This window comes from Trematomus bernacchii, unplaced genomic scaffold, assembly GCF_902827165.1.
Source record: "Trematomus bernacchii unplaced genomic scaffold, fTreBer1.1, whole genome shotgun sequence".
NCBI classification, from domain to species: Eukaryota; Metazoa; Chordata; class Actinopteri; order Perciformes; family Nototheniidae; genus Trematomus; species Trematomus bernacchii.
The window spans coordinates 321424-465602 of NW_022988024.1; the positions used below are offsets into that span (position 1 = coordinate 321424).

General features: G+C 41.9%; 3 protein-coding genes across 5 annotated transcripts; 2 read left to right on the plus strand and 1 right to left on the minus strand.

Moving 5' to 3' along the window:
* The first annotated feature begins 391 nt into the window (after positions 1–391).
* dapk2a (death-associated protein kinase 2a) lies at positions 392–7798 on the plus strand. Of its 2 annotated transcripts, none has more exons than XM_034117421.1 (9): positions 392–474; positions 779–861; positions 2737–2958; positions 3182–3320; positions 4685–4814; positions 4937–5012; positions 5108–5260; positions 5504–5549; positions 6089–7798. In XM_034117421.1, exons 1-9 carry the CDS (start codon positions 472–474, stop codon positions 6740–6742), a joined length of 1506 nt encoding a protein of 501 aa, XP_033973312.1. In that variant the 5' UTR covers positions 392–471; the 3' UTR covers positions 6743–7798. The 2 variants fall into 2 exon arrangements, with proteins under 2 accessions (XP_033973312.1, XP_033973313.1); XM_034117422.1 differs by having other exon boundaries at positions 423–474; positions 734–861.
* A 4237-nt stretch (positions 7799–12035) lies between these two features.
* herc1 (HECT and RLD domain containing E3 ubiquitin protein ligase family member 1) lies at positions 12036–88757 on the plus strand. Its single transcript, XM_034117430.1, is given in 80 exon segments — positions 12036–12318; positions 15294–16270; positions 16935–17030; positions 17276–17470; positions 20087–20398; positions 20650–20746; positions 21518–21661; positions 21872–21999; positions 22702–22846; positions 23256–23427; positions 24243–24377; positions 24579–24744; positions 26086–26211; positions 28010–28231; positions 34241–34393; positions 34906–35038; positions 35833–36024; positions 36190–36414; positions 37053–37226; positions 37315–37429; positions 37539–37659; positions 37989–38160; positions 38872–39205; positions 46807–46927; positions 47057–47108; positions 48316–48587; positions 48758–48973; positions 49107–49227; positions 49626–49863; positions 50383–50555; positions 50798–50953; positions 51033–51139; positions 51656–51766; positions 51854–52024; positions 52133–52372; positions 52733–52816; positions 53386–53945; positions 55111–55735; positions 56083–56356; positions 56610–56820; positions 56915–57081; positions 58060–58176; positions 58664–58919; positions 59349–59470; positions 59556–59782; positions 60534–60802; positions 61386–61438; positions 61570–61770; positions 61935–62109; positions 62704–62971; positions 63332–63545; positions 64345–64553; positions 64638–64765; positions 65300–65433; positions 68944–69144; positions 69282–69412; positions 69490–69713; positions 70957–71077; positions 71311–71391; positions 71393–71458; positions 71581–71682; positions 71771–71944; positions 73323–73622; positions 73708–73773; positions 73907–74032; positions 74747–74885; positions 76079–76260; positions 76406–76561; positions 76717–76839; positions 76975–77077; positions 77390–77559; positions 78562–78700; positions 79096–79265; positions 79687–79856; positions 80339–80504; positions 81461–81537; positions 82270–82522; positions 85854–86006; positions 86828–87133; positions 88080–88757. Coding segments are annotated over 79 exon segments (14865 nt in total). The 5' UTR covers positions 12036–12318; positions 15294–15319; the 3' UTR covers positions 88266–88757.
* Positions 88758–88803: 46 nt separating this feature from the next.
* On the minus strand, positions 88804–107314 carry LOC117472256 (circadian-associated transcriptional repressor-like). Of its 2 annotated transcripts, none has more exons than XM_034117432.1 (6): positions 107100–107314; positions 104357–104774; positions 101269–101344; positions 99164–99242; positions 91602–91716; positions 88804–90676 (listed from the first exon to the last, which is right to left on the minus strand). In XM_034117432.1, the coding sequence occupies exons 2-6, from the start codon at positions 104732–104734 to the stop codon at positions 90317–90319; spliced, it is 1008 nt and encodes a 335-aa protein (XP_033973323.1). In that variant the 5' UTR covers positions 104735–104774; positions 107100–107314; the 3' UTR covers positions 88804–90316. The 2 variants fall into 2 exon arrangements, with proteins under 2 accessions (XP_033973323.1, XP_033973322.1); XM_034117431.1 differs by having other exon boundaries at positions 88804–90679.
* Between the last annotated feature and the right edge of the window lie 36865 nt (positions 107315–144179).

A 144179-nucleotide genomic window follows, 5' to 3' on the forward strand; every position in this document is an offset into this window, starting at 1 on the left:
TTCATGCATTTTTAGATGGTTAATAACAAGCATTACAATGTCTAAAGAGACTCGCAGTGTATGAGACTCAATACTCGCTGGTTGTACTTTTGCGATCATCCAATCCGCTAGGTGGCGATGTTGCAAAACAACTAGGGTCCTGAGAGTGCATGCGGTCCTGAGAGTGCATGCGGTCCTGAGAGTGCACCCTCCTCCGAGGCTGCAGCTTCATACTATTGGCTGCCTGGCTGAATAACAAAAATATGAACACCACATAAGGGTTAACAAAACGCGACATATTTTAGCTTCTCAGTTAAAAGTATTACCACGAAATGTTTCGTTTTCACACTGAAGTGCAGTGTGACTCTCTCCCCAGGCTGGGGGGCGGGATGTGTTGTTGGGACGTCGCAGAGTCCTCGTGTGCTCAGCGTTAGAGACGCACACAGGGCAGCAGGAGGACAGGGGGATCAACACGTGAATCATTTTTTCTACATGGTAATGTATTTTCTAAGCTATTCATTGATTATTTGTATTTGTTGTCCTATTATTTTTGATGACTTGTGATAGTTACAATTATAGTGTCCTTCTCCAGACAAAGTCAAGTAAGCCAAACTGTCAGTGGGCGTCTACATTTGAACTGCATGACATTATTTTTGTATAACAGGATATGTTTTTAAATCGTCTCATTCATTTTTCATGATATTTGGGACATTTTTATTCCAGATGGTGAAACAACTGTTGTCTGATATTTCAGGTAGGCCTAAAGAGTAATGAAGAAAATGTATTATCCTAACTACAGACATCAGTGAGGACTGCAGCTATGGACTTATTCAAACAACAGAAAGTGGAGGATTTCTATGAAATTGGTGAAGAGTTGGGAAGGTACACTTATGCATGCATCATATCTACTCGTTCACTTCTTAATTTTTTAATAATTGCATCTTGCATTTGATTTAATCAATAATGCTGGGATGTAGCGTAATGCAAACACTTCGAACAGTATCGTACATGCCAGGAAATGACTTCATATCAAGAAACTGAGCTACAACATCGGTCCATATTTCAACTCTATACATGTTACAATCTATGTATATATTCTTTAATTTCAGAGTCAGCCAGGATCACTGATATAAAATGATGATCTATGCAAAATCTAAATTGTTTAATTTGTCTTATTTTGTTTTAAGGCATACAGCACAAAATTAGATGAAAATATTTGGAAATGTAGTTGTTATTTCTTCACATAACTACCACAATATTCCAATATTGTACATAATTGGTTAGACATCCGTAATATGAATATACCCGAAACAACTTCGTGTTTATTATGAAAGTTTTGTTGGTTCATTTGGTTGTAGAATGCTATATACCTTTCAAAATAAAACATCACTCAGACTGAAACATTTGCACACAGAAGTTGCCTTTTCTCAAAAGCATGTAGGTCACGGCCCCAAGCAGTTATTGCTTTGCTATAACAATACGAAAATCACACTGAATCATTAACTGCATACTGCAAATAACAGGAGTCAAACTGTGTGTGCCTAAGCCTCCTGCACAACACAAGTGTTTCAAATTACACTAAAAGACCCCTGGTCTAGTTGTGTAGTTTGTTTCTGTGCGTTGTCAGGTGGGGACAACTGTTATGCATGTCAAGCTGCTTTTTAAAGGACACTTCTATCTTTAGCCGCAGCTATATCTACTCCCAGACTGCCGATGAGGAAGTGGAGTGTTAGATTACAAACCATTCAAGTGAACCAGAACTAAAAGTATGCAGCTGTACAGTCCTGTGACATTTGCATTTCAATTACTGAAAGACACAAAACCCTGTATTTAACAGAAGTGTTTGTATTAGAGTAAATATCGAGACCAGTTTATCGCTTTGGGGCATAGCAGACTGTGTTCGACACTATAAATAAACTGCAGTGGTGGGAAAATACAAGTGACAAAAATAAACCACAATCCCACCAGAGTTCTGTAGCATGTGTTATTGTGGGGTGCCTAATACTTAGTAAGCTTTCAGTAACTAACACGATTAAAATAACTTGTTATTTAATAACTTATATGAATGTATAACTATCCCTACATGTACAGGCTTTTTTGAGATATTTATTTTTAAAGTTAGATTTGTTCTCCTCTCATTGAAGTGCAGGCATCAGGCCAATCTTTTTAACTTGTAAATATTTCCAAATGAGTTATCCGTCCTCATTGGGCCTATCAGTATTCCATGACTCTTTAACTGTTATTTATTGAACAGTTTTTAGTTTAGCCTCCTACCTCAAGACAGACTAACTGTATGAATCTTGAAGGTGTGTTTAATGGGGAGAAGAACCTGAATAGGATCAATTTGCCTGTAAAAAGATAGGTTTGATACTTCTCACTCAATCAAAGAACTGAACAATTGTGTGATGTTATAGGCTATGTGATTACTTGATTAATCACGAAAATGGTTGTAACAATATATATTGAGGTAAGCCACATAGAAGACTTAAGCGATTAGAGTACATTGATGTGAAGCATCTTCCAAATGAGGTGATGGCCCCAAAACAGTGACAGGACAAGGTTAGGGTTAGGGATGTAACATGCTCAGTGCTATCTGCTGGACAAATAAACTAATGATGATTTGTAAATGACCTCAAACATTTCAAGAACCAATATGGTAACAAATATATCTGTGATTATCCAGGCGACAATCAATTTGGTCAAGCCACTCATAGTTTTTCAGATGTAACCCCATGTAATGCCTGCTCTGTGTTTCAGTGGGCAGTTTGCCATTGTAAAGCAATGCAGAGAGAAAAGCACAGGGCTGGAATTCGCCGCCAAGTTTATCAAGAAGCGGCAGAGCATGGCCAGCTCTCGAGGAGTGCGGCGGGAGGAGATAGAGCGGGAAGTGGACATCCTGCAGCAGATTCAGCACCCAAACATAGTCACGCTGCACGACGTCTACGAGAACCGCACTGATGTGGTGCTCATCCTGGAGCTGTGAGTGAGGGGGATCAGTTTATTTGAAGTCACAAATGTATTCATAGTACTGTTATAAAGCATGTTGCTGTTAATCATAATATATAAAGGGTCTTTGGCTCATATCAAACGGGTAGGTCAGTCAACACAACCACACGCTGTGATTTAGAACAGGGTTCAAAACTTTATTTTAAATGTTATTAGACAGCCTTGGGTCAACAAACATACCTATTGGCTGTTGCAGGGTCTCTGGAGGAGAGCTCTTTGACTTCCTGGCACAGAAGGAGTCTTTGAGCGAGGAAGAAGCCACTCAGTTCATCAAGCAGATCCTGGAGGGGGTGAACTACCTCCATGCAAGGGAAATCGCTCACTTTGATCTTAAGGTTTGTCCAGACAAGACACGTTACACGGTTTTCCCGTTATAGAAGAGGTCACATTTTCAAGTTTCAGATTCACTCTCAATCGACCTCATTCAGCTTAGCTGTGACATTTCATCAAAGCGGCAAAAGCTTGTTTTCTAACTAAAGGATACTGCTCATAATGATTCAGCATATTTTGTTAGGCAAAACAAGGAAGGTTCATTTTTACAGCAAATTTCACAATGTGCAAGGCAACTTAAAATGCTTGACAACAACAATTAAAAGCATTATAAATATAGGGCAAAAGAAACCCAGTATTCAAATACATTTATTAATCAAAAACCAAAAGAGTATTTTAAATATTATTACTAATATGATTTTTACATACTATTGAACATTAAATCAATACAATGTTTCATTAAATGTTTTTGGGCACCTTTTCCTTCACATTTTGTTTCACTTGTCAGAATTAAGATAGATGAATCTAAACTTCACTTGACGAAGACTAATTTTTATTTTTTTTATTTAACCTTTATTTAACCAGATAAAAACATTGAGATAAAATCTCATTTTCAATGCTGACCTGGCCAAGGAGGCAGCAACGTTACACATAACACATTTACACAAACATATAAAATACAGAGAGCATAACTAAGAAAACAAAAGACGAAAAAGCAGTCACTACATTGTGCACATTAGGACAGTAAGAAAGGTACACTACTTGTTACTGCAAGAGCAGCTGGTGGTGAGGACTTCAGACAACTTCAATTTAAAACATGCTATAGAGACAAGTGCCATCAGTTTTAGGCTTGATTGAAGGTCATTCCAAGACCAAGGACCATAATAAGAAAGACTCCTTTTTCCAGCCTCAGTCCGTACAGTAGGAACCTGGAACCGTATCCAGGCACTGGATCTGAGGTTGTAAGAGTCGCAAACTGGAGCAAATCTGACACATATGTAGAGTGGAAGCTTACCTAAAATGGCTTTATACATTAATAAAAACCTAACTAAACTAAAATGTGATATGATCAAAAGCACCAGAACAGATACTAAATCGACCTCTGTAAGATCATTATCTCCTGTTTCCCAGGTAAAAATATAACTTTAAACTCCAGCGAATGTGAAGGAGCGAAAATGTTTGGATGTTTTTACTGCTGCTGTCCAAGTGGATGTCTAACAAGGAGGATGACCTTGTCACTTTAGTAAATTACAGGACACATATTTGTTCCACTAGGTGGAGCAATAAGGTCTGCTTAATGTAGAAAGTATAAATTGCTACATTTGCATACTAACTTAGATATTTCCTGCTTGTCTATTTTTTCCTGATTTTTGATGAGGATAAAATGTGTATTATGTCAAATAAATACCTTTCTCTCTCATACCTGCAGCCAGAAAACATTATGCTGCTGGACAAGAATGTGCCGTTACCAAGAATAAAACTCATAGATTTTGGTCTCGCCCACAAGATTGAAGCCGGGGTTGAGTTCAAAAACATATTTGGAACACCTGAGTTTGTAGGTAAGACAATGTTTTTAAACAAACTCAACCAAGAAATGCCATCAAGCATCACTCACCGGACACCTGACAGTCAAAAAATGACATAAAACTGCATTCTTCCTCTTATCTATTTGCCTTTCAAGCACCGGAGATTGTCAACTATGAGCCACTGGGATTAGAAGCCGACATGTGGAGCATTGGGGTCATCACCTATATCCTGCAAGTGAACCACAAGCACCATATTGTCACTTCTACTGCAGCTACCGTCAAACTGGGTGATGAACTTCTCTCTCTGCTCTTTTGTTTTGCTCCAGGCTGAGTGGTGCTTCACCTTTCCTGGGAGAGACCAAACAGGACACTCTGAGGAACATTTCAGCCATAAATTATGAGTTTGATGAGGAGTTCTTCTGTCACACCAGTGAGCCGGCCAAGAAATTCATCAGCCAGTTGTTGGAGAAGGATAAGAGGTACAAAGAAAGTCAATCTCTGTCTTGGCTTTATAATCGATTCAGAAGGAAGACTCTTAGGTCAGATGAAGTGCTACATGTTGAGGAGGTGGATGTTCGGGACCAGTGTAAATGTCAAATCGCCCTAAATTAAGAAAATATAATATGAATGAGTTTATTGGATTGAATTGAATTGAATAGCCACTCAGTGATTATATGTACGATAATCATTTTTTGGACTTTCACTCAAATGTTCTCTTACAGGAAAAGATTAACAATTCAAGAAGCTCTTAATCACCCATGGATCAAGGTAAAGAAAACGAACTTTCTATATTTTATTTTTGTCTGCAATTTATATTACAGGTATTAGAGCCTGAATTTGAGATTAAATCAACATTTTATTTATTATATATTTTATTTAACATTTATTTCTAGATCTAAACTGCCTGTAGAAGGTTTAGAATCAGCTGCTATATGTTTTCCTTCTTTGCTTCAAAAAGGGATATTTTAAAAACAGATTAATTCGAAGTTTTTGAATTTGAATCTGTCCCTCGATCATTATTTGACCAAAAATAGTGCAATTTGGCTCTAAATATTGCATTTTTTCGTTTTTCTTTTGGCCCTCTGCAGTCTACACATTGGTTAGGGTTAGGAGGTTAAATCATTGATTTGTCAGCCCAGAGTATGTCCAGCTTATTTTCCATTCTATTTTCATCAATCGTAGAATATGTGTAGAATATTCACATTTCTGACTCTGCATTACATATTATTGCATTATCTGTCTGTATTTGTGCCTGGTCCTCCCTCTTTTGGACATAGTTCCTAACTCTCCCTTCTTTATCCCTAAAGTCCAATGAGCACAAGGAGGAGAATAAAGCCAAGGAGCCAAAGAAACGGGAGCGGCGCCAGCTGAAGACAAAGCGCCTGCGGGAGTACACTATCAAGTCCCACTCCAGCATGCCACCCAACAACACCTATGTAAACTTTGAGCGCTTTGCCCAGGTGGTGGAGGACATTGACCAGATGGAGAGCTCATTTGTCAGCCTGACAGCAGCCCATGACTCCCTGCAGGAAGACATAGATGCCATGGTCTCTATATACAATGAGAAGGAGGCCTGGTATAAGGAGGAGAGTGAAGATGTGCGCCATGAGCTCTCGCAAATCCGCTACGAGTTCCGTAAAGTGGAGGCCTTTAAGAGGAGCCTGCAGGACGACATGCAGGCCTTCAGCTCCAGCCTCGACGGAATCAGCAACCGCTACCAGGAGAGACAGAACAACTTTGATTCGCTGCGTCAAGAGCTCAGCAATGAACTGAAGTGGGTGCAGGAGGTGATGGGTTCATTTCCCATGGATGGAGGGGGTGGAAGATACCCCAACTGCAGCTTCTCCACCGTCTTCAACAACGACGTAAATGAAGCCCTGAAGGAGCTGCTGAACCGCTCCTGTGGAGGAGAGCTGCTGTCCGGGATCAACCTGGACTTTGAAACCGGACAGAAAAGATAAATGCTTCAGTTATTCAATAACCATTTTAAATCATGGTGACTAGTAAAATCTAAGAAATAAGGCTTTCAAAAGGGTTTAAGTTCTACCTACAACCATTTGCTTCTGATGAGAACATCAAGAAAGGGTTCCCTTGTAGGAATAAGGGTTCAATTAAGAACCTTTTTCTTCAAGTAACCATTTTTGGTAGAAAGAGTTCTTGAATGATTGATGACAGCATGGGTGTTAAAATAACCTTCCTGCCCACACCCCCATAATGATTGTGATCCATGAATGTTCTGGGTAGCCTCATCAACCTGGCCCTTAAAGTAGCCTATCAAAGACTAAAGCCACTGGATATGGTTTCCATAGAAAATAGCTGATATGTTAAAGTAGAACCAATTTTAGGTTGCTCGGACTACCCTAACCACAATATGTCATTTATGGGATTCAATCATTTTGGGCTCTAAAGTACACTACAATGTGGTTCTTCGAGAATTCTCAGAAGACAGGATGATAATGGGTGAAACCCTTTTAAAAAGGTTATGTGTAGGTCCCCTGTGACTGTTCTAGATAAAATCCTTATAATATAAAAGGATTCCCAGTAAAACACCATGGGTTTTTGGCAGCACCTGTATACAGTGTAAAGGTAAGGTAAAGGTAAAAAACATTCACGGATGGTTCTAGATATATCCCCTTTTATGCTCTGATAGGTTAGAAGGTGGAACCTTGAACATAAAAAGGGTTCTCCTATATAATGGGGACAAGCTGAAGAATGCTATATTGTTCATGTAAGACCTTTATTTCTAAGAGTTTACATACCCAATGTCACAATAGGGAGGTCTGTGTCAGGCCATAACGGATTATTTCTGTTGCAATACAAATATTTCAGTCAAGTCAGAAAAGTATTACCCAATCTTCACATTTTTATAATTATTTGAACAACAAGGTATGTCATCACATACAGTGCATACAATGCAATGGTCAGCAGACTCATTTTGGTATAAGTTTTAGTCAATAATGTCAACCGTTGTGCTCTGTCCTGGAGATAAAGGTACTATGGATGTTTGTATTCTTAAATGCTTAACTGTATCTTTCAATGTCCAATCAAATATTTAAGAAAAAAAAAAATAGAATCCTGTTCACACTAAAAAGCAGGTTACTCATGACTTCAGATCAATGAATACTATGACAGCCAGCTGATATTTACACAAGCATGCTTACACAATAGTGTTAACTTGGTACCACTTTACAATAAGACTACCCTTATAAACGGTTTACCAATAGTTTGTAATTCATTTATTAATTAGGTTGTGAACACTTTATAAATCATTAATACGCTTTTATAAGACCTGAGATAAACAGGGCAACTGTGACCGGTTGCTTGCCAAATAGTGAGCCCACATTTATCTGTACTGCTAAGTCTTATATTGGCTACCTAGCTTACCTCGTCTTCTTCATCAGCCAGCATCCTTGGTATCTGTTGTTCACTGAGTTGATTCTCGCTAAGTAGCCAATATAAGGCTTAGTCATCTTGCCAAATAGTGAGCCGTGTTGACCTATGTTAGAACTGGTTTATAAATGGTTCTTAATGATTAATAAAGTGTTTACAACCTAATTCATGACCTAATTATAAACCCTTTATGAATCCTTTATAAGGGTAGTCTTATTGTAAAGTGGTACAGTTAACTTTGCACATTTGTACTAAACCCCCATAACATTAAGTCTATGTCCCAATGAATTCAAGATGAATGTAGAAGAGTGGATCAGCACATTTGAGCTCAGTGACTCTTTGTCATAGTGTTCCACATTCAACCGGATCGAATGCTGGTAGCATTTTAGAATGTTAGGGGGTTTGCAGGTTATGGAAAGATATCTTTCTTTATACTTAAATATCCAAACTGAAGTTCTTAAATTGCTTCAGTTTGGATTATAAAACTCTGTTTTGGTTGATGGAGAAGTTCTGATGATTAGTCCTGTCATGCAGCATAAGTTACAAGTTGTTTTTGTTTTTCTCAGTTTTCTTTGGTGGTAAAAATGTCTCATGATTTATCTGAAATGCCATTTAATTTCAAACTTGAAGACACACTTGGTCCGCTTGTGAATCTTGGTTAGTTATGGAGCATTAGTCATGGCGGCAGTGGTGAGAGGTGCTGTTTGCCTGGGATAAGCTGGAACAGATCAGAGACAACATGGAACTGGAGGGTCATTTTTACCCCTTTTTTGTGAATGGGTCCACTTTTGAGGAATTTCAACATACTCTTTATTTCTTACAATATTTAAGCACGAATTGAAGATTAAATGACTCAGCGCAAAAATGATGCTATAAAAAATGTATGAATTATCTTAATGAGATTCAGTAAACGTTATACTGTAAAGGCAGCATGACTGAGAGAATGCAACACAAGCAGCACAAGAGATAACACGTTAAGCCAGTTTACCTCTCGGAAATGCTTTAAAGTGGCTATTTCAAAGCATTTCACTGAGCTGAACATGTACTGGCTGTTAACCTTTTCACATCACTCTTAGAAAAATTAGCTCTTGCCAGCAAACATTATTTTTAAATGATGTTTGAGCAGATAGACAAACCAGAAGAGGATTAATTAAACACTATTGTTTCAGGAGTAAAAATGTATTGTGGATTGGTACACAATTGTATGTTGAGTATACAGTAGAAGTTGTGTTTAGAAATAGTGTGGGAAAAAACATCTTCACATGCCTGGCCATGAGACTCAGGAATGATGATATTGTTATGACGGACAGTAAGACAACCAACCTCATACATATCAGGCAAAAGCATCTGATCTAATCTATTTTCATTTGTACTCTTTTAAAGTCCATCAGTGCTGCAGCTTGTGCTAGGTTAATTCAAAGGCTTTACACACATGATTGACCCGGGGTTGACCGAAGCCCAAAGCTAAATGATTCACACTGCACTTCTAAGACCTTAAAACAGCCCTTGTATACCTAGCTATTTGTAACATCCTGATTTGTGTGAACATTTTTTTTTTTCTTCTTTTTTTGAAATGCTAGCATATTATGTTGTATCAGTTCCTGGCCAAAAGAGTTCCTGTTCTCCTTGAATATCCACCCCTGCACTTAATTACTCACATGCCCCTCAATTTAAAATTAATTTCCCTGTTTATACATAATACTGCCTTGCTTTCTTGTTACCCTGGCAGATTGTCTTTGTTTATCTTTGTGATTTAATAGCTTTCCAGCATTTCCTAGTATTTGATTTCTATGATTCTTGACTTTACCTTGGTTATTGAATGTTTGCACACGCCCTGTCTGAATGAGTTTACTCCTTTTGGACAGACTATCTCTGAATGACTGCCTGTTTCTTTAGCAAATACCTTTAAACCTTAACCTTGTGTCTTGTGTCTCTGCATGTGAATCTGTGTTGTGACCTGGAAAAAGTTGCAACGTTAAAAACAACAAGAAGAAAGAATGGAAGAAATATATATTATGACTCTTGTTAAAGGGGCCCTGTTCCCTATGCCTTTTGGGGTTTTCCCTTTCCTGGAGTGTGTTATATAGGTTTTTGTGCATGTAAATGGTCTGCAAATGGCCAGACAGTCCCAGACACAGCCCCCCAGACACAGCCCCCCCCCCCCCCCCCCCTTCCTGAAACGTTTCGATGGGACACTTTTGTTTACTTCAAAAACAAAGTGACATGACTGTAACACTTGTGCTTCTTTTGGCTAGCACTCCAACACATTGTACACGATTGAACATTAAAGCATGTGAATGTCACAGAGTAGAGGCACAAAACACAAATATGAAGATGAAAACTTAGCATATTAGGGCCACTTTAAGTAAATGACAGACCGCAATAACAAAATGTTATTCAACTGAATAAATATACAAGCCTGGTAGTGAATTGAAACAAATATGTGCTATAAAAATATTAAAGCTTTGCAATATTGCTGACTGTTTGATCACTGAGTAACAGTATATTAAAATAGGCATTGATCGCATTGATGATTCGAAAAAATGTGTAAATGTATGTTTAATATGTTGATCCATACAAATCTCATTCTACGTATGCTAACACATTCATCCAGACATTAATTTGTATTTAATTAAATGTTTACATCTTCAAAGTGACATCCTGTTATAAGTAGATTGACTCAGGTTTTACAATAGCAGGTAATAAAGGGCATCCTGGGGACATTTGATGCACTTTATCCCAAAAAGTTATATGAAATGTTACTTAAGTAAAAGTAGAAATACCACAGTGTAAAGTCCTGCATTCAAAACGTGTATATTTAAAGTATTTAGTGCATTAATGTGTTCATATTGTTTTATGTAGCAGCTGCTCGGTGGATCATTTAAATAACTTTATATACTGTGGGGGAACCCAGTGTCTACTCTGTACCAAAGTAAGGAGCAATAAAGTATTATATTTAGATATTATAATAAATGTATTTGTGATCATATTTTGTAATCGTAATCTGAATCTGCAGTTTAGTAACTAAAGTTAAACGAGTACAGTGAAAATGTGCCTCTGATTTTATGTGGAGTATAAGTATTAAGTATAAGAACATTGAAATAATCAATTAAGTAGCTACAAAAACTTAAATGTATATCTAAGTAGTATACATACAAATATGTCCCATCTCTCATCCCCATCCACATCGCCCTGTCCTCTCATTCTATTAGCTCTCCAATGTCAGCTTGCTAAAAACCCACAAAAATGCTAAAAAAATAAAGCCCACAAACTAATTGATAGGATCAGCTTCTGAAATAAGATTTGAGCTGCAACTTAGGCGGGAATTCTCTGTGTCTGCACCGGTAAGATAACCACAAAACACTCTAGCCACAACTTGGCATTCATTTTGAATGATAGACTTTTGCTTGTACAGGATATTTCTATTGTGATATTACTACTGACTGATTTACGTAAGTAAACATATATGAGTACTAATTCCGTCTCTGTTCAATAAGGATAAAATGAGTAAACTGACATTATAACATAATTATAGTATAGGCTACTGTAAACTGCTGTGTGTGTATGTTGGTAAAGTAGCATCAAGGGTAAGTGTATCAGTGTATGTAAAAACAATAGACTGTATGAAGGTAAATGCATGCAATATCAGTGGCTATTTTATATTATAAATGCCATTAATGGCTTACCAAGTGTTCTCATGTTAAACCGCTGTGTGTTTTGGACCTCTTTGTCTTAGTGGGCGTGAATGTCTGCGCGTGAACCACTGTTGACGGTATGGTATGAGAGAGAGTTAATGCAGGCAGACAGGCAAACATAGCAGGCAGACAGACATGCAGGCAGATAGACAGACAGACAGACAGACAGACAGACAGGCAGACAGGCAGGCAGACAGACAGGCAGGTCCTAACGTCACAGTCGGGGCTGGGCTGGGGCTCGTTCAGGGGTTGGGACTGAGCAGACCGCTCCCCAGAGTTGCAGTGGAAGCTACGGGAGAGGCGGGCGGAGGCATGGAAATCCATGCATGGCTCTGTCTCCTTTCACAGTAACCATATCGAAAAGCGTAAGGATATCTATTGAACTGTTCGCTTGCAATGAAACACATTGTGTAAGCACAACGCACAGAAGAGGAGGCATTTGACGTTTACTGGTAAGCGAGCTTTATATTCCAGCCAGCGTTAGAAAGTGCAACGTTAGCTAGCGAGCTAACCTGCTTGACGCTATGATACAGCAGATAAGCCAACCTAATACTGGCCAAAATAGCTTCCACAAATGCTGGGCTTTTAGACAGGTATGCACAGCGCTATGACTTTATAATAAGCCACCTGTCATACCTTTATATAAGGGTGTTACGTGTATGCTTTGGTGTTTTATGCTTTGCTAGCTGAGTGACGTGAGGAAAGTTAGCTAACGTTAGCTAACATAAACAGTAGCGCAAGTTGACAGTCGGTGCACAAACAACTGCCAACAATACTGCATCAAAGGTTTGTCCCAAGAGCTTGTAAGTCTAATGCAAACGTTACTGGTTTGATGCCATGTCTGAAATGTTAGCTAGTGTCCAGTATTGTCAGCGATTTGTTAAACAGTTAGCCGTAGGTGATTACCACAACAGGAAAACTGGGTTTCTAATCTGACACAACAAGCAGGCTAACAACCTTCTTCCACTTAGAAGCCTGCTGCTGTGTCATGGTTACTTAGGTGTCTAATGTTGTCTTCAGGTGTTAAGCTAGTAACGTGCTAACAACCTCTACTTAAACTATAAATACATTATTGTTAGCATGGGCCGTTTCTGCAGATGACTTGTCCTGTTCAGTTAGCTAGCTAGAATCTAACCGCCTATAATAACACTGTAGCGACCTAAACAACTGCAGTGTTGACTGTAACCTCAGTGGGTCTGTCAACACGGTGAAGGGGTGTGTGAAGAAAAGCACTCACCTTCAATAAGCTTAAGCAAAAACAGACACCAAGAATGGTAGCAAGCAGAAAAATGTCAATGATAAACACATTTGTTTATACAACAGGAGGGTGGATTAACAGCAGCCCAGGCTGTAGTCAGAACTGGATGAATCTTTTGGATCCAGAACTATGGGCGTTGTAGCAATACTCTGTGGTCAAACGTTTTTCTTTAAATAAAAGTACACAAGTATAAGCAGCAAAATAATAGCCGCAGTTAAAGTAATCCTAAAGAGAGAAATCATACTTTAGTACAGTACATGACTCTCAGTTACCTCCCATCACTGGTTGTAGTAAACATTTAAAAGCAGTTCATCTCTTGAATGTAAGCTATTATGGATTAGTAAATATCACTTTAAAGAAAAAAATAGCTGCATTTTTATACATTTTTGCCGAACTTCCACTTCAGTATGTGGTTCTATAGGTTACATACTGGCTTTGGATATGGAAATAAATGCTCCCCTGGCCTGTCCTATGGGCCTGACCTTCTGGAATGAATGCTGTGATCAGGTCACTTTCTGCGTCTTTTGTTAATGGCCCACTTGGTCATAACAATGTTGTAGGGTTTTGTGTGCTCTCACCTGGTATGTTGCTGATACTGATTTATCCACCCTGCACAGTATGTCAAATAAGAATCATCAAACGTCTTTGAGTCTGGAATTCAATTTTGCATTTCACCTTACAGGATATGGCCAGACTGATAGTCAGCACACAGCAGTTGTTTGTTATGGCAGAATCCTTCTCTTGTCCACTCTATACACTTATGCAGTTGCTTCCACAGTAATTAATTGAATGTTCACAAGTCATATACTAAATCAATGCAGATGCTGTGTTTTGAATGGGATTTAATGTAAGGCCGTAAGATGATATATATTTTGGTTTATATTGAAGGGATTTATGAGCGATTGTCTCTATGATTGGTTTAAGTGGAAGTGCATTTTATTTAATATTCAGTTTGGTGAATGAAAACTGATGTATGATATAAAACAGAGAATAGCAGGACATCCTTATACTTGAGAGGCGGCATAACAGCATTTTTGCATGAACAACTAACTATTCATCGATTATCTAAAACAGTTAACAATTATTTTTCTATCTAACCACTAATGGATTAGTTGACCTATTGTTACAGCTCTACACTACAGTGCACTTCCCAACCTTGCTCATCAGCCTTATTGTCCTCTGGCTCTAAAACGTTCTATAGATTTATAGATCATAGATTTTGGCTGCAATCCTGGATAAAAACATTACCGGTAAATGCTTATTGCTGCTGAATCCTCATGCATGAAATGCTTGGTTGCTGGGATAGATTATTGGTAACCCCTCAATCCCTCCCATACACACAGGCTGGATCTGAACCTTGTTCAGTTGAGTGTACTCATTACTTATCACCCTTTTACTCAAAGGGTATTGATCATATTTCTTCACAAGAGAGTGGTAGTCGAAGTTCTAATATAAATGCATTTTGATATGATATTGGCCTTCATATGACCCACACAGCACATTAAGATTAAATCAAAAACAGTACGGTTGGCTACAGAAAACCGGTTCTTGGTTGCAACTAGTGTCAGACCTTTACTTTCGTTGGAAAGCATGCCTTTTCTTGCCAATTATTGATTATTTAAAGCAAAGTTTGGAAACTCTCTGACCTGTTATACACAGTTCAACATGTGTGTAGTGCTTACAATATGGCCGACTAGAGTAAGTCCTCAAAAGTATTGCTAAACATTTCGCAACATTTATGATACAATGATTAAATACTTTTAATTAGCATGATAAAGTATTTAAAACCTTAATTTACCAGGGTAGTTTCACTGAGAGCAGGGCTCTTTTTTTCAAAACACACTCATTTACTGCAGTATGGTATAAGGTGTACAATCTAAGTTTTTCAGTCAACAGACAATTATATTCTATTGGGCAGATTTCCTGTTTGATATATAATGGGTCTCATTTGCCTCATATGCTTTAATGGGTCCATTTTAAAAATAACTTTTGTTTCATAATCTTGTTTCTTATGATTATGCAATTAAGTAGCAGTCTTAAAGAGGACATATTGTGCTAATTTTCAGCTTTTACTGTGACATGTCTCCATGCTTTAATGTTCAAAAAGCTCTTTATTTTTCTATAAAGCATATGAAAATGTGATATTTACATGTTGTATGATGTTTTCAGGACTGATGGCTCCAGAGTGACATGCCATGGCTTTAATGATCCCCCCGGTGAAGCTCAAATGGCTGGAGCACCTAAACAGTTCATGGATCACGGAGGACAGCGAGTCCATCGCGACACGGGAGGGAGTCTCGGTGCTCTACTCAAAGCTGCTAGCTAACAAAGAGGCTGTGCTGCTGCCCCAGCAGGTGCTGTGTCTGAAAGGACCCCAGCTTCCAGACTTTGAGCGCGAGTCCCTCTCCAGCGATGAGCAGGAACACTACCTTGATGCTCTCCTCAGCAGCCAGCTGGCCTTGGCCAAGATGGTCTGCTCTGACTCTCCCTTTGCCGCTGCCCTGCGCAAACGTGTGCTGGTGCTGCAGCGCATCTTCTATGCACTTTCCAACAAGTACCACGACAAGGGAAAAGTCAAGCAGCAGCAGCACTCTCCAGAAAACAACTCGGGCTCAGCTGATCTGCACTCGGTCAGCGAGAGGCCGCGTTCCAGCACCGACGCCCTCATCGAGATGGGCGTTCGTACCGGCCTCAGCCTTCTTTTCGCTCTTCTGCGCCAGAGCTGGATGATGCCTCCTCCACCCAGCCCTGGTGGAGGTCCCGGGGGCAACATAAACTTGTGTAATGATGTCATTCACACAGCCATTGATGTGGTCAGCTCCCTGCCACCCCTCTCTCTGGCCAACGAGAGCAAGATCCCACCAATGGGGCTGGACTGCCTGGCCCAGGTCACCACATTTCTGAAGGGGGTGACCATGCAAAACTCTGGGGCGGATATTCTAGGGCGGCGGCTGGCCTCAGAGCTGCTGCTAGGGCTGGCCTCCCAGAGGGGCTCCCTGCGCTATCTGCTGGAGTGGATCGAGATGGCCCTGGCTGCATCAGCCGTGGTCAGCGCTATGGAGGAGAATAAGGGGCTGCAGAACCAAGAAGGGCTTATTGGCTACGATTGTTTCATGAACATCCTCATGCAGATGAGACGCTCTTTGGTAAGTAAACATTGACAAAACTGTCGGATTGGATGTTTATTTTAATATGCTTTTTATTGATCAGAGCTGTCAAATTGCTTAAAAATGCCATGCCATTGTCTGTTCAACCTAATCTTTCTTGTCCCTATTAATAGCTCTTGATTCTGCAAAAATGAAGTGAATCTATATTCTTTATTGTGCACGTATTATGTGGTTAGGAGTGATGCATGAAAATATTTATTTGAAGTTGATCAGAGAAGCCAGAATTGTCATTTTAAATGAATTCTTACCAAAATAAATACAGAAATACTCCTATGGAGTATTATTATTGGTATAATATATTTTTCATTCAGCCTTCTTTTCTCTCGATAGAAAGCTCTGGAACAGTTAAAAACTAAAAAAAGATAAGGATTCAATCACTAAAACATGTATTTATATATCTGTATGTTCAGTGGGATATCTGAAAGCATTTACTTGTAGTTGTTGATTAAAGCCGGGATATCCTTTAAATTAATAACAAATACGAGAAATAAATGATGTCATCAATTATATAATATTATATATTATATAGTATTTTTGACATGTACAACATGACGTGGGTTGTTTTGGATTCCTACCAGATTTACTAAGTACAAAGTTAATTTGATGTCATGATTTCATTGATTTGTGTTTTTGTTTATCTCAGGGCTCCTCATCAGATCGCAGCCAGTGGAGAGAACCAATGCGGACGTCTGATGGCTTGTGCTCATTGTATGAGGCGGCACTCTGTCTTTTTGAAGAAGTAAGATATTAAGCAGTATTTTATTTTCAGGACTAGTTGTACCTAACACCTCAACATGCTTATTTATTAGAGCGGATGAATCCTTGTGCGAAAAAGCCATACTAGTTACTCCTGTGAAAGTTACATTGTAAAAATATGTTGGGCTTTTCTAATACTTTACCTAGATATGATTTGAAGAACACAAAGATTATCCCAAATAGAATCTCTCTGGAGCAAATCTTTCATAGAATACTCTTTTCTTCCAGGTATGTCGAATGGCATCAGACTACTCTCGCACCTGTGTCAGCCCAGACAGCATGCAGACCGGAGAAGCACCCGTGGTGTCTGAAACCTGCGAGGTGTACGTGTGGGGCAGCAACAGCAGCCACCAGCTAGTGGAGGGCACACAGGAGAAGATCCTGCAGCCCAAGTTGGCGGCCAGCTTCGCCGATGCACAGACAGTAAGAGAAAAGAGTTTACACGTCTTCTGTAGAGCTTGATGAATGCAGGCCTGTATCCACATAGCCCCTTTTTTGGCAGAAAGGCGCTGGCAGGCAATGTGCTGCATATGGCAATAAAAGTATTTCACTCAGAGGCAGCAACATCCAATATCTGCTCCAACAAAAGGGCTTTTTAGTTTTTCTTATGATAGTTTCTGTCTGCTAGACACTGCCAAAAACAAACTTCTCCTCCAATGTCTACAGGGATGTGACTGGCATTCTTCTGAAAACGTACAATATGTTCAATTTTAAGCACTTGGAGCTTGCACACAAAAAGGTCGGGCTCAGATAAAAGACGCTAGGTGCTTTTTGACGTGGCGGCTGCATGCCACGGCTTGCGCTCACTCCTCATTAGAAAAAATGTATCAAAGACACTGGCAATCAGTAAAAGGCGCTATGCAGACACAGTTAAGAGAGGAAATATCTGTAATATTCGTATTCATTAATAATCAAAAAGTAGAGAAACCGCCATGAATTTCTAGGCAAGGCAAGGCAAGGCAAGGCAAGGCAAGGCAAGGCAAGGCAAGGCAAGTTTATTTATATAGCACCTTTCAACACAAGGTAATTCAAAGTGCTTTACAAAAATGGAAGACATTTTAAAAATGGCATTTAAAATCAGTCATTAAAAAGAAAAGATAATAAAATAAACATTAAAAGAAAAAATACATGGATAAAAGTTAAAAGTTACAGTGCAGTTTAAGATGTGAATAGTTCAATTAAAAGCAGCGGCAAAAAGAAAAGTCTTCAGCCTGGATTTAAAAGTAGTAAGAGTTGCAGCGGACCTGCAGGTTTCTGGGAGTTTGTTCCAGATATTTGGAGCATAATAACTGAATGCTGCTTCTCCATGTTTAGTTCTGACTCTGGGGACAGAAAGCTGACCAGTCCCTGAAGACCTGAGAGTTCTGGATGGTTCATAATTTAGCAGTAGGTCAGACATGTATTTTGGGCCTAAACCATTCAAAGCTTTATAAACCAGCAACAATATTTTGAAATCTATTCTTTGACACACAGGAAGCCAGTGTAAGGACTTCAGAACAGGAGTGATGTGATCCACTTTCTTAGTGTTAGTGAGGACTCGAGCAGCGGCGTTCTGAATTAGCTGCAGCTTTCTAATAGATTTTTTAGTGAGACCTGTGAAGACACCATTGCAGTAGTCGAGTCTACTGAAGATAAAAGCATGGACAAGTTTTTCCAAATCCTGCTGTGACATTAGTCCTTTAATCCTAGATATGTTCTTTAGGTGATAGTAGGCTGATTTAGTAACTGTTTTAATGTGACTGTTAAAACTCAGGTCAGAGTCCATGACTACACCTAGATTTCTGGCTTTATCTGTTGTTTTGAACATTGCAGACTGAAGCTCAGCGCTAACTTTTATACGTTCTGCCTTGGCTCCAAAAACCATTACCTCAGTTTTACCTTTGTTTAATTGGAGAAAGTTTTGACACATCCAGTCATTGATTTGTTCAATGCACTTACTCAGTGTTTGAATTGGAGCATAATCTCCTTGTGAAATTGTTACGTAAATTTGTGTGTCATCCGCATAGCTATGGTAACTTATTTTGTTGTTTTTCATTATCTGAGCCAGTGGTAGCATGTAGATGTTAAAGAGAAGAGGCCCCAAGATGGAGCCTTGAGGTACCCCACATGTCATATTTGTCAACTCAGATGTGTATTTACCTATAGAAACAACGTTTTTTCTGTCCTTTAAGTAGGACTCAAACCAATTTAGAACTGTTGCCGAAAGTCCCACCCAGTTTTCTAGTCGGTCTAGTAATATGTTGTGGTCAACAGTGTCAAACGCAGCACTGAGATCTAATAATACTAACACTGAAGTTCTGCCACTGTCTGTGTTTAAGTGGATGTCATTGAAGACCTTTACAAGAGCAGTCTCAGTGCTGTGGTTTGGACGAAATCCTGACTGGAACACATCCAAACAGTTATTTAAATGCAAGAAGTTACTCAACTGTTGAAATACAACTTTTTCAATGATTTTACCTAGAAATGGCAGGTTTGATATTGGCCTGTAATTGTTCATTACTGAGGCATCTAGATTATTCTTTTTTAAGAGCGGTTTAATGACTGCAGTTTTCAGGGCCTCTGGAAAAATACCTGAGTGAAGAGATGTGTTTACTATATGAAGTAGATCTGAGGCCATGCAAGGAAATACATCTTTGAAAAATCCTGTTGGAATAATATCTAGAGGAATTTTGCTTAGTTTCGGAAAAAGTGTTGTTGACTTTAAAGAAAGCGAATCAAAGCATTCTTTATACTGATCAGCTTAAAACAATGGCTTGGCATATACATGATGACATAATGCAAACATCTCTAGTTTTTCAGCAGTCCATTACTTTCATTTACAGCTGTAGACTTTTACTCTGCAAGATGGATGAGCAGTGCTCTGTGTTCTTCTTTTTTTGGAAGGAAAATAAAATTGCACAACAAAGATAACAGTTCTTTATTGCAAGTTGAATACTCAATTCTGATTCCGCTGCAAAAGTTAGCAGACAGTTGCTAAATCTCCTCTGATCAAGGCCTATGTGCAGTCATACAGACACGTATCTTCTTTGTATTTTGCAGATTGAGGCGGGCCAGTACTGCACTTTCGTTATCTCGTCCGACGGCTCCGTACGGGCATGTGGGAAGGGCAGCTACGGCCGCCTGGGCCTCGGGGACTCCAACAACCAATCGACACTCAAGAAGCTCACCTTCGAGCCCCACCGTGCCATCAAGAAGGTGTCGTCGTCCAAGGGTTCAGACGGCCACACGCTGGCCTTCACTACGGAGGGTGAGGTGTTCAGCTGGGGAGACGGTGATTATGGAAAACTGGGTCACGGGAACAGCTCAACCCAAAAATACCCTAAACTCATCCAGGGGCCGCTACAGGGGAAGGTAGGGTTTCACACAAAATGACTTGACACAATGGTATTTTATTGATATGACATTAATGTATTCTTTAAAATCCAGTAACATATTTAAATGTATTCTATATATGATCTTTTTTCCTACTTCATCAATACATTTATTATTTGTCTTGTAGCTGCTCACTCCTATGCATTCAGTTCGGAAATGCAGTATATGTGTATTTGCTTGTGCGTTTACCAGCAGTCATAAAGCATGAGGATGTGTGTTGTTATGGTCAGGTGGTGGTGTGTGTGTCTGCGGGCTACAGACACAGTGCTGCAGTCAGTGAGGATGGAGAGCTGTACACATGGGGTGAAGGAGACTTTGGAAGATTAGGTAAGTTGCTGAACCAAGTCATCCTAAAATGAATGTGTAATGTGCAGTTTACAGATTCCCAATGCATTATTGAGAAGGATTCCAGGCTCTTCTGTGGGTGGAAAGGGTTCTGATTCAGCTTTGACATTTTACAGTATGTGTCAACTTCTCCAGATATCACCCTGAATCATCATTTGGACAGCTTCCAGTTAAAGGGGCCATATTATACTTTTGGGGCTTTTCCCTTTCCTGTTTTATGTTATATAGGTTTCTGTGCATGTAAATGGTCTGCAAAGGCTAAAATCCCAAAGTTTCCTCCAGAGGGAGTTTCTCTCTCACACACTACCCCCTGCCTGGAACGCCTCCATTGGACATCATTATGTAAGATTGGCGCTTCTATTGGCTAGCGCTCCAACACATTGTAAGTGATAGGCCAAATGTCGGGACATCTCTAAGCGGCAATCGTTTCAGATAGAGGGTGAAAAGAGGTGCTGCAGCACAGGCAGTATGAGGCAAATAAAGCACTTTTTGAACATTAAAGCATGGAGACATGTCACAGTAGTGTCACAAAATACTAATATGAACCTGAAAATGTGCTTAATAGGGCGGCTTTAAAATGTTGTCTCTAGGCTGAATCGTAGTTTTGAATACACAGGAAGTTAGATGTGCTTATGTGGATACAAACCGTATGTATTGCCCTTTTCACCCTCCATTCAGGCAAAGAAAAAAACTCCACCTTTTGTAATTTGGACGTGTTGACAGCCTGACATTTTTCGTTGTTTTGGAACACAGGTCACGGTGACAGCAACAGCCGAAACATTCCTACCCTGGTTAAAGACATCAGCAATGTAGGCGAGGTGTCATGCGGGAGCTCCCATACTATCGCACTGTCAAAGGACGGACGCACTGTGTGGTCCTTTGGAGGAGGGGACAACGGTGGGTTAACCCTTCAACATGACTTACATGTTAAATGTCATAACAAGTCTGTCCATTTAAAATCATTTTTGAAATGTATCATTTTTGCACAAGAGCTTGCAATTTTGTATTTGATTGTCTTTAGATTTCAGTGTGTCAAATTGTTGCACATCAATACAGTGTGTGTTTATACTGATGCCCTCTAAAGAGACACCATGTGTTTTCCTGCAGGAAAACTAGGCCATGGTGATACTAATCGAGTGTACAAGCCAAAAGTAGTGGAGGCCCTGCAAGGAATGTTCATTAGAAAAGTGTGCGCAGGAAGCCAGTCGTCTCTCGCCTTAACCTCTACAGGACAGGTAGGACATCGTTGTTTACCAAGACTGGTTTTTAGAGAAAAGGCTTGAAGTTCTTTAACATTTGTCACTTTGAGAGAATTTAATACAGCTGTTAATGCATTCCCTAGTGACAGCTGGTTGGCCAATAACAGTCATATATTTTAAGGTCAGGACTTGTTACGTAGCAAAGCTCTCCTTTCATGCCTTTGTCTTTACGTCTTCCTCATTAGCATTAGCATTGGCTATTCTTCCTATGGTCCACACACATTTACACGCTATAGCCATATAAACTCACCAAAATAAATCAACTCAAATTCCTCAAGAATTCATATCTACATCTATATTTTCTACTACAAATACAATGAATAGTAGTTCATGACAAAAATAACACTTATAATGATCTCTTTTGTGGCTACAGACATGTTTAATTCCAAGAAAAAAGGGTATTTAAATAAACTAATAAAGAAAGGAGGATTCTTTCACCATTGTTTACATTTAGTTTCTTATGCCATTACCCATAGTTCATAGTTGAATACACACAGAAGCAGTTCAGTTATCATTTCTGATTGTTTTCATTTATAACCGATCTTTAGTATTCTCTTGAGCATATTCAACTGTTCCTTTTTTCTCTCAAAGATATACTCTTACTTTTTTCTGGAAAATCATTTTTTCTCAGGAAAGGGGTAAAATAAATGCTTATGTTGATTCATTGTTTTTTCCCAGGTGTATGCTTGGGGCTGTGGTGCTTGCCTGGGGTGCGGCTCTTCCGAAGCCACAGCACTCCGACCCAAACTAATCGAGGAGCTGGCTACCACCCGGGTGGTGGACATCTCCATAGGGGACAGTCACTGCCTGGCCCTGTCGCATGGTAGTTGTCTCTTCCCTTTCTTCATGCCCTGTCTCTTTGTTGCATTGGTTTGGAACCACATTGGGTTTCATAAAAGTTTGAAAGAGGGCAGAAGTATAGCTTGGTAGTGCTTGGTAGAGCTTGCCGCAGATGTACTGCGTCTCTGCTTCAAGGACTAGGGTTCGAATCTGACCCAGGACCATTTATTGTCTCCTCTTTCAACTCTGTCTCTCCAATGAAGGTGCTGGTTGCTAAACAAATATGACAGAACTGATGCAATAGCAAGATGTAATCGCAAATGCATAGACCATATTTGTTTAAGCTAATATTTAACCTTAGCGCACATTATTATTATTCAATAATATTGTGCAGTAAGAAAAAAAAATCAATACAGCCGTGTCTAATTTTGTGTTACTCAACCTCCATCCAGACAACGAAGTATATGCATGGGGCAACAACTCCATGGGTCAGTGTGGCCAGGGGAACTCCACAGGGCCGATCACCAAGCCCAAGAAGGTGGTGGGCCTGGATGGAGTCGCTATTCAGCAAATCTCAGCCGGCACCTCCCACAGCCTGGCGTGGACCGCGCTGCCCAGAGACAGGTCAGTTACAACACAGTAAACACACTGAGTGGAGCCGGAGTAACCGTGACGATAACCTGGGTTTTACAGGAATTATTCACATAGGGGGGAGTGAGGGTAAAGGCCAGTGCTGATGTCACAACAGCCCTTGACTACTTTGTTTTGTAAATGTTGTTTAACATAGGTCAAAGGTCAGTAACTGCATGTGAAATCTACAGCAGTTTTGTTTCCCTTCTGTGTTACAAATAACTCACGAGTGTGTTAGATTCTATTTTTCATTCAGAGAAATTGTGACAAAAGTTAAAGTACTAAATAAGGTTAGATTAAGATATTTTGTATGAAAGACTATTTAGTTACATTATGGGAATTGTAGGATCCAGCCCTTTTTAAGCTTAACCTATTCCTCAGATAAGATTTTGCTGCTTTGATTTTTAATTTTGAAATGTGCCTTCTGTTAGTCCCCTGACCTTATGGAAGTGTGATTTAAAATCACTGGAGAACTGCTTTAGGAGCAAACTTATCACAATAGTTGACAAATGATTTCAACAACACAATTCATAATAATGGTCAGACATTAGGGAAATATTTCATACTCCATCCCCATATTGATGAGGAAGTACATTCACATTAAGGGAATTTGATTTGTAAAAGTTTTGATTACGGCTTCAATGTACAAAGTACTTTATGAACTGATCCATTTAGGAAATGCTGTTTTTCTCCAGATTACATTTTTTGATTACATGTCAATTGAAGATAAACTCTGTGATTCCGTTAGAGCTCTACATGTAAAGTACTGAAGCACTTAAAGTCAATATTTACTCTCTCTGGCTCTCTAGGCAAGTGGTGGCTTGGCACAGGCCCTACTGTGTCGACCTCGAGGAAAGTACCTTCTCCCATTTGCGATCCTTCCTAGAGCGATACTGTGACGGCATCAACAGTGAAGACCCCCCTCTTCCATTCCCATCCTCCAGGTAAGTGCATGCACACAGCCTGCAAGTCACCATCAGTGCTAGTGACAGCTGTGTCAATTGGCACAGCTGTGATTGCCAAAGACCTTCGAAGAATTAGGAAAGGGGAGATTTACCCCGTTTTTTCTATTTGTTTTGGTATTGGCAAATGAAAACATAACTAGCCTGAACGTTTTAAATAAATAATTGCTTATATATTTGCAGGGAGCATCATAACTTCCTCAAACTGTGCCTTCGGCTTCTGTCCAATCATCTGGCTCTGGCTCTGGCTGGGGGCGTGGCCACCAGTATCTTAGGTCGGCAGGCCAGACCCCTGAGGAACCTGCTCTTCAGGCTGATGGACTCCTCCGTGCCGGATGAGATTCAGGAGGTAGGAAAAAAGAACGTGCACTGTTGGGCATGTTGGGAAAATTGTTCGCAGCCTCATACAGACAGTAAGACCAAAAAAGAGAATACGTCAAGGCACAAGAAATGTTCAGGAAAAAACAGTGACACTATGATATTTTATTTTCTGGGATAGCAACAGTGGCGGTTCTAGAACATTTTACATGGGGTGGCAAAGGGGGGGCAAGAGGTCGTGCCAGGGTGGCATGGGAGGGCGTACAGTACGTGATATTTTATACTGTGTATATATAACCTATTTATTGTTAAATCATGCCCTAACACAAGTGTTCTTAATGCACAAGAGAAACAAGGTGTTCAGACAAACAAACTAAAATATAGTATAAAACATCAGAAAATGCTCATGATACCCTAGAATTCTGTTTACTGTAAGTAACAGTACGTAGTTATAATTAAGTACACAAATGACATCACCTATCTCTTCAGAGAGCTAAAGGTGACCTGTGCAGCAACACATTTCAATAAATATTTGTCAATACTAAGAGCCGCTAGATTGTGCTGCTGTAATGGAATATGTATGCAAGGAGAATAAAAACATACCATGTGGTCCAGCTGGAGTTTCATCTGCCTCCTGATTCCTGCCTCTGTCCCTCTTTCTGACACTTACTCTTTATTCCTCACATACATACAGAAATGTCAAACAATAGCGAAAAATTGAGAGAAACTCCCATTGGGAACTTTGGGATATTAGCCTTTGCAGACCTTTTACATGCACAGAAATATATTACACACTACAGGAAAGGGAAAACCCCAAAAAGCATAATATGGCCTCTTTAAGAGAACAATTCTGGTTAGAGTGAATAAGAAAGTTTTGGACGATGATAATGACTTCAGATATGTCCATGTTTTCAATGTCAGTGAGGCAGGAGTTGTGGTTGCAGACATATTTTTTGTTGAGAGGTAAAGCTGAGTGTCATCTACATGACATTAAGAAAACGGAGGTCTCTGTAATGGAGGGTCTGTCAAAGTGACAAACTATTAAACTGCACATTTTGTTTCCTACAAACCATAACAATTATTTTTCTGAGATTTCAATAATTATCACATTAACTATAATTTTGAAACTGGGAGACATAACTGCTTGGCTCTTGCTTTTGTATTCCCCCTGAAAAGGCTTGTAATCACTGTAATTGGACCAATTATTTTTGTGCTTTTCATTTCACATTTCCTTTACAGAAACATCTTGTTCCTTCTTCTTGATTAGCACATGGGACATAAAGACAGTCATTTGTTGCAAATGTCAACAAGCTCTGAATAATTTACATCACCTGCAGCAGAAGAATAAATAGGTGTTTGTTTGTGCCATCAGGCGGTCATCGAGACCCTGTCGGTGGGGGCGACCATGCTGCTGCCTCCGCTGAGAGAGAGGATGGAGCTCCTGCACTCCTTGCTGCCTCAGGGCCCCGACAGATGGGAGAGTCTCTCCAAAGGACAGGTACCCTATGCTATTTACACACAGAAGCAATGTCACTGGATGCACATTAATAATTATCACCATGTTTTTCCATTTCAAGATGTTTCCTGTTTTTTATTTTGCTATCATGTATGGATGCTTCCAAACTGAGCTAAAATAATCTAGACCCTTTTCTGTAGTAGACATAGTTTTTTCATATCCCATTAATCTCAATTTCTGTCAGAACCTCCAAGTTAAAAGCCACTGACATACATTAATGTACTTGAGGTTTATAGATTAACAAATGCCTAATTAGACGTGCCTTTTAAAGGGGACCTATCATGCAAAATGCACTTTTGTACGTCTTTTATACATGAATATGTGTCCCCGGTGTTCCAGGGAACTCACCAAGTGTCAGAAAACACAACCCTCTCTATTTTCCTCCATACCCAAATCTCTAAAAAAGGGGCTGCAACGGATCTGATAAAAACTGATCCAGATTTGAACACTGTCCTGACGTCAGGACAGTGGCGCTACGGCTATTGGGCCAACTCCACCAATCAGGAGGAGACAGCCACGGCCATTGCCGTTCGAAAGCGCTGGAGACGCTGTAGTACATATGCCAGGCCTGTAAGTGGTGCTGTTCTCACAGAATCAGCCCTTGCAAAAACAGAGCTAAACATTTTCAAATAGAGCAAAATGAGGCATGGCTAAAATGCATGATCTGTTTGGTATTTTGAAAAAAAAAAAGTATAAATATGCCTTATATAGGTATGGTCCTACACTATATTATTCAAATATAGCATGATAGGTCCACTTTAAGTTAGCCTATCATCCATCCTTACTATGGCATTTGCCACTTGATTGTCGTACAGGTAAGCCAGTCTGAGATCTCATTTTTTCTAACACACAGTTCACCACGCATGGGCTGCAAATCACAGACGAGCTGATTACCTAGTTAGCCTTCCAATTTATACAATTCTACTAAAGAAAGGGTATAACAATTACCAAAAATGTACTGAGTTGTATTGTGTTCATGCAGTTATGAGGGGGCCTCACCTCCTCATCTGAAGCTATTATGCGCTAATGCGGTGCAATTAGTGTAAGCGCGCCACAGTTTATCCGCCGCTGCAAGGTTTCCGGCGCGCGTAGTCCACTAGCACCCCTCCCCCCCCCCCCCCCCCCCCCCCCCGGCTCGCGACACAGATTGGGCAGGGGCGGCCCTGTAGGTAGATCATGTGGACTTGGTCATATTAAAAGTAGCTCCCAAGCTGAAAAAGTGTGGGCACCCCTGCTCTAACCCTAATCCTGCTAATAAAATGTCTTGAAGATACAGTATTTTGAGGAACCTTTTGAAGTTCTTGTGGCAGTGTGGACAACAATGGCATCTTCATGGTTTATTGAACTTCTGTAAGTGGCGTTGGATAAAAGCGTGATTCAAATGTTATGTAATATATAATGTACAGACAGCGCCCAATAGTATGCAATGTAATCGCAAAGTTTTACACTTGCTAATACCGACGTCATGCTACGCAATGTTGGATTGGTGGACATTGGATATATGATAATGGTCAAAACCGGATAGTGACTGTTTTGGCCGGTGACCGGTTAAAGGTAAAAGGTAAAAGGTAAAACAAGACATGTAATACTCTATTACTAAAGGCTATGATAACCAAAGTTAAGGCCAACTTAATGACTGCCCATACTTTGGCCTGGGGAAAAAAAAAACCTCCGGTGACTGACCTGTCGTTGTCCCCAGTATGAACCTCAGTGTAAAGTTTAAATCAAGTGTTTGGACTTACAGGGTCAGCAGTGTTATTGAGATTTGTTTGTCCCACAGAGGATGCAGCTGGACATTATCCTGACCAGTCTCCAGGACCACACCCACGTGGCCTCGCTCCTGGGTTACAGCTCCCCCGCCGACGGCCCGGAGGTACTTTGTTCTGGCCCGGGTTTCACAGCCTCCCCGGACCCCACATACGGCGCCACAGCAGGACACCCCGACACACACCTGGCTGAGATCCTCATGAAGACGCTGCTCAGGAACCTGGGCTTTTATACCGTAAGTAGATGTTCTGTTCAGCTCCATCAGAGAGCATGGAGTTTGCTCTTATTGATTTCTTTGTGTGTGTTACGCAGTAACAAACCATTATTACTGGGATCATATCGACCGATTCAGGACTGACAAAGGCAGACATTACTCAAGAAGGAAGCCATCAGTGAAGTCGACATATTTTTCCACCATCGTTACACTCCACCGTGTCTCCATCTCCCTCGCTTCTGTCAATATTGGAGTGGTGGCAGAGCATGACTCATGTAATCCTTTATTTTCACCTGCCACCTTTTTCCTGGCACATCAGTGGCTTGTTTCTGTTCCTTGGCTTCTGAAAGATGGCATTTAATTGATTCACACACACACACACACACACACACACACACACACACACACACACACACACACACAGGCAGAGTGATTATGCAGGCCTGAGCAATGAATGACGATTAGACTGCAAGGCTTTCTGAATATGAGTCACTGCTTTTGACTTCATTACCTCTCAGTGTATTTTCTCTTTTTGCTCTTCTTACGCCTCTCTTAATCTATAGAGCCCTGTCTTCTTCTATTTTTTGAAAATCACAAATTCAAAAACATACATCTAGATGAAAGAGTATAATAAACCAAAAACCAGTTATCAAAAGCTGTAAGTGGAACAAAGTAATAATTCTGTGTAAGGCAAAATTCACAGAATATTCCCCCTCTCTGATGCGGCTTTCACACCAGAGCTTTTCCCTTTCTAGCTCCTAGCTAGAGCTTTTCTGGTTCAGCTCCGGTTTCCCTTTTCAGCTCCCGCTCTGTTCACACCGCCCAGAGCTGCCACTGCTGCGTCATGACGTCACCGTTTACATCGCTGATTTTCTCCCCAACGGAGCTCACAACAACAACAACGGGGGGGGGACTGCGTCCGGTCGATGATCGTGTTGCTTTTAATCATACGAAGCCAGATTAAATTAAATAACGACTTCTCCAACCTTATACTTTTCTCCAGAGTGCCGTGGTTCATTGTTTATTAATGTGTTTCAGCGGCATTTACCGACCGCTGCAGTGCTGGCTGCTCTTCCACGGGAGTTTATTCTCCCGTTAGCTCCGGGTTAGCTCACACGGCTCTAAAGTATTCACTGTCTGACTGTCACACAAGCAGCTGATACATATCCCCAGTTCCCCTTAAGTGAATGTGTGTCAGTCTGAATTGACGCTGTTTGGCATCACAACGCTGTTATGAAAGTTTCTCTGGTATAACATGGGTGATGTTAGCATAGCAACCGAAGCTAAACTGACTACTTGCTAAGCCGTTTTCTACAGGCGTATTTTTCATTATGATTCTACTTGTGATAGTCGGACATGACAACCTGTGCAGCCCATGTATTGATTCCATCCGATAGCTGCTATAATAACAAACAAAACGTCTGCCTGCTCTCCACAATGATCAATAACAGCGAACGGATGGTCAAAGTAAGGTACAAATAAACAGAATCACACGAAGCCTGGTTAGTGTTGCCTGACTTTATAAAGTGTGTTTTTTTTTTTATAAGTGTGTGGTTGCCTTCTAGTCACTTTGCTCAGCGCTACTGCTTGTAGGCAGGCATGACGAGACTCTTCAGTCGACCCATGTTCAGGTTAGGTGGGTTTAGTTTCCTGCACGCCTCGACGTAAGAGAGACGTAAGCGACGCCGCCTCTAGCTCCGAAGCTCTTGCCTCTAGACCAGGGGTGGGCATTTTACGGCCCGCGGGCCACATCCGGCCCGTTGGCCGGCCTTGGCCGGCCCGTGTGAGGTTGATCATAAATTATAACATAATGAAAAAAAAACAGCAACCTTTTCAAAATAAAAGCAACACAGCTGTATTGCTTGCATGGCGTAAATACTTTTCTAACTGTGTTGCTTTTATTTTGAAAAGGGCGCTGCTGTTTTTTTTATTTATTTACGTAAACGCTTATGCCGTGAACAGCTACGAGTGATGCTGGCCGGCTAGTAGTCCTCGAAATGTCCGCTAAGGAAAAAAAAAGAAAGATCGATACTGAATGCCGCATTTTCAACAAGACATGGACCGCTAAGTATTTATTTACAGAAGTGAAAGGTAAAGCTGTGTGTAGTTTGTGGTGCGCAGGTCGCTGTGTTCAAGGAGTACAATTTGAGTCGCCACTATGCTACCAAACACGCAGATAAATACAAGAACCTGTCTGAGGAAGAGCGGGCAAAGGGGTCGGATGCTTTGCTAGCTAAGCTGCAAAGCCAACAACACATTTTCACAAAACATTCCACATCCAGAGATGCAGCTGTCAAGACGAGTTATGTCTTAAAAGTTAACCGTTTTCGGAGGGAGAGTTCATTAAGGAGTGTTTGTTGGACACTAATATGCCCGGAGAAAAAGGAGGCATTTGAGAAAGTGGCGCTCTCCCGACGCACTGTTACGAGGAGAATTGAGGACATCGCGGGAAATCTGGAGCTTCAGCTGCAGAACAGAGCGGTCAACTTTGACTTTTTTTCCTTGGCTTTGGATGAGAGCTGCGATGTACGTGACACTGCCCAGCTACTCATCTTCCTACGTGGGATAACTACAGACTTCAAAATCACGGAGGAGCTGGCAGCCATGCAGTCAATGAAAGGGACAACAACAGCGAGTGATTTGTTCACGGAGGTAAATGCATGTGTGGAAAAGTTGGGACTGAGATGGGACAAGCTGGCAGGCGTGACAACGGATGGTTGTCCAAATCTGACAGGGAAAAATGTTGGACTATTGAAGAGAATGCAGGATAAAGTGACAGAAATGAACCCTGAGCAGAAATAGGTATTTTTGCATTGTATTATACATCAGGAAGTGTTGTGTAAGTCAGTGTTAAAAATTAACCATGTTGTTGATGTTGTAACTAAAATAGTTAACTTCATCAGGGCAAGAGCATTGAATCACAGACAGTTTGTTGCACTTTTGGAGGAAAGTGAGACTGAACATCGTGACATACCCTACCATGCAGCTGTCAGGTGGCTCAGCCTGGGCAAAGTGCTGAAAAGAGTATGGGACCTGAGAGAAGAAATTCAAGACTTCTGTGTGAAGAAAGGAAACGACATCCCACAGCTTTCAGATGCAGACTGGATGGCAGACATTGGTTTTGCTGTAGATGTGACTGCACTAATGAGTGAACTAAATGTCAAACTGCAAGGCAAGGGCCTTTTTGTGCATGACATGTACAGTGCAGTGAAGGCTTTCATGAGAAAGCTGCAGCTTCTCTCAAGCCAAATGGAGGACAACATTCTCACGCACTTGCCAACACTGAAGGAAGCCACACCATCAGCTGATCACCTCCAGAGGTACTCATCCATGTTAGAAGCACTGCATGGTGAGTTTTCAAGGCGATTTAAAGACTTCAAAACAGTTGAGAATGAAATGAACATGATCTTTTCCCCATTTACATGCCATGTGGATGATGCACCCAGTGATGTTCAGCTTGAACTCATTGACCTGCAGTCTGACACACTTCTGTCAGAGCACTTTAGGTCAGTCTCACTGCCTGAGTTTTACTTTTCCCTGAAAGAGGAGAACTTTCCACACATCAGGAGCAGAGTTCCCGTTAGAATATTTTTTTGCCGGTCAACATGTCCGTTAAAGTTGAAATCTTCCGGACAAAATTAGATAAGTGCCGGTTAAAGGTCTTCTTTGTTATTTATTGAGCTTTAAAACAAATTGATATGATTCGACATTAAACAAACTAATTATAGTAGATTAACTACATTATTCAAAAGTGTACAGTAATTTACAAAAACGCGGGAATAATAAACGGAGCGCTCTCTCCTTCTCCTGACAGCCCGTCAGTATCATGCAGCTCGCGGATCCAGTAATGAGTGACCCGACAGTAAAACTAAACATATCTATAACTAGTTTAGGTAGTTTGAGAGGTAATTAAAATAGCTACGTGTGATTTTCTAACCTGAAGTGTGTTTTGCTCTGCTCGCCGCTGCAGGGGATCATGCAGAGCTGCGTGTCGACTCGTCAGCAGCAGCCGATCTCTCTCTCCTGTCAGATTAGACTTTACTCGCATTTATGTCCATATCGATCAGATCTAGCTAGTTCTAGCTAATGATATGACTACCTGCTTGTTAAAAGACACCTAAACAATAAGCGTCGCTATGCAACCGGATGAGGCCACAAAGTATAGCGCAGCATTATGCATTTGTTTACATGCCCACCGGAACCCCGAGGCATTACCAACAGATCAACGCACAATCAACCCATACAGGACATCTCTTTCTCCACATTAAGTGTTAGACATTAGAATTGACAATTTTTGTCTGTCACATACTCTTTTGTCTGTCACATACTATTCTTGTCTGTCACATAAGTGGCGCAACTGATGCGGTATTGCGCTAAGGGAAAATTATTTTGACCGGACATTTTGACCGGAGAGATTTAGATTTGCCGGACTTCAGCATATTTTACCGGTCATTGTCCGGTAATTACCGGCTAACGGGAACTCTGATCAGGAGACGTGCTCAGAAGATGATGGTCCTCTTTGGATCTACCTACATATGTGAACAGACATTCTCAGTGATGAAGTTCAACAAATCCAGATACAGATCCTCTATCACTGATGATCACCTCTCACCTGTCCTTCGCATATCCACCTCAGACATTGAACCAGATTTCCGTGCACTTGTTCAAGCCCAAGACAGACTGGATTTTTCTCACTGAACAAGTAAAATTAACTGAAAAACAAAAATCAAAAGCACTCATTTCTTTTTGTATAAAGCTGATTCATTTCTTATCTTTAACATACTGTAAAACACCTTTTCAGTATTGGTATATTGAGCAGAATTAAGTTCAACTTATTTTTGATTCGGCCCCCCAACACAGCTCGAGTTTCTGAAGTGGCCCCTTGTAAAAAATAATTGCCCACCCCTGCTCTAGACCGACAATTTTTTGGAGCTGGAAGTGAACCGCATTCCGGAGCTATGAGGCGGCGCCGCTGCGGTGTGAACAGGAAAAAACCGGTACTTTTCAGCTCCAGCTCCGAGCCGGAGCTGAAAAAGCGCCGGTGTGAAAGGGGCATAACTTGCTCATAGTTACCATTTTTAGTAGAACAGTACATTCCAGTTTTATTTAAGAAATTGTTGAGGAACAAAGTGAAACCATGTTTTAAGATGAATCTAAAAATAAAAATGTTGCAGGAGGACAACAAGCTTCTGGATAAATTAATAGATTCTAGTATTAAGGGACTCATTCAAGTCATTGTGTTCAAGGCTGCTTTAAATTCTAGATCCATTTGATAGCTGTTTTCAAAACAAGCTCATGTTTTCCTCTGTGGCTTGAAATCCAAATTCACCAAAAACGTTCTCAATTTGAGGAAATAAAAGAAAAACCTTGTTTTTAAAATAAAATAGGAATTGGTCATTGATACTGCTTGAATGTCAATGTTTTTTCGATAAAGTAACCGCTGGTAAATCAAATAATTTTTTCTTCTTCTGTGCCTCCCACAGTGGCCTCATTGCCATAATGATGAGCACATGAGTGAATTAAGTCGAATGATGAAGGTTTAAAAGGGCAAGCAAGCGAGATAGATAATGTTAAGTAAATCTTAAGTCATGCCTGAAAAAAAAAGTATATATAAAATAATTTGACAATGACTAATGACTTTTTGCCAACAAATCACATTTACAAAGACTTGCTGGCTAACGATCTGCCGGAAATCCATATTGCCCGTTCTAGAGCCTCCAGCGAATCAATAAAATGTCACGCCATTAATTTGATCCGTGTCTCAAACTATGCCGAAAAAATAATGGAAATACTCAAATTGTACTTAAGTACAGTACTTGAGTAAATATACTTTCCAACACTTTAACCCTTCCAGCTATAAGGTGACAGCCAATTAAATGTGGTTTGTCGAACATCTTCTGTTATCACGTTTTTTTCACTTAGTTTTTTCTACATTACACCTTTTTCCTCTTGGAAGATGCCTTTTATACCTGCGATATCTGTGAACATGTTATTGTTGATGTTCTGATTTGTGTGTGTGTTTTTTTGCAGGACCAGGCATTTGGTGAGCTGGAGAAGAACAGTGATAAGCTGCAGCAGGGCATGTCCTCTTCCGACAGCAGCCAGCCTGCTCATCTCCACCAGCTGCTGTGCTCGCTGCAGAAGCAACTGTTAGCGTACTGCCACATTAACTCCGTCACCGAGGTACGCACTCTCAGCTGTGCTTGTTGATGTGAAGCCTGATCTCTCCTCCAACTGTTTTATCATGTAAAAATAGTGTTTACACAATCAAAATGTCTTCATGTAGTTATTCAAACTGCTTGGTCTAGTGCCATTGGGATCATGTGACACTGTTGAGATGACAACATGATGTTTGTTTACCTGAAAGCCAGATGCCCCACGACTAATTCAGTCAATTTGATGAAGTTATTTACTCGCTACTGCACATCTTGTTTCAGAACTCACATGGTCTTGTTTAATTTTTTTTAATTACATTAAATTGCTTTTATTGAATAAAAACATGTTTGTGTCACTAATGCATGACTCAAGTTAGTGCTATTTGCATACCCTGTTTATCTTTGAGCTTAGTCTTGAAAACATTTAGTGGATATTAGTGGCTTTTGCATTTTTATTAATCACAATTTCAGTAGGTGTGATTTAACAATCTTAACACCAAAGTCTTATGAAAACATTCTGACCCTCTTGTTTTTCTGCAGAACTCCAGCAGTGTGGCTTTACTCCACAAGCATCTGCAGCTCCTACTGCCTCACGCCACAGATATCTTCTCCCGCTCAGCTGCTCTGATAAAAGAGAGTTCCTGGAACGGCAGCATACGAGAGAAGCTACAAGGTGAGGAGGATCAGTTCATCTCTTTTCTGATCAGGGAACCAACCTTATTGTTTCCCTGATTACGCTACACTACATTGTGAAACATAAACACATATAGAAGTCAGCAGGGGAAGAGCTAGCTAGCTGTTAGCAGCCCATCTACAGTATATTCCTGCCTCGATCGAAAACAGTTAATTAGCCAACAAGCTAAATAACTTAGCTAACGTTAAAATAATGATGCATTCAAACTTCATTCAGTAAACATGGTGAAGGCCAAATATAAATCAATAAAATGCATTCGTATCGAATGTAGATTTTGGGCTTAAAACTTGCATAAAAAAATGTTTTCACAGCAATAAATAGATATAAATACATCAATAAAATAGGTATTGAAGAGGGAATTCTAACCTGTTAAACATTCCTATCAAAAGCCAGCATGACAGCAAAACAGCAATCATTAATAAAGAAGTATATCTTGAAGTAAATGGGATTTATTTTAATTTTATTGTCTTATCGAAGTGTAGAAATTGTAGAGTACTACATTTCTAGTATGGTAAATTCCTTGCTCCTTCTCTAACCCTGTTGCTATCCGGACGCCATTATTCTCCACTTATTGACAGTGCAGGGTAAACTGCAGTCATTAACAAAAAAATAATAAGGTTTATGTTTTTGTAATTAAACTCAAGAATAATTTATTGAAAGTAAACTTAATATTAAACACTTCTTTCCCTTTTGACAAACACAATTTCAGTTTTTTCTTTGATCAGTACCATCGTTTTGAACCTCTATGCTAACCATGTCTCTGTCATCTCCAGATGTGATCTACGTGTCAGCGGCAGGCAGCATGCTGTGTCAGATAATCAACTCCCTGCTGCTGCTTCCTGTGTCGGTGGCGAGGCCTCTGCTGAGCCAGCTGCTGGACCTTCTGCCTCCACTGGACCGCCTCAACAGGCTGCTGCCCGCCGCCTCGCCTCTGGAGGACCAGGAGCTGCAGTGGCCTCTGCATGGTGAGCATGTGATCTGATCTTTCACATTTTCTCTCTAAAAATCTATAGTTGTAGATCTCTCAATACCTTAATATCCCCTTAAGAACTGAAACTATTTGGAAACCTTTTAGTTTTTGAGCATCATTTATGCTGACGTTCTATGACGCTACCCTTCTATCTGTCCAGGTACCTCAGACTTTGCTGAGCCGGGCTCGGGGATGTCTCTGCCGCAGCCGGCGTTCTCCTGGGTGTGGCTGGTGGATCTGGAGAGGACTGTTGCCCTGCTGGTGGGCCGCTGCCTTGGTGGGATGCTGCAGGGAGCCCCCACCTCTCTGGAGGAGCAGGATACTGCTTACTGGCTCAAAACGCCTCTCTTCAGCAACGGCCTGGAAGTGGACATCACTCAGCTGGGTAGGGAGCGGACGGATACAGAGCTGTGATGGCTGATTCATGCATGTTTTTAATGTTGATCACAGGTAACAAGATAAGCATTTGAGTAAGGGCAGAGCAATATATCACAATTATATTGAAAAAATTATTCAAAATGAGATATCATTTTGAAGAGGCCCTTTTATGCTTTTTAGGTGGTTCCATTTCCTGTAGTGTTATATAGGTTTTTGTGCATGTAAATGGTCTGCAAAGGCTAAAATCCCTGCAGAGGAAGTTTCTCTAACTGAATATAACAGACTGTTTGAGATGTTCTATTATTTGCTCTTACCCGCTTGGTCTTTAAATCCACATTAATGCTGATCATTTATTAATAATTGTTATCTTTTAATACTTTGTGAAAACTACAACGGTCAACCCTGCAATATTGTAACAACATAAATATTGGTCAAAAATATAGTCTTTTATAGAATAATACTTTTAACTTTTAACCTTTTATTCCATCATATGTTGTTTCCTCAGTGTTCTTTTATTAAAGATTAGAGTTGAAGATAGAGGGGATGACCCTCCTAAAAGGCCACAGCTCTATCAGGTGATCTATTCAGCTGCCTCCTCAGTGACTTGTTGAGATGATTATTTGCTTGTTCACTTGTGTCCTCCAGACGCCTGCATCAGCTCATTACTTGAGGCGGCGCTGTCCGGTAATGAAGAGCAGAAGCCTTTCGACTGCACACTGCGTCCTGAGTTGAGTGTTCTGGTGAATTTGGCTCTGTGTTCCTCTAAAGAACCCGCCAACAGCCTCTGGATCAACATGCAAGACTACGCCATGAGCAAAGGTCCACAGCTTTGACTAAGCATATAATCAATCTATTGTCTCCATCATTAGTCTTGTAATGACTGACTGTACTGTGTATTCTGTTGCAGACTGGGACAATGCCACTCTCAGTAATGAGTCACTGCTGGACACTGTGTCCAGGTTTGTGTTGGCAGCCTTACTGAAGCACACAGGGATGCTGGACCAAGCCTGTGGAGAGGGCAGGTACTGTAACATCATATTTATGATGTGTCTGCATGAAGGTTTGCACACTGTGCCAGTCTAAAATTAACCTCACATTTCAAAAGTTTATTTTTTTATATTTTCCCATCAGGTACCAACCATCCAAGGCTCTTGCAGAGGTGTATCGCAGTGTCTATAAAGTGCGAAATCGCCTGCTCGCCTGTAAGAACATGGACTTCATCCAGACAAGATCCTCTTCACGTGAGAGGAGGGTGAGTGATCAAAAGTTGCTCGCACACTCTGTCCGCACACTTAACAGGAATTGAATCAAAATATATATAAAACACGATTTATTACTAAGTTTAACATCATGCAAAATAGTTAAAACTGGTTCCACAATGGTACCAATTTCAAGTCACCTTTCATGTTGGGGAAAAATATGTATTTATTTAATTCATTTATGTTTGACTTAAATAGTTTCCCACAGATTTTTTTATTTATTTAAAACGATATTGTGAAAAATTATGCATTTGATAAAAGAAAATGTTCCTTTTTTAAAAAATATATATATTTCCCTGATGGATGTCACGTGATTTCACAGATTTCAGACAATCAGGACTCTCTGGACATGGACCCTCAGGAGCACTCGTTCACACGCACCATCGACGAGGAGGCAGAGCTGGAGGAGAGAGCGGACCGCGAGAGAGAGGAGGGCCACCAGGAGCAAGATGACGAAGAGGAGGAGCGGGAACACGAAGTAATGACAGCTGGAAGTAAGTATGCCTGCCTCCAACTGTACATCTATATGCTTTCATTTCGCTTATCATTAGGAACATCAGGCGTATCATTTAAAACTTTTATTTTACAGTTCATTCATTTTAATATTGACTGCTCCTATTCATTCCCATTTCAGCTTTATTACAAAAAGGTACTAAAGTGTTTGAAAAGCAATTAAAGAAACCAATACATTTTTATTAGCATTCTATCCTCTTGATGTTTTGGTTATTTATTTAATAATTTGGGCAGTTTGGTGCTGAATCCAAACGTAATCCTTATTGTTTTTGATATTAAATGACCTTGCTATAGTATGCAGTTGTTGTAAGTTACTGATGCCAAATAATATGAGTCCAGTGACCAGTTAGTTTAAGGAAAAGATAAATATTGCGGCTTCATAGAATGTCATGATAATTGTTTAATCTTGCTCGATTTGGCTTTTTCTGAATACAGTAATGATGTTGCATTTAAGTTCCTTGTTAGCTCATTTATTTGATTGTAATGTAAGATTGTTATCGTCATATAAAAATAATGTGGATGGATGTGTCAGTGTCAGGCGCTTCTCGATGTGTTGCATTGGCATGGGCTTTGGTTATGAACTTTGCACTCCAGTAAACCTCGAGTGTATTGTGCGGCTGCTGCTTGTCCTCTAACCCAGCATCTTGTGTGTGTTTGTTTATTTGTGTATGTGCAACTTGCACACCACACAGAAATCTTTCAATGTTTCCTCTCAGCGCGGGAGGTAGCACGCAGCCGGGACCGAGAGCGGACCAGCAGCAGCACGGGACTGGGCTCCGGCTCCGTGTCCAGGAGCGTAGGAGGAGAGGAGGACCCTGTTCTGTCCCAGGAGGGCAGGAGGGGCAGCACGGGGCTCCCAGAGGGCCAGGACCTGTACACCGCAGCCTGCAACTCTGTGATCCACCGCTGCGCCCTGCTGCTGCTCGGGGTGAGCCCGGTGCTGGGAGAGCTAACCAAGCAGGACCAGGAGGAGGGCCAGAGCCAGTCAGCCACAGGAACACAGGAGAGCCTGAGCTTCATGACCAGGTCAGAGTGCTGCACAGTTATGGTGCGTTTCCACTACAGCGCGGAGCACGGTTTAAGAGGGCTGTGACGTTAGCGGCCCGTCTTTGGTTGCGTTTCCACTTGGCCTAGTACCGGCCGGCGGGTCCTAATTCACAGTTTTTCTGGCCTCATAAAATCGTGGGTCTAGGGCCAGAGACAACGAGGCTGAGTCGGGCTGAGTATGCTAAACTAGAGAGAGCATCGCTGGCAAGGGGGCTACAACTACAACAAGATGGACATATTTGATCGTGATTTAATTGTAATACACGTTTCAAAATGATGCCGAAGTAACAACATACTGATACCGGTTAGTAAAAACCATGAATTAATGCTTTGTCAAGTCTGCAGAGAGACGGCAGGCGAAAAACCTTTTAAAATGCGTGTTTTCTAAATGGAGATTGGCTAAGCTAACGCAGTATATGCTCCGACCGTCCACACTCACAACAACGGCCTATACAGACATAAATAAAGCAGCGACTGTATTCGCCATGACACAGGCAGTCTGTGGTTTGTACTTGTTTAACTTTTGTCTAGTTTCTGAACATATATGAGGAGCTGTGAGCTCTGAGTGCTAACAGCTAACGGCTGTGTTGTTTTTCTGGGGTTCTCATTGAAGATGACGTCACGGCTCCGCCTACACTGCGTTACTATAGATACTACCCCAGTTCCTAAACTGTAATGGAAATGCGCCATAAAGTGAGCCAGTCCTAACGAGGCCTAGCCATACCGAGCGAGACCGAGCGAGGCCGTGTAGTGGAAACGCGCCACTAGAGACAGTCAGGAGAGAGGGGGGATACATCAACTTTGCCCACTACAGGTGGAGCATGATGTAACTCATTCACAAAAAGAAACGCTTTATCAACACATAATTATATAAATACAAGATTAAATTAGTATCTTAACAGTTCTTAATTAATGTATTTCCTAAATCAAACTGTTACTCGAAATATATGCATGTTAGATATTCTCATGAGAAACCACAAGCTCAAGAGAGACTGGTACATATGACCGAATGCTTTATTTCTAAATCATGTCACACCACTCCGATGAGACAAAAACTGTTGTTCCTATTCTGTGCATAAAAGCATATTAAAGTTCAGCCAAGGCTGATGTGATCACAGATCTGCAAATACAGTGTATTTTCCAAAGGGACCAAAATCTGTTTGTGTTATATTTCACACAGGCTCCGCCCTCTACTGGACTCTATGGGTACTACTCTCTATCATGCTGTGCGTGCTTTCACCTACTGAGTTACGTAAACGTAGCCGGCCAATCGGGGCGAGCCTACCTGAATGCGCGCGCAGGCCCACAGTATATAAGGCGGCTACGCCGCCCGCCGCCCGCTATCCTTTTTCTCTTCAGCGAGCGATTAACAACTGCAGAGAAAGTAAAACGTTTGAAAGAAGAAGAAAGAGTTATCATACCTCCATGGAGAGACCCGGGCCTGTCCTTCGTGCCCTGGCTTAAATAGCGGGCGCCGATCTCCACCACCTCTGCTTCGAGTGTTTGGGGAACCAGGATATGGCCGAGGCGGTGCCATTCATGTTCGCCATTCCAGCGGGGCGGATGGCTCCGTTTGCCGTTGTCGGGCACTTCCGGGTCAGGTCCATGGAGGTCCACCGCCCTAGGTGATGACCGTGGCGGCGGAGCGCAGCTGCTCCCAGCGGGCAGCAGGCTGAGCAGAGAGCTGAAAAGAGCTCTGCCGCGTGACAGGGCGACTGCAAATAAACACAGGTGTGTTGGGCATCTCGCTCATTGCTGGAGATGCCCCCACCTCACCAGATCAGAGCGATTATTTGTAGCTTGATCGGCGGTGTGGCCGCCGCCGTTGCCTGCCCTGTGATATCCCGGTGTGGGGTCATGCCGCGTGGCACTTTCCAAAAGGACTGTGTTGATCTCCCGGGAGCCCCGTGTTTACGGAAGGGCTCTTTGGATCGATCTCCTTGGTCACGTGGGTGAGGAGTAGTCGCAACATGGCTGCTTCTTGCTCATCCCCAGAGGAAAGAACACTGTCCCACACTCCCCGCCCCCTCTGTAAACTCCAGTATAGGAGCCAGCAGGTGGGCGTGTGCACGTGAGTGGAATAAACCGAAGTGCTGTCAAAGCACTGTGCGGGTTCAAGAGAGAGTGATGTGTGTGTGAGAAATGCATTCAGTGAAAACGATTGCATTTCTCCCAGAGTAAGAGTCATCTCTCCACATTTCCACTTTTCACCATAATGTCCGTTTCAAAGAGACGGCATTAGGACAGAGCCGCGGCGCGTTCAAGGACCTCAGTAGAAAATCGGCCCTTTTCTGTGTCAGCCCCCATGCCAAAACTCCCTTTTTATGGAGGGTTTGACAGCGGAGTGGGCCACCAGAGAGTACCACAGCTTCATAGCTGCGGCTCCGCAGCTGATTGCACATGCCCTAACACAATGTTATGGGGAATGGAAAATCAGTGGTGTATTAAACAGAGTGGATGGACAGGACACTGAGACTGGGTTATTCACTCCAGTTTTGCAGCATCCCTCCTCCGTTCAGAGGCATGAGAGAGGCAAATCTGTCATCCCAGGAGGAGATAGGTTTCCTCTCGGCATGTGCACTCTCAAGTCAGAGAGAAGGGGCACTATTCCCTGTACTTCCTGGTTCCCAAGAAGACCGGAGAATTCAGGCCCATTCTGGATCTTCAATGCCTGAACCAGCACATTGCATGCAAGAAATTCCATATGTTAACTATGAAACAGTTACTGGGACTGGTGCGGCCAGGCGATTGGTTCACAACCATCGACCTGAAGGACGCTTACTTTCATGGCGAAATTGCTCCAAAACACAGAAAGTATTTGCGTTTTGCCTTCCAGGGGGTAGCCTACGAGTACAACAGACTGCCGTTCGGCTACTCCCTATCCCCACGCACGTTCAGCCACGGCGCTGCAACCGCTGCGGGACCATGGCATGAGGGTGTTCTTTTATCTGGACGACCTCATAGTCATGGCCAGGTCCAGGGAATGGGCAATGTTTCACACAGCCCAATTGATCCTACACCTAACCAAGTTGGGTTGAAAAATAAGTTGCGGTCAATTGGAAGAAGAGCTCCCCCATACCTCACCAGCAGGTAGAATATCTGGGGGTGATGCTCGATGCAGGCAGACTACGTGCCACCCTGACAGAAAGCAGACGGGCATCCCTGCTGCGGGCAGTCTGCTGGCTGCGTTAATGGGGCGATGGTGACAGCTTTGATCATCATGCAGACTTTGGGTCTCATGACGGCTGCTCACTCCGTAGTGCCACTCGGACCGCTGCATGCACGTTGCATGCAGAGGTGGTTTACAGGCCTTCGTTTAGATCTCAAGACACAAACAACGTCTGGTGACCATCCCCCCCTCAGTAGAGAGCAACCTCCGATTCTGGGGGTCCCCAGAGAATCTGCGAAGGGGAGCTCCACTGGGGCAAGTGACCTCCTATATCACAGTCTTCACAGACGCTTCAGTGACAGGATGGGGGGGGGGGACGTGCCTAGAGAGAGCTGTAGGTGGTTGCTGGCCTCTGACAGAGGCTCGGCACAGCAACCTCCTGGAGCTGCAAGCAGTGATGTTGGTCCTACAGCACTTCAAACCCTTAATACAGGGCAAACATGTGCTTGTGAGGAGCGACAACCGCACCACAGTGGCGTACATCAACAGGCAGGGCGGAGTCCGCTCAATAGCCTTGTTGACCGCAGCAGAGAACCTGTGGTTGTGGGTTTCACAGATTTGGTTGTCTCTAAGGGCCCTGCACATCCCGGGACAGGAGAACGGGGGGGCCGACCTCATGTCAAGAGGCGGACCCCTGCCAGACGAGTGGAGGCTTCACCCGGAGGTGGTGAAGCAGGTCTGGACTCAGTTTGGGAGAGCAGAGGCGGACCTGTTCGCCAATCGGCGCAACAGCCACTGTGCCCTGTGGTTCTCCCTGGCCCGGTGGGACAATCCGCCCTTGGGGGTGGACGCATTTGCACACGAGCCATGGCCAAGAAAGCTGCTTTACGCCTTTCCACCGCTGCACCTTATCCCCCCCCTCCTGGAGAGGGTGAGACGGGAGCAGCTGTCAGTCATCCTATTGGCCCGTGGTACGCGGGGGTAACACAGATGATGGTGGGCCAGCCCTGGGCTATTCCTCAGGTCTGGGGAGCACTGTCTCAGGAAGCAGGTGCAATAGGGGCGTTACCCACTCTGGGCCAACCTCTCCAGGCTTGGCTCCAGAGAGGGACAGGCTGAGACAGGTGGGGCTGTCTGACAACGTTATTCAGACTATCCAAGCAGCAAGAGCAGAATCCACCACAGCCTGTTACAGGCCAAAGTGGGCGGGATTCCGGCGATGGTGTGAAGGAAGGAGTCTAGAGCCTCTGTCATGCACGCTGGGCTCTATTCTTACCTACTTACAGATACTGGTGGACAGGGGGCTGGCTCATTCCACAATTAAGGTGTATGCAGCAGCCATTTCGTCCTGCCATGAGGGATTTGGAGGCAGGTCAGCCTTCGGTCAGCCTTCAGTCAGCCGCTTATGGCGTGGTTTTTGCAGGGGGTCAGGAGACAGCGCCCAGTGGTGCACACCTCCTCCCCGCAATGGGACCTGCCGTTGGTGCTCGAGGCTCTGGTCACAGAACCATTTGAGCCTCTGGAGCTCTCCTCCCTGAAGGCTCTGTCATTGAAAGCAGCTTTGCTGCTTGCCTTGACTTCAGCCAAAAGAGTGTCTGAGCTGACCGCTCTGTCGGTACACCCGAGTTGCCTTTTGATCCGGGGTGACCATGGCGGGACGACACTCAGACCGAACCCCTCCTTTGTTCCCAAAAAACTAAGGAGTTCGTTCAGGTCGAGGGTTATACAGTTGAACGGCTTTAGTCTTCCATCCCATATTGGGGCCAGGGAGGCTAAATTACACCACCTCTGCCCGGTGCGTGCGCTGGCATGTTATGTAGAGCTCACGGCTTCCATTAGGCGCACTGAACAGCTGTTTGTGTGCTTTGGGGAGGGTGTGGCCGGTAAAGCTCTGTCCAAGAAACGCCTGACAGGATGGCTCTGCGAGTGCATTTCACATGCTTACGGACAGGCGGGGAGGGCCTTCCCCACTGGGGTCTGTGCACACTCTACACGGGGTATAGAGTGGCGAAGTCACGCCCATCTACTTCCGGTCCATGGGACCTTATTTCGGAAAAATTATGCATTGAAGTCAATGGGGAGAGAAAACGTATCTTTCGATCCCGTTTGAATTGTGCCATGAATTACACATATGATGTTTGTCAATCTTAAAAAATCATTTCCATGTCAAAAAAGTCACAGTTTGTTGTAAAACTGTTGAAATATAAGACTATGAAAAATACGCAACTAGAAAGACTACAAATCCCAGAGTTGCGTAAGTGATGTCACAATTGTTTTCCTCCACTAAGAGATAGCTAAGATCAGCGCCATATAGATAGAATCTATCTATATGGCGCTGGCTAAGATAAGATAACTTTAACAAGATGCCTGTGTGCTTAGTACCAGGTTGTTATCATACCAGCAATGGGTCTTGCTCGTTCTTTCGCTTCCCGTCTGATGAAAGGACCAGGAGTGGCTTGATCAAGTTAGCTACATAGCTAGTAGCTAGCACGTTAGTTAGCATTACAGCCTTGTCATTTTTATTAGCCTTAACATGAAGTAACATTAAGTAACCCAAAATGTTAAACAGTAAGAGTAGTAGTCATATTTCGTGAACCCTTTGAAGAGTACTGTCACACCGGTGTGATCATTCTATAATACACAATTTAAGCCCAGGGGAGAAAGGCTAACGCTAACGCTAACGCTACATTAGCATCGGCGATCTTTTGCACTTCATGCTATCTGCACAAATGGTTGACATTAAACATTGTCAACCAGGCAGTTCAGAGAGAATCAAAGGAAGGCAGGCAGGCAGGCAGGCAGCTTTGCATGACATTCATAGTGAGGGTAGTCAGCAGTGACGGCCATCTTGGTGACGTGTGTTATTGTGCGAGACCGGAGATGTAGTTCATTGAGCGTTTCACACAAACAAATGTGTTACTTCACAGTTTTACGACATATATATATTTTTTTTACTTGCAAAATTATCTTTTAAATTGACAAACATCATATGTGTAATTCGTGGCACAATTCAAACGGGATCGAAAGATAATCTTTCTCTCTCCATTGACTTCAATACATAATTTTTCCGAAATAAGGTCCCATGGAGGTCCACCGGAAGGGGAGGGACTTCGCCACTCTATGGCCATGTCAACCGCCTTGTTCAACGGCGTGAGTGTGGAGGACATATGCACGGCGACATCTTGGTCTACGCCAGGCCCCTTCATAAGGTCTTATCTCTTGGACATGTCTGACTCCTTCTCATCCTCGGTGCTTGCTGGGGCAACACACGACTGGTGAGAGGGGGGGGCTGTGGGTCAGTCCCCCCCCCCCGGGACATAGTGCACTTATGTTTTCCCATGCGCCTTAGGGACCTGGGAAACGTAGTATTCTGTAAACCCCGTACAGGACTGGAGGACGCTCCTCGCCTTCCTCACTATTTTCCATGCACACTCTACACGAGGTAAGCGTGTGTGAGTGTGGGGACCAAAAGCCGGTCAGGGGCAGTGTGATGGGTTGATGTTGTTGAACGACAGGGCATTTATCCATCAGGGCTCCACCCACTGTACCCATAGAGTCCAGTAGAGGGCGGAGCCTGTGTGAAATATAACGGGGGGTTACGTATTGTAACCCTGGTTATATAAGCACAGGCGGAGCCCTCTACCTAGGGGCCCTGTCTTTCCTATGCCGCTCGCTGAAGAGGGTGTAGGATGACAGGAAGGAGGCGTAGCCACCTTATATACTGTGGGCCTGCGCGCGCATTCATTGTAACACATAATCACTGATGTTCCGCTGTAACGGTGGTGATCTCATCAGAGCACACTGGGCTCACAGGGAGGGAGGGGGGGGGGGGGCAGGAGCTCCAACAAGCCGTTTAGGACAGAGAGTGAATACACATGCTATACAGAGATGCTGTAGGAGACACCAATGTGAGTTTGGAAAATTACACAATATAAATCTATTCTAGTATAGCTCAACAATGGAATTATGATCAGTAGAAATGGCCATGACATGGGACCTTTAAGAAAAAATCATGAATATAAAAATAAAACATCAACTGATTTAAAATTAAGGAACAAATCAAAGATAGAATAAACATAGTATAGTATGTATGTATGGTAATTGCAATATAATGTAAACGCATAATGAGAAGTCTGTGTGTGTATATGTATGTACTAAAAGATAAATAAAAATAACTTTATTAAAAATGGCATTTTAAAACATATATTAGGGCAGAAGTTAAATTATAAGATAAAATCTAAAGTGATGTAAACAAGTGTTAAATAATTTTGCTGTAATGTACACAGCAATATAATATTTGTATAGACATAAAGAGAAGTAGTAATATATGTATATACATATGAATATATATGTAAAAAAAAAATATATATATATATATTCAATGGGGAAAAAACTGTAACATTTCTTACTGGTGTGGTATTGGCATGATAAAGAGGATTAATAACAGTTTGCTGTGTGTTTGTGTTTGCAGGAGTGAGAGTCTGAGTGCAGAGAGCCGCTCGGTGCAGAGCAGCCCGAGTTACAGGCTGATGAAGTCCAGGAGCGAGTCGGACCTCTCTCAGCCCGAGTCAGACGAAGAGGGTTACACTCTGGTAGAGCACACACACATTTGTTTCCACACAAACTCAAATCTTTCTCAGCATAGATATTTATGTATTCCAGATCTGTACAAGGAGTTATCTGGATTTTAAAGCTACATCTGTCTTTGTTTTCTCTTTCAGAGTGGAAGGAGAAATGTTGACCTGGACTTGGCGTTTTCTCACAAAAAGAGAGGTAAAGCTAATTTGAAAAGCTCTGTTTAATGTTGGGAGTGAGGATGATACAGGGCATCAATCATACTCTTGTCTCTCTGTCTTTTGATTCCTGTGTGGATAGTTTATTTGCTCCTCTTGGGCCAGTTGAGCCCCAAACACAAGAGGAGCTACAAGCAAGTAAACGATGGCATGTTTCTTCCTCTTGTTAGACCATACTTCCATGACTGTGATGCCTCTTCATTCATCTATCATGATGAGGGCCTTGCGTTGAGCTTTACTCCATATTCTATTATCTGTGCTAATGCATAGAGGGCAAGAATAAATAAAGACCATACATATGTGCTGATAGTACAAATAACAGGTCATTCTTCTGCTAAGATGAAGGCTCACTCCCTTAAGAGTTTCCATGGAGTTTCCATGGAGTTACCAGTCGCGCTTTTTTAGATAAATCATCACTGCAGATCTCATTTTTGTTACCATTTAACTTATCAACCAACTGCAGCGTTTTCCTCAGTAGTTTTAGGGGTAACCGATTGTTTAGGCGGATAGCAATGGTGGGCAAAAGCTTTTGAACATTTAGAGCATGTAAACATATCAGAGTAGAGGCACAAAATACAAATATAAACCTGAAAATGAGCATGATAGGGCCCCTGTAAATGGAGAGGAGCGATGCCGTGAGTCCATGAATGAGACAAGTGTTTTTGTGGTTGGTTCAAACTTTTGTTATAATCTTATTTGAGTAGAAACTTTGATATATACACGGCTATGGTCGGTTGAAAAAATAAAATGAAAATAACGTTGTCAGTAGCCTATGTTATAAACAGGTTTGGTAACGCACAACGCATTACAGAAGGGGATTCTGTGTTTTGATGTGGACATCTTTGTAGCGCTATTTCTGCTACACAAGATTACACCATGGTTAGGATGCTCAAATTGTGTACCATCCATTTTTAAGTAATATTGTCGCTGGCGCTGCCTGTGTTTTGCCCACCAGCTACTACGGTTACTCCAATTGGAGACTCACATTATATCTGAATCCATAATGGCTGAGTAAGACTTGTGCCAGCATGAATAATAAGCATATGGCCATTTGATGAATTCTTATAGATGAATAATGCATTGCACTGCTTTTAAGTACTTTTAAGCAACATGGTCCATCCATCAAAAGAGTTCTGTTGTGTTTTAATGCATCTGAAAGGCTCCTCTCCTCATCCTCCCGTCTTTAGGCTTACTCCACAGCTCCCCAGACTCCCTGGCTGAGTCCTGGTTCCGCGCCAAACTGAGCCGCCAGCGGAGCTACAGCTCGGCGTTCTCCTACGAAGAGTCAGAACTGGACCTGAGCCGCTCGCTGGGGATCCACGCTCTCATCGACAACATGGTCAGCTTCATCAGTGGCGATATAGGCCTGGCTCCAGCCTTCAAGGAGCCGGAAGAAAGCATGTCCACCAGCCCACAGGCCACTATCCTGGCGATGGAGCAGCAGCAGAGCAGAGCGGAGGTGTGGGGTTCTCTCAGGAGTTTGAATCCAACTAATAATTTAGACTTTCTGAAAGTAGCAACATATTATTGGTAATAGGGCAGCCAATATGAGTAAAATACAGTCCAAGAGTTGTTCTTGTGACCCTGTTAGAATATCCACTTGACTTCTGGAATGTGTTTTATCTCCAGCTGCGGTTGGAGGCGCTCCACCAGATCGTGGTGTTGATCTCTGGCATGGAGGAGAAGGGCAGCCAGCCCGGGAATGCAGATCGAACCAGCGGTGCCTTCCCGTCCTCCTCCCTGCTCACCTCCGTCAGGTTGCAGTTCCTGGCGGGTTGTTTTGGCCTCGGCACCGTGGGCACCGGAGGGCTGAAGAGAGAGAGCGTGCAGCTACATCATTATCAGGTAGGAGGCTGATAACTGCTGGCTGATAAACACTTCCAGTCAGTTTGCAGATGTCCCATTATTTGATTTACAATAGAGTACAAACCCTTTTATATGCATCTTTACATATTGGTGCATCCTTCTTTTTTCTCAGGATGGTGTAAAAGCAGCTAAGAGGAGCCTCCAGATGGAAATCCAGACAGCTGTCCATAAGATCTACCAGCAACTGTCTGTCACACTGGAGAGGGCTCTGCAGGCAAACAAGCACCACATAGGTAATGGAGACCTCTATTGTACATACCCAGCAGGGGAGCCCTTAAGATGTATTGGCATTACTTGTTCGGACCCAGTCTGTTTCTCAGTAGTACATGAAGTCAAAATGGCCCGACTTTCAAGAAGCACTTACTTTGTGAATGGGAGGGAAAATAACTCTGGATTCGGCTTTTAGTGCATTTAACAGATTTTAGGAACTAATGATTAAAACAAGAGCTATTCAAGTTTTCATCTTGGCAAGTTGACTATCGTTAAAAAAAAATGTTTGCTGGTTAATAGACGTCTCTTTCCCACTGTAAGTCACCGTTTGGCCACTAGGAACATTTGCTTTAACACCTGCCTCTCTTTCTAGGTACTTGGTTTTGTCTCATCTCTTTTTCATGTCCTTTCTCCATACTAGAAGCCCAGCAGCGCCTCCTGCTGGTGACGGTGTTCGCCCTGAGTGTTCGCTACCAGCCTGTGGACGTCTCCCTGGCCATCTCCAGCGGGCTGCTCAACGTGCTGTCTCAGCTCTGCGGGACAGAGACCATGCTAGGGCAGCCGCTCCAGCTGCTGCAGAAACCCGGAGTGTCCCAGCTCAGCACCGCCCTGAAGGTGGCCTCCACACGCCTGCTGCAGATACTGGCCATCAGCACTGGGTAAGAGATGGGCGGCACGCTACAAGGAAACACTTAGATTTTCACTATCCATCTAGAGAGATTTGGGCTTTGCTTTTCTTTCGTAACATGTCTTTTTTCAGTTTAGTGGACTAATTGAGAGAAAACATCCAAGAATATTTTGGTTTATTTGACTTACTTTGTCGAATGGTGTTTTAACATTTCCTTTAAATTCACCAAAAGTTTGAATTTGTCTTTGCCTGATTTGAATTCAAAACATACATATTCAGATAACCTTTAATACAAAACCAGAATGTCATAATGTAAGTAATAATATAGTATTGTTAATAATATTTAATTGATGTATTGGTTATTTATTATTATAAAAATTATGACAGTTCTTTTTGGGTTTATGGAGTGATTTAACGTTTCAAAAATACATGTTTACCATATTCACCCGTAGTGTCTTCTCTTGGGACGTTTAATACTGAATGAAGTTGAAATCAGAAACTTTGTTAGCCTTAAGGAAGTATTACATTGTGTCTTTTCTTTGTTTTGCAGGACATATGCAGACAAGTTGAGTCCTAAGGTGGTTCAATCGCTGCTGGACCTGCTATGCAGTCAGCTGAAGAACCTGCTGTCTCAGGCAGGAGTCAGTCTCCTCTCTCCTGGGAAAGAGCAAGAAGATAACAAACAGGAGGACAGTGCTGACTCTGAAAAGAAAGACTTCAGAGGTGATCCTGGAGTTCGTTTGTCAGTTTCAGTCACCTGATGAGTGGGCTCTGTTGTCCTTCATGTGTTTGATATGAAATACAACATACTGTATTGGTGTATTTAAGTTTGGTTTTTCAATAACAATAGCTATGATCAAATACATGATTTTCCTAAATGATAAGATTGAACCTTGTACATTTTTGTCAACAATGAAGGTTTTTATTCCATGAAATGTAATAATTGTGTTGTCTTGTTTCTTCAGCATTGCTCCGTAAGCAGCACACTGCTGAGCTCCACCTTGGAGACTTCCTGGTTTTCCTCAGGAGGGTGGTGTCTTCGAAGGCCATCCAGTCCAAGATGGCCTCCCCTAAATGGACTGAAGTGCTGCTCAACATAGCTGCACAGAAATGCTGCTCAGGTACCACCACCTTATGTACCTTATATCATTCAACTGCGATAAATGTGCAGTACTTAATCTCATGGTTGGTTATTTCTAGGGGTCCCTCTGGTTGGGAACTTAAGAACTCGGCTCCTTGCTCTTCATGTATTGGAGGCTGTCCTGCCTGCCTGTGAGGCCAATATGGAAGACGACCAAGTCACACAGGTATGTTATTATCACTATACTTACCTGCTCCCTGCCGATATCCCGCTTATTATTACTTAGAAATAAGTCTATTCATTTGATAACATTTCGATTTTTACAATATGTTCTTGACACCTGCTTAACTTAAAAAGACAGCAGCACGTTTTCTGCGTCAAAGTCTGCTCACATTTATTTTCAATTAACCAGTCTGTTGCACTGAGAGCATACCGTGTTCCCTTCAGTGTTTACATTCTGTCTGTCTCTCTGCTGATTTCTTTGTCCTCCAACTCACTGAGTTTTCTGATTGAAGACAACTCATGTGTTTTTTTGCCAAAGCTGACATTAAATGTACCGTACTTCTTTCTGCTGATTGATATGACTTCAAATAATCCCTCAAGCGTCGATAGCAAGCTTTGCTATAGAAAATGGCGGACAGCACAATGTCCAAATTGACCAATCAGAATTGAGTATTCTACTAAGCTGTTTAATAAGCCCTTAAAAACAGTCAGTGAGCTAATACAGTTTGTTCTCCTTTAGGTTGTTGAGCGCCTCTTCGCCCTGTTGTCTGACTGCATGTGGGAGGCTCCCATTGCCCAAGCCAAACACTCCATTCAGATTAAAGAAAGAGTTCAGGAACTCAAACTACAGGTACACACCAACCCATTCTCTATCCCTAACAACATTTCTGTATCATCAATTGTTGTTTGAGTGACTCGTTTTTTTTTTATTCCACAGGGAGAGGCAGAAGAGGAGGACGAGAACCTTCCCATCCAGGAAGTGTCCTTTGACCCAGAGAAGGCTCAGTGTTGTGTGGTGGAAAATGGCCAGGGGCTGACGCATGGCAGTGGGGGGAAAGGCTACGGCCTGGCCTCTACTGGTATCTCCTCTGGATGCTACCAGTGGAAGGTAATAAGAACATTACATATATTTGAAGAGGAACCCTGCGTCAGGTTAACTCTGAATTAATAATCAAAATCGATGTCATTCATTTCACATTTGATTTTTTCTTTGTAGTTTTACATCGTCAAGGAGAACCGCGGCAACGAGGGTACATGCGTAGGCGTTTCACGATGGCCCGTGCACGACTTCAACCACCGCACCACGTCTGACATGTGGCTGTACCGGGCATACAGCGGAAACCTTTATCACAATGGAGAACAAACACTGACACTTAGCAGCTTCACGCAGGGAGACTTCATCACCTGTGTTCTGGACATGGAGGCCAGAACCATCTCCTTCGGCAAGAACGGAGAGGTGAGAGACGCATGCTCAGGAGCAGATGCTATAGCAAGTACACAAGCTCTAGGATACGCAACAGTTTATCCTGATTATCTTTACTGTTTATGGTAAATGGACTGCATTTATATAGCGCTTTTCAAGTCCTTACCACCTCTCGAAGCGCTTCAACAACACAAGTGGCATGTGGAATAAAAACTGAATTTCAAACACTGATTATAAGTGTCTTAAAGTAATACAAATAATATACAAATCGACTTCATTTATATAGAACCTTTCATACACTGATTTCACATAAAAACAAAAGAGATTTAGAAAAGCTTTCTATGGCCTCACTGTCCTGTGTCCACCTCTAACTGCTAACTTGTGATTCCACAGGAACCAAAGTTAGCCTTTGAGGATGTTGACGCCACAGAGCTCTATCCCTGTGTGATGTTCTACAGCAGCAACCCAGGGGAGAAGGTAAGACAACACAAGTGTCCACCTGACTGAAAAGCCTTCTTGTTCTCCATCTGTATGAGGGATTTAACCTCGTCTTGCTCGACTGTGTTTAGAGTGACCCAACAATTACCTGGGGCTGAGATTTCTTATCTTTAATCTTTTGCCTCAGCACGGTCAAAAGACAAGGTCACTGTGAACTTTTATGGCCATACCTCAAGAATGAATGTGCTAATTATGAACATTTACCACAAAAGTCTGTTCTGAAGTAAAATGTTGAAGTGGGGACACTTTGGACACACATGGATGTAAAATCGAATGTCACCTAAATTGTCTTTGGGAACAAATGAGCTGTCAACACCTTTTACATTGATGTTGTTTAATGTGCATTGTCCTTTTAATCTTGTTTCTTTGGAGAAAAGAAAGAAACAGAAACGATAAAAGAGGCACCGGTAAATTAACATGATACTAATATATGTTTATAAGAAACATGATATCAATATTGCTATGGCATTACATTAAACTTATTATGTATACACATATTGTATTTATGTATGTATATTTAGCTTATTTATTTTTAAAACAATTTCCAGGTTAAGATCTGTGACATGCAGATGAGGGGAACGCCTCGAGACCTGTTGCCTGGCGACCCGGTCTGCAGCCCCATAGCCACCGTCCTGGCCGAGGCCACCACACAGCTGATCCGCATCCTACACCGCACAGACCACTGGACCCACTGCATCAACAAGACCATGACGGAGCGCCTCCACAAGATCAAACTCTGCTTCAGAGAGTCTGCCAGTGCACCCGGCAGCGGTGGAGGTCAGAGGCTGAAGAAGAGCCGATCGGTGCAGAGCCGCGAGGAGCACGACGCTCAGAGGGAGAGCCAAGAAACCCCCACGAGGACGGAGGAGGAGAGGGGCCGCCACGGACGACAGCATGGCTTGGGAGAGCTGTCGGAGCACCACCTCAGGACGCTCTGTACGGAGGTGTGGCCGGTCCTGGCGGTGATCGGAGGGGCGGATGCAGGATTGCGCGTCGGTGGGCGATGTGTGCACAAGCAGACTGGGAGGCACGCCACTCTGCTGGGCGTGGTGAAGGAGGGCAGCACCTCGGCCAAGGTGCAGTGGGACGAGGCCGAGATCACCATCAGGTAGCGGCACATATGTTTTGCTGTGGCATCTTTTTGTCACCTGTCTTTGACATTTCTCTTTGTCTATACGCTGCTAGTATGTTTAATTATTAACTAATTGTCAGCTGCTGATACATTTATTTTGATTTTGACAATATTTCATGACAAAAGGCCTCTGAAACATACTTTTACTTAGTTATCAAATAACAAGGGGAAAATCCTTGTTATTTCCAAAAGATAAGGATCACATGATCTCTTAGTAGTTCAATATTCGACAATAATGTGACTGGTCCAGGCCAGTAGTTCCCAACCATGTGGGGTTGCAATTGCTTGACTTGTCGTTAAGTTTGTACTTTCTGGATTTTATAGAGTGCAAGAAAACGTTTAAACCTCACAGAATAAGGACACGCTAACTAGTCAACAGCCTCATTTTGCATTTTAATAATATGCAGTTGAAACTATTGGAACAATGGCTGAGAAAATGCAAGAAGGAAAAACTGAAAAAAAAGAACAGATTAAATAGTACAATTTTGATTTTTTTTTAAAACACACACAGAACTGTATGCAAAGTTAAAAAAAATGAGATGAAAACTGATCTGCGATACAATATTGGCTCACTTTACACAAACTTCATGCAGTTATTGCATTCACTTTATAGATTTATGTACATTTTATGAGTTGTTTTGCACTTGTATTGCTATGCACTGACGTGACATGACATTTTAATAAAAGATGTCGTAGCTGCTAGTCAGGGGTCGTTAGTTTACTCAATGATAAAAGAGGTTGGGAACCACTGACCTAGGCAAATATTGATCAGCACTACATGAACGACTACATGGCTAAAATAATGTATCTTAAAACACGTTTGGAGCTGAATGTTTCTTCACCTGTACTCACATTCTTCTGACACTGCATTAGTCACCTCATTGCTTTTAAATCACCTTTTCATTTTCCCTCGCCCTTATTTACTATTTTCATGTTGGTGTTATTGACTTGCCCCTCGCGTCATTAATCCATAACTCTTGTGCATGGCCCATTAAATCATCGATCAAGGTTTTTGTCTCCATACCCACACATTCCATGTCTTGATTTGTCTTGCATGCCGTGCTCTCTCTCTCGTGCCCTTTCCCTCACTTTGTGTTTCCTTCCCTTGTCTCCTTTCACTCTCCACTCCCTTCTATTAAAGCTTCCCAACTTTCTGGTCGCCTAGTGACACTCCGCTGTACAACCTGGAACCCTGCGAGCCGCTGCCCTTCGACGTGGCACGATTCCGCGGCCTCACCGCCTCGCTGCTGTTGGACCTCACCTACCTCACCAGCATCCACGAGGAAACCGCCACCAAGCTCAGCGCGCGACGCCACGACAAGAAGCATCGCAACGCGGCCTCCACCGGGCATGAGCCCACGGGTAACGAAGACAAGGCGGAGAACGAGGGGCACAACCGAAACGAACAAAAAGATAACCAAGAGGAATCTGGAGCTCCAAACACCTCTGACATGCGTGTGTCCCACAGCCTTGATGAGGTGAAGGCACATGCAGCACCCAACTCAAAGTCAGAGAGCGAAATCTCCTCTGTTGTGAGTGGAGGAAATGAGACCCTCTTCACTGCAGCTCCTCACACTCCTGTTGAGGGAAGCAGGAAGAAAGGCCATGAGCACGGCTCCCGCAGTCACGAGACTTCGCCCTCCTCCATCGCCATGCAGTCGGAAATCCATGCTGTGCAGCTTTCCTACCTCTACCTGGGAGCCATGAAGACCCTGAGCGCCCTGCTCAGCTGTAGCAAGTATGCTGAGCTGCTGCTAATACCAAAGGTACTTGGTACAGTTGTATCACTTCTATGTTCTTCAGTTGTATGAGTCACTTTTTTAAGTCAACATATAGTTATAGTAGAACCTTTCAACATTTTCAGAAATATTTTTGATTGGCTTTCCGGCTAAGAGTTAGATGATGAGATTTGTGCTCAAGTATCAGTCTCATCGTCTAATTATCTGCGAGGAAGTGAATGTGTGCATTCTTGCAAAAATGTTATTCTTTTACAATTAAAACTAATACAAATACACAGAATCTGGCAGCTGTGAGTCAAATGTCTTACCTGAAACCAATCCAGGTCAAATACCGGTCAGATGTATGCTAACTTATCCTCTCTTGTAACATCAAGGTGTTACCAGACGCAGCATCCAGCGGGCACAACGCTGATCTGAATGCCAGCACCAACGGGAGCACAGCTCCCACCTCGCCGGTGTGCCAGGAAGAGGTGGAGATGCGAGCGGCTCTGCAGTTCCTCATGCGCCACATGGTGAAGAGGGCAGTGATGCGCTCCCCCATCAAGCGAGCCCTGGGCCTGGCAGACCTGGAGCGGGCACAGGCCATGATCTACAAGCTTGTTGTGAATGGGCTGTTGGAGGAGCCCAGTGGAGGAAAAGCTAAGCCTGGTGAGAATATATAAACATTTTAGATTGGATAAGACATTTAAAATCTATATATAAGATAGAATAAAACATAATACACCAACCTATGTTTAAAATTATAGACACAGGATACTATTTACATATACAGTGTGATTACAGTAGGTAAACATTTTGGTGAGCAGCTGATGACGGTGCTATGTGATTGTTTATTACTGCTGGGAATTCTTAAAAGATAACAATAACTTTTCAGCTTCGTCTGTCTTTTTACACCCCTTAGGAGTGAGAAGTGAGCCTGAAGGGGAGGGGGACGGTACAGAGGGGGAGCAGTTGGCACAGACTCCAGTCACAACCAGCCCCTCTGCCTCCAGCACCACCTCCTTCATGAGCTCCTCGCTGGAGGACACCACCACTGCCACCACCCCCGTCACAGACACAGAGACTGTCCCTGCATCCGAGTCTCCGGGGGTCATGCCGCTCAGCCTCCTCAGGTCAGAACAGATGGCTGTACATACTGTCAGTTGACGAGCCTTGTTTCTCATGTATGATTCAATCGAGATGATTATTTCAATGCTTCTCTGACAGGCAAATGTTCTCAAGCTACCCGACTACCACTCTGGCTCCAACCCGGCGAGCTCTGACTCCCCCAGTAACCTCTCTGCCAACCTCCCCCTCAGACGAGGTGGGCCGCAGGCAGAGTCTCACCTCCCCCGACTCCCAGCCCTCCAGACAACAGAACAGGACGGGTACCTGTAAGTATGCCTGACTGCCATGAGTGTAAATATCGAGAGACAATTTACAAACTTCAAATTATTAAATTAATCCAGAAAATAATGTGCATGTGATTCATCAATAATGAAAATAATTGTTGGTTGCAGCCTATTAGAATAACTTAAAAAAATCTCAAATCTCAAATTAATATTGGTTTTTATAGTGAAATAAAATGTGACAAAAGCCAAAACCATGTGCTAGAAAAAGTGCGCTACAATGGAGGGGAGTTGTGACTTAAGAATGATATTAGAGTATTATTTAAAACAAAATACAATGGCAAACTGTTTTAAAGCTTGTTGACACTGGTTTGGATTCAATGCAAACCCATTGAAGACTGATATCATTCATGACAAGGGATTCCCCTTTGGTTGATCTTTAAATGAACTCTGTCAGATTACAGTCATTGATGCAAACATCAGAGAGCTGCTGATACAAAGTCCAATATTTAACCCATTTAACTCAGTTCTCTCTGTTGGGTCAAATGTGTTCTCATTGGCAAAACAGAAGTGATTTTCCCTTACATATGTCCACCTCCTTTGACCTTTACTTCTTGTAAAAACTGAGATTTCTTTCCCCCTGTGACATTGCAAACTGCTGCTCTGATAAATCATGCAAAGTGAAACTACGATGAGTTCAATGGATTAGTGTAACCTGACAGTCTGAATCAATAGAGCCTGACGCATCACAAAGCAGGTTTTAAACTTTTCAAAAATAAATCGATATATGCAAATATTTTCAGAGAAAGGAAACACATTTGTAAGAGTATAAGGGGGCAAACAATTGGTTTTAGTAAATAAAATAAAACGTATTTCCTAAGTGTAAATTGTTTGATGCTGATTTAAACAGCAGCCTTTACTCAAAAAGTGAAATGATGTCTAATGACATTCTTGTTATTTCATGCTCCAGTATAACGAACACATACAGATTTGTACTAATTGTGGTGGTGTTGTTTACTTCAGCTCTGTCGGACCCCAGCAGTAGGCTGTCCACATCCCCCCCTCCCCCGGCCATCGCTGTGCCCCTGTTGGAGATGGGCTTCTCCCTGCGGCAGATCACCAAAGCTCTGGAAGCCACCGGTCAGTCTGAGTTGCCTGCCCCCTTTTTTTCAAATTGTATTTAATTGAAACTTTTTTTTATTTATTTTTTATAAAATCGACTATATATGGTTATTTGCGAACAATGCTTGCATTATTACAATCACAAATAATGAATTAATATAAAACAGAAAAGCAACACATTTCACATTGTAGGAAACAATTGATTGTGTAAGTTGCATTCAACAGGCTGAATTGTGTCTTTGTGCAAAAACTACTAATAAAAAAAGGATACATTAAAAGAGATTTAAATACAAACACAACAGAAACGACATTAAATGCACTAGAAGGTACTTGATGTTGATGACTGAAAACATGGAATAAAAGGGGGAAAAGTTATCACTATTTTCAGTCGACTACAGATTGGTACAGGAACAGCAGGTAATGGATCAAAAAGTGTTTAGTAAGACTATACATATTGTAGTATGATCATCATTGTGCTGTTCTGTGTGTATTCCCGTTAACTCAGGTGCCAGTGGAGAAGCAGACGCTCAGAACATCACGGTGCTGGCCATGTGGATGATAGAACATCCCGGCACGGAGGAGGAGCATGAAGAGGGTCACACCAGAGGCAGTGGTGTCGGCGGCGACGGCTCCGACTTGTCCTGTCCAGGAGCAACAGCCTCTTCTGGAGGCAAATCTCTGGACAGGAGCCCCTACCTGGTCTCTCCTGGAGACATCGTCAGTGCTGATGCCTCAGAAATGGAGGAGGGCTTCAGCGAGAGGTACAAACGCTTTTCCTCTAGGGTTGAATAAAGCGAATAAAGATACATTCAGAACAACAGTTTACATGCTTTAATGTAAACATGTTCTAATAGAAAAATCCGAAAATAATGTACGAGCCTAAAACTCAGCACATATATATCTTATATATCATTCTCCTTTCAATGAAGATATCTGCATGGCATGAGAAAACGAGAAGGGAGAATAGTATCATTGTCTAGTATCTATTACCTTCAGAATGATGTTAAGGCTTTTGTATGTCTGTTTCTCCTTTTGGAATCATGGTAGACATGATGATGTACATTAGTTTAAATCATACACCACATAATTATAAATATTACAGTTTCTTACCCTATCCTGAATGCCAGAAGATTTAACATTTGTAATGTAAAGTCAATATTTTAAAAGCATTTATTTGTGTTCTTTTGTAGTCCTGAGGGTCTGGAGCAGGACAATGCATCGGCCTCCAGTGGCGTTCCGCTCAGAGGCCGCTCTGCTGCCGGCAGGAAACACCGCTTTGACCTGGCAGCACGCACGCTGTTAGCCCGCGCTGGTAAGAGCCACAAGAGCCTCATTTACCTTTCCTTATAACTTTATCGCCCGCTTCTTCACTTTACTTTAAACCTCCTCCCCTTCAGCAGGACTGTACCGCTCGGTGCAGGCGCACCACAGCCAATCACGGCGGGAGGTCTCGTCGCTCCAGCAGCAGCAAGACCCCGGCGCCCTCTACGACTTCAACCTGGACGAAGAGCTGGAGATGGACCTGGATGAGGAGACCATGGAGGCCATGTTCGGCCAGGATCTGGCCAGCGACACGGATATTCTGGGAATGTGGATCCCGGAGGTACTGGACTGGCCAACATGGGTGTGTGTGACTTTATGCTTTGTCCAGAGGGCTGCCAACTCCATTCTGCTCTTTACCTGCATCCCTTCTCACAGTTAGCTCATATTATATGTGCACGCTAAAAGGCCTACATATAGGGGCCCTTTATGCTTTTTGCGGGTTTCCCTTTCCAGTAGTGTGATGTTTAGGTCCTTGTGCCTGTAAATGGTCTGCAAAGGCTGAAATCCCAAAGTTCCCTCCAGAGGGAGTTTCTCTCTCACACAACCCTGCCTGAAACGTAACATAGTGACTTCACTTCTTAACACTCGCCATTCTATTGGCTAGCACTCCAATACATTGTATTTGATAGTCTAAGGGGCGGGACATCTCTAAGCGGTTAGCTAACCACAAGAGACGACCAGCTAACCAATCAGAGCAGACTGGGCTCTGGTTTCAGGCATAGGAAGTATGAGAAAAATAAAGACCTATTTGAACATTAAAGCATGTTAACATGTCACAGTAGAGGCACCTGAAAATGAGCATATGTCCTCTTTAAAGTCACTCGCTTGCACATTTCTCCTAAGAGCCCACTCACTCTACTGATCTAACTGGCATGGAATGAAAGACTTAACACTAACAAAATGATTATTCTCTGGCTGTTGCTTGGAACTGATTTTTGTTGATTTCTAACACACCGCATGGATGCCTACCTGCTGCTCTGAACAACTCTGTCTTGTTTGTCTTCATCTATGTGAATGTGTGTGTCACTCTGTCATTTCACCACACCACGCAGCACGTGTGTGAAACGGATGATCGCGATGAAGTTGTGGTGTGCGAGCTGTGTGAGGCCAACGTCGCCAACTTCAACCAGCACATGAAGAAGAGCCACCCAGGATGCGGCCGCAGCGCCAACAGGCAAGGTTACCGCAGCAACGGCTCCTATGTAGACGGCTGGTTTGGAGGGGAGTGTGGGAGTGGAAACCCTTACTACCTGCTGTGTGGAGGCTGCAGAGAGAAGTACCTGGCCATCAAAAGCAAAGCCAAAGTCCCCATTGTGGAGAGGTTGGTACACCTGAGAAGATCGAGTGAGCATGAGAGCACATGTGTGTCTTCACTGTATCTTAGCGTTATTAGCCCTTACATCCAAGCTGCTTACAAAGAGGACCGGTTTAGGTTGGTTTGTTCATGCGGCCAAATACAAGCTTTGCACAAGTGCTTTTCTGAAAAGTCCGATTTTTTTTATTTAAAGTGCTTGGAACCGCACCCCAAAATGGCTAGGAAAGAAGACGCCGAACGCAGTGCTCAATCGCGAGTTGGCCACATGTAATGGCTTGTCGCTGACCTCTTTGAATTTTTTTAACAAAGACGTTAGCACTCGGGTTAATATGATTAAAACTATTTGATTAGTGTTCTCTTTTGTTTATTATTATACTTTTTTTTTTATTGTGATTTGAGAAACGGCTAACTCTCCAGACCACTTTTAAAAGCTTTAATTCCCTATAAAATGTATCTGTTTGGAAACATACATGTACTGTACATCTGTAAACGAACTGTTTGTCATGTTGAAATCATCAGACATTCGGTTATATTTTAATACATGAATCTGATGAATTGTCATGTAATCTTCTCTTTGACATGTTCACAGGTATAAGGGACAAGCTCCTGACCTCCTGGGGAAGCAGGACAGTGTCTATGAAGGTATTGTCGATTTTAAAACGTCAAACTGAATTCAAAATCCAATGTTTTTTAATGTTCTGTGCAGTAATACACAAACCTTTTTGCTTGGCTTTGATTACAATTATATGTTATGTCTGTCCGTCCCGCTACAGAGGACTGGGACATGCTTGACGTTGACGAAGATGAGAAGCTGACGGGGGAGGAGGAGTTTGAGCTCTTGGTCGGACCGTTGGGTCTCAGTGAGCGGAAGATCGTCCCCGAGGCTGTCCAGTTTTCAGACAGCGACCCTCTTGGAGCTTCTGTTGCCATGGTGACAGCCACCAACAGCATGGAAGAGACCCTGCTGCAAATAGGTGTGAAGAAGATCCCATAGAGTGGTGCAATGATGAAGTTAGCAACACAAACGCTCTCTCTACAAAAAACAATGGAATTATTTAAAATTGCAGAATATAAGCTAATAAGTCGTAGAACCAATCTTGAACATCTCTTAAGCTTCTGTGTGTGTGTTTGTGTTTAGGCTGTCAGACCTCAGTGGATAAGAGTTCCTCGGGCAGAGTGACCCTCGGCGAGCAGGCGGCGGCCCTCCAGAACCCTCATGACCGGGTGATGGCGCTGAGGAGGGTGACGGCTGCAGCCCAGGTGCTGCTGGCCAGGACCATGGTGATGAGAGCCCTGTCCCTGCTGTCTGTCAGGTAATTGACATCAACACAAGAACATGCCTACACACTGCCTGGGTCTGGGTGTTTGTAATAGACCTGCATGTGGATCTTTGTAATGTGCTCTCCTGCCATGTTGGATGAATAGCAGTTCCAGATATATATAGGTTGTCTGGCTATTTGTACAACTTATTTCTTTCTTATTTCTTACTTATAAGATTTAAAAATGTACAACCTTGGCAAAGATGCCATGATAGTATAGAAAAGTGGTTCTAATGCACCAAAATAATATAATTACAACTATGAAATTGGGATTCTTGTTAGACAAAATGAGTTGCTCAGGTACAGTGTATTTCAACTTGTGTTGATGTGATAAAATATTTGCAACCTCTTTCCTTGTTTATCACTTAATAAGACTGGCTATTTCAAAAATCAATAAGTTAGGTGAGATATAACGCAGTGATCTTCCTAAAATATTTTCTCCATTTACATTTTTGGTTGAAGAAGTGGAAGATTATTTGAATATTTTGAGAATAGAATATCCTTCTATTTGTTATGTAATACATGGCTTCCCTCTCTCTTCATTCCTCCCTTCTCCTCTATACTCCCCCCTCTCTCCCTCCCTTACAGTGGCTCCAGCTGCAGCCTGGCAGCCGGTCTGGAGTCTCTGGGTTTGACCGACATCAGGACTCTGGTCAGGCTGATGTGTCTGGCGGCTGCAGGCAGAGCCGGTCTTTCCACCAGTCCAACATCGGGCTCCGGTCACTCTGAAAGGCCCCGCGGGGCCGCCAAATCGGGCAAACCCATCTCCTGTCTGGCTTACCTCAGCACAGCTGTGGGCTGCTTGGCCTCCAACAGCCCCAACGCTGCCAAGCTGCTGGTGCAGCTCTGCACTCAGGTACATCATGTAACTCATCATTCGGCTGATTTAGTTTTTATATCATGGCTTGATTTAAGCTGTATTTAGTTTTGAAAAACAGCTCAGCTGAGTTATATTGCTCAGTAAATAGTCCTTTCTTCTCACTTTCTGTTAGCAGACGCAGTAGAAAAATAAACAATTCTTAAATGTCACAGCATGTAAAAATGATCCAACTATGAAAACAACACATTGGATTTATGAATGGCCTGACTGATCCAATTGCATTAGAAAGCTGCCCCGCTGTATCATTATTATTATTCCTTGAGTAACCTGTTTAAAAAGTAACGCTGCAGCCCCATATATACTCTTTATATAATCCAATACTTCTTTCCTTTCCAGAACCTGATCTCTGCAGCTACCGGCATGAATCTGACCACAGTGGACGACCCCATCCAGAGGAAGTTCCTGCCCAGCTTCCTGCGAGGCGTGGCCGAGGAGAACAAACTTGTCACGTCTCCAAACTTCGTGGTCACTCAGGCTCTGGTGGCCCTCCTGGCAGATAAAGGGGCCCGACTCAGACCTGCCTATGACAAGGCTGACATGGAGAAAAGAGGTTTGTAGACTGAGAGGAACAGAAGATGGTCCTCCATGTTATCCAACTGTTTATGTGCATTTCTTCATTTCATCTTATTGCAATAAGGTTTTATATTGGTAGTATTTATGATAAGTAAGTAGATATAATATATTGTTTGTGTAAGTAGTTTTCTTTCCATACTTTACATTTACTCTCATAAGGGTAATTACAAATCTGTAATTAGCACTGCCTTTATTAATTGTGAATATAACTTTACATTGAACAGTTCCCTGCTCTGGGAAGAATAACAAAAAACTGAAAAAATAAATTCAAAAATAATTCATATTACTATGAATTATGCCACAACAATTATTTTATCTCTCAGAAAATGGCCTGAAAAGAAATTATTAAAATGTTTTATTTTCTTCCTTTGATTGACCCTAAATTAAGCAGCAAACAGTATTATTACATTTTGGTGATTCTATCCCATCATGTGTTTTTTTAACACATATAATGTCAAGGCAATGTTTAATTATGTATTTTTAATCACCTCATAATGATTTTCATGTATTTTTGTAATATATGTAGTTATGGCATAATTCACCAGTAATGTATGCCATGCTTTCATACACACTTGACTCATGCATCTGCCACCTTGGCACTGCCTCTCTCTGTCACTTTTCGGGTTTTCTGTGCCTTTTCTGTTTTTCTGTTTGCCATTTTCATTTCTGTCCCTTCTCTCACTCATCGGGCCATCTTGTGTCACCTTTTGTTCCGTATCGAGCAGGTCTAATTGCGCAATTATATGCCCATCCTTCCCATAATCCCTCCGCTGTAGGGCCTCTGGAGCTGGCCAACGCTCTGGCGGCCTGTTGCCTGTCCTCCAGGCTGTCCTCGCAGCACCGTCAGTGGGCGGCGCAGCAGCTGGTTCGCACGCTGGCCGCCCACGACCGGGACAACAACAAGAACAGACCGCAGACCTTCGCCGACATGGCTGGGGACCTGCGCAAGTGCTCCTTCATCAAGCTAGAGGCTCACCAGAGCAGAGTGAGTCATTACAGGATTAGGAATGATTCCCTAGCTTGGTTATAAACTGTTTGGGGTTAAATAAAATCGATGTATTTCCCTTAGGTCATCACATGTGGGTGGTGCAGTAAGAAAGGCCTGTTGGCGACGAGTGGCAATGATGGGACAGTCAGGATGTGGAACGTCACCAAGAACCAGTACACCCTCCAGCAGACCTGCATCTTCAATAAGGAGTAAGGCTTTCTCAAATACTACCGTCTCTTGTTCTTACTCCTGATACTTTGAAGTGTAAATGAACAGTGCAAGAATCAATATTTTTGCATAAAAAATACATTTCTAGCGACATTTTGTAGCAAAATCAATATTCTTAGATGGAATCAGAGCAGACTGGGCTCTGGTTTCAGACAGAGGGTGAAAAGAGGTGCTGCAGCACAGGCAGTATGAGAAAAATAAAGAGCTTTTTGAACATTAAAGCATGGAGACATGTCACAGTAGAGACATAACATATATGAACCTGAAAACTTGCATAATAGGGCTCCTTTAAAAAAGACCACACAGAGCTAATAAAAAGTACATGTTGGGCATACAGTACATTAAAATGAATGCTAACTGCCAAACACTTTGCCCATGAAAACTTTACGAGGTGTTATTATGTTTAAATATTTCCCATTAACAACTATGAGGTGATGTTCTATTCTTTGACTTTAATTTTTACTGCAGCTCAAAGCTCACTTGTCATTGGTGTTTATTCTGTTTTCTCTCATCAGTGACGGCTCAGAGGAGGGCATGTCAGGTTTAGGATCTCCCAGCGACCCTTGCATGTCTCCTCTGGCATGGAGCGTCACTGGAAAGTATCTGGCTTCTGCCATGGACAAAATGGTCAACATCTGGCAAGTTAATGGTAAGAATGCTCCTTCGGGGTAATTGCTCTGTTTTAATTTAATTATACGATATGTTAACGATACGCTCCATTTGAGTTTAATGAGGGAAACTGATTGTAAAATGGTGTGGCCCAGCTTTTTCAGTGCTGTGTGAGGTCAGCGGAATATGAATGAGACGGCATTAAGATTTTATAGTTCCCATTAAAAGTAGATGCTCTGAATGTGCTCCAATGATCACGTCCTTTACACACACACACACACACACACACACACACACACACACACACACACACACACACACACACACACACACACACACACACACACACACACACACACACACACACATACACATACACATACACATACACATACACACACACCCTGCAGCCTGAACCATCTGTCCTCACACTTTCAATCGCCTCGAGGATGAACGTCCAAAAATCACTCTTATTCGCCTAAGCACATGTTCTCTCTTAAAATGTAGCTGTGTCTGTGCATTATCATTTAACTGTGGGCATTGTTGTGCAATTCCCATTATTAAAAAAACAAATGGGTGGCAGGTAGCACAGTCTGTCGGGACTTGGCTTGGGGAACGGAGGATCCCTGTGTCAAAGCCCAGAAGGCACCTAGTTTGAAAAGGAGCCATTTTTCTTCTGGGCACTTCTGAACACCAGGACCCTGTACAATATAATAAATAATAATAATACGTTTATTTATTATAGCACCTTTCACAGAAATAGATTTCACAAAGTGCTTCACAAGTAAGAACAAAAGTTAAAATTAAGACCACAGAAACATGAATACAATAACCACATGAGGCATACATTTAAGGTCAACATAAAAAATGTCTATAGGGAGAGAGTTCCACAGTGTTGGAGCCACCACCTGAAAGGCACGGTCACCTTTAGTTTTTAGACGAGACCGTGGGACAGCCAGTAGGCCCTGGTCTGAAGACGTAAGTGACCTACTGCGATGTAAGGATGGAGAAGGTCACATATATACTCCAGTGCATTTCCACGCAGGGCTCTACATGTAATAACTGCTAATATGCATGTTAATTAACAACTAGTTGATGGTGAATTTGTGTACCTTAATATAAAGTGTTACCTATTTTTGAAAAACAGTATAATAGTGGACCTTAAAAGATCATTTCATAAAACTAACATTGGACGTGATAACAAAGTTGTCAGCCAATGGGGAGTAGTGGATGTGATAGGAATTAAATTATAATGAAACAAATAAGCATATATATGTAGTGCCATTCTTTGCTTTAATTGTGTTTAGGTAGGAGAGTAGAAATGATTTCTGTTTCACACACTTATATTTAAATGTGTGCGTTGTGCAGCTTCTAAAATCAATTCTAAAACGAGTTGGGAGCCAATGTAAGGATTTAAAAATTGGTGTAATGTGTGTCATCCTGCTGGACCTGGTTAACAGCCTGGCAGCAGCATTCTGGACCATTTGTAGGCGGTTTAGAGATGACTTGTTGAGACATGTGAATATGGAGTTACAATAATCCAGCCGGGATGATATAAAATCATGAATGATCATTTCAAGCTGCGCTAATGACACAACAGACTTTGCAATATTTCTGAGATAGAAAAAGCATGTACGGGTCAGTGATTTAACATGCTGATCAAAATGCATTGCCTGATCGAATGTCTCACCAAGATTTCGTAGATTGGACCGAACAGCTGAGGAAAGGGACCCTATACTCTTTGCAACTTTCGGAGCTATCCTGTCTGACGCAATGATGAGAACCTCTGTTTTGTCTGCATTAAGCTGCAAGAAGTTGTTAGACATCCAGTCCTTAATGGTATTTAGACAGTTGCTGCCACAATAGCTGCCTACTGCTCCTAGAACCAGGGTTGGTTAAGAGCAGGGACTACATTTCACTGTGTGCAATGCTCTGTAGATATAGAAATGTGTGACGATTAAAACGATTAAATTTCATGCTTTATGAGGTGTGCCCCCTCCTGTAGTGTGTTATATAGGTATTTGTGCATGTAAATGGCCTGCAAAGTCTAAAATCCCAAAGTTCCCTCCAGAGGGAGTTTCTCTCTCACACCCACACACCCACACACCCCCACAACCACCCCATGCCACAAACGCCTCCATTGGATTCCTTTGTTTACTTCCGTAACATAGTGACATCACTAAATAACACTCGCCCTTTTATTGGCTTGCGCACCAACACATTGTACGTGATAGGCTAAGGGGCAGGACATCTAAGCGGTTAACCAATCACAACAGAGCAGAATAGCTAACCAATAATGCACCTTTTTGAGCATTAAAGCATGTAAACATGTCACAGTACAGACACTAAATAAAAATGGGGAAATTAGCATAATATGTCCTCCTTAAAGTAGGAACTCATTCGGATCCTTCAATTTCATTTCTCATTAAATTATTAACTTTGTTATTAAAAATGTTAAGTGGACCTATCATGCTATATTTGAACAATATATTGTAGGGCCATACCTATATAAAGTATATAAATATAGTTTTTTTTTCAAAATACCAAACAGATCCTGCATTTTAGCCATGCCTCATTTCGCTCTATTTGATCTTTCCAGCCCTGTTTTTGCAGGGGGCTGATTCTGTGAGCTGCAGCTGACCACGCCCCCCTGCAGGAGAGGGGATCGTGCTCTGAACAGCTGCTGGGCTGTCAGAAGAGGGGGAGAAAAAGAGATCTCCGTCCTCCGTGTTTTATTCTTATATTATTATATAGAGTCGTTATTCATTTGTTTTAAAGCTCAATAAATAACAAAGAAGACCTTTGACCGGCACTTTTCTAATTTTGTCCGGAAGATTTAAACTTTAACGGACATCTTGACCGGCGAAAGAAACTGAAACTGAAACTCTGCCGCACGGTCCCCTTGTTCCTTGGAAGAGGCGGAGAGGTGGGTGTTTGTCATCTGCTGGTGGACTAACCGGAGAGAATTACAGTGCTTGCCTCGACGGGGAGGGATTGCATTGAATTAAAGCAGCAGGAGCAAACGCTTGCCTCGGGGAGGGAGAAAAAGAGCCACAGCGGAGAATAAACAGAAGGGCAACCATGGTTACCATATGCGCGGGAAGTCTTCTTCGCTGCTTTTGTGGCAGACTACAGCGCCACTTACAGGCCTGGCATATGTACTACAGCGTCTCCAGCGCTTTCGAGCGGCAATGGCCGGCCGTGGCCCAACCCCACATTCCCCTGATAGGTGGAGAGTTGGCCATATAGGCGGAGCTCCTTGCTCCTGACGTCAGAGAAATTTCAAATCTGTATCAGATCCGTTGCAGCCCCGTTTTTAGAGATTTGGGTATGGAGGAAAAGAGAGAGGGTTGTGTTTTCTGACACTTGGTGAGTTCCCTGGAACACCGGGGACACATATTCATGTATAAAAGACGTACAAAAGTGCATTTTGCATGATAGGTCCCCTTTAAGGCTCAAGCTTTTTTGTTCCCTTTTAATAACGGCCTCCATTTTTTTAATAAAATGACCGGGGTGATAGCTCCTCACTAACTGTGACCTCTCCTCTAAGGTGGTAAGGGCATTTTGGATGTGCAGCCTCACTGGGTATCGGCGTTGGCTTGGCCTGAAGAGGAAGCAGAGTCTTTGTGGTGTGGGGAACCAAAGGACATGCTGCTGGTGGGACGAATGGACGGGTCTCTGGGCCTCATCGAGGTGCTGGACACCTCCAGCATGCACCGCACCGAGCTGGAGCACTGCTACAGGAAGGATGGTAGGGAAAGGGACCTTTTTAATAAGGGCTACATCTATGTATTTTTCTGGGAATGTTTTTGACTAAGACAGTCTAAAGGACAGATTGTCAGAAGTGTAAAACTGCATCTGTTAAAGTGAGTTTTTTCCCTCCCTCAGTGGCAGTGATGCACATTGCCTGGTACAGTGAGGACAAGCCTTTCGCTGTGGGCTACGCAGATGGCAAGCTGCTGATAGGATCCAAAGAGCCCTTAGAAAAAGGAGCCATCGTAGTCATTGATGCACACAAGGTAAACTATTTCGACTTATTTCTACTCTTTCTTGAAATTCCCCTCAGGACTGACTCCTCTGCATGTTGTTTTCACAGGAGTCGATCACCAGCATGAAGTGGAGTCCCACGGGTCAGATCCTGCTGACCTGTGCCAAAGAGGAGACGGTGAAGCTGTGGGCCAGTCCGGACCCTCACTCTGACTCCGAATCAGGTTCTGGTTGGCGCTGCCTGCAGAGTCTGAGACACCCCTCCCCTGTTAATGGTGTGGCCTGGTGCAGCCTGCTGGGGCGTGGCCCAAAGACCCTCAACATGTTAGCCATGTAGGTTGTCTACAAAAACTTGATTACACTCACTGATTGAATGAATGGTTATGAGGTGTCTCTTCACATCCTACACTTATGTTGCCATCATCCTTTAAATGAGTTCCTTAAAAATGTCTGTCTACCGTTTTGTCTTTGATAATGTGACAATATTGCTGTCTGTCACAAGAAGGTATAGAGTCATTATGAGCAGAAAATGGGCAATATTCTCAAAAGCTCTTTTATGTGCTAGATGTGATGTAAAGTAACTAAGTACATTTACTTAAAGGTGGGGTAGGTAAGTTTGAGAAACCGGCTCGAGATACACTTTTTGTTATATTCCATGGAATGCTCTTAACATCCCGATAGCAATGAATATCTTAAGTGCTTTGACAAAAAATCCATAAAAAAATGTCATCTGTGGAAGCCGTAGTACTGTAAAAAGCACGACCAATCATTTTAGCCGGCCCGGCTAAAATAACTGGATGGCCTACCTGCCTGTCAGCCTTCCATCTGTGCACAAACTTATCTCGTGCCCCCATTGGTCATGTGCGCGTTCGTGTGTGTTGGAGGAGGGGCTCTATAAGGAAGTGGCAGATTTTCTCCGGTTGTGTATTTTCAAATTCTAGCGATCTCGAGCTGGTTTCTCCAAAATTACCTACCCCACCTTTAAGTATTGTACTTGGGTACAGTTTTGAGGAACTTTCCTTTTATTGCTTGTTTCAATTTGAATCTGAATGGGCTTCTCCTCCACTACATCATTAATGATCTGATATCAAATCTTAATACGAGTTACTTTAAAAAAAAAATTACGTTTTTCTTACAGCTATAGCCGTAATATGCTGCAGTGCATCGGTAATAATATTCATATAATATCATTAACTACCAACTGTTATACCTCTGAATTGGACCATTCTGCTGCAACAAAAAATACTTTGAGTTGAACACTTTCAATGAACTTTGCTGTTAATACTTTAATAAATAAGTAAGAACCTTGAATACAGTACTTTAACTTGGGTATTTTGGTGTTGCTTATTTTACTTCATTCAATGATCTGAGTACCTACTCCAAATATGGATTTAACTGTATCGGCTTATTTACAACAATAACTGGCCCATTTGAAATGTTTTTAATAAGTTGCATTCTCAAGGAAACATTTTCATTCTCATCTGTGGTATCCTTTTTAACACATGGATGATATATTTACATGAAATACTATTTATTGTGGTTGTGTTGGTTTTAATGTGTCTCTGTGTATTTTCAGATGCTGCCAGAATGGCCTGGTCTCAGTCTGGACTGTTCCTCAAAACATCTGCAATTACCCAGAATCCGTTTCCTCTGAGTCAGAGGGATGGTGGGAGAATGAAGCAAAACCCAGATTCATGGTACATATTCATAAATAATAACCTGAGATGATATTTTTCTTTTATTCATTTGCAATACTACTTTTGTAATGGAGGCAAGCTTATTTATTCCTGTACGTTTGATGAAGGATTGAGGGAATTTTGTCTTGGCTTCTTGATATTTCTGACACCTGTTTTATCTCTTCACACAAACATAGAGTCGTAGGAGAAAAGAAGCTGCATTCTTCCACTCACCTGCTGTCACTGTGTTGCAGTCTTCCCGGTGGTCAGGTAAAGGTGCAACGTGTGTTTTCCAGCTGAAGGGCCACATCACCCCGGTGAGAACGCTGGCCTTCAGCCCCTGATGGTCTGGCTCTGGCATCTGGAGGAGTGGGAGGCCTTATGAACATCTGGTCCCTGAGGGTAAGATACAAACAGAAATGCAAATACTGCAGGTAAAAGTCGTATGCATTGAAGAACACATTATTTAATTCAAATTCATCTTACTGTCTAACTGGTCCATCTTGTGTTTGTGTGTCTAACAGGACGGCTCAGTGCTCCAGTCAGTAGTAGCCGGTTCAGGTGCAATCCAAAATATAGTCTGGATCCCAGATGTAGGTGTTGCTGTCTGCTCCAACAGGTCAAAGGTACGTCGTCTTAGCCTGATGTGTATTTTTCCATGTTTCTACCGGCATCACTAAATCTTTATTTTCTCTCTGGTCTGATTAATTCCAGGATGTGCTGGTTGTGAACTGCTCCAAAGACTTCATGGTATCCAACCATGTGCTGGCCACTTGCCGCACCGCCCTGAAGAAGCAGGGCGTGGTCGGCCTCAGCATGGCGCCCTGCATGAGGGCCTTCCTGGAGAGACTGCCTGTCATGCTGCAGGAGCAGTACGCCTACGAGAAGGTACAGTATAGAAACAGTTTTGAATGTATAGCCTCACAACATTTAATACATTATAGTATTTAATAATCTAGATATGTACAAGACAAAACACAGTTTGAACTTTTTTTTAGCACAAAGGTTTTCTAGATAGCTAGATCTAAGTAATTCAAAGCATTTCTATGTTATTATTACTCCTTCATCTTTTACCGTAAGCATGCAATAATGGCCCATTTCTCAAAATCTTTGAAAGTACAACCATATTGTATAATTACACTACATCCAGCTAATGGCAGCTTTTTAACCTACTGTAAATAACAACATCCCTCCAGCCTCCCCAGCCCTGTGTAATGGTAACCTGATAATACACCTGTTATATTACTTAGTCAACAATGAACATCTAACACACTGTAGCCCATGTTAATAATTAACATGGTCTTTTATCACGTCAGCCAGCAGATGGTGGCAGTGGAAAGTCTATTATCATGTTACCTGATCATTATATAGTCATGGCAGTGGTGATAGCAAAACATTTATTTATCAGTATGTTTAACACAGTTGAGTTTTTAGAAGCGGTTTGAATGTTGGGAGATATTATTTTCCCAATATACACAACATTAAGAAGCCCAATGCCTAGATGCTGGTCTTTTTAACACATATATTCTATGTATGAATATAAACGTAATTTTGAGTGAAATCGAGGCAGAAATGGTCACATTGTAATGCTGCAGCTCTTGTATGTAATTATATTGTTTTTGATACTTAAAATAATCCAAGCCAACTCTTGAGGCCTGATTCCAAATCAAGTTAACATCTGTATGACAATACTAAATTAACTTATTTTGTAAAGTTTATTATTAAATGTTTTACAGAACTATTTGAAACAGCTTGTGTCATTACAATCACAAACAGCGTTGCACATGTTCAGGCAGGGCAGTTGGTGAAGTCAGGACCAGTGCAGACTTCCTATTGGAGGGTTTAATACCACACTTCCACTCCCCACTAGCTGGTTTATCACGGCACTAAATGCGGCGGACCGTTGACGCAAACGCAAATTGAGTGGAAATGTTCAGGCAGAGGGCGCGGATTGGAATTGGTCCCGAGTGTGAAAGCAGAGAGTGAGCTGCAGGAATGATGACATGTGGTGCTGCTCTTTATGGCCTCGCCTGCTGTTTAAATGGAGCACCATGCTGCTTTCTGTCGTGTTCTGTCTCTATTTAGCTCTACGCTGAGGAAGCAGGCCCTTTTTGATTATAGGAATGATACATAAAAGTTAAAAATAATACATACAAACAAAACAAAGGAAGATGACTTTGCCTGAAATTACTTTAAAGCACCTTAGTGTTATTTTAGTTTATTATTGCCATTTTTGCTAATGTTTCCTTCTTATTTCCTCCCCCAGCCCCACGTTTTATGTGGGGAGCAGCTCGTTCACAGCGCCTACATGCAGTGCCTGGCCTCCCTGGCTGTGGGTCTCCACCTGGACCTGCTCCTGTGTCGCCCCCCTGTGCCTCCTAGCTTCCGCCACTGCCCCCCAGAGTCCGGCACCGCAGTCTGGTCTGCCAGCGAGTGGGCCTGGTTAGAATGCTTCTCTACAACCGTCAAGGCAGCAGAGGCCCTCGCTCGAGGAGCCACCTTCTCTGAGTCCTTCTCTGTTCCCGACATGGAGCCTGTGCCCAAAGATGAGATGACTCTGCTTATGGTGAGGGAGGGGGCTGCTGATTTTCCTAATGTAATTAACACCTACTGGTGCGTGTAATAACTGTGTTTGCACTCTGTTTTTCCAGGACAACAGTAAATGGGCGCATGGGGTGGATGAACAGATCATGTCCTGGGCCACCTCCAGACCAGAGGTAATTCAGACTGAGACCCAGATTAGCTGTAATAAGTGGTTTGTCTGGTCTGTTCTCCTCAGACTCAGCTGGTTATAACTGCTTATGTCACGTTTTGCCTGGTTGTTGATCTTTTTCATACATGTGTTTGCAGGACTGGCACCTTGGGGGGAAGTGTGATGTGTATCTGTGGGGCGCAGGGCGACACGGCCAGCTGGCAGAGGCCGGCAGAAACATCCTGGTTCCGACCAACGCCCCGTCCTTCTCTCAGGCACAACAGGTAAACATATGTCATGTCTTTATAAACCACACCAGCCTGTTGCTTGTCATCACATCCAGTTACATCACAGTAAAGGATGTCTAATCTATGTAGAAGATTATTTGTGCAAAATGAAAACCCTTGGGTCAAAAGTGTGATTTTTTATATTGTGCTTTATAAATAAGAGTGTTGGTTTACTATACAATTTGGCACTATTAGTTGCATATGTTTGCCTCAAAGGAATACTTCACCCACAAAAAGGTAATCTGAATATCTATTACTCACCGGGTTTTACCTTGACTTTGTTTTTCTTGCATGCACTCAGGGTCAAATAAGAAACAAAAAAATAGAAAATGATTGATCATTTTAAGTACATTAAGAAAAACTGTACTATGATTGTATCAAAACATCTGTTTACAAACTTTAGCATAACCCAAGACTCTTTAATCCACGCAAATGATCACTATTCCATAAACCTTAATATTTAAAAGAGTTAATGTGTCCAAAGTGTTTTAAACTCGAGGCTAATAAAGGTAAGGTAAGTGAGGAATAATTTGTTAACAAATGGTTATTTTGACGATGAAGTATTATTTTAAAGTAAAGTAGTATCATCAAATAAAGTCCATTATACATATCGGATCTTGTTGTTTAGGACTAGAGAGAAAAGGTTGACCAAAGTACTATCACTGTTTTATTTCCTGTATCTGTTTCCTCTTCAAACCTTTGCTCCTTCAGGTGGTATGTGGTCAGAACTGCACCTTTGTGATCCAGCCTAACGGGACGGTGTTGGCCTGTGGGGAGGGCAGCTACGGCCGCCTGGGGCAGGGCAACTCTGACGACCTGCATGTCCTCACCGTCATCTCAGCTCTGCAAGGTGAAGCGGCAATACCTCTTGTTTCTTATCACACATGCTGTTAGATGCATGTCACCGAAATGCTGATTCATAATTGTTTGTGTGTTTGAAAATAAGATGTGCTCACGTGTCCTCTTCAGTGTGCGAAAAAGCACACGTCCCACCGTCCGGGACGTGTTATTTACAATATCTGTTCTATTCTGGACATGTGTAAGCGTGCAAGCGTCTTTGAGTTGTAGAAAAGCGCTAGGCCTATAGGCTATAAATATAATGTATTATTATTATTATTATTAGGCCTATGTGTTGGACATGTGTGGTTGGACTCTGTCTCACAGGCAGGTTGCAGTGTAACATCAGAGGAGACTGGGCCAATTGTACATTCTCAAACTGCACCACTTAGAACTAACTAAACAATGCAGACATTATTTTTATATAATTGTATTCAATAACCGTAAGAAATTAAACAGTATGAAGTGATTTGTAAATAGGAATACAGATTTGACTTAATGTTTTCATAAATATATTTTTCTCCCAGTTTGTCATGGGACTTATTTTTACCCTCTCAAAGAACCGGAATCGAGAACCGAAAATAACCGGAATCGAAAAGCAGAACCGGAATCGTTAAAATCCAAACGATACCCAACCCTATGTGTGATGCAGTAAAATCTTACCGCTCACTTACGTTAGCTGTGTCGTAAAAACCGTGGGAAAATGTAAAATACGATGGTGAAGAAGAAGATTCCAGTGGCCCTCAATTTGTGTCCATTCTGGACAAGTGAAAAATGTATTCAGACAAGTAAATTGTCAAACTCACTTGTCCTAAAAACTTTTTCTCACACTGCTCTTGGGGTTTGATAACATATAATCAAATCTAAATCCTTTTGAATCACTAATTGAATCTAATAATGTATAACAAAATGTATAAACAACTAAGGCTCAAAACATATAATCAGATTTGATTTGAGAAAGTTTTGAATTGAATTAATTTTCACTACCTTTAACCTGAAAGTGTTGATTCAAAATGGACCTGACACATCACTAGCTTACTTGAAACATACTCATTGCACTGATAAGAGGGGAGAATCCAATGAGGGATACCTAGATTGATTGAATGCTTTAGGAAAACCTACTAATTTGTTAATAGTTAGTAGTTTTGTAGCTACCTACTGCCTTCCGTTACCTCCGTCCTGACTGGTCATCTCTTTGCCCCTTAGGTTTTGTTGTGACTCAGCTGGTGACGTCCTGTGGCAGTGACGGTCACTCCATGGCTCTGACTGAGAGCGGGGAGGTGTTCAGCTGGGGGGACGGGGACTACGGTAAACTGGGCCACGGGAACAGCGACCGCCAGCGCAGACCGAGACAGATCGAAGCTCTGCAAGGAGAGGAGGTGGTGCAGGTCAGTGCTCAGGAACTCATCCAGTCAGTAAAAAGGGATTTGATTCTGTTCTGGGAAAAGACTATGTCTCATGTACTTAATAGTAATATATCACTTTGGCACTTGCAGTCACAATCTTCCTTTCTTTGCTCTCTTTGCCCTTTAGATGTCCTGTGGGTTCAAACATTCGGCAGTGGTGACCGCTGATGGAAAGCTTTTCACATTTGGTAATGGGGATTACGGGAGACTGGGTTTGGGGAACACCTCCAACAAGAAGCTACCAGAGAAGGTCACCGCTCTGGAGGGCTACCAAGTCGGACAGGTGGGAAAGAACATTGAGAGATGACCATGGAGAGATGATGAGATGTATTTAATTAAATAGATTTGACTATTTTCTACAAGATGCTGAGTTTTTAATGGTTAACAAATATGATTGATTACATCTCAGCGTTAAATTGCCTTGCGTTCGCTCCTCAGGTGGCTTGCGGTTTAAACCACACTTTAGTCGTCTCTGCTGATGGAATGATGGTTTGGGCGTTTGGTGACGGAGACTACGGTAAACTGGGACTTGGCAATTCCACAGCCAAGTCCTCACCTCAGGTAAAAGCTGTGATTCTGTGAGGCCTGCTGTTTCTAGTGAACACTCAACACTTGATGTTTCACCTCTGAAGTCGTGAAATTCAGTCCTTTTTGACTGAATTAATGAATGCTTATTTTGAATTTGTGATTTCTCAGAAAGTGGACGTGTTGTGTGGAATCGGCATCAATAAAGTGGCCTGTGGAACACAGTTCTCAGTTGCTCTAACCAAAGATGGCAACGTTTACACATTTGGCCAAGGTACGTTATGGTTTGATGCTTTTTTTCCTAACAAACTTAATTTAAATGATTAGATCTGAAGTGATTACCAAATGTTGAATTGTTTTGGATGTGATTATTTTAAGATTTTTGTCGGCATACAAAAATCTCTAAAATGAAAAAATACTACTAATCGAGTAGCTTTGGTTATTTTTTTCCTATTCATATACCCTCAATATATACATTTTTTGCAGTCAACCGCAAGTGCAATATTTTCACAATTCATGTTAAGACCCTTTTCTTTTATTAACATGTTATTATTATTTTTTTTTTGTTTTCCTCCCCTGATTGCAGACCGCCTCATTGGCTTACCAGAAGGCCGGGCCAGGAACCACAACCGGCCCCAGCAGGTTCCGGCCCTGGCAGGGATCCACATCCAGGAAGTGGCCGTCGGAGCCGAACACACTCTGGTGCTCTCCTCAACCGGAGATGTTTACACCTGGGGCAGCAACTCGGAGGGACAGGTAAACTGCTGAAACACACACACACTAGCCGCGTTCACACCGCAGTACTTTTCCCACTTTAGTTCCGATATAGTTCCGAAATGTCGCGTTCACACCAAAAAGAGCCGGAACTAAAATGAGTTCATGAGAACCTTTTTACCCCCTTTTCCGTCCCTGCTAGAGAGCAGGGACTTTCGTGGGAGAAAAAGGTTCCTATTTCTGATTGGCTGGGCGGAATGCAAACCACGCCCCGTAAAACTCCCAAAAAGTTTTGTGAAGCCGCCATTTTATTATCCTCGCATTAGCATTATTAGCATTAGCATTAGCCCAGCGCAGAAACGAAGAGAGACTAACTTATGGCAACACAAAAGAAAACATGGGAGCGGTGGACTTCCGGCCGGGGACTTCGGGTGGCAGTATACGCTGTGAAGTTGTTTGCGGTCTGCCAGTAAACCCAAAGCAGAAGAAGAAGAAGTGACGTCAGCGGCTTCATTTGCCTGATCCTTCCCCCGGAACTTATTCCGGTGTGAACGCGATCTGTACTTAGTTCATGAGAACTCTTTAGTTCTCATGAACTAAGTTCTCATGAACCTTTGTGGGAAAAGTACTGCGGTGTGAATGCGCCTATTGAAAATAGAAAATTGTCATGATGCAATTATTAACTTCACAGCAAGCGTGTCCTCTGGATTAAGGAGTTCTTGGCATTCAGTTAGAAATTGAGCACCATATATATATATATATATATATATATATATTTCACCACTCTTTTGTGCTTTTAAAGATATGTTTTAAATAGTTTTCTATCATAGTTGATACTAGATAATGATATAAAAACGTCTTCAGTCAATCAGTATTTTATTCTTTTTGAGAGACCTTTTAATCACATTTCACAGTTCTCATTCCCAGATGGAGTTCACTCACTTGAGTTTTCACACAATTTCTTTGACTGTAAATTATTCACATCAATTTGGTTGATATTTTGCTTCCAATTGTTAATTTAAGTAATTGTTTACGTTTGTGTAGCTGGGCCTGGGCCACACCAACCATGTCAGAGAACCCACAATGGCCACAGCGGTGCAGGGCAAGAACGTCCACCAGATCTCTGCCGGACGCTGCCACAGCGCTGCCTGGACGGCTCCCTCTGTGCCGCCTCGAGCACCAGGTTAGACACACACACACACACACACACACACACACACACACACACACACACACACACACACACACACACACACACGTGGATGAGGAATTTAATGTATTGTGGTTAGAAAGTGTTGAGTCATGTGCACACACCTAAATAGAACACCTACAATTCTATATATAATTCAACCACAACTAAACGACTTACATGCTATATTTAGAATAATGTGTCCAATGTGACTTGTGGTAGACCCTCATCAATATTTATTTCAATCTTTTTCCCCTTAACTTATTACCTTCCTGGTCTGGTCCTTCTCCTCCCTCTTCCTCCTCCCTCCTCTTCCTCCTCCCTCTTCCTCCTCCTCCCTCTTCCTCCTCCTCCTCCTCCTCCCTCCTCCTCCTCCTCCTCCTCCTCAGGCTCGTCGGTCCCTCTCCAGCTGGGTCTTCCCGTGGCGGTGCCTCCTCAGTACAGCGTGCTGAAAGAGATCAGCATCGAGGCGGTGAGGGCTCGTCTGAGGCTCCTCTACCACTTCTCCGACCTCATGTACTCCTCGTGGAGACTGCTCAACCTCAGCCCCAACAACCAGGTGGGCAAACAACACAGAAAAGGAAAATGTCAATAATTATGAGGAGTCACCTGATGCAAAGAGCTTGTTGTGCATATTAAAGGAATGATCTATCTATGCAACTGAAAAGCCCTGACATTTAAGAAGATGTATTTTTCTTTTGTTAAATTAATTTAGCTTAATATTCTGAAAGATTTACTTTTCAATTACTCCCAAGATCACAGCCATCAGTGTGTGAGTGTGTGTGTGTGAGTGAGTGAATAAGCAGTTTGGCACCTTGTATGGAACCATGGTAATGTGTTTGTGAATGGGTTAATCTCTTGTAGTGTGAAAGGGCTTTAAGTGGTCGGAGCACTAGAAGGGCGCTACATGAGTCCATTACCAATCCATTTACTGTGTATCACAGTATGTAATGATGGTCAATGCAATTCTTTCTCTGCAGAGCTGTACGTCCCACTACAACGCTGGTACCTGGGGGATCGTTCAGGGTCAGCTGAGGCCCCTGTTGGCCCCCAGAGTGTACACCCTGCCTATGGTGCGCTCCATTGGCAAGACAATGGTGCAGGGCAAGAACTACGGCCCCCAGATCACCGTCAAACGCATCTCCACACGGTCAGTAATATGCTTAGTCTTCACTTATGGACTCAGAAGTACAGAGGTTCGCTAATTTGGAGGGACAATTTATATGATGAAATATGCAACAAAAAAAAGGGTTGGTGGGTTTGCATTTTTGTGTAAGCCTTGAGCTTATTTGTGAAAAGTGTTATCAGGTACTTTTGGGCTTTTATAGAAAAACATGTTCATACATGTAAATACAGTCAGGTGAGGCAAATTAATTATTAAATACATGTAAAATATAAAGCACTGCATAGAATTAGATAATAACAACAGATAAAAACACATGATAGAATATCTCCTTCGCATAACATTCCTGTTAACCTAAAAGCAGATGTAAAAAGAAAAATGGAATATGAAATACCAATAAAAAAAGAACTGAAATATAGTAATACTCATTTAAAGAAAATCGTATGATATGTTACTGTAATGTGTTGAAATCTGACTTTTGTTCCCTTTTGTACTCCGACTCTCTGCAGAGGACGGAAGTGTAAACCTATCTTCGTGCAGATCGCCCGTCAGGTTGTGAAGCTGAACGCCTCGGACCTCCGCCTGCCCTCGAGGGCCTGGAAGGTCAAACTGGTGGGGGAGGGGGCTGACGACGCAGGAGGGGTCTTTGACGACACCATCACAGAGATGTGTCAGGTATGAGCAGAAGTACTTGTTTGTTAAATGTACTCTTGATGCCAGTGCACTACGAAGCCAGTTCAACATACCCTGGATATGTTTGAGTTACCCGGCTTAACTAACCCTAACAAACGAGATCTCGCTCAGCGGTCCTACGACGCTAGTTATCAACTCGGTAAATCAACCCAGGGTTTCTCTGTCCGGCTGAGTGCGCGTTCACATGAAAAGGGCGGGGTTAGCAACATTTGACCAATCACAAACATGGAGAAGCGTACTGACAGCGCAGGGTCACACTTCATGAATGAAAAGTAAACTATAATATTAGACAAATATAAAGAAGTTAAACTTTAAACAACCATGACTTGAACAGATAAACCGGGATACAAGCCACATAGTTTCACATGCAAGGTGAATACAGAACAGCTGGTAAAAAAAACTAAAAACTACAGTGTTTGAATGCGTACATTAACAGGTTTATGATATCACTGCCCCGTCTAATACATGAGTGGATCTGACTTTAATTGCATTTGACTCGAGTGTTTCTTCAACTTAACGTGTTGCTTAAAATAATACTTTGGCATACAGTATGTGACACTGTGAGTGTTGCACGGCCAGATACGGCTCGAGAAGCTGACTCAGATAAGGAAATATATGATTGATGATGTGATATGAATGATAAGTGCGACACTGCATACGGCAGCTTAAACTGTATTTCCTTTATCCTGTAATATGACTTGATAGCTTTAAACTCCGCACACTGAGCTCCGGAGCAGGTTAGGTGTTCAGCATCAGTTACCATGGAGATCTACCCCGGTAAGAAGTGAACCAGCGTCGTAGGACTGGAAACTCAGAGTTAACCCTGAAGTTACCTCGCTAACCGCAAATCCTGCTTCGTAGTACAGGCCTCTGGTGTTGCTGGATGTGTTATGATACAGTGATGTTTATCTCCTTTTGTTCTGTTAATGTGTTTGTAGGAGTTGGAGACGGGCGTGGTGGACCTGCTCATCCCCTCCCCCAACGCCACGGCAGAGGTCGGCTACAACAGAGACAGGTGAGGAGACATTTCCCTGCCATACATTATTCTGCCTTTAAATTAAGTTAATTCATATAGTCTCACTGAAAATGTCACAATCTGGCAACTATTATATATAAAATCTATATATAAAAATTATATTGGATTAATAGAATGTATTTTAATAAAGATATTGATCAGTACTGTAAGTGTGGCAGTCTGTTGCTTTGTTCAGATATGGGAAGAAAGAAACACAGGATTACAAAAAAAGAAATGTTGAATCTTTTATTTATTTTCCCTCAAACTAGACTATTTCTTTCTTTGTTATGAATGATTTTTTTCTTACATTCTTTAATTTATTTAAATGAATACCTTTTACGTTTTTTGACGTTTGTTTTGAAGCACCATGGCATTCTTTGCACTCTTTCTTTGTTACATTAGCAAGGTCAGTTTTGCTCTCACATCACCTCCTTCTGCAAATATATGACAGAACTCTCTGAAACACAAGCGTAAAATAAAGTAGCTTCACATGTAGCTCCATCCGCCTTTAAGATAGATACTACTTCAATTAAGGTTTTCAAAACAAACTTTAGAAAGCAAGGGAAAAACCTCTTTTGAGTTGAACATACTCATCGTTGAAACCCCACATTGTCAAATATTTTCATAAATGACTCTCTGTTCTTGGCCTGTAATGCTGTGTGGCATTTTTATGCTCATGCTAAACAAACTTTAACACAGCTAAACAATTGTTATATTTATTTATTTCCCTAGGTTCCTCTTCAACCCTTCGTCCTGCATGGACGAGCACATGCTGCAGTTTAGGTTCCTGGGCATCCTGATGGGCGTGGCCATCCGCACCAAGAAGCCTCTGGACCTGCACCTGGCCACGCTGGTGTGGAAGCAGCTGTGCTGCATCCCCCTGCAGCTGGAGGACCTGGAGGAAGTGGACCTCCTTTATGTGCAGACGCTCAAAAGCATTCTTCACATTGAAGACAGCGGCATCACCGAGGAGAACTTCCATGAGGTGGGGGAGACATTGTATAAGTCATCATTTAATGCAGCCATAGAAAAGACAGCTTCTTAACCGAGAAAGAAGACAATTACATGCAATATCTGTAATATCCTTACAAATCTAATTTTGTATATAACAACTTAAGTGCCATGTGTTAGAAATGTGGTTACAAGAAGATTTCCTGCTAAGGCAAATATCTCATCAGGACTGGATTCATGGGGGGTGATGAGATGTATCAAATGTTATTGAATATAATAGTAATTCCACCTCGAGGCCTTAGCAGTAAATGATAGTTACACACGACCACATCACACTGTGTTTTCAGCTCATCTGCGCCTCCAACTGCACAATAAACAAAATGTAATGTCAGCATTTACACGCTGGTGACTGATGGCTCACAGAGGGACTGATGTTTTGACAGAGCAGGCACACCATGCATGTATAAAGAGAACTGGTTGTAGTGTTGGAGGTGCCGCCCCGTTTATTCCTATGAAAGTTGCTCAGTGGTGCACGAAGCCCAAAACAGACTGACTGTAGATTCAGAAAAGAGCACAACGCTTGTGTTCTTACTAAGTCCGCCTCCGATTCACCGGGATGTGTTTGCACTGTGTAGTGGATTTACTTTAAAGGGGCCTAGTATGTGCTGCAGCACATCTTTTCACCCTCTGTCTGGAACCAGAGTCAGGTCGACTCTGATTGTGATTGGTCAACCGATTAGAGATTTAGCTATGCCTATGACGTACAATGTGTTGAAGCGCTAACCAATAGAAACACAAGTGTTACATAATGATGTCATTATCTCGCGGAACTGAACAAAGAAGTCCAATAGAGGCGTTTCGGGCAGAGGGGGGGAGTGTGTAGGAGAGAAACTCCCTCTGGAAGGAACACAGGGATTTCAGCCTTTGCAGACCATTGACATGCACAGAAACCTAAATAACACGCTACAGGAAAGGGAACACTCCCAAAAAGCAAAGCAAAATGACCTGATGAATTAGAACGGCAGTGTAGTACCACCGTTTGGCCAAACATTTGCTACGACCTTCCTGCGAGCTGGGAGCATACCTCTCCTCTGCCACGTGAACCTTTGATTCATCAGAATAACACACGTGCTGCTAAAAAGAAGACCGTTGTTTATACCAATAGCCAGTTTCCACTATCCCAAACCACAATAAGCTTCAGAGGATGACACAAACCGCAGCCCTACCACACCCAGTGAGCTAACAGGAGCCAGCAGGGAACATGATGTGATTGTAGAGGAGGGTTAATCCTGTTTACAGCTGCCAGAGTTTATCATTAATTTAGCAAACATTGCCCTCAATCTGTGTTTACATTCAGACTGGCTGAGAAAGCAGTGACAGTAGTGTGTGTCTGTAGCCAGTTTGAAGCGCAGTGAGAGCTTGATGTTAGCCCTGCTGGGGGGGGCTGTGGGTAAGCTTTTTAAACTCTCCCAGCGCTGATAAAACCTCAGCGTGACTGTGGCCCTGACACACAGACCACACACCCCGCCCCTAAAGGCTCTCAGGAGCAGCAGAAAGCCCCTCTTCTGTCCAAACAACCTCACACAACCCCTGCACTGAAAAGCCCCCGGCCTGCAGGAATGCCAGGGCCGCTGTTGATGCTGCACATCCTGCCTGCCGGGGACCTGGCCCCGCTCCCAGACTCCTGGAGGAGGAGGAGGAGGTCTGGAACCATAACACTGGCTCCATCAGCCAGGAGGAGGGAGGGGAGGGAGGGGAGGAAGAGGCTGCATCTGCTGCTCTGGCATGAAAAGACAAGAGAGTGAGGGGATCAGTGTCGGCTCCTCTGGTTCCACGAGCTGCCAAATGTCTCAACGTGATTTCACATTCGCTCGTTGCTTTCCAGGATATTAAATAAACGCTCTGATTTCAGCTTTTGTAATAAATCGTCTGCAATGTTTTCCAGACAGAGGAAAGTTGACGATTATTGCAAAACACTGTAACGGCCCGTCCACACGGCGGCGTGCGTTGAAGCTTCAACGCTTCTGCCCATTCACTTTGAATGGGGTGACGTCACGCTTTGCCGAACTGCATTGTGGTTCCGTCGCTTCGCGTTGCTCGCTTCAAAAGTTGAGCAATGTTCTACTTTTGAAGCTTCGACGGAAGCGTCAGCCAATCAAATCATATGCCAGTACAAGCTCTAGCCAATCAAACCGCGTGCTTGTGTGTCCGGGGCGGGAGATTAATGTGATGGTAAATGTTGTGGTTGTTGGTCGAGTTTCAGACACGCCCACAGGCAAGCTTCAACGCACGCCGCCGTGTGGACGCTGCGTCAGGCTGCTGACTGAACAGTGCTGAGGGAAATGCCCTGGATGACTGTTTATTCAACAACCCCATGTAGCTGTTATTGTTCACAGGCTGGTTTTGTCTGACAGTAAAGACAACATCCTGCCCAGGGGGCAATACATCTGCCAGTCCGATACATCTGAGTCAGTGTAAGGTCTGCCGATTAACAACAGGAAATGGCATTACTCGAATACCTAACTAGATCATTTAGTTGGACCGTAAAACTTCTTTGTGATTATATATCAATTATTATATATTAACTTAGTCTTTCTTTTTCAGATTCAGACACATTTGATCTATTTCTTTCCTTCAGCTGTGTCAACATATTATACGTAGAAAGAAAAAATGAAAGAAAGACAAAAGAACAACATAAATAGATTAAATAATAATAATGATAATATTAATACAATTACAAAAAATATAATATTGATGAAAATAATCTGAATAATAAACACAATAATGTAAATAATAATGATTTTTATAATAAAATATTTTTTTTTATTTTAACATGTCTTGATCACAATTCTGATCAAATGTATCAATATAGTTTATTTATGTAAAATGTATTTTCTATTGATTTATATTTTACCAAAATATTGGAATCGCCCTAAAGAATCCACTATCATTCGGGTCATGTGCAACTGAACATTCTATATAGTCTACTTCAAATCAACGTCAAATACAACTTTTGTCATTACTGCATATACTGCATGTTGTAATCTCCTGCTGTCAGCCACAGATTACATAACAGATGGATTAACAGATCCTTTTTAAGCGTCACCGCCAACATCTATCGATCAGTTGAAAACTGTGAAACAGATATCACATCGCTCTTGTGTTTCCCTGTGTGTGTACGGCACAAACAAAACAATAACAACATGTTTCTACAGTGCCACTATAGTACTTGGGGTAAGAACTCCAAAGGGTATCCTTCACTGTTATTGAGAGACACAATTATTTTCCATTTGAGTCTTTACAATTAAAAGTAATAAGTGTAAAGTCGACTAACAATCGTTAAATGTACACTGTTTGTCTCCCAGATGATTCCTCTGGATTCCTTCGTCGGGCAGAGTGCAGACGGGAAGATGGTGCCCATCATCCCGGGGGGAAACAGCATCCCGCTCTCCTTCTCCAACAGGAAGGAATACGTGGAGAGAGCCATCGAGTACCGGCTGCATGAGATCGACCGACAGGTGTGGGCTGCTTGGGAGTACCACATGTTAACCTTCTGTGTTAAACATCCTCATTGGAAACATTTAACCATCTCATATTACAAGGTTACAAAGTCAATCTCCTCCTGGAGCTCTGACTAACTTTCTTAAAGGGTTTTAATACAATGGAGGGAAATAGAATCTTGTAATTGATGAAGAAAGAATTTATAATGAAATTAGAAAATCCACAATAGCTGTTAATTCAATCTTGGGATGACATACTTTTGTTTTCAAAGTCAAGCGTGAACGTTTAACCTCCAAGCTTTTGCTCAGACGTTTATCAGAGCAGCGGCTGCGCTATAGAGAAAAGGGAAGAGCGTCTTTCTCCACAGAACAGCCATGTCTATTTCTTTAGGAATTGTTTCTGTAGGTTCATGTAGTCCAATACAAACTGCTCACTGTGAAAGCCAGAGCTGAAACAATGAGTTGATTCATTTATCATTCTAATGAAGTACTTCCTGAAGAATTGTATTTTCATTAACAATTCATTGTTTAAAAAAAACCAAAAGAACCCCAGAAGTTATTTCTTAGTTTCAGCTTGTTTAAGTGAAAAAGTAAATAAAATCAAATAGTTGTGAAATAAAGAAGAAAGTGAGGTAAATGTCTCAGAATTACGAAGTCAGAATTGAAAATGTTACATGAGTTTTAGAAGGAAAAGAATCCTAGTTTTCTGACGTTTTATAGACCATCGATTAATGTTTAGTTTCAGCTGTGGTGAAGAATGTGAATAATAAAAAGAGATATCTGTGTGTACGGATGATGAACACATCGTAACTCCCCCCATCCCCTCCCCCCTCCCTCAGGTGGCGGCGGTGCGTGAGGGCATGTCTTGGATCGTGCCGGTGCCGCTGCTGTCCCTGCTGACGGCCAAGCAGCTGGAGCAGATGGTGTGCGGCATGCCGGAGATCTGCTGCGACGTGCTGAAGAAGGTGGTGCGCTACAGGGAGGTGGACGAGCAGCACGCCCTGGTGCAGTGGTTCTGGCAGACGCTGGAGGAGTTCTCCAACGAGGAGCGCGTCCTCTTCATGCGCTTCGTCTCCGGGCGCTCGAGGCTGCCCGCCAACACGGCCGACATCTCGCAGAGGTTTCAGATCATGAAGGTGGACCGGGTGGGTGACGCAGACTGTGTGCTACATGTTGTCCGAATACGTCCTCATCATTTAAGGAGGATTTCACTTTATTGTTCCTATTTACTAAGGATTTAAGGTCTTTTACAGGCGTATTAGACGGTCAAATTGCTGTGAGGTTGTTAATAGCATTCATTTCAGTGTTTCCCTATGGGACACGCCTCCATTTGTTTTTCTCTGAAGCGTTTTTGGAGGTAAAACGTATAATAGGTGTTTTTTTCCACTTTGGACGAGTGCAGGGTCGGACTGGCCATCTGTGTGTTGTGGAGAAAACCAGAACCAGAGTAGTCCAGTAGTCCAGCTTTAATTTCCTCCAATGAAGTTGCACACTGACAGGTTACAGAAGGTGACGGCGCTCATAAATCATGTAGTTACTCGCCAAGTAAAGATATTTAGAATCATATTTTGAGTCCAGATCGAGGCATTGTGACACTGCTGCTGCGGGCTTTTGCATTTCCATGGCATCAATTATTGTGGGCAGGGCTGGCTCAGAGTCTGCGGCTCTGCACTAACAGACATGAGAGGAAGTGTTATCTATCCTCTGTTGCTGTACTCTGTTAAATATGGCAAAGTCAGCAGAAAACAGTGCCATGGGCAACAATTATGACTTAAGAAAGCTTTCTTTACATTTTCTGCACGAAAAGGGAGTATATCAGTAGTTTAGACATGCTCTATAGTCAAAGTGCCTCGAGAAAAATTGTAATATGATGTGGCGCTATATCAATGAATTCAATTGAATAGATAAACCTTTATTGATCCTCAGAGGGGATCTTTGGTTGTTGTAGCCGAACCAAGACTGAAATAAATACAAAGAAAACTAAATAATAGGAACTATTTCAAACTAAAATAGTGGATAGAATAAGCAAAGAGCATTATGGAGACAAGAATTCTACAATTTTTAACAGCTTCTTCATTTCCCCCCCCTCAGCCGTACGACAGCCTGCCGACCTCTCAGACCTGCTTCTTCCAGCTCCGCCTGCCTCCCTACTCCAGCCAGGCCGTCATGGCAGAGCGGCTGCGCTACGCCATCAACAACTGCCGCTCCATCGACATGGACAACTACATGCTCTCCAGAAACGTGGACAACGCAGAGGGCTCCGACACGGACTACTGACGCAGGCAGCCCCACACGTGAACACATGAATAAATGATCACCTGCACACGGACTGTCTTATCGAACACGCACACACAGAGCGAGATGCTTCATCATCGCTGCACCAGTTGTAGGGAACTCCTGAGCAGACACTTTTTAAATCCATTTTATGTACTTTCAAACAGCACAGGTTTTCATTTCTCCTTCTGGTTTATTAGCAGTTTTTAAATGACACAAAAATCCACACGAGAAGTGCATTTAGTGTTTGTTTTTTTGCGCATTACTCCACATCCCATTTTCAGGGTTTCTGCATGGAGGTTATGTTTATTTGTTTGGAAATGTGTATAGAATATTCAAAAAAAAAGCACGAGGAGGAAAGGAAGAATATTGTACATTGTGTAAAATGCTTCATTAGGGAAATGTTTTGCATAATATCCATATTTATTGTTTTCATTGCCTATGCCGAGTTTCCCAAAGCATACAAAAAACAACAATAAATGCTGCATAACTGAATTGTAGTTGGGTTTCATTTAAAACGGTTGTAGAAAAAAGACAAACATTTCCAGAAAGAAGACATCACATTTATTTCAGAAGTACAAAACATGACAAAGGCCATCTTTAATGGGAAGTAACTCAAATATGAAAAAAAAAACATGTACATTAAAGGAAAAATGACACGACTATTCAGTGTGTTCAAAATAAGTGCTCATGTTGGCAAGGGGAGACGTTTGGATTTGAATTTTCTCTCAATCTCATGTACTTTGACAGTGTTTTGGTTGCTGTCATCAAAAATATAACTCGCAGTGAAAGCAGCTTCTGACAGATTACACAGGAGGCGTTCAGGGACAGTACTGAGTGTGGGTCACCTGCATTTTGGAAGCCCTAGGTCACAAGATCACTGTTAATATGTAAAGTAGGAAAATGGAGGGAACTTTGGGAAGGGAAAACCCCCCAAAAATCATGTTATGGCCTGAGGGATCCACTAACCAATTTCCCATGCGTAATCATCCATGAAGCCATCTCTTAGTGACTCTACTGACACCTCATTTTGCTCCAGCTGAAGCTCATAAGAAGCTTCATGAGTCTGAGTTCAACCAAAGTGGGAATCTTCCACCTTGGCTGTTTAGTTTTAGTACAATATTCTGTTTTACAGCAACTGATAACCCTCTCAAAGTACAAGTGAGGATTGTATTGGGACTAACTGGAACAAATCTTTGAAATGGTGGCAGGAGATGTTTCTACATTTTCTCTGGGGTCCCTGTGATCGTTCTGTTTCCCAACAGTGTTGAAATGTTTCAACTCACATGTGAGGCATGAAAGACAAGAACTGACCAACAAATCCAGGTTTGGGGAATTCAAAAATCTTTTTTAATCCCTCTGGAAAAACTGTAGACCTCAAGCTAATTATAATGAAAGGCTCGCTTTGGATATATTTCACCGTGTAATGGTAAACCTCAGTATAAGAAAGAACTACACCCTAAGATTTCTTGAATGTACGCTGCTTTACTCTGCAGCTTGTGTAAAACTTCAAAGGTTTCAGATCACTGACAGTTATGTTGTGCTGACACGGTCAAACTGTGCTGTCTCAGCATGAGGTAGAGGAACCATTGAAAACCTAAAAGAAGAAATCAGACGAGGTAACAGTCCAAGTGTTTAAATCAGAAGTCTCCAAGTGTAATGAGCTTTCGTCCCTATTTCCAACCCCAGAGTTACCATTCCTCTTTGTTCACTCCTCTTGTATTGAGGTGATTCATCTCAGTAACATTGTTTTAACATTTGAACTCATTAGAAGATGAAATCCATCCAACTCAAATATCAGTGAAACTCAAAATTAAGGTCCAATGTTCTCACACGGACTTTTGAAAAAGTCCTTCAAGTCAAACTAAGCGAGGCCCGTTTTCTCTTCATCACATTCTGACTCTGAAGAACCTGAAGTCCGAGGCAACTGCATTTCCACTGTTTAAAAAAGATATAGAAGACTTTGAAACATGCTTTTTTTTAAGGCCTTGTAGTGTCTCATGTGGGAGCCCAGATCTGACCCCGGATCAGCCTCTGGTTCTCGGCGTCACCTCTCAGGACCCCAACCCCCCGTCCTCCGCCCTCCGGGGTGTGATGATGCTGTCCTTGGCCTGCAGGAGTCTCACCAGACAGGGCGTGGTGAACTTGGCGGGCAGCGCCCCCCCCCGGATGAGGCGGCTGGGGGGGGCCGAGACCGAGTCGGTGGAGGAGGAGACGGCGCTGTCCTGGGTCGCCCCCTGGCTGCAGCACGCAGGTGGAGGGGGGGGGGAGGCCGGGGGGGGCTGGCTGAGGGTGGATTCAAGAGTCTTCAGGGAGCAGATGGGTGACATGTGGAGCCATTTGAGGCGGGTGGAGGAGTCTGAGGAGCAGAAGGACACCGGGGAGGGTGGAGGGGGGGGGGCGCTGCTCTGATGCTGCTGGAGAGGAAACATCAGTGTCACAATAATGTCTACCATCAACGCATCTCCATAATTATTAAAAGTCCGTTAAACTCAATTGAATTACTTTTTTTAAATTAAAAAAATATATTGTGTATCTAACTCAATTAAATTAGTATTATTCAATTAATTAAGAACTGTTCCTTCAACTCAATTAAATAAATATCATACAATTAATAAAAAATAGTTCCTTTAACACAATTACATACATATTTTTAAATTAATTTAAAAAGTCAGTTTAACTCAATTAAATAACTATTATTAAATTAATAGAAATGTGTTTGTTTAACTCAATTAAATAACTTATTCAATTAATTTAAAAGAAATGTGTTAAACAAAATGAATAGATATTGTAAAATTAATAAAAAATGGTTGGTTTAACTCAATTCAATAAATATGAACTATTGATAAACTATACACTCAAATATGTTCCCCCAAACTGAGGAAGTCTGGTTTGCATTCTGTGAACCCTTCTGCAGTTCAGATGGTTTTGCTGGTTTTTAAATGTAGAGGATCACATTCTTGAGTGAGCGGCCGCTCTGGTTTTCCCCTCATTATCTGACCCCTACCCTTCTTAAGAAACGATTAAATCATCGCCAGTAAAAATAAATGTAGACCCCAGCTTCCAGGATTCTGTTACATAATGACTTCTCACCATCAGAGCCGCGAAACAGACCGATGATTATTTATTATAATGACTTCAGATTGAGATACTTGTTAGTGTTGTATTCTCAATTCATCTAATTTAACATGAGCAACATTTTCAATGCTCAGATATTTATTTTACTGTCATAGACAATCTTAACATTTGAAAAGCTGGGATATTTTGCTTAACTCGCTGCAAAAGGAAATCAATAATCAGAATAAACTTGGTAATATTGAATAATATTTACATGTTTACCTTTAGCTTCTTAGCCGCATTGCAGGGCTCTGTGTGCGACAGGTCTGGTCTGATGTGAGGAAACCAACTGTGCAGCATCTCTGCTATCTTCAGTACGATGCTGAGGAAGCGTCCTCTGGAGGGGAGACAGAAAACACACAGGTTGGTTTCCACCATTTTCACATCTGCACAGGTTTAACATTGATGTACAGGTGGAGGTTACCCGCCAAGAGATGCTGCAATGTGCCACAAAGACAGAAGACTCACTGCAAACTAGTAAACACAGATCTAAAATACTTGGTCTTGCATCTTAAATCATTCAACATATTATTGGAGTCAAACAAATGCAGGAAATTACTTTTGTTTGTTTAAGAGGACATACCACAATGTAAAAAATACTTTGTTACGTAATGGTTTTAAAAAAATATTTGTTGACACAAATAGTCTGCTTCAATCCATAGTTGTTGTCATTTAGCCCTTCAAAAACGACATTTAATATCTATGTTACAAGCTGATGAGTTATATGCTGATTTCATAAAGAATCTTGATTGGATACAATTTTGTAATCTTGCTTATGGTGATGACATCATAACATAATACGACAGACATTCAAAGCTTCACTCAAAAACCTTATAAAAGCTACAAATGAAAAAAAAGATGAACCTCATTTTATGCACAGAACAATGTGTTTTATTTTAGAAAAAAAAAACTTAATTATGAATGAAGTTATCTGTAGGATAAAGTTAAGCTAAGTCCTTGAATAAATGTACTTAGAGAGGTTCCTTGCACCTGAATGTGACATTTGAGGAGTTTTCCTCCGCAGATTACAGAGGCAGAGCCCTGCAGCTCAGATGGCTTACGGATGTCTCGCCAATGGCCATTACATAAGCCCATAAAGCCTGTGCCAACACATGGCTGCACCTGATTGGTGGACAACATGAAACAGCACAAAGACTGAATAAATAAAAAGCCTGCGTGGGGAGGGAGAGGGGGGAGACAGGGGGGAGTACGGACGACTGATCCGAGTGTATCTGCATTCCTCTCCGTCTGTGATGCTATCTGACGGCCACATACGAGCATCACATGAGGAGGAGGAGGAGGCGGAGGAGGAAGAAGAGGAGGAGGAGGAGTGGAGCATGTTCAGGTCCACATGAGAAATGTGACCACACACACACACACACACTCCCGCTGCAGCACACACGTGGCAGCAGGAGAAGGACCTCGTTCCATTCACTGGCTATAAATAGAGCAGTAAGCCCCGGAGCCAAGCCCCGGAGCCAAGCCCCGCCCACTGCCCACAGCCACACACACACACACACACACACACACACACACACACACACACACACACACACACACACACACACACACACACACACACACACACACACACACACACACACACACACACACACACACACACACACACACACACACCTCTGTTATCACACTGTACACTTAAATAAACGTGAGACCAACAAAAGGTCTGGAGTTCATGGAATATTAGAGCTGCAACTTATTATTTGTATTAATCTCTCTGCCAATGATTTCCTTTATTAACAGTTTTTCAATCAAATGTCCATTGCTAAAATTCTAATGTCTCTTTTTGCTTGGTTTGTCCAACCACCAGGCCAGAAATGGAAAATACTGTACAGACAGGTGAGTCTATTGTTCAGCCTACCCTTATTGATATCATTGAGAAACACTCTCTGTACAAAGAGATTCAGGAGCAGCACACACTGCCTCCTGCTGAAGGGTGATACAGTTGAATTAAAGCACAACACAAAATTAAGATTTTTAACCGTCAACCTAATCAATGTGGGGAAAACTGTTTTAAGAAGAGCAGTTATCAAAGCGTAATAAATAATGGAATGATGAATTAATAAAAAAAATACTTGCCCATTTAGTTCAACTTCATGGTCATTTTTGGTTCCTTTGTGTTTGAGTTAATGAATAGCTCGAAGTGACTCCCCTACAGCTATGACAGAACTTTGCAGCTCAATGGTTTTGGTTTGTATTCCGCGCAACTTTACTGTTTTGCTTCACTCTCATGCCTCTCATCTGTGTAATTGTTTTTAGTCAACAAGCTCCATGAAAAAGCTGTATAGTCAATAAAAGAATGAGTTATTAACTAGCTGGTAAAGATAGTGGAGAATTTAGCAGCTAAAGTATGTTCTCAGATCAGTGTCAATATTTATAAATGCCCAAATATGTTTTGTGATTTATATATGTGGGACTCTCCATAAAGATATTGTACAGTGCTCACAAAAATAGTTGAGTGACATGCAGAGCTCAAAGTGAGTTACAGTAGGCTTAGATTAATCAGAGAGAATCAGAATGAATGATTACTGACAGATGTGGATGTGTTGTGACGTAATGCATACGACATGTGTTAATACTGAAAAGGAGAAAGAAAATGTGTTCCTTATTTTGAATGTAACTATTTTGTTTCATTCAGATTTCCTTTCTCACACAAATACTCAACTAAAACAATTATTCCTGAATTAAGGCTGCAGATATTTTAGAGTTTGACTTAATTTCTCTAAATATCTCTGCCTGTTTTAATTTATTCTGCCAAATGTGAAAAAAAACATTGAGCAGTGGATCTCATGCACCAGGACGTCCAGTGTGTGTGTTGAATGTGACATGATTGGGACAGATGTGTAGCCAGTTAGACTGCAGCGCTCCACGTGTGTCCAGCTCAGTCTGAACAGAGAGGTTCATTTCCCTACACATGTTACATTTACTGCACATGTCAAACCACAAGAAACTGTAAAACTGTGTTGTTTAACAGTTAAAATGTTGTTTAAGAAAGTAGTCCACAATAAAAATGGACCTCATTGTATAGTATGTCAAAAATATCAGAAGAAAGGATATAGTACAGCATGTCGGAAAAAAAAACGGCAAAGTATAGAATGTTGAAAATTCTAAAAACATAGCAAATTATATATTTTTTAAAATGCCATATTATACTAAGTCAAAAATATAAGAAAAAACGTAATAGTATAATTAAAGTCATAGTCAAAAATATCAAGAAAAGAGTATTTCTTAATGTCGGGAAAAAAACGGAAGTATGAAAAAAGAAAAAAAAGATAGTCCCAGTATATTATAATATGAGGAAAATATATAATACATCTACAAATTCATAGAGGGATATATTATTAAACATTAATACAAACAGGCACAGCTTGAAAAGCACAATATAGGACAATCTGCAATAAATGCAAATAAGTCAATCAATGAGTATGTACAGTATGAAGTAGAAAATTAAGGAGGAGCCTCTCTATATTTAATTCTTTTTTATTATTATTATTTCAGTGTTTTTTTCCGACCTACTCATGTTTTCCCATGATTGTCAAATACACCTCTTGCTGCTCATTGTACTTTTATAGAGATAAACTCCAGCCGTCCTGAAAGCTGCTGACTGATGCCAGTTGGAGCCAGGCTCAGGAACATTTGTGTAGTCAGCGTGATTGAAGTAGTAATGCCTCCTGTCTGTCACGTGACGGAGGTTATACAAAGTCCAGGAGGAACTTATCACTTGTAAATTAATCAGTGGGAAATATGTCTTTCACACCAATTACATCAAAGTTTTATGTCAAACCTTTTGTTTACAGCTTATTTAACACATGTTTGTCAGTTATTATTCATGTTTTAGCTAGTTTTAATAATAATAATACATTACATTTATAAAGCGCTTTTCCTGGTGCTCAAAGCGCTTACAAGCAAGTAAAAACAAAATAACAAAAGTAGAAAGTGCTAGGCTAGGTGGAATAAGGGCAAGGGGTTAGTTGATTAGGAGTTGAAGGCAAGAGTGAAAAGGTGAGTTTTGAGGGATTGTTTGAATGATGTGAGTGTTGGCGGATCTGACGTGGCTGGGGAGGGAGTTCCAGAGTGAGGGGGGGGGCTGCAGCGAAGGCCCTGTCACCCCAGGTCCGGAGCTTTGTCCTGATGGGCTGCAATAGGTTAGCTTCAGCAGACCTGAGGCGACGGGTGGGGGTGTGTCGTTGGATGAGGTCACAGAGGTAGGGGGGGGGGCAAGGTTGTTGAGGGCTTTGAAAGTGAAAGTCAATGCGGTGTTTGATGGGAGGTCATGGAGGATAGTGGTGATGTGGTCGGAGCGTCGGGTGGAGGTGATCAAGCGGCCAGCTGAGTTTTGGACATATTGAAGTTTTTTTAGTATGAATGCAGGTGATCCAAAAAGTATGCTGCTGCAGTAATCCAGTCGGGATGTTACAAAGGCATGGGTCAGAGTTTCAGCAGCGGTCGATGAGAGGGAGGGTCTGATGCAGGTGATGTTCTTTAAATGGAAGAAAGCGTTTTTTGTGACCTGGTTGACGTGAGGGAGGAAAGTGAGGGTGGGGTCGAGGATGATGCCAAGGTTACGGATGTGAGTGGAGGGGTTGACAATGGAGCCATCGATGGTAAGAGAAAAATCTTGGGTTGAGCGGGTAAGTGAGTTTGGGCCAATGATTATAAGTTCCGATTTGTCACAGTTAAGTTTTAGAAAATTGTTTTGCATCCAAATGTTAATGTCAGTGAGGCAGGTGCTGAGCTGGGAGCGTGTGGTTGGAGAAATTGATTTTGTTGAGAGGTAGAGCTGTGTGTCATCAGCATAACAGTGGAACTGGAGTTGGTGTTGACGGAGGATTTGTCCAATTGGGAGGATGTAGATGATGAACAGAAGGGGACCAAGTACAGAACCCTGAGGGACGCCATGATTGACGGGGGCTGTGGGGGATTTGGAGTTGTTAATGGAGATGAATTGATGTCTGTCAGAGAGATAGGATTTAAACCAGGAGAAGACAGTACCGGTTATGCCAATGGAAGACTGGATGCGGTTGATCAGGATGGAATGGTTGATCGTGTCAAATGCGGCTGTTAGGTCAAGGAGAATGAGAATTGAGAGGGAACCAGAGTCAGCAGAGAGGAGAATGTCGTTGGCAGATTCTGTGCTGTGGCGAGTACGGAAACCAGATTGAAAAGGTTCATGAAGATTATTGCAGTCCAGACGGGATTTTAGTTGGGAGGCAACAGTTCGCTCCAGAATTTTTGACAGGAATGGGAGGTTAGAGATGGGCTGGTAGTTATTGAGGCAATCAGGGTTGAGACCAGGTTTTTTGAGTATGGGAGTGACAGCAGCGAGTTTCAGAGCAGGGGGGACGAGATCCAGTGGACAGAGAGGAATTAATGACTGTGGTGATAAGATGAGTGAGTTGGGGGAGGCAGGCCTTGACATGGGTGGAGGGCATGGGGTCCAGGATGGAAGTTGAGGTATTCATGCCGGTGACTTGGGCAACTATGCCCAGTGAGGTAATTTGTCTGAAGGCTGTAAAAGGGTGCCTGGAAGGAGGAGGGTAGGCAGGTTCCGGAAAAGGATGGGTGGTGGACGAGACGGAGGAGTTGGCTATGTTGCTGTGTATTATTTCAATTTTGCTTTGGAGGAATGAGAGGAAGGATTCACACTTTGAGGTGGTGAAGGAGTTAATAGTTGAAAAAAGGGACTTTGGGTTATTGCTGCCAGATTGTATTACAGAGGAGTAGTGGAAGGAGCGTGCACTGTTCAGGGCACCTTCAGGGAAGGATGCAGCTCATAACGAACCTCTTGAGAGGATTAATGTCAGACAGCAGTAAAGCACACATCATGGCAGGTGATCGGGGTGAGTAGCGAAGTTTCTGTTGACAATCAGTGATTGGAGTCAGTGGAATGAAGGAGTCAGTGGAATGAAGGCTAGGAGACGAAAAGAGGGAGAACGGTCCAATGCTAGCGTTAGCATGTAGCCACCCGGTGACTGGAGGATGGCTAGCTGTAGAGGTAGCGGTCACGGCTACTAGGGCTTTCCGCACCGGGACAGCTAAGAAACTGTTCGTCCCACCGTAGCTGTGTTGTGCAGAGACGAGGGTGTCCAATGTTAGTGGCCAGCTGACGGCAGGGAGTTGACAAGATTGTTGACGGCCAACGGCTGGAGGCTGGTAGCAAACGGGCTAGCAGGCTAGGGTCTGGTACGCAGGAAAAAGCAAATAGGCAACGGAAAACTACTTGAACATTTGGTTGGAGCCAATATTGACAGATGTTATATATAGCTAACCGATGTATAAAGAAAAATCTGATCAAATATGTTCAAACACGAACTGAAAGTAGGATAGCGGTGGAGAAGCGGCGAACAAACCACGCCAGCGTCCTCTCCTATCGGCAGTTGGACATTTTTTAGATGTGGTTCATTTTATTGAGAAACAATCAATACTAATCATTTTTAATACAATATCATACTTATTCAGCATTAGAGGGATACAAACCTGGATTTATTTCCATCATTCTCTGTATACACTTACATTTGACTAAGATGGAGACATGTATTATGTCTGATATTAAAATATAATATAATACAAACTAAAAACACATTGAGTCATTGTGTTTTTCCAGGAAGTAGAAAAAAGTGAAAAGTATCATGGAAACCTAACCAGTGGTTTGACATACTAAAAATGCAAATGTCAACATGGACTGCAAGTTTTTGAAAGTCTGTAATATTAAGTTTTAAAGAAAGATTTCCCAGATTGTTTTGTTTAATAGCAACGCCAAATAATCATAGGTTCCTCAACCTCACTGTCGATACATTTAATCAACATTTCTAGGTTTTTATGTTTCAGTACTATTTGAACATTTTTCTTTTTATGCAATCGACAACAATAAATAATCTTTGGATACATTTTGGCTTGCTATCTTTATAGATAAGCCAATTGTATAAGAAAGCATAGACACATGTCCTTATTTTAAGGTAACGGAGTCTGTGTAGGTTCTTAAATTGAAGGTAAATATTATTTGGACTGATACATTTTCACAGAAACACAGGAGGGAACGCTTCTTAAGCTTCCATATTTTGACATAATCAAATGGAGTTTTTCAGGCAGTGAAAAGTACAAGAGGAATTTAAATCAAATACTGTTGCATTTGATTGGACTACTGAAAAGCGGTCTTTTTTCTTTTAAATTAAGCTACAGAGGACTGTTGCAGATTGATGACGTTTTGTTCTTGCTCACATAAACATGTATTTTCTTAACTAGGTGCGAAATAAGACACAGAATGTGAACTCAAAGGATCAAAAAGGCATGTTTCATCTCGACTTTTAATTAGGTTTATATTATTAGCAGCTAGTAAAAAAAAACGACAGTAGCTCCATCCTTTTAACTTAGCTCCACCTTTCAGTCCTATAACTGCAGCTATGCAAGAACATTAGTGCACACAGCCGTCAAATTAGAGGCCTGAATGTGTTGAAGTTGTTCTGAAAGTCGAGCCATGTTGTCAATCCAAAGTAACCACTGACCCAAACCTGTTTCAAGTCAGACTTTTTGGGGGCATTTCTCATCCATCTTTCTAAAACTATGCTATCCTAAAGAAACACTCCTGATGGAATTCAATCAGCCCTCTAATGCTTCCAACTACTGTGTATAACACAAGGGAAGTGAATACTATTTCCTTATAGAGGATCAGGTCAGACAAAAAGAAGGACATAAAAAGAAGCAAAGAAGGAACATTTTCGAACATGCTGTCATTAAAGCTGCTGAAGTATTTTCAGGATATTTACCCCATGTTTGGATTCTGAAGAACCCCCATTATTCTTTGGATCCGGTCCATGGCCACGCTCTCCTGGAAACTGCTGAAACCTGCGGGAGAAATAAAGAGAAATGATGAGGAGGAGAGGAGGAGGCACGTGGCCTGCCCACTGTGACACCACCTTTTCAATTCTAACCTCCTCTGTGTCGTCCTCCGCTCTGTGCGCTGAATCTTTGACGACACTGAACCACATCCGACTGCATGATGATTAAATCTACTGTTCATTTTGGCTACAAGAACATCCCTCCTTACCTACTCCCTCAGTTATTCTGAAAAAGCCTCCTGGATGCAGTCGTAGTGAGCTGTACCACACCACTACACTGACTTCAAACACAAACCAGGCAGAGGAACAAGGAACAAGCAGACCACAAAACACCAGCATTAGGAAGTAACCGCAGCACACTGATGAACACAGTGTGCTGCGGTTAAAAGCTCTACACTGAAAGCTCGTTCGTGGACCCTGAGCACTGATTCCAACAAGAATCAACTTTTTGTTAGCAGTGTGGCTTTGTTAATACATTCAGAGTCCCCAGAGGATCAATCATAAGGACTTTGGTAAACCTCTGAGATTTCCTCTAACTGCACCATGAGGTTGTGTTTTTGAGTGAAAATGTCTCAACTACTCTATGATATATGGTTTCATGTACACAAAATGTCAGTATGCTACACTTAAATCTTGAATTTAATGATAAATAATATATAATTGCGGCAAAAACTTTTATTTTGTACTTACTGTCAGACCTGATGATAGGATACATGTATTCTCTTCATCTCATACCTACCATAAAGTAACGTTGCGAGTTGTGGTGCTAGAGACTATTTTAAAACTTTATCGCTTGTTTTTGGCGCAGCGTGCAGGAAGGAGTGCAAACAGCCGCTCTTAAATCATACATCACTTAAATTGTGAGGCTACAGATCCGGTCTTTCATCTCTGCAGCACTTTCAGTTTAAAAGGATGCTAAATGACTCGTGAGGCCTTTGATCCTTTCATTTCTTTGTTCTGCAGCTGTAATATCCAGTCTTCTGCCTCTCAGTCTTTTATTGTGGACATTCAGTCTGAATTATTTCTACATGTACGTGTCTACATTGAGAGAGGAATATAATTTCATTTAACATTGAAAGCTTTTCATTACTTCCAAATCACTTTCTAATGAATGCTTTATCTTAACTAGGTATTTGATTTCAATGAAATGTAATGTGTTAATAATATATATTCACCAACCATCAGCTATCATACACATGTGCAGACTCCACTAGGAATTATAAATGACTGAGGAGTCAAATCCAAGTAAATTGGCGTTATACATCAAAAGTGTATTTACAATTAAAAGAAGATGTCAGGGGCTTAGATAATACGTGATGAATAATGTTTATTACAATGCATAAACTAATACAACTACAAAATCATTTTAAGAATAAATCTTACTGGATTTGATATCTTAGCTAAACTCTGATTTGAGCTAAATGCTAATGCTTAGAATTAGCATGTAAACATACTTACTCCAACTTACTCATGGTAATATTGCCAAAAGTTGTGTTAGTGTAGCAAAATTCATGGTTAGCACAGGAAACTCATTTTGTTGATTACTTGTTGAGTGTTAGATGAGAATATCTGAATTAGGACACGGTTATAAAGCCTAGCTTAGCATAAAGACTGGAAGCAGGGGGAAGTGGCTATTCTAGCTCTGGCCACCTGTCCTAAGGTTTATTGGTTAATACATTGTACCTCATTTCTTTAATAGGTACAGAAACAGAGAGATACAAATAACGCTTATATTTTTCTTTGAACAAAAAGTTATATGCTACGTGAGCGCTGCATAAACAAAAAACTTAAAACGTATCCAATAGCAGATGAGAAATGTGACGTCACCAAAGCAGTACATATTTTCTCTGTTGGCACATGTTGTGTGGGTCTTATTCGGAAGAACATCCAGTGAAATGGTTTTATAATCACCTCTGTTTTACGTCAACCATCCTCACATAATGTATCTATCTTTGGCAGTGTGATCTGCACACATCGTGTCCATTCATAAATCTGCAGAGCACCTCTTGTGAAAGCTGGGATTAGACACTTACGTTCAGAGTACCTGCCTGATCTCAGGCCCCGCAGGATGTCCGACAGAGACTGGATGTAGCACTGCAGCTCCGTGCACTGTGTGGAACAGAGAAGTCAGTTAGCATTCATGCTATCAGTGCTGCACCACGTAAAGTGCTTTCTAATAGCTAATAGCAGTGCACTGCTTATTGCTTTCCTTAAATAAATCATGTAATCCCAAATACCTACATTCATTTATAAAGTAGTGTGTCTGTGTGCTGCATAAGATTCACAGCTTATCTGAATTTTTTCTTCACTTTCTCATTTGGCGAAAAGCTCATTGATTTACGGCTAAGTGGCTGATAACCCATTTACGAACGCTCCAGTTTGATGCCATTAGTCCAGTTTTAACACAGAAGGTAAATGTCCGCAGGCCTTTAATAAGAGGCTGCCTTTAACAGATGCTAATGGGGAAAGTGATCGCAATCGACAGCTTCACACGTGGCTCGCCAAGCTGTGTGTCACCTTCAGACGGATACAGGACACCCAGCATCACCGGACTACCATGAAAACTGGCACCATCAGATCCTCTTACCCTGTTTGATATCACCAGGCTGGCATTGGATGCCTCGCTGCAGCTACCCTGTCATCTGGAGCTGTAGTTTACTTTTAGGCTGCACAGACTTTCCCATGGCAGCTTCCCAGTGCTTCTTACATTTCTGTTGTTAATTTCTAGGAACACATTTTTGACATACACTAGGCAGACAGCTGCTTGTGGCCTTCAGCAGTAAACTGCAATTGAAGAATCTTTATTTAGCTGCATTGCATCATGGTCTTTCCGCTACTGCGATTTAAGAAACCGTTTTCTGTCTCTGTTCTCTCTTTATGAAACACTATACGGACATATGTATCTGGACACACCTGCTTTATTCTATGCTTATGCTCTTGGGCTGTTTTCTATGGTTTAGCTTACACCCTCACCCCAGAAAATTACATTTTTATGCCACACAATACAATTTACATTTAAAATTGAACACAAAAACACAAATAGATTGAAGATTTAGGTTAAGAACATATTTAAAAGCGTGCATTTTCATATTTCATATCCTTTGTTCTAATCATTGTGCTGAGACTACACATTATAAGAACTAACTTGCTCCTCCAGAGAAGTGAATTTGATTAAAGCTCATATTCAGGTTTTATAATTGTATACTGTCTCTCTACTGTGACATGTTTACGTGCTCTAATGTTCAAAAAGCTCTTTACCAGCACCTCTTTTCACCCTGTGGGTGTTTCTCAATCGCGAGTACGCTTGCTTGGTAGCACATGTCTGCCGAGCATCTTGCTTCAGAAGCGAGTCAAGAATACTTCCTGGCATTCGGAAAACGAAGAGTGGAACAGGCTAGCAAGTGTGCAGGTGTGCGTCATATGAGAGGCCCCGCCTTACATCTTCCGCCACAGATTTGGGGAAATTGGTCCGTGCGCAAAGCATTGTGGGGATTTTAAGGACGCGAAGTCTACCCATGTGCAGCCTCGATATTTCTCCAAACGGAGTACCCCGGGCTCGGTAGATTTCCAAGTATGCTGGAGATTGGAACAGTACTTCGGCGGCACTCGATGACGTAGTATGCTTGAAATAGTGGCTCTGAAGCAGCTTTACTCGCGATTGAGAAACACCCTCTGTCTGAAACCAGAGCCCAGTCTGCTCTGATTAGTCAGCTGGCCGGCTCTGTTAATCAGTCAATCGCTTAGAGATGTCTCGCCCATTAGCCTATCATATACAATGTGTTGAAGCACTAGCCAATAGAAGCACAAGTGTTACCTAGTGATGTCACTGTACGAAGAAAAACATAAGGAGTTGAATTAAGGCGTTTAAGGTAGGGGGGAGTGTGTGGGAGAGGAACTCTCTCTGGAGGGAACTTTGGGATGTTAGCCTATACAGACCATTAATATGCACAAAAAGCTATATAACACATTACAGGAAAGGGAAAACCCCTAAAAAGCATAAAACGCCCCCTTTAAAGCTCCTTAACTTTTAAATTATGACTAATTTGATTTCTATTGAACTTCTAGTGACATCTAAATGAATCTACATGTAAAATAATGCTACATTTGGTAACAGAAAAGCCTGAAGCTCCAGAAAGAATGTTTCTCCTGTTTAGTGAGGGACCTTGACTGGTCTCACAGAGCCCCGACCTCACCCCCGCCCAGCACCTGTAAGATGACCTGGAGCACCGACTGAGAGCCAGAAATCACCTGATCTCTAACATGACTGTTTGAATTCACTCCCTCTCATGTCTGGATGGGAGCAAATCCCTGCAGTGAGTTCAACATCTGGAGGAAAGTAACTAAATAAGAACGATTATTCAAGTACTTTACCACAATCTTGAGTGAGAGTTGTATTTTACCTGAGTGTTTCCTTCTTATAGTATTAATAATTCCAGTACATTTTAGACAAAGTAGCATAATTTCTTTCACCCTGTTTGATATATTGGATTAAAAAGTCACATACAAAACATTATCATCTGAGTAGCAGTAGTTTAGATCAGCTACATCATATTAATGTAATTATCAGGAATACAATTATTCTAATAATATAATTAGAGTTATTAAGTTATAACAAATAAATAGCATTATTGCTTCCTTAGATTAGCAACAATAAACTACTGGTCACAACAGACCATCCTCAGTGTATCTTGAGCGTTTCATTGCTCATTAATTAAATATTTTTGTTTGAATAAGTCATATTCCTTTTCTTTAAAGTAGCATTTTCTCACTTTAAGTGAATGATTTTAGTCCCTTTTTTTTTTACTCCTGGTAGAAATAATCTGGTTAATCTGAAATTCAAACTGTGAGATTTGATGCATCATGGACTATATTTTTGTCCATGTAATTAAGATAAACATCAAGTCCAAATGACAGCTTTCGAAAGGCTGTCACTTTTTTATTGTGAGACGCCACAACCAAAAAGACTAAAACTAAAAAGAGACCTTTTCTGGCAGATATCTGAAGTCTAACTGAGAAGTTTTCCAAAAGAATACAGTTACACTACAAAGAAAAACCAAAGGAACAACATAAAAAGACTGTGTGAAGTACATTTGCACGAAAACAGTATTCATTATATCTCACCTTCTGAGAGAATAGTTCATTTTCTGTGTCAGTTTGAGTCTTTTCACAGAGTCCCTCCACGTGAGCGCTGTGCACTCTCTTCCGGGTGTAATGATGCTTTGACCCCTCTGAAAGCTGCTCACAAACAGAAGTTAATCCCTGAACTGGACTGAGGGTTGGGGTCTGCGAGGCAGGTGGAGGCCCAGTGCAGCCGCTCCACCTCCTGCCCTGCGGCGCCGCTGCAGAGTGGATGCAGCTTGTAGGAGTAGTGGATGAGGTTGATGATGGCGGTACAGGCGACTCCTCTGCGTGCTGTGGACTTAATCTCGTTGGGCTGTCGTAGTCGTCCTCATCGCTGGCGAGCCAGTCAATGGAGTAATCCGAGTCTGAGGTCGACATGTTGGAGATAGAGGCTCATCCAGCCGAGAGCATCACGCACCTGCCGGGTAAACACACCGATTTGTAAACAGCAAGTCAAAAATAAATATCTTAAAGTGTGTCAAGTGTTTCTGTGAAACAGTTTGTTAATACCTAACATTTTAACCTTCTATTGGAAAATGTGTGTAAAATGAGCCACCAGACCTCAAGTATTTGCATTGGATAGGTTCAATACAGACCTAGAACAAGATAAAATAACTGAATTAAGATGATTTTAATAACACTTAAGCTACCTAGGAAATACAAGGATAAAGGCTAATGTTAAAGAGGTTTGTCATCAGAAATGGTCCATCAATGCCAACATTGCTATTATTGTTTATTGTGATATATTTTCTTGGAGTATTTTTATATCCTGAAATTCTGTACAACCAAACAGTCAATAAACTGTTATAATAGGGGAAAGTGTTGAAATTGTATTGTGAATATACAAAATAAAGACATAAAACATGTTTGTTTAAAGAAACTTAGACATGTAGAAACATGAACAGATCTTTTGTTGAAATACCATAAGCTGTTTGAAACATGTGTAGGAGGCGTGTGGCGCAGTGGATAGAGCCTTGGTGTTGGAATCAGGGGGTCACAGGTTCAAACCCCACTGCAGTCAACATGTCGTTGTGTCCCTGGGCAAGACACTTCACCCCAAATTGCTCCTATGGGGATTGTCCACAGTATTGAGTATGTAAGTCGCTTTGGATAAAAGCGTCTAACAAGTAACATGTAATGTATATTTATATAAGCAGCCTCCACTTTGTTCAACTGGTTTAGCACCACATGTTACATAATAACTCCATTACGTCATTACGCATACAATTATGAAGACGTTAACATTTTCTTTTTGTCTACAAATATTTTAAATGATTGGTTATGTCATTTATCAAACGAAATGCCAAATATTCACTTTCAAAAGTCTTGAATTCTCCCTTTTTTTAAATATCAATTTAAATTAAACAGCATATTAAATTTGGATATTGTTATCGTATAGGATCATTTGGTCTATACAATATAAGAAAAAAAGTGTCAAATACAGTTTAAAATCCCTAAATATTTCATTTACTCTTCCAAACCATAGACTGTATCCAAACCAGCAAATATGTAACTTCAACAAACTTAAATATGAACAAATCCGTTTTTTAAATGGTTTCAGAATCAGAATACACATTTCAAGAGTCACGTGTAATTGAAAAGTTAAAGTGGACCTATCATGCTATATTTGAATAATATAGTGTAGGACCATACCTATAAGGCATATTTATACTTTTTTTTTTTCAAAATACCAAACAGATCATGCATTTTAGCCATGCCTCATTTTGCTCAATTTGACAATTTCTAGCTCTGTTTTTGCAAGGGCTGATTCTGTGAGAACAGCACCATCTACTGGCCTGGCATATGTACTACAGCGTGTGTTCAAATCTGGATCAGTTTTTATCAGATCCGTTGAAGCCCCTTTTTTAGAGATTTGGGTATGGAGGAAAATAGAGTGGGTTGTGTTTTCTGACACTTGGTGAGTTCCCTGGAACACCGGGGACACATATGCATGTATAAAAGACGTACACAAGTGCATTTTGCATGATAGGTCCCCTTTAAATAATAGAAAATGTCTTTACATTTTTGGTGGCTTGACAAAAAGAACACGTTGTTGTGTTTGTGGGAGACTGGCCTCCGTATTTTTAAATCCTAGCTACGGCTCTGCTCCAGTAAGTTCCCAGTATAGCCCGTACTGTACATGAGCCGGAGTCCTGCAGACATTACAGCACAGCCCCCTGAGATGACTGAATATTCAGGCCAGGAGATTAAATAACCCTCCTCTGCCTTTTTCAAATTGGCAGGTCGTCCAACGTTATGTAAGAAAAAACATCCAAACACATGGACCTGTTTCCCCTCGCCTGTCAGTTCACATGCTCACACGCTGCTGATACAAGTGACATGGTCTACACACCGTGACCGTAGATTCACACATTTATTTTCTCAACTTCACTTAAAAAAGCAACACATGCGACAACCATACCCAGAAAAAAACAAACAACTGTGTACCATCAGAGTACGTTTACAACATGCCATAATGAATACAATGTTATACACATTAACCTGTCCTGTGTCGTTAGCACGGTGCACAGCTGCGGTTCAACCCGAAAACATCACTTCTACAATCCGGCTTTTAATGCCAGCACTGATAATTGTAGTAATTACATAGGCCTAATCAAATTAAAATAAATCCAGGTGAGTTAAGAATGAACGCGGTGTGTGTGTGTGAGTGTGTGTGCGTGTGCGTGTGTGTGTGTGTGTGAGTGTGTGAGAGAAAGAGAGGGAGCAGCAGACCGTCACTTACCAGAAGTGAACCGTGTGTTTCCCGTACGGCTCGGTGAGTTGAGGGCAGGCGGCAGACAGCGGAGTGAGTGCGGACGCGCCGACGGACCGAGCCGACTGATGAAGATGGAGTGAAACCATGAAAGCATCCAGCGCGTGCAGCCTCTCCCTGGGCAACGTGTCCGAGAGAGGCGGGGCACAACCCTCTCCTCTCTCCGCCGGCCTGGAACACCGCACCGCCCCTCTCTCTCTCTCTCTCTCTCTCTCTCTCTCTCTCTCTCTCTCTCTCTCTCTCTCTCTATCTCTCTCTCTCTCTCTCTCTCTCACACACACACACACACACACACACACACACACACACACACACACACACACACACACACACACACACACACACACACACACACACACACACACAAGCAAGCAGGAAATCACTGTGGAAAAATAAATAAAACTGTCGGGAACACACGTGATCATGTTGTGACGAAACAATGTAGCGTCACCGCCGGTGCTCCTTCAATTAAACTCTCCCATTGGATCAGAGTCGCATTGCAGCACGTGAGCGTAGGAGCTAATTAATGCTGCGCTAAAGGGCATCGATCTTGGAAATAAAAAGGAAAAACGAAAGAAGTTTACAGTTTATTGCTTATGGAAGCCCATTTCCGCCACTTCAAAAGTGGAGGAAGTACTACAGCTACACTTGTTTAACACTTGAGTGCCACCGCATCAACATCTTGTCAATATTTCTTTACTGCTTTTAGCCACTTTTGTTGAACATTGTTTTCAGTTTAAGAACATGTTTACGTTTCAATGCAGAGACCTCAGTTAAAGAAGTAGTTTAAGATTGATGGTTTATATTGCTATTGCACTAATAACCTGAGTCTAAATCAGTTATTTCAGACAACATACTGTTATGGTTATTACATGGTTTATATGTGGTATGGTAATGTCTAGGGTCATTTGGGATATGAAAGACAAATGGAACAACCTTACTCTGTGTTTCATATGTTATATTTACAACTTGTGTTTATTGAAAATGAAAAGCATTTGACGTTCATCTAACCTCCAGAACACATGCACCAAATAACCAGCCCCACTGTTCTTTCTGAAGAAACACCACTTGACATCAGGTTCACCCGTTACCATGTTGGGAAATAAGTGATTTATTACAAAAACCAGAGATGTCACATAATAGTTCAATGTGTTACAATTTACATATTCCTTTTTTAAGCACTATTCTATTCAGGTGCTGTTCTTGTTATCTACCAAAAGACAGCTCAAACCACTCATAAACGTATCGATGGATTAAGATTAAAGGCTGCTGATGCTGTAGCAAGTTAGATTAAAATGCAGTCAAAATGGAAACAACAATTTTGTATGCTATTTGTTTAAATAATTGAATAAATAATTCAATTAATACATGTGTGTATTTTGCATTTTTATCCTGTTCTTACACATAGTCAATCTAAGGGCAACACATTACTTTGTTTGTGTGTACATAAAAATATATGTACTGAGTATATTTGGTACATCTTTGACGTGTCTCAAACAGCTACAATTATATTTTCATTCATCACAGGTTAAAGTATATTATAATTCTGACAATTGCAATCAGTATATATATTTCAATTTGTCCTGGAATGAAACAGGAAACAAATACACATCTCTGAAATATAAATTGTGACACTGGCCCAGGGAATGATCTAGTAGTTCATTGTTCATCAGTTGTCTGAGCACAATATACAGGTTAACGGTTTCAAACACATCATTTGTTAATTTCAGATTATACTCTGACATTAGATCCACACAAATATGGAACACATCTTCATCACATGGGAAGTCCTTGAACACACACTCATCAAGGCAGACTTAAACTTTCTCCAGGTCCACATGGTGCAAACAATCTCTGCCTCCATACAGATGAGGGACTGCATGCAATATGGAGGGACGTCCATGGGGTGATCGTGAGTTATGGACTTGACGGACTCTGTGATTGTTCCAAGTCAATACAACCTCATTAAGTTCTTCCTAGGAGGCAAATAATATTCAGTCAAATAGAATGTATAAAAATACTGGGCAGTGGTTATTACGGCCTTAGTCAAGTAGTCCTGACCCATGGTTTGTTATATTTGTGAATTGTCTTCTAGTTGTACTATGGTAGGTTGGCACAATCATATTAATACCTGTAAAATGTAAAGTGCAGCAGTGCAACTAATGTTATATCTTAACAGCTATACAAATGTGGTGGATAAACCCGAAAATAAAAAAGGCTTTTAGATTATTTTGTCATGCCATTTATTACACTGGTAATTCTTAAATCCCTACTTATTTGACACAGCTACTCTGAATACCCACATGTTTTTGTTAGCCAGAAACAATAACTTATTATTCATTCTCTCCACGGAAAACAGGCATTTTCTATTTTACACATGGCCATTTGTGGCTCTTTAAAAATATTCACCGATTTCTTTTTTTATTTATTTTTTTAATTTGCATTAGTATTATTATTATTTATGTTTTACTTATGATTTTATCTGACTTATTCAGTTATTTTACTATTTGGGGCCATCCATACCTGTGGGTGGGGGGTGGGGGGGGGGGTTAAATGAAAAAAACAAAAACAAAGACTCTATACGAACCCTGAAGTGAATATGGAGCAATACATCACTTTATTTTATTTTCAAGGAGGTCCTTTGTAATGATCCCCATTGTCTTCATTTGCTAATTGTAACATCTGTACTATTTTGTATTGATTAAGACTGTTCTTGTTTCTTGTCATTTGCTGGATTATGACTTGTTTGCAATAAAAAGATTTGTAAAAAAAAAAAAAACACTGTGATTTTGATCCTAGATAAAAGTATAATGCAATCTGAAAAAAAAAAATATATATATATATATATATATATATTCACCACATTCAACATTTATTTATTTCATAATGTGACAAGTATACCTGTATTATTTGTAGAAAGCAGAACTGGATCAAGGACTTGTCCAATAAGTTGTCTGAGAAGTAGCCATCTAGTTTGTCAAAAAGGTCCATCCAAAACTGACACACTCACTTCGCAAGGTCAGCCACCATCGTTTGCCATCACTTACTGTACGGAGGCTCAGTCATTGGTACACGTTTATTTATAAAGCTATGTTGGGTAAACTCCCGTATTACATCTGTTCACTGATAACACAGAGAGTTGCAAGCAGCTATTGTCTGAGATTGCATGATGTAGTCTTGTTAGATGTGCCAAGAGCAAGGACTGTCTTAGGTAAGACAGCTTTTATGTGTGCAGCTCCACTTGCTTGGAACAGTCTACAGCTAAAATTGAAACTGAGCAATTTTATTCCTCTGAATGTTTTTAAAGCAAGTCTAAATTAAATGCTCATTGAAACTATGGGTATTTGTAAATGTAGCTTGTAAATATGTTGTATGATATCCTCTATTGTTTTATGTTGTTTTATGTTTCATGTGGAACCTAATTGCTGCAGGTCTCCCTTGAAAAAGAGATCTATGATCTCAAGGGACAATCTGGATAAATAAAGGTTTGAAATGAAATGAAATGAAATGAAATGAAATGAAATGAAATGAAATGAAATCGTTCAATACGCTGGTTTCCAGTGCTTGGACCAAAGGTTACATTGCCAAGTCAGCTTGGTTCTCAGAAAAATGCAAAAACTGCTGCATTTCAGCCATACGGTCATTTTTTGTTCTGTTTCTGTTCCAAAGAGCTGCTAGTTTGTCTGTTGTGACAAAGTATCATAATGACTTTCCTATCTCATAATTATGACTTTGTATCTCATAATTATGACTTTTTATCTCATTATTATGACTTTTATGTCATTATTTCGAGATTTCTTTTTTTTTAAGTGGCGGAACTGGGCTTCCATAATTGCTGACACATGTTCACAATAAAATTATCTATACAGTATACTGTAGGCGAAATTAACCGATAGAAAACATAACAGCGACTTTGATATTCGAACTAGCAAATAAGAAGAAATTAGAAATACTCAAAACGTTTAATAGTAGCACATTTATTACCATCCAAATATACTTACAATGCAAAAAGAAAAGAAAAAGTAATCATTCACAATATTGATATGAAATCGATATAATGCCAAGCCCTACAGCTGGCTGGTTGTAGGACTGAAGCCATCTTTGGTGTTGCTGCTCATACACTCATTGTTTAATCCTTGCACCAGTACAATGGAGACTCATCAGAACACTGAGCAATATTTAACCTGAATGGAGAATGAGTTGCATAGACATGAGTCATGACCCATTTCCTGTTGGAGGTTTTCCTGCCAACTGTGTCATAGCACAAATGTTCTGGGCAGCAGGAATGTTGAAACTATACAAACAATACTATAAAACAAGGACAAACCAATTAAACTGAAATGCACTACTCAGCAAATCTACTGCAAATGATGCATATTATCCCATGAAAGGATGATATTTTCCTACAGTTAGATGTTAAACGTCATAATATATCGCCATGTTAACGGTGTTGTAATAAATCGCATTACCATTTTTGCCAATACGCAATCGTCATAGTAGTATTAGCAGTAGTAGTTGTGTACTGTGCCTTGTTCTGCATAAGGCTGTTTATAACAGCACATGGTTTTGAAATAATCTCCCGGATAATATAATTATCGTGAGAGTTTTTTTGCGATATGATTACACTAGCCGGGACGCCAAATCTGGCAAATGCCAAGGGCCCCTTCCCTGCTTGCTATCCCCTTACTTCCAGTGCCCTTGTTCCGACCACGCCCATCTTCGCACTCAAATACACACATGTAGCGTCAGCTAAATGCAATGTAATGTAATGCAACATTTTTGTCATGTTATTGAAGTAAATAAAGGGGTCCAATGGAGGAGTTTCAGGCAGAGGGGGAGTGTGTGGGAGAAACTCTCTCTGGTAAACAACCACATAAAGACTAAATAAAGATATATTTAGGTCAGCAAGACAGGAGAGTACCTGATTGCTTCAGTAAGAGCCTGGTGACATAAGATCGAACCCTGGGGTTAACAAAGCTTTGTGTTTAATTCCTCGGCTCTCTGGTGTCGTCCTGTCCCTAGTCTCATCAACACTAATTTCACATTGAGCCTCGGTTGTCCTCCACATAGACTGCTCATTTTTGTCTAACAATGACTTGCACTTCCGGGGTTAACTTAGGTTAAAACTACTGAAACCAAAATTGTTCAAGGGTGTCATATCCTGTGATAACATTCTCCTGGATAAAAGGGAAAGAAAGGAAGTCTTGAACCCTTTGCACAGAGATATTTTTGCAATAATGGACCTTTACATTCAGCCATCTACTGAAATATAATAAACAATGGACCTATTTACATTTGTCTTTTTTACAGAGAGGTGTTGGGTTTTGCTGTTCTGGGCACAAAACACGTGTGAGTTTCTTCAATCTTTAAGATGTACAAACTGACAAAGGATACTCTTATTACACATAATCATCATATTTGGGGCATAATTTTATCAGAAGATTTCACATTTCAATTAACATTTCTACTTCATATTCCCTACGGCTTTATGATTTGCATTAGCTTTGTAAAATATCTTCACTAATATTAATATTTTCTTGCATTAAGGTAAATTATTGATCCTGATGGGTGAACTTTGGGCTTTAACCGTGTCATACTCTGAGGGTGGGATACGTCTGTACCTCTGGCGTACTGGTATTTCATCGAGGACTGGAATCTCATGTGAGATCAGATTTGTGCAGCCTTATGCTGCGTTCACACCGGACGCGATGCGAATATTCGCTTCGCTCTAATCGCTCCTATCGCATCGCTCTAAACGCTCGAGTTTCACCGAGGCTGTCAGCTGTGTTTACTCGCGTCATTCAAACAAGACGCGCTGGCTCGGGAGCTACAACTACAACAAAATGAACATATTTTACCGTGATTAAATTGTAATACACGTTTCTAAATGATGCCGAAGTAACAACATACTGATACCGGTTAGTAAAAAACATGAATTAATGCTTTGACAAGTCTGCAGACAAGACGGCAGGCAAAACACCTTTTAAAATGCTTGTTTTCTGAATGAAGATCGGGTCGACCAGGCTAAGCTAACGTTGTATATGCTCCGTCCACACTCATAACAACGGCCTCCAGACATAAATAAACCAGCGACTGTATTCGCCATGACACAGACAGTCTGTGGTTTGTACTTGTTTAACTTTTGTCCAGTTTCTGAACAGATATGAGGAGCTGTGAGCTCTGTGTGCTAACTGCTAACAGCTAACGGCTGATGTTTTCTGGTTGAACGTCAGTGACGGCAGGCTGAGATCCTCACCGCTGATTGGCTACCGCGAGATCGCGTCACGCGAATATGACGCTTGAGTTGAAAAAATTGAACTCCAGCGTTTGTCGCGGCCCCCTTCAATCGCTCTGCGGAATTCGCGTCCACCGCTTCATGCTTGCTGTCGGAGCGAATTCGCGTCTGTCCGCGTCTCTGCATTGACTTTACATGTAATCGCGCCGCCCCCAAACATCGCATCGCGTCCGGTGTGAACGCAGCATAAGTCTCCCTCATGAGCTGAAAATACTTCACTATGATTTTGTAGTAGGGACCTGACCTGGCACTGATTTTCTTCTGACAATGCAGCCACATTTATGGCATTAATCTTCTCTTGCACTGAGTTAGTGACTGTCTGTGAAGACACTCTGGCTGTCACCTGTTCTGCACTTTCTGTGACACCTGTGGGCAGACTCACCACATGGGCATGGCTCAAAGTACCTATCACGGTGCGTGGGTAGAGGACAACATCATTAACCCCCACATTGATTATAGGGATGTAGACTGTACCTCGTGTCATTTGGACTAGGGCTGGAGAAGCTAGCAACCCAGCAGGCAAGCCAACACTCAGGGGTTCAAACAAGCCATCGTTACCTGCATGATGCTGGGAGCAAGTCGCTGCAACCAGCTTCATAGTTCCACCAGGGACTCTGAAAACTCTCCTGCCCTTGACTTTTACTCTACTCGAGTGATCAGAGGGCCCATTGACCTGAGCTTGGTGACACTTTTGAAAGGCTTGTTGAAGCTGGCTGGGGGCCTGTGAGACAGAGGGCAAATCAAAAAGAGCAGAGCCATGCAGTGAAAATAACTCCCTGTAACATGTTTTAAGGATGTGCATGCCTATAACACACGGGGAAGATGACGCCTGACCAGTGGGGTCTTTAACAACCGGCACACCACGCTTTGTAATGACCTTATCACAAAGCTTAACATCAAGTTCAAGGTAGCCAACATAAGGTATATCCAGCCCATTAGCAGCCTTAAGCCGTAGCCAATTACATGACCGAAGTTTCTCTTCTTCCCATGGCTCAATGTTCTTGACATAAAAACTCTCTGTTATGGTGCTCACCATTGAACCTGTATCAACCAAACATGGAACTGTTACCCCTCCCATTATTATGGTTAAATGTGGACAAGCTGCTAACAATTCTACAGAGTCAGGGTTCTCAGAAGCTGTCTCAGAGCCATCAAGGCTCCCACCTGAACTTTGGCTCAGCGGTGCAGGTCTCCCTTGAAAAAGAGATCTATGATCTCACTGGGACCAATCTGGTTAAATAAAGGTTTGAAATTAAATGAAGGGGGTGAAAGTTTCCCAATTGCTGATTCTGGTGAGGCGGCCTATCACCACGAATCATCGGGGTAGTACGAGAAGATGGCTGAGGTGGTGCATACACTCTCTCACCATCACATTCCAGATTTATGGCACCTCCTACAAATGATAGGCTGCTTTTCCTGGTGAAAAGACTGCCCAGGGACATTCTGGAGTGCAATAAGACTGCCACTAAGCTGATTCAGCTGCTCCTGTTGCTGTTTTAACATGTCCTTTAACTCTGCCTACTCAGCCCTCGGGTCTTGGTTACCTGACCCAGAATGAGGACCTCCCGCCATAGCAAACTGGAAACTGGTAGCAGATGGGACAGAGTGGCTCCGTTCCCTGACACCCCCTGGCATTCCCTCCCGCTCCCACCTAATAGCCTCACCTCGGACCTCAAGCAAGGTGGCATTAGGGTGGTGTCGGACGAGCTGCTTTAATTCCCTGTGTAGAGAACAATCACATACATGTTCAATGAATTGGTCACGCAGCAAAACATGGGAATTAGGTAGGCCATTAGGAGCATTAGTCACAACCCTGTCCATCAAACACATCCAGGCATGGGAAAATTCCTGAAATGTCTCACCCTCATTTTGCTTTCTGGAGAAAAAGTCTTCCTGCAAAGAAATGTAGGATTTGGAACACCCATATAACTCCTGCAATATGGCTATGGTTTGGTTGGGGTCCTCCCTTTCTTCCCCAGGTCTGTATTTAATTTCCTCCCTTGCCTCACCCTCCAAATGATCATAGAAATAGTGCTTGATCAGCCCTAGACAAGTGGCGAGCCCGCATACACCCTTGAACATCCTCCACCCACTCTGCTATGCCAGTCCGACCTCTAAACATTGGGCATCTTCTGTCTCTGGGGACATAAACCAACCGCTCAATTACTGGAGCACGGTTGGTGGGTTGGTGAACAGCAGAGTCAATAGGTGAAGCACTAGTACCAGGCATTGCCTCCCGCTCTTGCAGTAATCTATTTTCATTTTGCAATTGGGTTACTAAGTCTTTCAACTGGTTCAGTTCTTCCATGATGAAGAGGTAGACAAGGGCAGGAAAGGTTAATGCAGGTCTGTTGCTTGGAGGTCCAGACGTTTACAGAACCAGCAGCTGCTTTGCTATGTCACACTAACTAAAATCTACAAAGTATTCATTTACAAGTACTGGATATAAAATGGACCAACTGGTTAAACAAGAACACACATCTCTGCTATTACAGAATCCTGCCGACAACGCCAGAATGTGGCGGGGTGGTCGTTTTTATAAGGCAGAGCCACCCAAATACCAAAATGCCTGACAACGCCACCTGGGGAATTTCGCCCCAGGAGATATTTAATTTACACCTCAGAACTAAGAAGGCTCTACAAGTTCGTGACTGACACAAGACAGAGACGTGGTTCAATTATAATGAAAAGGTTTAACAGTTTATTTCAATATGTCAATCACATGTATTTGTTTATTCTTGGTAAAAACACTTTATATAGAAAATTGCTCAAATCAATGAGGGGAAAAGGGTAGTGGGCAGATGCCAGCCAGGGGGAGGCAGTCTAACAGGGCTGTGTCCCACTTACCCTCCACCGGTGCTCACTGCAAACCAAAACTCACTGCAAATCAAAACTCACTACAAACTGTGTCCCAGTGCTCCTACCACTACAAGCCGTGAAGGGAATCAGACTGTGTGCCTAGCCTCCACCACTAGCTGTCTCCAACTCCACTACAAGGGGCAAAGAAACAACAAATGAGTATAAAGCAGAAGAAACAATTATCCAGTTGGTCCAAACGAGCAAACAGTAAAATACATTCGGTAGCTTGGGCATTGAGGGAGAAAGGAAGAGGGGAGCCATCCACAGTACTACCGAAGCAGTAGAGAGATCATCGTGATGGCTGTCGCTCCAGAGAAGAGAGAGGTGGAGTCAGTAGTATCTCGCCATCTGGACGCAAGCTGGGGTCTGATCAGCCCTGGCTGGGTCACCTGGAAGAGGGTGTATGATGTTTGAATACACGAAACACCCAATGATTCAAGGAACATCACTGAAGATGTGGCCAGATGCATCTGTAGATGTTCACAACAGTATCACAAAATCAGTACACAGACAGAAATATACAGTTGATACCTGGCGAAGTATTTCTGTAGTTTCCGCTACAGTCAGTGTTTGACTACAGTAGGAGCACATTCTGCCATGACACACGTACGTACACACATACTCAAAAGCTCCAAAAAACAATATCAGCATAGGAAGCTGACAGAGTGATGAAACAAACAGGACAAACAGTTTCAGTCCGTTCATATCTTCTTCACGTCTATTGTAAACTTGAAACTGGAATCTGTGTGTGTGTTCTAACAAAATACATTTACTGATAGCTCAGTCTCACATGACCTGTTGTGCAACTGTTTCACTTATTAATACTGTTGCAAGAATTCAAAAAATTGTACTTTTCTCCTCTCTTCTCATTTGTAAATTAAGCTGGGAGGCAAATAGCTTAGCTTAGCTTAGCTCAACATAAAGACTTGTAAAAGGTGTTGACCTATTAACACCTTATAGGCTAATTTAAAGACACTGTGTTACAAAATAAGCTTTAGAGGTGCTGGTTAGGCATACAGTACGTTTGAACTTTGCTTTCAGTCTTTATGCTAAAACAAGCAAATCACCCTCACTGATCCACCTGCCTGTTGCTTTGATCCATACACTGTCTATTACCTTTCATGCACTCACATCAATGTCTTGACATGCATGCACAGGCAAACACACGTAAACACATGCAAACTCACACACACGCAAACTCACACACACACACACACACACACACACACACACACACACACACACACACACACACACACACACACACACACACACACACACACACACACACACACACACACACACACACACACACACACACAATGAATATTAGCTTTGTGTGCTTTGCACCTTAGGGTTATTACCCACACAACTTCACTTAGTGTGCATCATTACACCTGACAGAACATCATCAACAGCTTATCATCTCTCAGACGCTGCGGGAGGGCAGCAGCCCCAGCCCCTATTAATTAAAGATGAATGGGATTATGTAGTTTGAACATTTCCCTCAACTCGCACACACTAAAAGGCTGGTTTACTCTCAAATTTGAGGTAGAATTAAATACCAGCTTGCTGATCTATTAAGACTTTCAATACAGTAAATAGCAGGTACCAGTATAGACTTGATCTTTCACCTGGTATGGGTGCAATTCATCTGAGTCTGTAAAATGCAGCACTTTGTGATTCCAACACCCAGGGGCGGACTGGGACTACAAATCAGCCCGGGACTCTCGACCGGCCCACTTCGGTACCACCGGCCCACCTCGGTAAATTATCAACGGGGGGGGGGGGGGCTAGTGAGTTATCCGAGCGGCCCACCTCGGTGCCGCAAGTAAATACCGCGAGGAAATTGTCGACGAGGGGGGGGTGCTAGTGACTTATCCGAGCGGCCCACATCGTCCGACCGGCCCACTTCAGTACCGGCCCATCGGGATTCGTCCCGAACGTCCCGATGGCCAGTCCGCCCCTGCCAACACCTGAGGTAAAGCAAAACACAATTTCTGCATTTCCATGTCACACCCCCTACAATCTCTGTGTCCTACAGAAAGCTGATTCCACCCTACAGGAGTTTCTGGTGTTCTGGACCAGAAAGAAGGGGCCAGATGCTGCTGAAAGTCGTCAGCTTTCAAAGGAAACCCTTGCACTGATCCGGCAGTGGGATCGGATTGTGGAGCAAGATGGGGTGCTTCATCGCAAAGTCTTCTCCCCCGATGGTGATGAAGTTCTCCAGCTGGTCCTGCCCTTGTCATTGAAGAGTCAGGTTTTGGTGCCAAGAGTGTGAAAGGTGCCAGGTAGCTAAGGACACCCAGCCCTCGACCCGGACGTACATGGGCCACCTCCTTACTGCACGACCAAACCAAATTCTGGCTGTGGATTTTACAATACTGGAGCCATCGAAGAATGGGATGGAGAATGTGCTTGTGATGAAGGATGTCTTCTCGAAGTATACCAAGGCCATCCCCACCCATGATCAACGAGCATCCACTGTGGCTACAGACTTGGTAAATTAGTGGTTCTGCAGATTTGGTGTCCCCGGTCGAATCCACTCGGACCAGGGGAGACATTTTGAGAGTGCACTGATCCAACAGCTGTGTAGTTTGTATGGCATTAAAAAGTCCCGCACTACCCCATACCACCCTGCTGGGAATGTCCAATGTGAAAGATTCAATCAAACCTTACATAACCTCCTGCACACCCTTCCCACCACTAAGAAAAGGGATTGGTCATCCTATCTGCCTCAATTAACCTTTTCATACAATACCACAGCACATCAATCTACTGGTGAGTCACCTTTCTTTTTGATGTTTGGACAAGATCCCCTTTTACCTGTTGACTTCCTCCTAGTGAAGAACCGAGCCTCACGACTGGATTGTGGAGCAACAGACTAGGCTTCAGGTGGCATTTGGGGAAGCTACCAGACACCTGCAAGCCGCTGGCAGTCAGAAAGGCACACCATGACCAAAAAGTGAGAGATGCTCCCCTACACGAAGGACAAATGGTGTATCTCAGGAATGTTGGACTGCATGGCCGCCACAAAATACAAGATGTTTGGCAATCAGTGTTGTATCAGGTCCTGAAAGCCCCCAAAGAAGGAGGATCTGTGTACACAGTTGCGCCAGTGGATGATCCCAGTAAGGCAAGGAATGTTCATCGCTCACTTCTCAAAGGCCACTATGGACAAGCACACACTAACGAAGCCGATGGGGCCTATGCCCAAGAAGACATAGAACCCACGGTGGGTGATGAAGACTCGCTGGATGGTGACTTCTGTGTGGTAAGGCCACAATACACCAACATTCATGTGCCTGTTGTGAATTCCCAGTGCCCACCGGTTGACACTACTTCACCCCCAAGTACCTCTGGCATGTCTAGAACCTCAAGAGGCCAATCACTGGTTAGACATCCATCTCCTCGGACCGACAACCAGTCAGGAGTTGATGAAAGGGCGTTAAGAAGAACCAGTCGTGCCACTGAAGGAAAACATCCAAACCTTCACCGTCTCCACCAGACAGTTGAAAGCAGAGCGATCGGAGCTACTGCCTCCCGGGTACCCGTAGCTGAGGCTGCTGTTTTCAGACCTTGGCAATGAGTTAATCGTCGGGTCGACGATTGAAAGAGCGGGGGTGGATTGTAGCAGGAACACTGGTTTCAGGTAACTGTCCCACACTCATCTCTAGGCCCTGAACTCACCATCACCTAAAGTAGGTCAACTCCTCCCCCAGAGCCAACCCCTAATTAACTCAGGGGTATTTAATGGCGCATTTCCACTACACGGCCTCGCTCTGTATGGTTAGGCCTCGTTAGGACTGGCTCACTTTATGACGCATTTCCATTACAGTTTAGGAACTGGGGTAGTATCTATAGTAACGCAGTGTAGGCGGAGCCGTGACGTCATCTTCAATGAGAACCCCAGAAAAACAACACAGCCGTTAGCTGTTAGCACTCAGAGCTCACAGCTCCTCATATATGTTCAGAAACTAGACAAAAGTTAAACAAGTACAAACCACAGACTGCCTGTGTCATGGCGAATACAGTCGCTGCTTTATTTATGTCTGTATAGGCCGTTGTTGTGAGTGTGGGCGGTCGGAGCATATACTGCGTTAGCTTAGCCAATCTCCATTTAGAAAACACGCATTTTAAAAGGTTTTTCGCCTGCCGTCTGTCATTCATGGTTTTTACTAACCGGTATCAGTATGTTGTTACTTCGGCATCATTTTGAAACGTGTATTACAATTAAATCACGGTCAAATATGTCCATCTTGTTGTAGTTGTAGCCCCCTTGCCAGCGATTCTCTCTCTAGTTTAGCATACTCAGCCCGACTCAGCCTCGTTGTCTCTGGCCCTAGAACCACGATTTTATGAGGCCAGAAAAACTGTGAATTAGGACCCGCCGGCCGGTACTAGGCCAAGTGGAAACGCAACCAAAAACGGGCCGCTGACGTCACAGCCCTCTTAAACCGTGCTCCGCGCAGTAGTGGAAACGCGCCATTAGGCACCTGTGGCATCATGGCAGCCTTTGGTTCGTTTGCTGCCTGCCTGTTGCCACATGGCCACCTTAAGGCCTACTGTCAGCTTGTATCCTGGTCCACCTGGTGTTCCTTTGGCCAAATGTGATGCCTGAAGTTCCTGTTAACCTGGAGGGATGTGTGTTGGTCCTTGGTACTTTAGTATTAATCATACTGAGTAGTGGTGGTATCAGCTGCTGTTTTGCTACAGTTAGGTTTTGCTTGATTTAGGTTTTTGTTTCAGTTTAGTTTTGCTGTCTTATATTTAGGATTTTAGTGTATTTTACATCACTCTGTCAGCTTCCTATGCTGATATTGTTTTTTGGAGCTTTTGAGTATGTGTGTACGTACGTGTGTCATGGCAGAATGTGCTCCTAGTCAAACACTGACTGTAGCGGAAACTACAGAAATACTTCGCCAGGTATCAACTGTATATTTCTGTCTGTGTACTGATTTTGTGATACTGTTGTGAACATCTACAGATGCATCTGGCCACATCTTCAGTGATGTTCCTTGAATCATTGGGTGTTTCGTGTATTCAAACATCATACACCCTCTTCCAGGTGACCCAGCCAGGGCTGATCAGACCCCAGCTTGCGTCCAGATGGCGAGATACTACTGACTCCACCTCTCTCTTCTCTGGAGCGACAGCCATCACGATGATCTCTCTACTGCTTCGGTAGTACTGTGGATGGCTCCCCTCTTCCTTTCTCCCTCAATGCCCAAGCTACCGAATGTATTTTACTGTTTGCTCGTTTGGACCAACTGGATAATTGTTTCTTCTGCTTTATACTCATTTGTTGTTTCTTTGCCCCTTGTAGTGGAGTTGGAGACAGCTAGTGGTGGAGGCTAGGCACACAGTCTGATTCCCTTCACGGCTTGTAGTGGTAGGAGCACTGGGACACAGTTTGTAGTGAGTTTTGATTTGCAGTGAGTTTTGGTTTGCAGTGAGCACCGGTGGAGGGTAAGTGGGACACAGCCCTGTTAGACTGCCTCCCCCTGGCTGGCATCTGCCCACTACCCTTTTCCCCTCATTGATTTTAGTAATTTTGTAACTTGTTTTTACCAAGAATAAACAAATACATGTGGTTGACATATTGAAATAAACTGTTAAATGTTTTCATTATAATTGAACCACGTCTCTGTCTTGTGTCAGTCACAAACTTGTAGAGACTTCTTAGTTCTGAGGTGTAAATTAAATATCTCCTGGGGTGAAATTCCCCAGGTGGCGTTGTCAGGCATTTTGGTATTTGGGTGGCTCTGCCTTATAAAAACGACCACCCCGCCACATTTTGTCAAAAAAACGAATAACTATAAAATAAAAACATGAGCTTAAGCTAGCTTTACTTAAAACACTGAGCCCCAGCCTTATCAGTAAGCTACATACAATAATTGTAACTACATTTGTATCATAGACCTACACATGAGTGGGTTATATTGATCATACTGTACATGTACTGTGTTCATCCATATGTTGTGTTGCATACAGCTGAGGTGATGCTGAATAAACCGCAACAAAAGCTCAAATTGTAGCCAGCAAGGTAACGCCAATTTATGTGTGCATATAACTAATGTTTTCAAATATTTATTTGATGTCACTTTATTCTTCAGTATAAAAAAAGAACTCAAGATTAGCACTAGTTACACGTTGATTAAAAAAACGTTTGAAACTTCCCCATTTTTGACCACATTGTAAAAGACTAATATTGCAATAGAAAAATAAAAACTTTTTCTACTTTTTTTTTTTAATAATGAGGAATTAATATACAATATACTTTATTGAGCACTTTGAATATAAAGTGCTAAAACCATAACAATATTTCTGGCCACATTTTACAGACTCAGATGAATTGCACCCATACCAGGTGAAAGATCAAGTCTATACTGGTACCTGCTATTTACTGTATTGGAAGTCTTAATAGATCAGCAAGCTGGTATTTAATTCTACCTCAAATTTGAGTGTAAACCAGCCTTTTAGTGTGTGCGAGTTGAGGGAAATGTTCAAACTACATAATCCCATTCATCTTTAATTAATAGGGGCTGGGGCTGCTGCCCTCCCGCAGCGTCTGAGAGATGAAAAGCTGTTGATGATGTTCTGTCAGGTGTAATGATGCACACTAAGTGAAGTTGTGTGGGTAATAACCCTAAGGTGCAAAGCACACAAAGCTAATATTCGGTGTGTGTGTGTGTGTGTGTGTGTGTGTGTGTGTGTGTGTGTGTGTGTGTGTGTGTGTGTGTGTGTGTGAGTTTGCGTGTGTGTGAGTTTGCATGTGTTTACGTGTGTTTGCCTGTGCATGCATGTCAAAAACATTGATGTGAGTGCATGAAAGGTAATAGACAGTGTATGGATCAAAGCAACAGGCAGGTGGATCAGTGAGGGTGATTTGCTTGTTTTAGCATAAAGACTGAAAGCAAAGTTCAAACGTATGCCTAACCAGCACCTCTAAAGCTTATTTTGTAACACAGTGTCTTTAAATTAGCCTATAAGGTGTTAATAGGTCAACACCTTTTACAAGTCTTTATGTTGAGCTAAGCTAAGCTAAGCTATTTGCCTCCCAGCTTAATTTACAAATGAGAAGAGAGGAGAAAAGTACAATTTTTTGAATTCTTGCAACAGTATTAATAAGTGAAACAGTTGCACAACAGGTCATGTGAGACTGAGCTATCAGTAAATGTATTTTGTTAGAACACACACACAGATTCCAGTTTGAAGTTTACAATAGACGTGAAGAAGATATGAACGGACTGAAACTGTTTGTCCTGTTTGTTTCATCACTCTGTCAGCTTCCTATGCTGATATTGTTTTTTGGAGCTTTTGAGTATGTGTGTACGTACGTGTGTCATGGCAGAATGTGCTCCTAGTCAAACACTGACTGTAGCGGAAACTACAGAAATACTTCGCCAACTGTATATTTCTGTCTGTGTACTGATTTTGTGATACTGTTGTGAACATCTACAGATGCATCTGGCCACATCTTCAGTGATGTTCCTTGAATCATTGGGTGTTTCGTGTATTCAAACATCATACACCCTCTTCCAGGTGACCCAGCCAGGTCCTGTTTAATGGGAAAGCTTCCTCTCAAAGGCCTCTTCCAAGCAATATTCCCGTGGGACTGTCAACTCAAGAAATACAGCTTGCTTCGTGGAGTGAGACAAGAACAATGTCTGGTTGCAAGGTGGTAGCTGCAATGTCATTTAGGAACTTCAGCTGTTGCACCAGTCAACCAGCAGCCGCCAGTCCTCTGCAGTGGTCAGGATGTCTGCATATGTTCGTGAGGTGGCTTTTGGCTGCTCTACGGCTCTGACAAAGGCGATGGTCTGCTTGGAGGGTCTAGATCACTTCACCGACTCAATTCCTGCCCCAATTGCTTCAGCCACAGACTTCAGGAACTGATCCTGCCTCCAACTGTACCATCTATCTCCAAGTGCCTTTGGGCATCAGCTGACGATTTGCTCCAGGGTTCCTCGCTTGGAGCACTGTGGATATGCTGGGGACTCTTCTATGCCCCATGTAGGGAATTTGATAGGCTTGGGAGCACATAGTAAACTGCCTGAACAAGAAACGTGATGCGTTGTGGCTGTGCTTCCTCAGCACCCTGGACCATGATTTGGCTGGTTTAAACCGCATCAGGGCCCACTTCATCAGTCTTTGATGGCGACTGTGGCTCAGTGTATAGTGTGCTGGACTTCGAATCATGGGGTAGCAAGTTCGAGTCCCACTGCATGTCGTTGTATCCCTGGGCAAGACACTTCACCCCAAATTGCTCCTGTGGGGATTGTCCACAGTATTGAATGTATGTAAGTCTCTTTGGATAAAAGCGTCTAACAAATGACATGTAATGCAATGTAATGTCTTTCGAGCCCCTGCAGTGACTGTGAGGTCATCCATGAATGCCCTGATGGGTGGTTTCCGTTGAGTGGACTTTGATTGGGGCCCTCTTCACTCTGGTTCAGCAGACTAAGTGAGCATGTTCATGGCTAGGGAGAACAGTGTGTTGCACCAGCTTGCGTGGAAAGGAGCCGTAAAAGTTTGCAGAGTTGAGCCATAACACTGATAGACTGCCCTTGTTTGCCGTCCTGATGAGTTGAGTCCCCACACGGGTGTGCTCCAGACAGCCTGGCATCCCGGATATTCCGCACTTCTGGACTTATGTGTAGATGTAGGTCAGAAGATCTTTGCCTCGACACACAGCAGGGAGATGATGTGGAACTGGTCTATCTGGGTTGAGTTTTCATCCTTTGGGATCCACACTCCTTCTACCACTCTCCACTGCTCTGGTGCATTCCCCCTTCTCAAGAAAACTCGCAGGATCTTCCACAGAAGCAGAAGGAGTTTCAGACTGCTCTTATACACTTTGTACGAAGTGCTTTTTGGTCCTGGAGCAGAGCATGCCCATGATTTGCGAACAACCTCCCTGAATTCCATAAGCTGCAGCTCTGACAAGTCAAACTGTACCTTCAGTTAAGAGGATCTATGAAGATGTTGCATTCTCCCAGCTCCTGCTCTCTCTCTCTCTCTCTCTGGGTCGCTGTATGTCTACTTTAGATGTTGTCTATTTCTTCCTTGAAGCATGCCAGTTTTCCACTGCGTTTCTGTCCTAGCAACTCCTTGGTGAAGTAGAAGGCGTTGGCAATAAAGACAGCACGTTTTCGGGCCCTTTCTCGTCGCCACCTACCATGCCACTCAGCCCGACAGAAGAACCTGAATCTTCTTTCTGAAGATGCAGGTCAGCTAAGCCAAACCAATGCACTCCTCTTCCCTCGCCTCCTTGAACTGGGACTTCAGTGATTTCAACTCCTTCCTGAAGTCTTGGATTCTTACCTGCTCATTGGTATATACAAGCATAAGATGCAGTCACAAAACTTTATTGTTGTGCAGTAGAGACCAAAATTAAGGCTGAAGAGGGGTGTGGTCTGTGACCGAAGGTAATAGTCTTTTAATTTGTAATAATATAGTAAAGTGTAAAGGCCTTACTATTAACCCAACTTGCCTTGAGGCTCAAGGTATGATGTATCCAGTGAGACACTACGAACAAAATAAAAAAAGATATTTAGACATATTTCCAAAACAATGATGATTTAATTTCAATTAAGGGCAACAAAGATAACAATGTATACCATTTATAGTTAAGGTGTCTGAATAATTCCATGAAGTATGGAATGTAAAAGATCTTACACTGAAACAACATGTTTGTTCATAAAACATTCACTTAACTTATTAGCTGTATAGTAATGGCATTACTGTAAGTATTCCTCTTTTGGTAGAGTGAGGGGCACTAGTCATGCAGTGGCAGTAAACGTGGTATGTAGTAATGAGTTACAGTAGTAGCAGTAGAAGTAGATGTCTGGTACTTCCACTTCTACTGCTCTTCTACTACAGTACAAGTATTATGTCATGTCTCCGCCTCTCCTGCTGGTCACATGTAGCTGTCTGTCCTGCTGTCCACAGACTTCTTCACACGGCTCAGAATCACACTGCAATCTTCACTGTGTGTGTGTGTGTGTGTGTGTGTGTGTGTGTGTGTGTGTGTGGGTGTGTGTGTGTGTGTGTGTGTGTGTGTGTGTGTGTGTGTGTGTGTGTGTGTGTGTGTGTGTGTGTGTGTGTGTGTGTGTGGGTGTGTGGGTGTGTGGGTGTGTGTGTGTGTGTGTGTGTGTGTGTGTGTTTCACTGCAGGCCTTTACTCTGAACATGTGACTCCAGATATATTTCAACACAGTTATGTAACTCTGATCTCTCTCTCTCTCTGTCTCTCTCTCGCTCTGTCTCCACACACACACACACACACACACACACACACACACACACACACACACACACACACACACACACACACACACACACACACACACACACACACACACACACACACACACACACACACACACACACGACATGATTCCCTATAATGTCTGGTTGCGTAATTTAGGGGTTGGCCGAAACCAAAGTTCCTCACTTATTAACAGCCAGTTAGACTCTAGAGTCTAAAATGAACCTCTGTCAGTGAGTGCATGTGTGGGTTCTACAATGATAGGTTTAATTGGGTCTGAATCAACAATTTAAGCAGCACATAATTTAATTTTAAATGAAAAAAACAGAGGGATTAGAGCAAGCTAGTTTCATGGGATCTAATCTCTCTACTTATTTAATTATATAAAACTTTGATAGAACAGGAACACTAAGAGATTATAACCATGCATGCAGCTCTCTGAGGATGTACTGTCTCAGTACAGCTTGAGCTAAATGTGTCACCACTAACGTTGCTGTCACCATGACAGTGCTAGCATGTTGGAGTTTAGCAGGAAGTGTTTAAAGAAGTAGCAAAAATGTCAGTTTGTATATTGCGCGGTAGATTTGAAGCCAGACAAGCCAAATATGAGACAGCAGACTGACTGCAGACAGAAACGTAGCTTAGCACAAAGACTGGAAACTTGAGAAAATGTGCTTGCCCAAAGGTAACAAAAACACCTGCCAGCTTCTAACCTCAGTAATTAACGTGTTATATTGTATATACCATATGTTAGTTTGTTTGATCTGAAAAAGCAGAATATCAAATTAAAAAAGGTTAGGATTTGACTGTGTCTTATTTGCGGGAATGTTTCTTGGCAGGCAAACATTTTTTGTACACTTGATCAAATTAGCATAATTATTTTGACCTCAGAGCCATGCAGAAAGTTTTTCTTTAATTTGTCCAGGTTTTGAGATAGATCTCTGTTCACACGCCAACACAATGGCAGACAATGTGGTACAGAATTACATCTACACATTATTTTCCTTATTTAACCATTGTTATGGGATTAAAGAGATAGTGAAAGTCAACTAAAGCAAAACCCATCTGCATGGCTATTTATCTTTTGAGGTAAATGAAAATACATTATTTAGGTTCACATACCTTTTAATGTGAGACAGGGGAAATACCTGACAATCTCCCCTATCATGACATTGTGATAAGGACATCATGATAATGACCGCTGATCCTAATCTGGTCGAAAGACTATTTCAAGCTTCTTCATGAGACAAAGGAGGAATCAGTATACAGGATCAACGCTTACGTCACCACAAGGAGAGAGTGTCTCTTATCTCATCCAACACATTTTCCTGGTCCGATTCTGATGTCATGTTCTTTAATTAGATCAGTAGAATGGCTGCACTAGTAGTTCAAGTAAAATATTACAGGATTTAATAGTTTTATGAACATGGTTTGTTCTATTGTTGGAAACAAGGCCTGTTATGTACAAATTCTGCAGTCTCCTGGCAAACTTCACACAAAAAGACCATAAAAAGACGGCAGATAGAAAACATTCATCACTGCATGTTCCAGAATGTTCCTGGAATGTTTGTAAAGATCTCGATTTATGGGTCAGAGATACATCAAAAGTGTCCAGAGTTGATGGATGTGGCGGTTGATGGATGTGGCTACATTGAAACACATCCCTAATGCCCCGAGGCTTTGCTTTCCAGATGGTGAGTTTTAGTGTTGCAGAGTTTAGAAGTGGAACTAATCACTAGAAGGTTCAATGTGATGTTTAGTCATAGAGGAGATCGGCCTCAAAACGTTATAATGTCTGAAGAAAAAGGTCACATCTGTAACGGAAGTGGACATGGTTATTAAAAAGAGCTTTCAGTCATGTCTGGTGTTGGGTTCATGGAGAGCTGTTTGCTTGGTAGGAAAAACAACTAAGCCAATTTGTAGGCAGGATTACAAATTCAGATTTCATCTTCCACAGACAGAAAAAGGTACATATTGAATACATTTAAAACGTTTTCCTTAACCTGTGTTTGTGCCACTAAATCAACCACATGTGCTATGAGGCAACCAGTCACCCTACCTTTGGTGTCCACTATGTTTCGTTAGATAACCCACACTAAATGTAGTATGTTGCACTTTACCACGTGAAGACCACACTTTGTAATTTTAATGTCAATTAGATGATGTGTATCACATAAGGCTGAGTTCCTGTACCCAGCAGCTGGCGCTGTGACAATGGCTCATAGTAAACCTGTAAATGTCATCAGGCCATTATTCTTATCAAGCTTATCTATAAGGGTCCCCCCTTATGTCCACAACAAAAGTTTTTAGATAAGGGTTCCCCCTTATGTCCAGAAAACACTTTTAAGATAAGGGTCCCCCTTATGTCCGGAACAAATCTTTAAGATTAGGGTCCCCACTTATGTCCGAAAAGGTTTTAAGAAAAGGGTCCCCCCTTATGTCCGGAACCATTTTTTTAGATAAGGGTTCCCCCTTATGTCCGGAAATGCTTTTTAGATAAGTGTCCCCCCTTATGTATTTAACTGATTGTTTAGATAAGGGTTCCCCCTTAGGTCCAGAACTAACTTTGTGGATAAGGGTCCCCAATTTTGTCCAAAACTTTAAATTTGATTTAAAAGGTTTATGGGTGAATGGTAAATCACGTTTTAGATAAGGGTCTGGACCAAATGTTTTGATAAGGTTCCCCACTTATGTCAGGATTGTTTTTTTAGAATAGGTTCCCCGGGAACAAACTTTATAGATAATGGTCCCCGTCAGGGCTTTGGAGTGCGGACCCAAAAGCAGTACAAACAGGGAGACAGGTGCGGGGATGCAAACAGAAGGCAATTTTATGAAATGTTATGTTCATCGGAACAAAAGGAAAAGTAACAAACAAAACGAGAACAAACCGGGAACACTCAGGAGGGCAGACCAGGGATATCCAGACTTCAGAACCAAACCCCGCGAAAAACTACGATGAACCGACAAGGAACACAAGGGAAGACACGACTAAATACACAAAAGCCGCGTTCACACCGGAGTACTTTTCACCGTACTTTTCACGTTTAGTTCCGTTAGTACCCCTTATGTCGCGTTCACACCAAAAAGAGCACTTAATCTCGGGAACTTTTACCCCCATTTTTAGTGCCTGCTGAGAGATCGTACTTTCCTGGGGGAAAAAAGTGCCCCAGTTCTGATTGGCTGGGCGAAGTGCAAACCACGCCCCGTACAACTCTGAAATGTTTTGTAGAGCTGCCATTTTATTATCCTGGCATTAGCATTATTAGCATTAGCATTCGCCCAGTGCACAAACGCAGAGAGACTAACTTATGGCAACACAAAATAAAACATGGGAGCGGTGGAGATGAGGAGGTGTCGGCGTTCTGGCGATTTACTCGGAAGGCTTCAGTAGAAGCTGCTGGGAGTCCCAGCAGCTTCTACTGAAGCCAGTCCCCAACTCCGGGGACTTCCGGCCGGGGACTCCGGGTGGCAGTATACGCCGTGAAGTTGTTTGCGGCCTGCCAGTAAACCCAAAGCAGAAGAAGACGAAGTGACGTCAGCGGCTCATTTGCGTAATCTTCCCTCAGGGAAAAGTACTCCGGTGTGAACGCGATCTGTACTAAATGCCCTGGGTTAATTAGTGCCGGGGCACTGAGTGCCGGCACTAAAAACGGCAAAGTACTTGGTGTGAACGCGCCTAATGGTAATCACAGGACAAGACACAGCTGGAGAGGGGAGGTGAAATACAGGCAACAGGTGAGGACAATCAGACAATCAGACAGGAGGGAAAGCACAGGGAGGAAGACAAGGCAAGACACAGGGAGAACGGAATTTCAAAATAAAACAGAAAACTATACACACACAAAACTAAAATCATGACACCCCCTTATGTCCGAAGTCTACTTTTTGGATCAGGGAGAGAGTTAACTTTTTAGATAAGGGTCCCCCCCTATATAACAAGTTTACTTTTTAGATATGTGTGTTATATGTCCTTATGTCCTGACTCCTGCATATTATTTTTAGATAAGGGTCTCCCCTTACATCCGGAATCATTTTTTTTTTTTAGATGTTTAAGGGTCCCCCATAACTTAAAAAGTCAACCTTTTGATTAGGGTCCCCCTGTCCGGAACTACATTTGTGGATAATGGTCCCCAATTTTGTCCAAAACTTAAAATTTGAGTTAAAAGGTTGGATGAATGGTTAATCACTTTTGATCAGTTGTGTATAAATAAGTTTAAAACTAACATTCCATAATTACTTTCTTCAACTCGAGTTTAAGCTGGGTTGAGTAAACGTTTCCAAAAACATCTTGATATCATTGCTGTAGTACCGTAACATCCCGACAGTAATCAAATGCTCTACCAAAAAAACCATTTGCATTGTTTATGTTCATTATGATAATTTGACCTTTTTTTTAATGTTCATTTTTGGAGAATGGCTCGGAGGGAGGACTAAAGAGATTAGTTGTCAATCTTTCCTCCTTGGAAACTATTTTTGCTATATTAAGCATTAATCTTAGCTAGCATCTAACATTTAGCAGCACTAGCTCCAACAATAATTATTGGTGCTAGTGCTGCTACTGTAGCTGCTTTCATTGGAAAACGGTTTGCAACACTGGGCAGGTCTTTTTCTGTTAAATAATTAAAAACTTGCTGGAGTAGTCACTGTCTACAAGTGTGTTGATCTTTTTCTTTACTTTTCTCCGAAGCCTTTCACCAGTTTGTTGTGCTGGATGATCAGCCCGCTCAGACAAAACATGAAGTGTCCTTGGGCGCCCTGCCCTCCCTGCTCCTCTCTGCCTCGTTTCACCAACACATGGACAGCAGAGGAGGTGAAGCAGCTCTCTGCTCGCTTGAGTATCACGTTGTTTTAGTTTTTTACGCTGTTCACATATTACTCACTGCAGGCATGTCAGGGTTATCCATGTTGGTGAAACGTGGAAATACACGGTTCAGTGACAACACAGTAGGCCTACTTGTCATGTGTTTTTCCCATTCAAGCATGAAGGCACACATACATTCCTTTCAACAGATTCCATTAAAATAAAAAAACAACTGAAAATATATTTTTGATACAGTCCCCTAGAATGACACACAGAAAAGTTTCCGACTAATACAAATAGCATTGTAACTTTTTTTTTTTAACTCAGGCTCCCCACCCAACCCTTATCTCAAACCCTTAAATACCTCGCTGTCCTCAGCTGAACAGTGACTTCCCTTGTGACTGTTTTTTTAATAAACTCCAAGCACTCCAAGCTGAATTTTCCGGCATTCTATACAGTATAAAGCAGATTAAGTGTTTAACACAGGTGAAATGTGACTTGTTTTTTTATTTATTGTATTGATTGTGTATATTCTGAGGTAATTAAGGATATTTATTTTCCACAAAGTCTCCAATAAGGATGGAGGGCAGACACCGTAATTCATTGTGATAGAAGAAAGATGATTAACTAAGGCAGCTCATTGTTTATCACCTTCTAAATGAGTCATATGTCTGACTAATTCATGGTGAAATCTGAAAAGAACAGAAGTGACACAAGGGACGAGCTTCAGGTTAAAAAATATGACACAATAAATGAAGGAAAACATGAAATGTGCTTTGTATAATATCAAAGAAACAGCTACCGAACTACAACGCTGCTGTGACATGTTATCATTTGAAAGCTGTGAAATATGCAAATAATCATCCTGTTCAGGGTTTAAAACAAACACAGAGGTCCAATGAGGTTTGAGTTCGAGCTCATGCCCAGTGGCGGAGCTGGGGGGTGGCTGGGGGTGGCCCCCAGCTGAATCCTGGCCACCCTATTGGCCACCCCAAACACCCTCACCACGGGGGCCCAAACAATTTTAGAACATTAAAAAAAAAATGTTTAAGTAACCTTTCATCATTCATCAAGAATTAACATTAATAGGACGTTATATTGATAATGTACTCACTAAACTTACAATTAATTTAACTTATTTTCTTCCAAAAGTTAATTATCCTAAGCCTCTGTACACCCCCTTCTATTTACATGTAATGGTTTGGTCCTGCCTCCAAACGCGGTGCAGCACCGCCTGCACTTTCTAGCAGAGAGTGAGAGCATGTGAGGAGCAGGGATGCTAGTACTTACCATGTCTCAACGACTAACAAAGTCAGGCTTTCAAAAGAGAAAAGAAAGGAGAGAAAGACAAGAGAGGGCGACAGTATGTCACCCAGTTTTTCAAAGAAAAGGTGGGTGTGGTCCATGAGTGGTGGAAATGTGTCTGTTAGCTAAGCGTAGTCCATTATAAATAATAATTTTTATGTTTTTGTTTTTACTAAGCTGACATTAAGTACTGTTAATATCTATACAGGTTTTTAATTTCACTGCTCTTTTAGCTGACATTTAATAAATGCAGGTACATTTTTAGCAGCTATTCATACTAAATAAGTTGTCCCTCCCCCTGGTGCCAGGACCAACAGATCCATCTCTAGGCTCAGCAGCCCTGTCCCCCCAGAATGCTGAACCTGAACCAGCTTTTCTCCCAACTGAAGGAGGTGAGCAGCATTGTGTTGAATGCCATGCCACTTAACATATCTGAAGGGAGACTGGAATACAAAATATATATATCAAAACAAAAAACTAACATCTAATTTCAATTACACATTTCAAACACAGTATTTTTCCACATATTTAAGTTATATTTATTTGGATTTATGCATTCATGTTGAGAATGTTCCATTCAAAAATGTTATTAAAAATGCATTTACACCATAAAAGATATTGAGATCTATTGTCAGGAATGTTAGTCTTATATCAAATAGTGAATTCTACTGCAGCAGAATGTTGCACGTCTGCACAGTGTTATATTTTCACAGCTCAGTGTCAGTAAATATTGTGCGGTTAGTATTGGACTACAAGATAGATGCAAGCCTGTACAGGTAGAGTTATTTAAAGCATAAATGAGTCGGTTGGGTTCTGGAGGTGTGGTTACAGCAATTGTGCTTGGTTGGCGTGGCCTGGGCCTGGTGGTGGGGCCCAATGTGATATCTTTTCATGGGGCCCAAAATCCCTGGCGTGTGTGCCCAGCTAGAAATGTTTGGTTCTAAAAACATTCTGAGAATGAGAATTCATTGTTCTAGGAATGTTTTGAGCGGGAAGTTTTCTTTTGGTTCCCAGAACGTTCTTCTGAAAGGTAGGATAACGTTCTCTAAAAACATTCTTAAAATGTTTGGTGATAACATTGTTAGAACATTATGCCCTCCTATTCTTAAAACGTTTTCAGCAGAAGCTTTTATTTTGGTTCCCAGAATGTTCTTCTGAAAGGTAGGATAACGTTCTCTAAAAACATTCTTAAAATGTTTTTGATAACATTGTTAGAACATTATGCCCTACTGTTCTTAAAATGTTTTCAGCTGCAAGTTAGATTTGTTTATGTTGCCAGAATGTTATTATTTTTGAGGAGGATAACATGCTTTATGTTTAAAACATTATGCAAATGTTCTGTGGTAACAATTTACTAAAATATTTTTACATTATTAGAACATAAAGACATAATATTCCTGTAATTGTTCAACTCAAAATTCCTGGGTAAGTGGACTGACCACTGTGTAGGGTTGCAAAATTCCGGGAATTTTCAAAGATGGAAACTTTCCATGGGAATTAACGGGAATAAACGGGAATTTATGGGAATAAACTGTGAATTTTCTAAATTGAAGGTTGGCTCTTCATAGGGAACTTAAATATAGTTGGGGAAAGTATATTTTAGCATAATCTTGACTAAAACAAACAGATGCCATTCAAGTACACTTGAATATCCATGCTATAGCACACTGCTTACTGCATGGCTATTGAGACCACACCCCCTACAGGCACTGTGCATTCCTCCATCACATGCACAGATGAGTAATATTTACTCAACATTCCTGTTTTCGTTCTTCAATGAAACAAATAATTGTTCAATAAAAAAATTAAAACTTGTTCTGTTCTACTTAAAAAATATATATATTAAAATTTAAAAAAAATTTGCATCAAATATTTCCAAAATTCCCCAGCTTAACTTCCCATGGAAACTTTCCACCCCTTTGTAACCCTACCACTGTGGTCATTAGGATGATTTTGATAGTTTACTTAACTATTGGAATTTGACTATTAACACATGTAAAAGGATGAATCGGAATCAGCTGGTGAAAGTAACATTTGTTTATTAGAAAAGGGGAGCTGGGAGTGGAGGTTGGTTATGGCAGCAGTGGGAAACAGTTGTTCCAGGGTGGAGAGGCCTGGCTGGTCTTGGGAGTGTGGAAGGCCTTGGATTCCTCCTGGGAGAGACATAAAAATGAGTGTGAGGCAAAAGCAGGCAAAGTTGTCAAAGAATATGCTGGTAAAAAGCTAGAGCGGCACGCAACAAACCGTTCACGGCAACAATCCGGCAGGGAATGAGTGCAGGCTGCAGGCTTTCATAGTGTGGCTGATGAGCAGGTTGCAGGTGTGGTTGATTGGAGATTGCTCCCAGCCGTGTCGAGCAGACCAGCAGGCAGAGAGAGAGAAAACACATACAAACACTAACAGGGGTTTCAGGGACGGGCAGTGACAGTCGGTCCGTTCCTCTATATGTCTGTCGGTCTCAAATCTAAAGGGTGCAATAACAATTTTTATCCAATATGCATAAACAGCGGACACTGTTTATACGCAGCCCTCACAAACCACACACGGCCAGATAGCTTATCTAACAGTCAGAACCTACATACGAGACACAACCTTTATAGTCAGAAAAAAGTGTGATTATTTTCGGATATTTTACACATATGATATTATGAATACTGTGGGCCTACATACCTTAGTGTGATTATAAGTGCATGTGAGTGAATATTGACATGCATAAATTCGTTTTTATACGTCCTATTCATTGTCTCAATGCGCTCATACATCTTAAGAAAGTTATCACCAAAAATGTTAAGAATGTTTTTAGAGAAAGTTCTGGGAACCAAAATAAAACGTCCCGCTGAAAGAACAGTAGGGCATAATGTTCTAACAATGTTATCAAAAACATCTTAAGAAGGTTATCAGAAAATTCTTAAGAAGGTTATCACCAAACATTTCCAGAATGTTTTTAAAGAACGTTATCCTACCTTTCAGAAGAACATTCTGGGAACCAAACTAAAACGTCCCGCTGAAAACATTCCTAGAACAACGAATGGTAACAAACATTTCTAGTTGGGAACTCACACATGCCACCGCAAACATGCAATATCAGTTTACAGCTTATCATGAATTACGTGCTTGTTTTTTTTTTTCAAAAGGAAAATATGGTGACATCAGATTTTTTTTAAACATCCTTTTCAAACAAATGCAACAATATTGTTTTTTAAAGCGCTCTAGAAATAAATCTGACGTTGACCATGACCGTGTTAATATTTGCCATAACAGGAACGTTTTATAAAAAAAGAATAACATCCTGAAAACATTTTCAGAATGTTTCTTGGAGAATGTTCTTCATTTGTTATCATGTAACATTGAGGGAACGTTTTATAAAGAACATCTTTAATGTGTTACCCAACAACGTCCAAAACACATCCTTAGAATGTTGCAGGCAAAACGTTCCACCTTTGTTAACATATCACATTAAAGGAACGTTTATTATAAAAAAACTTTCTGTCATCTCAGGCCTCAATAACATCCTCAAAACATCCTCTGAATGTTGCAGTTAAAACGTTATGTCTTAGTTAACCTTAAACCTTATAGGAACATTATTTGAAAAAATAAACATCCTAAAAAGGTTCTTTGAACATCAGATTAAAACATTTCTTTAAAACCTTATTAGAACCAATAGGTAACGTTAGCCAAAGTTGTGAGAACGTTCCCCGCTAGCTGGGTGGCCAGAGGGTAGGACCTATAAACACATTTACTACCCAATAGCATTGTGAGGCTGAACAAAAGGACCTTTTGACTATGTAAATGTAGTCTTTTAAAAAACCAAAACATTTACTGACTTTTTTAGGATAGCTTAAAGTAATGTTGTAAAATTACAACCGGGGGCCTTGCAGGGTTAAGGGCTATTGTTTATTGTTATTTACTTTAAGATGTTTATTCTTAACCAATCATTTAATTTAAAAACTCTTATTTAAATGATGTGTGTGTCTCTGTATTCCTGATGATACACTGAGAGAATGAGCTCATAGTGCTGCTGATCACCATAAGCTAAACAGTCTGTATATTGCATTACATTTGTATAATGTAAGCTTCGTTGATACTTTGCCTGCGGGAATACGAAAAAAATTGTTAGATATACTGAATATTATTTGATCTATTCCACCACTTAATCCCAAATAATGTAGAGGTGTGTTGTAGGCGCCTTAAATAACCCCTTTTTTTCTAGTGAGATGTATTTTTATGTTAATACAATAGTGATTTCAATGCCACCCCAAAATGATCACTGGTTCCATCCTGGCCACCCCACTGAAAATGTCCTGGCTCCGCCACTGCTCATGCCTGAACATGCAGAGAGAAAACAAACCGCTGGAGGATTCCCTGTAGACAGTGGTGGAAAGTAGTGATGTTACGTATTGCGCCGAGGCTTCGGAGCGTGTGTCGAGTAATCCCAGAAGCTTTTTGTGAAGCTTGTATCGAGGCTTGTATCGTTTTGGGCCAGTGACGTCATCAATGACAAACGAAGCCTCGCTGCCTGTCAATACCACGTGACTGCTTCAGGAAGCGATTCAGATCGGTTGAACCACAACGCTCATATGCATATTACCGTTCTTATACATCCATGCATATTACCCATGGATGTATAATAAGAACAATATTACCCCTTCTGTACCCGGGCCCGGTGACACGATGGAATTAAGAGAGCTCAGGGGCCTCATTTATAAACGTGCGTACGCTCAAAAGATGGCGTACGCCAGTTTTAAGCAATCTTTGCGATTTATAAAAAACAAACTTGACGGGAAAATGTGCAGTCCTCCACGCAAACTCTGACCCATGCGTACGCACTAAGCACAAAAACGGGAGAAGGAAGAATGGAGAGAAATATGTGGAAATAATACCATAAATAAAATGTTACCTCTCATTTATCATATATGAAGAATTAATTTTCACAAATTGATTAACGCCAATCTTAAAATGATTTAACGAACGCCTGTTTGAGACTCCTCAGTGCACACAAAAACATAACTTGGAGAAATAAATAAATACGGAAATGTTATTGATCACCCCTCGATTATGTTCTCTTGTTAAGAAATGTATTCTCATAAATGATGCGGTAAACAGCAGGACAGAATTACTTTAAACTTAGCCGTTTTGCATTTCTATAGGTTGTATAGATACGAGCATGGTTTTATTATCATGTTTAATCATGTTTTATGCCGTTCGCCAATAGCCTACTTGATAAGTCGCTCGTAAAACACAGGAGGTATGGAAACTAAGAACACCATATGTGCAGTGCGCCAGGGTATGGCTGGGGGAGGCTACAGCCATACCAAGAAATGGCTTAGCCCCACCTCAGCCCCACCATGAAAAATGATGTTAAAGTAAGCAAATTAAATTAAATAATAAGCAAAATGCTAAATGTTGAGAACACGGCTTGCGAAAATATACGGGTTGTGTCCACAACACACAAACTGATCCTGCTGTAACAACAAGTGCACGTTAGTGATGTGTCGGTCGCGAACGAGCCGATTCTTTTGAACGGCTCTTTGGTACGAACGAGGGGAACCGAGTCGTACTTGGTGAGAGCCGTTCTTCTTATCGTTCAATCAAAGTTGGTCCGCACTCACTGCCTGCCAAAATTCACTCGCCTTTTAAAAAGCTTGATTTTGTTCCCCAAACGTATTCTGTGAAGACCCGCCCCTACTCTGATTTGTAGGTTTCAGCACGAGGAGTTAGGTGGGGTGGGTCTTAACGGAATACGCGAGAGAGAGAAGTCATAACAAGTGGTACTGGACAGATAGACGACGTGTTTTTCGGATGTAAAATGAGCCAAACGCGAAAACGCAGCAGCATTTTGATGCACTTCAACCAAAACCCAGGCAGTGATAAAGCGCACCATTTGTAAAGGCAAAATATCCTTTAAAGCAGGGTCAACAAATAATCTCCATCGCCACTTAAAAACACACTACTAATATTAAGAGTTGCGTGAATTTCATTCAAGGCAAGGCAACTTTATTTACTTAACACATGCAGAGGGTAAATTCAAAGTACATTCACTGACATGAATGACATGGATATGGCGCCACCTTGTGTCATGTTTACAATGCAGATTATTGACATTAGGTCTGGCAATGCAGTCAATCATTATCCTGGTGATTATTTCGCAGATAAACCTAGTAACCCCGCCCCCTTTTTAAAAAAACGGCTCTTTTGAACGGCTCTTTTGAACGGCTCTTTGAAAGGAACGGAGCCATAAGATCCGGCTCCCTTCAAAGAGCCATAATTCCCATCACTAGTGCACGTTACTGATGCAATATGGTTGAGACCATTTAGGGTTATGCTAGAAGAGGGGTGCAAGGAATAGTCTAAGTAGTGGGGGAGTTTTATACACTAAAGGTGTGGAAATTCTCTGGCGTTATAATATCAGCGCGGCCGCGGTCAGATCAAAATGCCTCCAAATGCAATTTGAATAGACCTACAGCCAATCAGAGCAACGAAACGTTGGGTCTGCGTCATGCATTACTGATTGAGATCAATCGGAACCGCCATTCAGTATCCCCATTGGATCTTCAACGTGTACTATCATACATCACGTTCACAGTGATCCCTTTTTATTTACTACAAGACAAATGTGCCGTTTTATTTCATACAGTTCCATTTTGATTGAGACAGGGAAATAATGTAAACCTCATGCGTGGCGTTTCACTGTCAAGGGGGGAAATATAGCGTGTATGTAATTACATTGCAAATACTGACTTGAGCCCCACCACTGTATGGGTTAGCCCTACCATAGATTACCCAACAAAAATACTCTGGCGCCGCCACTGCATATGTGGTAAATTGTACAGCTAATATAACACAACACATTAGTTGTATTTCCTTTAACTGGTGGATTATGGATATATAGTTGCTGATCGACAGACACAAACCACCAAATACAAAAAAAAAAATCAGATCCAGTCGTCATGACTCCACTCCGGAGGGATTCCCCGATCATTTCTTACAGTTTTCTCATCAAGGGGGTGTCTCCTGTCCCCGGTACAAACACACTGCCTGAGGAAGGTTGTGTGTCTTTTTTTTGTCATTAACCTTTTTCGGACCACTTATTTATTTATTTTGGTGACGATCCGACCTCCATGCTGCGTTCAAACTGCATCCACCAAACAATATGATTTATCTCGACCTCCCCAAAATAACCAAAATCTGACACGGTGTGAGATGTCTTTTTTAGCTGTTCTGTCGTCATTTCCTGCGATCTTCTTCATGCAGTCAGTCAAAAATGAATGAATGAATGGGCGTTTCTTTGACCATTTATAGGCAAATATGGGCGTTACGTGAAGCCCGCAAAAGCTGCGCCGCATTTCAAGTTGTGATTTATAAAGGGAAACCGGCGTAGGATGTGCCGTACGCAAATCCGGCGCCGGTACGCAGTGTTTTATGAATCGGAAAATGTCTGTGCGTATTTATTTGCTTTGTCCTACGTAAGCAACCTTCCCACGTCAATCCTACGCAAGGCTTTATAAATGAGGCCCCAGGGGCGGACTGGGACTAAAAAAACAGCCCGGGACTCTCGACCGGTACTGCCGGCCCACCTCGGTACCGCAAGTAAATACCGCGGGGTATATAATATCAACGGGGAGGGCTGCTAGTGACTTATCCGACCGGCCCACATCGTCTGACCGGCCCACTTCAGTACCGGCCCATCGGGATTCGTCCCGAACGTCCCAATGGCCAGTCCGCCAACTGGCTCAGACCCTCACTTATGGCGCGTTTCCACTACAGCGCGGAGCCCCGTTTAAGAGAGCTGTGACGTCAGCGGCCCGTCTTTGGTTGTGTTTCCACTTGGCCTAGTACCGGCTAGCGGGTCCTAATTCACAGTTTTTCTGGCCCCATAAAATCGTGGTTCTAGGGCCAGGAACAACGAGGCTGAGTCGGGCTGAGTATGCTAAACTAGAGAGAGAATCGCTGGCAAGGGGGCTACAACTACAACAAGATGGACATATTTGACCGTGATTTAAATGTAATACACGTTTCAAAATGATGCTGAAGTAACAACATACTGATACCGGTTAGTAAAAACCATGAATTAATGCTTTGTCAAGTCTGCAGACAGACGGCAGGCGAAAAACCTTTTAAAATGCGTGTTTTCTAAATGGAGATTGGCTAAGCTAACGCAGTATGTGCTCCGACCGTCCACACTCACAACAACGGCCTATACAGACATAAATAAACCAGCGACTGTATTCGCCATGACACAGACAGTCTGTGGTTTGTACTTGTTTAACTTTTGTCTAGTTTCTGAACATATAGGAGGAGCTGTGAGCTCTGAGTGCTAACAGCTAACGGCTGATGTTGTTTTTCTGGGGTTCTCATTGAAGATGACGTCACGGCTCCGCCTACACTGCGTTACTATAGGTACTACCCCAGTTCCTAAACTGTAATGGAAATGCGCCATAAAGTGAGCCAGTCCTAACGAGGCCTAGCCATACCGAGCGAGGCCGAGCGAGGCCGTGTAGTGTACGTTTTTATATGTACAAAAGTGGTGGGGCACAAAAAACGTAGATGTCTATATATAAGCTTCTGCAGTGACGTGCAGTGAGGTTCATGGCTGGTGAGGCACTGGCACTGACTCTTCAGGTTTACAAATATTATATTTTGACCTAAACCAAAATATAATATTATTTTCAAAAGCTTTTTTTGTCTGATGCTTCGATTAATTTTAAACAGACAGTTCAACAAAAGGATACCCAAAAAATGTAATTTTATCATTTAAATATTGAATTGTTCTCTCTTAGTAAGATCCCATTTTCAATCAAATTGCGGTCTTACCTTGACTTGAAGATGAAGTCCATTTGCCTATCCTTCTGGACAAAAATGTCTATAACTTTTTTGTAAAAGTCCTCCTTATGTTCTTGTAGTTTCAAAAGTCTATCATAAATCTAATCCATAGATTTATGATAAAAAAATTATAAAAGTAGGGTAGACATATGGATGTTATCCGGCTGATCAAAACGTGCATTTATCTAACAGGTACGTTTCCCACAGATCTTATTTCCAGCTATTTTCTAAAATCCTCTGGAGAAATCTCATTGCTTTTTTGTCGAGGGAAGCCATGCGCAGCTTACTTCCTGGTTTTAGGACGCGTCACTGCAGCTCTCTCGTCTCCTCTTCACACACCACACTTTTCGCGGCACACGTACTTACAGCCAATCAGCTCTGAATGATTTGAGATGACGTATGGTGGGGATGGTAGCTCCATGCCCCTCTGGTCATTATTTTTTTGCCACACACATTTCATTACAAAATACTCTGAGCATGCGCAGTGTAGTTTTTACAGTCACCGTTGACTTCACAGCGAGAGGGAGGGGCATAATCAGGTTTTGTCCCACATGGCTCTAAACAGCTCAATAGGCACACACTGTGACTGTAGACACACTAATTAGAAGAACACAGACTAAAACAGCAATGTACAGACGAATCAGATGATTAAACATGATCTTAAAATATATTTTATATATTTTTTTATTTTTTTTTTTGCATTTTTGTAATCATTATTTGTAATACTTTCTGCTGACACTAGGTGGGGCTGTGCCCCACCTGCCCCTAATGACCAGTCGCCACTGGTCATAAGTATAAATAATTATAAAAGCATAGATAAATGTAGGAATAAAAACAGGAATAAATACAGGAATAAATACGATTCAGTGTTTTCAGATAGATTCAGTGTGTGGGCTGTGGCTCAGCTTGAAAGCAGTTGACTCACAACCGCAGGATCCCTGGTTCAACGAGTGGTCAATAAGTCTTTTTTTTTGTTTATAAAAGCTACAGCTAAATGAGATAATGTAGTTAATAAATGTATTCTTTGATATGGTTTAGCCTTTCTCAGGCTACAACATGGTTAAGTTTACGAATATTATTAAGGAATACAAATCCCTCTTTGCAATGTTTACCAGCCTCCTTAGGCTTTTCAATCACAATCATTAAACTGGAATAAATCCAATATTGTTAACATGAAAATATGATTTTATGTTCGTTGTTTAGAGTTATAGCTAACCTGTACCGGAGAGCACGTGTGTGAAGAAGCTGGAAATAAAAAGGAACTCACCTTGTGGTATAACCCGCAAGAGAGAAAGTCTTTGAGCTCCATACTGTTTCAGAAATAATCCTTGATCTAATAATCCTTGCGTTTCATCACCGAAGCATTTTAGACAGTATCTGCCAGGTCCCACATGAGCCGGCATAAGCTCCGCCCCCTCTTATTTTTTTTTCAGTTTAAAAAAAGAAAAAGCTTTATTTTTTTATTTTTTATTTAGCCTTTATTTATACAGGTGAAAATCTCATTGAGACACAGGGTCTCATTCTCAAGAGAGACCTGTTTATACCCAGAATCAGCACTTGTGTAACAGGAAGAGAATTAGAGGGATATGAGGCATGGCTAGAATGGGTGATCTGTTTTTTTTTTTTACCAAAACACTTCATAGACATGTTTTTTATATATTTGTATATATCTGAGACCTATGCTATTGCCTAAAAATAGCATGATAGGTGACCTTTAATATTGTACACCACGCTTGTGATTAGATAAATGTAGTTATTAAAATATCATAAACAAATACATCTGATGTATTTTATTATAAATTAAGCTACCCAACAGTAGGTTAAGTGATAAATAGGAACCAACCTTCAGCAGCTGTAGCATTGAAGATCTATAGGCCTATGCATTTATCTATCTTTGATAATGATCAATATAAATTATATCTGAAATGGGCCATAACAAGTTGCGATGTGAAAACTTTGCTGCCCTCCTTTAAAGAAGTACTGGCTTGAAACGATACAAAACAGCATTACAATAATTTAAATTGCAGCCATTAGGAGAAAAGTGTGTGGGAGAGAAACTTCCTCTGGAGAGAACTTTGAGATGTTAGCCTTTGCAGACCATTTACATGCACAGATACCTATATAACACAAAGTATAATAGGGTCCCTTTAACGTAACAAGGTATTATATTTTATAAAGTTTTCCAGTGTTGCGGATGTTTTCCAACTAGCAGCTGTCAGATACAGTTTTAATACAACAGTTACATCTGAATTATTGTAGTATAAAGAAGCAGAACATGGAAATGAATAAAGTAAAGAACATGTAGGAGGACGTAGGAGAAATAATCTATACATGCAGAAGCCTGACAAAGGGCATATGAGGTTTATGCTGCCTGTGCATAGAGATTGCTTAACCCACCTCAATTCTTCACTGAAAAACAAAATGTGAATTAAGGACAGACACTCTCGACTTGCCTTATTCGACCTGAAACTCGCAGCCAGCTGTGCCATAGGTCGAAGCTGCAGAAATATGCTGCTCACGTGGCCAAGGCAGACACACACAGTATATAACATGTGGTTTCATTCACAGCCCTGGCTGTGGTCCAGGCCGTCCTCAGGAAATCTCACATCCTGCTGTAAACATACTGTAAGCCCATCTATCGTGCTCTCGGCCGAGCTAACAATGTAGGGATTTGCAGACGCAGATAAAATGGAACAAA

Bases quoted from the DNA above. Each gene is read 5' to 3' on its own strand.
- dapk2a (XM_034117421.1), top strand. The intron at 862-2,736 runs GTACACTTATGC...TCTGTGTTTCAG, and splicing joins ATTGGTGAAGAGTTGGGAAG to TGGGCAGTTTGCCATTGTAA. The intron at 5,261-5,503 runs GTACAAAGAAAG...GTTCTCTTACAG, and splicing joins TTGTTGGAGAAGGATAAGAG to GAAAAGATTAACAATTCAAG.
- LOC117472256 (XM_034117431.1), bottom strand. From the start codon at position 104,734: ATGTCGACCTCAGACTCGGATTACTCCATTGACTGGCTCGCCAGCGAT. The intron at 99,243-101,268 runs GTAAGTGTCTAA...TTTCTCCCGCAG, and splicing joins ATCAGGCAGGTACTCTGAAC to GTTTCAGCAGTTTCCAGGAG. The intron at 91,717-99,163 runs GTAAATATCCTG...TCTCCCCTCCAG, and splicing joins CTTCAGAATCCAAACATGGG to AGGACGCTTCCTCAGCATCG.